Here is a 125,765-nt window from a genome sequence, read left to right as displayed (position 1 = left end):
GAGAGTTGGTGTCCCCCTGCTCCTGATCCCTGACGCTTACTGACAAAGGAGAGATGGGGGGAGGGAAGTACGTAATAATAATAATGATGGCATGTGTTAAGCGCTTACTATGTGCCAAGCACTGTTCTAAGCACTGGGGGGGAGATACAAGTAATCAGGTTGTCCCACGTGGGGCTCAGTCTTCATCCCCATTTTACAGATGAGGTAACTGAGGCAGAGAATAATAATGACGGTATTTGTTAAGCACTTACTATGTGCAAAGTTAAGTGACTTGCCCAAAGTCAAACAGCTAAGTGGCAGAGTCGGAATTAGAACCCACGACCTCTGACTCCCAAGCACGTGGTCTTTTAAGCCATGCTGCTTCTCGTATGCCATCATCATTATTATTATTATTACATAGGTACTTGGGCGCTGACCTTTTTTTCATGCTATTTAATAATAATAATAATAATAATAATGATGGCATTTATTAAGCGCTATGTGCAACGCACTGTTCTAAGCGCTGGGGAGGTTACAAGGTGACCAGGTTGTCCCACGGGGGGCTCACAGTCTTAATCCCCATTTTACAGGTGAGGTAACTGAGGCCCAGAGAAGTGAAATGCCTTTCCCAAAGTCACATAGCTGACAATTGGTGGAGCCGGGATTTGAACCCCTGATCTCTGACTCCAAGGCCCGGGCTCTTTCCACTGAGCCACGCTATTTGTTACTATGTGCCAGATACTGTTCTAAGCGCTGGGGGGGCCGATCAGCACTTAGAACAGTGCTTTGCACATAGTAAGCGCTTAACCGTCTCTGTATGTTGCCAACTTGTACTTCCCAAGCGCTTAGTACAGTGCTCTGCACACAGTAAGCACTCAATAAATACAACTGAATGAATGAATGAACCGATGCCATCCGACTGAATGAATTACAGTACCATCCCCCCTGCAGCCCTGGTAGTGCTGAAGAGCCCCGAGATGGAGCAAGGCTTTAATAATGATGGTATATGTTCCAAGCACTGTTCTAAGCGCTGGGGGAGATAAAAGGTTATCAGGTTGTCCCACGTGGGGCTCAGTCTTCACATACAAGGTATATAATAATAATAATGATGATGGCATTTGTTAAGCGCTTACTATGTGCAAAACACTGTTCTAAGCGCTGGGGAGGTTACAAGGTGATCAGGTTGTCCCACGGGGGGCTCACAGTCTTCATATACAAGGTATATAATAATAATAATAATAATGGCATTTGTTAGGTGCTTACTATGTGCAAAGCACTGTTCTAAGCGCTGGGGAGGTTACAAGGTGATCAGGTTGTCCCACGGGGGGCTCACAGTCTTCATATACAAGGTATATAATAATAATAATAATGGCATTTGTTAAGCACTTACTATGTGCAAAGCACTGTTCTAAGCGCTGGGGAGGTTACAAGGTGATCAGGTGGTCCCACAGGGGGCTCACAGTCTTCACCCCCATTTTCCAGATGAGGTCACTGAGGCCCAGAGAAGTGAAGTGACTTGCCCAAAGTCACACAGCTGACAATTGGCAGGTCCAGGATTCGAACCCATGACCTCTGACTCCAAAGCCCGGGCTCTTTCCACTGGGCCACGCTGCTTCTCTATACAAGGCGATCAGTTTGGATCCAGTCCAGATCCCAAAGGGGGCTCCCAGTCTTAATCCCCATTTTATGTTGTCGACTTGTACTTCCCAGGCGCTTAGTACAGTGCTTTGCACACAGTAAGCGCTCAATAAATACGATTAAATGAAATTTTTAAAAAAATTACAGATGGGGGATTGAGGCCCAGTGAAGTGACTTGTCCAAGGACACACGGCAGACCAGTGGTGGAGGCGGGATTGGGACTCGGATCCTCCAGCAGGCCTGGCCTTCAATCCATACTTCATGCTGCTGCCTGGATTATCTTTGTCCAGAAACGCTCTGGACATATCACTCCCCTCCTCAAAAACCTCCAATGGCTACCGATCAATCTGCGCATCAGGCAGAAACTCCTCACCCTGGGCTTCAAGGCTGTCCATCACCTCGCCCCCTCCTACCTCACCTCCCTTCTCTCCTTCTACTGCCCAGCCCGCACCCTCCGCTCCTCCACCACTAATCTCCTCACTGTACCTCGCTCTCGCCTGTCCCGCCATCGACCCCCGGCCCACGTCATCCCCCGGGCCTGGAATGCCCTCCCTCTGCCCATCCGCCAAGCTAGGTCTCTTCCTCCCTTCAAGGCCCTGCTGAGAGCTCACCTCCTCCAGGAGGGCTTCCCAGACTGAGCCCCTTCTTTCCTCTCCCCCTCGTCCCCCTCTCCATCCCCCCGTCTTACCTCCTTCCCTTCCCCACAGCACCTGTATATATGTATATATGGTTGTACATATTTATTACTCTATTTATTTATTTATTTATTTATTTTACTTGTACATTTCTATCCTACTTATTTTATTTTGTTGGTATGTTTGGTTCTGTTCTCTGTCTCCCCCTTTTAGACTGTGAGCCCACTGTTGGGTAGGGACTGTCTCTATGTGATGCCAATTTGTACTTCCCAAGCGCTTAGTACAGTGCTCTGCACATAGTAAGCGCTCAATAAATACGATTGATTGATTGATTGATTGATTAAGCGCTCAATAAATACGATTGATTGACTGGTGCCCTCAGGGTACCATCCCAAACCGGAAGTCTTCTAGAGGCCGGGGAGCGCGACGGATCTTTTCCTCCGGAAGCCCGCCCACCGGCCGAGGTCCCGCGCGCTCATTGGTCGGTTGCGCCGTCACTCTGAGGAACCATAGAGATTCCAGCGCCCCGCCGGGAGGGAGCGCCCGCCTGGCCTCGGGCCGCTCTAGCGCGGGGGGGAGTCGAGCGAGGGGTGGGAGGACTGAAGTGGCCTCCCGGGGGAGCCCCGAGAAGGAGGTAGGGGAGGGACCCCCCACATCGCCCTCCCAACCCTCGGGGGTCATTCATTCATTCATTCCATCGTATTTACTGAGCGCTTACTGTGTGCAGAGCACTGGACTAAGCGCTTGGGAAGTCCAAGTTGGCAACATATAGAGACAGTCCCTACCCAACAACGGGCTCACAGTCTAGAAGGGGGGGAGACAGACCCCAAAACAAGTAGACAGGTGGCAATGCCGTCAGTGGGTTGCCTAGGAGAAGCCCCCCCTCCATCCCACCCCATCCCACCCCATCCTCACCCCCTCGCCCCCCGCCTAGAGGGATTATCCCCTTCCCCTGCTAGGCCCGAGTGGCTGTCAGTTGTGCTTGTTAACTGTCAAAAGGCCTTCAGGTCCCTTGTTCATTCAGTCGTATTTATTGAGTTCTTACTGTGTGGAGCCGAATTTTCTCGTCCCAGGCGGCGGTTAGCCCCTGCCCCTTGCCCCCCCGATGAGGTGGGGGAGTTCATTCTGCGGTTGAGCGACCCTAGAAGTTGGCCCTCATCACCTTGTCCCCCTGGCCAAGTAGAGGCCGCACCACAGTTCTCCAATCAATCAATCAATCGTATTTATTGAGCGCCTACAGTGTGCAGAGCACTGTACTAAGCGCTTGGGAAGTACAAGTTGGCAACATAACCCAGCGCTTGGCACATAGTAAGCGCTTAACAAATGCCAACATTATCATTTCTCGACTGTAGGCCCTGTGTGGACAGGGATTGTCTCTCTTTATTGCTGAACTGTACTTTCCAAGCGCTTAGTCCAGCGTTTGCGCACACAGTGAGCAGCGTGGCTCAGTGGAGAAGGGCACGGGCTTTGGAGTCGGAGGTCATGGGTTCAAACCCCGGCTCCGCCAATTGTCAGCTGTGTGACTTTGGGCAGGTCGCTTCACTTCTCTGGGCCTCAGTGACCTCATCTGTAAAATGGGGATTGAGACTGTGAGCCCCACGTGGGACAACCTGATCACCTTGTAACCTCCCCAGCGCTTAGAGCAGTGCTTTGCACATAGTAAGCGCTTAATTAATGCCATTATTATTATTATTACAGTAAGCCCTCAATAAATACTATTGAATGAATTAAAGGACCATCCCCCCTGCAGCCCTGGTAGTGCTGAAGAGCCCCGAGATGGAGCAGGGCTTTAATAATAATGGTATATGTGCCAAACACTGTTCTAAGCGCCGGGGGAGATAAAAGGTAATCAGGTTGACCCACGTGGGGCTCACAGTCTTCATCCCCATTTGACAGATGAGGGAACTGAGACACAGAAAATGATAATAATGATAATAATAATAATGGCATTTGTTAAGCGCTTACTATGTGCCAAGCACTGCTTTAAGCCCTGGGGGGAAACAAGGTGATCAGATCCCAGTCTTAATCCCCATTTTACAGATGAGGTAACTGAGGCACAGAGAAGTGAAGTGACTTGCCCAAAGTCACACAGTTGACAAGTGGCAGAGTTGGAATTAGAACCCATGGCCTCTGACTCCCAAGCCTGGACTCTTTCCACTAAGTCATGCTGCGTTAATTCATGCACACTGTCTTTTTTTGTTCCCTCTGCTTCCCTGTTCACTAAAGATGCCAGTTTGTGTTTTAACCCTTGGAGGCAGTGGGTACCCGAATGAATTATCCATTATCTTTGAGCCCTGAGGTTTTCGTTAATTCGATCAGATAAGTGGAGGTAAGCAAGCTGTCAGCCAAGCCAGGAAGGTTACTTGACATTTTTCTTTATTTATGTTCCGCTTAGAACAACTTGTTATGCGTTAACTTGCCGTTGTCTTAGGAATTTGGAAACTGAGCGGGCTGATTAGAAGACCCTGTTGATAGTTTGTCACAGAAAATTTATTCTCCAGCATCATCATCATCAAATCATCAGCAGATCTTCTTATTTAGTGATTTTAGGCATTCTACTCGAGGCAGAACCAAAGGTACACTGTCTTCACTTGTTTGGATGCTGATTTTTCCTGCAGAATTTCTAGGAAGTCGAGGGGAGGATCAAGTGAGTTTCAAGTATCTTGATGGAAAAAAGTGCAAGCTTCTCAAGTTAACACCAGTTAATCAATCAGTGGTATTTTTTGAGCACCTACTGAGTGCAGAGCACTGTACTAAGCACTTGGGAGAGTATAACACAACAGAGATGGTGGACACGTTCCCTACCCACAAGGAGCTCACAGTCCAAAGGGGGAAGAGGGAAGTTAAGGCATCTTAATAAAATCCCATTATATTCCAGACTGGTGTCTTACTAAATGTTGAATTGTTCATTTACATCTTTTACCTAGGTGCGCTTATTGTCAAATTGAAGTAATAAAAGCATGACCCTTTTCAGCTGCAATGTACTTTTCTCAATGGCCAGATCAAGGTAAGAATTGCTTTTATGTTTATTTGAACTTCATTCTTTTGGAGGGGCAGTGTGGGGAAGGGAGAGGGACTCATTTTTTTAAAGTTGGTATTTTCCAACTTTTGGAAATTGAAATCCAGTAAAATAAATCTTTCAGTTAACTTCACACTGCAGCAGCAAAAATGTCGCATAAACCTTGTAGACTGTGAGTTTGCGGTGGGCAGGGAAAGTGTCTAGCAACTCTATTGTATTGTACTCTCCGAAGTGCTTAATATAGTGCTCTGAATGTATTATGTGCTCAATAAATACCATTGATGATGATGATCCTTTCTATTATATACCCATTACCACTGTACTGTAATTTCAATGGTCTTTTAATTATATCTTGATTAGTTCTAAAACTAAGAAATCAATCATATTAATTGAGCACTGTACTAAGTAAGCACTAGGGAGAGGGCAGGTACCTTGCCCTTTTTACCTTTTTGTACTCTTTGTACGGTGCTGTGCGCACACTGGGTCAATAAATACTATTGAATGGGTGGATGGTAATTCAAAAAGCTTATAAACTTGCCCCATTAATGTCCTTCATCATTAGTACTTGAGTACCCTGTGAGTGCCAAATACTGTTCTAAGCACTTGAGAGAGTGCAATAGAAGCAAGACACACAATCAGAGCCCTTCAGGGTCTTACAGTCTAATGGGGAGATAGTCAACAGACAAAAATCATCAACAAATAGTGGGAGCAGGAGGAAGAGTAAGGATGTACAAGGCTCTTCACACAGTAAGCACTCAGTCAATACCATTGACTGAATACCATTGATACCGTTGATTGAGAAGCAACATGGTCTAGTGGATAGAACATGGGCCTGGGGGACAGAAGCCCCTGGATTCTAACCCTGGCTCTGCCACATACCAGTTGTGTGACCTTGGGCAAGTCATTTAACTTCTCTGTGACAGTTACCTCATCTGTAAAATGGGGATTAAGACCGTGAACCCCTTGAGGGACAGGGACTGTGTCCAACCCTGTATCTACCCAGCGCTTAATACAGTGCCTGGCATATATTAAGTACTTACCAAGTTCCATAAAAAAGAAAAAAGGTAGAAGGGCTGAGATAGGAATCTAGGAGTCTATTCTCTAGACTGTGAGCTCGTTAAGAGCAGGAACTGGTCTACTAATTTTGCTGTGTTATACTCTTCCAAGTTCTTAGTACAGTGCTCTGCATGTAGCAAGTGCTCAATAAATACCATTGATTGCTATGAGTTTGGGATGATACTGGAGTAGAGCGACTATTGTGTGAATTAAGGAAGATTTCCCACGGGAGGTGGGATTGTAGGAGAGCCTTGAAGTTGAGGATAATTGTGGTCTGGTGGATTATTAGGGGGAAAGAGTTCCAGGGTGGGGGAACAGTTTGAGCAAGGGGATAGAGGTAGGAGAGCACAGTTAGAGGATGAACTTGCAAGGGGCAGAGTACCAACTGAGGAGTAGTGGATGAGAGGGCTCTATGATGGATCTTAAGTTGGAGAAAAACAGTGGAAAGACTTGAAGTCAATGGTAAGGAATTTTAACTTGATGAAGCGGGAAATGAAGATGCACTGAAGATGCGTGAGGAGTGGAGAGAGGTATGTGCCAAGTGACACTTCAGGAAAATGATTCAAGCAGCAACATGTAAGGGTTGGAAGCAGGGAAACCAGCGAAAAGGCTAATAAGGTGGTCCAACCATGATGTGATGAGAGCTTGACAGAGGAGTAAATGTTGGCATGGAGAGGAATGGGTGGAGACAGAAAATGTTGTGGAGAAAGAACGGGCAGGATTTAGAAGTTGAATGAGAAGCATTATGGCCTAGTGGATAGAACACAGAGCTGGGAGTCAAAAGGATCTGGATTCTAATCCTGGCTCCACCATCTCATTCATTCAATCGTATTTATTGAGTGCTTACTGTGTGCAGAGCACTGTACTAAGCGCTTGCACTGTACTAAGCACTTATGTCTACTGTGTGACCGTAGGTAAGTTACTTAACTTCTTGTTGCCTCAGTTACCTTGTCCGTAAAATGGGGATTAGTAATACTGTGAGTTCCATATGGGACATGGACTCTGTCCATCCTGATTAACTTGTAATCTACCCCAGTGCTTACAGTGGCTGGCATATAGTAAGTGCTTAAATATCATTAAAAAATTAAAAATAGAAAAAAGGCATAAGCAGAGCCAGTGAACAAGACTAAGAAGGAACAACCAGAGGGGTAGGAGGAAAATCAGGGGAAAACAGGGTGAGTAAAGCCAAGGAAGGATAACTTTTCCAGAAGGAGGGAATGGTCCTCAATGTTGAAGGCAGAAGAGAGATCAAGGGGAATTGGGAAAGAGTAGAGCCCTTCTGACCTAGCTGTGAGGAGGTGACCTTTGAGAGTGATGTTGTGGTGAAGTAAAGAAGCAAACCCGATTATGGCAGTCAAAAAAAGAGGTAGTGGGGAGGGAGTGAAAGTAACAGGAGCATGTAGAAGAAAGGGAGCAGGGAAATGGGATAATAATTGGAAGAGGTTTAAGATTATGGTAAGGGAGGGGAACCTTGTGCGATCAAGCATTTTTAAGAGGTGTGAGGATTAGGTTTCAGAGGGACAAATATTGGGAGTAAATATAGAGGGCAGTCATTAATGAGATGTAGACCATGTCCATGCTGGTTTGCGGCTGCAGAGTTGAGAAGTGAAAGGAAGAAGGCGACCAGAGGATCAGGGAGTTCAACAGAGAGAATGAAGTTGCCGAGGAGTAAGTAGGAGGTTGTGAGACTAGGAAGGAGATTGTGTCAAAATTAGCCAGAAATGCAGAAGTGGGGGCAGGAGAGCAGTAAATAATAGCACCTATTTGTTTTACAGGGTGGAAGAGACTGTTGATAGGAACATCTCATTTGGAATTTTTTAAAGTTCTTCTTTTTCCTTTGCTTGAATGAAACTTAAATTCCAAAAATTAAGAGAAGCGGCATGGTTTAGGGGAAAGAGCACGGGCTTGGGAGTCAGACGACGCAGGTTCCAATCGTGACGCTCCACCACTTGTTTGCTGTATGACTTTGGGCAAGCCACTTTACTTCTCTGGGCCTCAGTTACCTCAACTGTATAATGGGGATTAAGACTGTGAGCCCCACGTGGGACAACTTGATTACCTTGTATCTACCCCAGCGATTAGAACAGTGCTTGGCACATAGTAAGTGCTTAACAAATACCATAATAATAGTTGCCCACACTGCATAGCTCTCTTTGTTGAGCGCTTACTGTGTGCAGAGCACTGTGCTGGGCGCTTGGGAAGTACAGGTTGGCAACATATGGAGACCGTCCCTACCCAACAGCGGGCTCACAGTCTAGAAGACTGTTCTCCCTCCTCCTTAGTCTGTCAAACCCTGGTAAGACAGGGACCGTGTCCAACCTGCCCTGAAATTTATTACATTGCTTGGCACCTGTATATATGTATATATGTTTGTACATATTTATTACTCTATTTATTTATTTATTTATTTTACTTGTACATATCTATTCTATTTATTTTATTTTGTTAGTATGTTTGGTTTTGTTCTCTGTCTCCCCCTTTTAGACTGTGAGCCCACTGTTGGGCAGGGACTGTCTCTATATGTTGCCAATTTGTACTTCCCAAGCGCTTAGTACAGTGCTCTGCACATAGTAAGCGCTCAATAAGTACGATTGATGATGATGATGATAGCTCTCTTTGGTTCTTTAACAGTTGTTGCATTAAAAGTTGAGACCAACCAGTGAAAACATAGCACCTTCATGGAGCGTTTAACATGTACTGTTCAAGGAATATGTGTGGTCTAGAATTTGACCCATCTTCTGGCTCAAGATTGAAATTCATGTTTACTATCGCAGGATTTCCAGACACTGTTACGTGATAAATTCTTAAAAATTAATCCACCTATTATTATTTTTGCAAGAATATTGCCTAAACTTGGGGTTGTAACTGGTAATGTTTCATTCATCAATTATTAGTGGAATTTATACCAAATCAAAGCTTAAAATACAAAGTGAAAGCAACATAGCCTAGTAGATAAAGAATGGGCCTGGAAATCAGAAGGACCTGGGTTCTAATCCCAGCTCTGCTCCTTTTCTGCTGTGAGACCTTGGGCAAGTCACTTGAAGTCTCTGTGTCTCAGTTACCTCATCTGTAAAATGGGGATTAAAACTGTGTCCAATCTGATTAACTCATAGCTACCCCAGTGCTTAGAACAGTGCCTGGCACATAGTAAGTACATAACAAATACCGCAAAAAAATGTAAAAATCCTCCATGTATTTTAATTGGATTAAAAAAAAACCCTCCAAGACTTGACAATGTGGGTATTTCTCTAACTTTTGATAAATTTAATTTGCAGTTGTATGATTCATTTAGGAATGTGTCTCTAATTTTCTAGAGGGCCTCACCTTCTCGTCCTGCCTAGATGCTTCGCATTTTCCCCATCTGTTGCATTTTTACAACCGGCGGATTCTCATTTAAATCAAACCTGTTTGAAGAACTCTGGAAGCAAGGAACTACCACACGCTTTTCGGCTAAGCAACAGGCTACCTTATTTCCCAACTGAAGCAATAAGAAAGTTTCACACATCCACGTGCTGGCTTCAGGAGCTCCCAAACAAAACTCCTGTTAACCAAACCACAGAAAAGCTAGAGAAAAAAAGCACCAAGTCCCCAACGGGCAAGGGGCAGGTGACACAGGAGGCTAAGAGGTCTTTGAGACGTAAAATACTGGATGAACTCCTGCATTATTACAATGGATTCCATTTGCTTTGGACTGACACCAAAGTTGCTGCCAGAATGGTTTGGAGGCTGTTACATGGACAGGTGCTCACCAGACGAGAGAGGAGAAGGGTAGGCAACATAAAGTATGTAATGGAGAAAGAGCAAAGTTAAGACTAATGTGAAAGCAGACACCAAATGCTAACCACAAAATAAGGAGTGAAGTTGTGTTTCCTGCTGATACGGGGGGCCTAGGGCTCTTTAGCCAGCTACTCTTGCCTTGCTGAGTAGCCTAAACAGGTTATTGAAAATCTGTTCCTCAGTTTATCAACTTAAAGAGTGGGTCTAAATTCACTTTGCTAGTTCTTCAGGATGTTGAGAGGTGTACAGTTGGAATTGTGCTTCAGGGAAGCAGCCTTGCCTAGTGATTAGCGCATGGGCCGATAGCAAGCTCTAATAGTGATTAGAGCTTGGGAGCCAGAGGTCATGGGTTCTAATCCCGGCTCCGCCACTTGTCTGCTGTGTGACGTTGGGCAAGTCACTTAACTTCTCTGTGCCTCAATTACCTCATCTGAAAAATGGGGATTAAGACTGAGCCCCAGTGGGACAACCTGATCACCTTGTATCTCCCCAGCGCTTAGAACAGTGCTTTGCACATAGTAAGCACTTAACAAATACCACCATTGTTATTATTATTATTATTATGGCCCTGGGAGTCAGGAAGAACTGGGTTCATTCATTCATTCATTCAATCGTATTTATTAAGCACTTACTGTGTGCAGAGCACTGTATTAAGCTCTTGGAAAGTACAATTCGGCAACAGATAGCGACAGTCCCTACCCAACAACTGGCTCACGGGGTTCTAATCCTGACTCTGCCATTTGCTTGCTATGTGACCTTGGGCAAGTCACTTCGTTTCTCTGTGCCTCGGTTACCTCATCTGTAAAATGGGGATTAAGACTGTGAGCCCCATGCGGGACATGGGCTTTTTCCATCCTGATTAGCCTCTCTCTACCCCAGTGCTTAGTTCAGTGCCTAGCACACAGTAAGTGCTTAACAAATACCCTTAAAAAAAAGGGCGGCATTTTTGAATATTTATGAGCCCAATCCCAGTGCCTGAACTTACTCCCTCCTAGTATAAAGTAGGTATTTTGGGGAAAGTATTCATTCTTTTAAATCACAAGGGGACTATGTAGTGCTCTGTGTGCACAAAATGTGAAGCTATGGGGTTGGGAGTATAAAATGTGGGTCTGCTTTCCATGCTCTCTCAATCAATCAATCAGTGGTATTTATTGAGTGCTTACTGGGTGCACAGCACTGTACTAAGCAGTTGGGAGAGTACAATATAAAAGAGTTGGTAGGCATGCTTCCTGCCCACAATGAGCTTTCATTTCCCCACACATTTACAATCGTGATGATTGTACATCATCATGTACGTCATGTAGGATGATGCTGCAATCATCCATTCCCTTCCTACCTCCAGCCCACCACGTTTGTGTGTGTGTGTGTAGTGGATAAGCACGGACCTAAGAGGCTGAAGGTCATGGGTTCTAATCCCAACTCCACCACTTGTCTGCTGCGTGACCTTGAAGTCACTTCACTTCTCTGTGCCTCAGTTACCTCATCTGTAAAATGGGGATTGAGACTGTGAGCCCCTCGTGAGACAGGGACTGTGTCCAACCTGATTTGCTTGTATCCAGCCCAGGGCTTAGTACAGTGCTTGGCACATAGTAAGCGCTTAACAAATACCGTCATTAGTATAAATACAATGCTGGCACCCTAACTGCATTCTATGAATTCCACGACTGCATAGCATTGCATGCCGAGTTGAGAATGAGTGTGGTATATGCATGAATTTTTCAGCTGCTGAGGACTTGTGCTGATCTCTTCCGCCTTGTTCCGTTTATGGTCTTCATAATTGTGCCCTTCATGGAATTCCTGTTACCAGTATTTCTGAAACTCTTTCCAGAGATGTTGCCATCAACTTTTGAGACTGAGTCTAAAAAGGTATGTATGTTTGGACTTTTACTTGCTTTTCTCTCTACACTCCCCCTACTCTACCCAGAGTTGGAAGAGGAAAGGAAACTATTCTACTGTTTGGGATATTTAAGGGCTGTCCCCGAATGAAGGCACAGCCCCGGTGCCCACACCATGAGGGTAATGGCCATAGGAGACATCGGAGGGGTAGGATGTATAGGAGGTGGCTGATATTAATTATAGTCTCCAGTTTATTTTCTTAGAAGCTACTTTCTTGTTTTTTTCAGTGCATGGAGAAAAGGTCCCCTCTTTAATAGGGAATCAATCAATTAATGGCATTTAGACTGTAAGCTCGTGGTGGGCAGGAAATGTGTCAGCTATATTGTGTTGTACTCTCCCAAGCGCTTAGTACAGTGCTCTGCACACAGTAAGCATCAGTAAATTTGATTGGTTGTGTCCTTACTGTGTGCAGAGCACTGTATTAAGTGCTTGGGAGAGGTCAGTACAATAGAGTTGCTAGACGATCCCTCTTCTCAAGGAGCTTACAATCCAGTAGGGGAGACAGACCAAAAATAAATTACAGATAGGGGAAGCAGCAGAGTATAAGGATAGGTACATAAATGCTGTGGAAGTAGGATGAATATCAAAGCATTTAAGGGGTCTAGACCCGAGTACATAGGTGACACAAAAGGGAGGATGAATAGCATGAGGAAATGAGAGGTTAGGGAAGGCTTCTCGAAGGAGATATTATTTTAGTGGCGCTTTGAAAATGGGGAGAGTGGTGGAATGTCTGATATGAAGGGGTTGAGAGTTCCAGGCCAGAGGGAGGAAGTGATCCAGGCGTCGGCACCAAGAGAGACAAGACTGAGGTACAGTGAATAGGTTGATGTTATAGGAGCAAAGAACCTCCCGGATTTGCCTATCCACCTCTGCATCAAACAGAAACTCTTTACCATTGGCTTCAAAACACTCAAATAACCTTGCCCGCTCTATCTTACCTCACTGATTTCCTACTCATTTTGCTCTTCTGACACCAACCTACTCAGTGTATCTCGATCTTGTCCATCTCGCTGCTGACCCCTTGCTCATATCCTCCCTTTGGCCTCCCCACTTCATATCCAATAGACCATTGCTCTTCCCATCTTCAGAGTCTTATTAAAATCATATCTCCAAGAGGTTATCCCCAACTAAGCCCTCAATTCCGCTACTCCCTCTCCCTTCTGTGTCGCTTTTGCACTTGGATCTGTACACTCAATTCACCCCAACCTTCACCCCACAGCACTTATGTGCATATCTGGAATTAATTGTAATGTCTGTGTCAATCAATCAATAATATTTATTGAGTGCTTACTGTGTGCAGAGCACTGTACTAAGTGTCCTCCTGTAGACTGTAAGCTCCTAGTGAGTTGGGATCATATCTGCCAATTCTATCATACTCTCCCAATCTCTTAGTACAGTGCTTTGCACACAGTAAACACTCAGGATTGCTCAGGATTAGGATTGCTCAGTATTTTTCCCTCTTTTAGAGATGAGAGGATGACTCTTAGTCCTCACCTCATTCTCCATTGAGGTTTAAAATTTAGGCTGACACTGGCAGGTTTCTTTGGGGCTCCACCCTTCTTGCAAGACAGAACTGGTCTATCACCAATTCGCTTCTGGACTTCTCTACAAACCAAATTAATTTTTCATTAGCAAGTATTCAAAATGCCTAAATAACACCATCAGACTATTTTAAACCATTTTAGGTTACTGTGGGGAAGACAGGGCAAAAAAAGGAAAGAGGAACTTACTTCCAGTGACTTGGATTTAGTTTAGGGCTATCTTTGCTTTTCCCAAGGCCTGGCACAAGACTTCAGCTGAAAAAGGTTGCTGCCAGAAATTTTGGCTAATAAACAGCATAGGCTTCCCCAAACATGTTACCTGAAAAAATGAGTCCTAAAAATAGCAATTGTACCTGACTTGTCTTGTTAATTCAGACCAAAAGAGCCAGAAATATTTGAGTAATTGAGGCCAAAATGTATTCTGGGGACCTGCATTATCAGGTTAATTTGCGAATGTAGAAGCAACCACAGTGAGGTACTTCCCTTACCCTTTGCATCCTAGGTCCTTCCTCATCACTTCCTGGTGTGAACAGCTCTATGATTCCTGTCTTAGGATCCAAGAATTTACTATTTTCTATGTAGTAAACTCTAGTTTGAGTCCCTTGTGCCTTAACGGCTGGTTCAGATTGCCTAGAGGTCTGTGATCAGCTGCAGATCCAACCAGCATTTGGGATTGAATGAAGTAAGAGCTTGCCCAGGGCAGAACAAGTACATCCCCTTGTGGAATTTTTATGTTTTCTGCCCCAGTACTACATTCTGTGGTTAGGTAGCATGAATTAAAGCAGACTGGCCTTTCTGTAGTGTTTTGCCCTACTCGTAGTTCAGTGGTTTGTATCTCTGTCACAATGTTGTCTTTCTGAAGGTTGTGACAGGTGGTTCAAACTTTGGAGCCCACAGAGTGACTGCAGCTCTAGAGGTAGAGGCAGAGACAGACACTGACCCTTTGCTTCCTAATGACCCCTTGGCAGGGAGTGGAAGAGTTGTCCTCTCCACAGGTTCTTCTATTCCAAAAGCTTCTTCCTCTCCCAAATCTCCTCCTCACAATCGTCCTTCCCATTATGTCCTCTGGAGTCTTGCGGGCCTGTGTCTCCTTCCGACACAGTCCCTGAAGATTCTCAACCTCAGTGACCATACCTCTCTCATCAGTCAATCAATCAATAGTATTTATTGAGTGCTTACTGTATGCATTGTACTAAGCACTTAGAACTAACCACTTAGAATCCAGCACTTAGAACAGTGCTTTGCACATAGTAAGCACTTAACAAATACCATCATCATCATCAAGCACTTGGGAGAGTGCAGTATAAATTAGCAGACACGTTCCCTGCCCACAAAGTCCAGTTCTCTGAGGAATACTGACCCAGAGCTGGACTACCAGGCTGCCCCTAGAAATTTTTAAATAGAATCAGAGGCTTATCTTTCCCTGGTGCCAGGGAATGGAGGGCGGGGCATTTGCACATCCTCCTGGTGGTATTTTTTTTATTGTTTCCAGATAAGGAAATTGAGACTAGAATTTGGAGTTCCTTGGAGGGAGCACCTGCTAGTTGTATTTAGTCATAATTAATTCTCATCTTAAGGATCCTAATAAATGAAGTAGTGGTTAGTAGTAGTATTCATCCATTTATTCATTCATTCAATCATATTTATTGAGCACTTACTGTGTGCAGAGCACTGTACTAACTGCCTGGAAAGTACAAGCTGGCAGCATATAGAGACGGTCCCTACCCAACAATGGGCTTACAGTCTAGAAGGGGGAGACAGACAACAAAACAAAACAGTAGTAGTAGTAGACTATAAATTCGTTGTGGACAGGGAATGTGTCTATTATACTGTACTCTCCCAAGTGCTTAATACAGTGCTCTGCACAAAATAAGCACTCAATAAATACGATTGACTGACTATATTACTGTTTAGCTCGTTGTAGTCAGGAAACTTCATGTCTACCGACTCTCTTCTATTGTACTCTCCCAAGGGCTTAGTACAGTGTTCTGCACACAGTAAGCGCTCCATAAATATGATTGATAAAGAAAAATGATGGAAATTAAAGTTAAGAAGGTAAGTTGCAAAATAGAGATTAACTTGTATCTGCCCTCATGCTCACCAAAAACCCATACAAGAAGACCTTTAAATATGGTAATAAAAAGGTTACTGCCATGGTGGGGAAAGGAGAGAAATTAACTTCTTTACCCCTTTTCTCTCATTAAGGAAGAAAAACAGAAAAAGAAAATGAGTGCAAAGTTGGAACTAGCAAAATTTCTCCAAGAAACCATAACCGAGATGGCCAGAAGGAACAAAGTCACCATGGGAGAGGCCACCAAGCAGTTCTCTACCTATGTAAAGCAGGTGTTGTCCTTTTGCCAAAGGCAGAGAGGGAGCATTCTTGAGCTTTAGGGAACGAATAGGGACTAAAGAAGGAATAAAACCCAAAGTACAGAAAAAGATAAACTATAAGATATTTTGAGTAAACCTGCCTAAACATATGCACCAAATGCCTAATCTCAAAGCAAGTTTTCCTTTAAATAGTGGTTGTACTATAGCACAGCTTACTCATTGTGTACTCTATAATTAATCATTTTAATGTTTATGTGGAGTTTTCAACCTCAGGGATGAGTCCATTTTTATACCAGATATTTCATACTAACGGAGCTACTGAATAGGCTATTAGTAGCTGGAACAGTAGAATTAGGCTTGGCTCCTACTCCACATGCAGTCACTGACTCACTGATTCAGTCACTGTATAAACTCTGGGCAAGTCACTTCTCTTTCAGTGCCTCAGTCGGCCCCTCCCCCAAATGGGAATGCCTCTGGGCATGGGAGGATGGATGAAAGTGCTTTGAGATCCCTGAGGAATGGTCCTATTACGTGCTTTAGGAGAGGCCCAAGGATATAGTGAGCATATTTTAACGTCTCCGTGTCTTGTTACCTAGGTCCAGACAGGCCATCAGCCGAGCACAAAGGAGATAGTAAGCTTCTCCAAACTGTTTGAGGATGAACTGGCCCTGGAGCACCTTAACCGCCCTCAGTTGGTAGCCCTTTGCAAACTCCTGGAGTTGCAGGCCCTTGGCACCAACAACCTTCTCCGCTTCCAGCTCCTTATGAAACTCAGTTCCATAAAAGCAGACGATGAGGTAAGAGCCCAACTGCAACCACAACGAATGGAACGGGAGCTTGCCTTGCAGTGAAGTATCTGTCCATGTCAGAGGCGGGTTTCCCGAGAAAATCAGTGCTTTCAACAACTGACGATCATGGTAATAATGCCCGGAATCAGAATCCTCTGATGATTCTGCTCATTGCACTCTGTCCTCTTTTCTCTGGAAGACTATTGAAAGCTATTATTAATTCTGTTGCTGCAACCGAGGTTGATCATAAGTAGGCAGGGGCCTACTGGGAAGGAATTAGCTGTTCCTGGGATCCTGACACTGGCCTGGCAAGAAAAGAATACCACTCTCTGCCCTAGTACTGAAGCCAATCCAAGTTCATTGCCCGCTGGGTTGGCTCAGTGGAAACTGTGGCAAAGAGACTAACTCAGTAGGAAGATAAGCAAGCATCATGGCTCAGTGAAAGGCGCAAGGGCTTGGGAGTCAGAGGTCATGGGTTCAAATCCCAGCTCTGCCGCTTGTCAGCTGTGTGACTTTGGGCAAGTCACTTCACCTCTCTGTGCCTCAGTTACATCATCTGTAAAATGGGGATTAAGACTGTGAGCCCCACAAGGGACAACCTGATCACCTTGTATCCTCCCCAGCGCTTAGAACAGTGCTGTGCACATAGTAGGTACTTAACAAATGCCATCATTATCTGAACGTCTTGAAGGATGGACTGCTGTCACGGTGACTGTGAGTTTCTTATAAGAGCAGAATCAGTCTCTCCCGAAAGTTCTGCCCCCAAACTAGCAGAAGTGGGATCTCATCAGCCTTAGTGTTTCGTTTCAGAATTTCTGGATAAATAGTAACATCCTTTCACAGACCACTACTTGCATTCGGGGCAAGTGATGTTTACACCTCTGTTCGGACATAGGTTTAAGGTCTAAATGTGAGACATAATGCCAACTTTTCATTTCAGATGATTGCTGAAGAAGGGGTTAATGCTCTGAGTGTGTCGGAATTACAAAGCGCCTGCAGGGCCAGGGGCATGAGGTCTTTAGGTCTCTCAGAGGAGCAGCTGAAAGAACAACTCACACAGGCAAGTAGCAACTTTCTCTGGGCCTTCTACAGTGATTTCTTTTCCACTCTGGGTAGTCCTCAACCTTACTGATCCCTACAGATGTGAGATTCAGAAAACAAAGAGCTATCATATTTGAACAGTCTTCGTTTTGAAGGAGTTTATGCAGGAATCCAGAGCCACGTTCAGTTTGATTTACAGAAAAAAAGAGGATGAGGGGAATAGTTGGGGAAAGACTCCATCATAAAGCAATTCACCTTTTTTTTTATGGCATCTGTTAAGCACTTACTATGTTCCTAGCCACAAGTTAATGAAGTTGGACACAGTCCATGTCCCACGTGGGGCTCATAGCTTTAATCCACATTTTAACAGATGAGGTAACTAAGGCACACAGAAGTTAAGTGACTTGCCCAAGGTCACAGCAGAAAAGTGGCAGAGCCGGGATTAGCATCCGAGTCCTCTGACTTGTAGGTCCATGCTCTTTCCACTAATGATAATAATAATAATAATGGTATTTATTAAGTGCTTACTATGTGCAAAGCACTGTTCTAAGCACTGGGGAGGTTACAAGGTGATCAAGTTGTCCCACGGGGGGCTCACAGTTTTAATCCTCACTTTTACAGATGAGGTAACTGAGGCACAGAGAAGTTAAGTGACTTGCCCAAAGTCATACAGCTGACAATTGGCAGAGCTGGGATTTGAACCCATGACCTCTGACTCCAAAGCCCATGCTGTTTCCACTAGGCCACCATGCTGCTTCTCTGAAGCTGCTTTGTTGTCTAAAATATTCAGTGAGTCCCCAGTCCATTCCTCAGCATGGAATTTTAAGGCTAAAGGATAAGTTTAAAGTGGAAAGATATTGATCAGGACCCATAGACAATAGCGAACCCATTTCTGATCATCCAGCTATCGAGGTGTTAGCTATTTGACCTTTGTTGGGCTGCTCCTAAAACAGAGAGCCATTGGATCACTAAACTGAAACATTTTCATAGTCTTCACTTCCTATTCAGAATGCTTATGGAACTGCTTTAGGCAGCTAGTACAATGCTCAGCAATCAATCAACAGTACTTATTGAGTACTTAACTGTGTGCAGAGCACTGTACTAAGTGGAGGCTCAGTCAATTTTGTGATTCATTCAGTCGTATTTATTGGGTGCTTAAAGTGGACAAATCACTGAATTCAAATCACTAAAATCCAAACTGACCTCATTCTGGGGAGATTCCACAAATACGTGAACTGGTAAGTTCCTTTGAGAGCATTGGAGTCACTACCCTTAATGTGACCTCAGACTGGGACCTGAGATGACATTTCCTTCTGGTCTGTTTTGCCCCATTGATATTTCCTTCTCTTCCCATTTTCCAGTGGTTGGACCTCCACCTGAAGGAGAATGTCCCGCCTTCTCTACTGTTGTTATCCCGTGCTTTGTATCTGATAGACGTAAAACTGAAGCCTATTCAAATTCCCCCAAGCATTGAGGTGAGTAATCTGATTTATAGAGAATCTGGGCTTCCACAATAGCCAGAAATTCCCATCTGGCAGCTAGCAATGGAAAGGCCTTCAGAAGCTGACTGGCAACTTGTTGGTAGCATCTAATGACTTTGAGGTTTGGCTCTGCTGCTTTTGGACAGTCTCAGCCCTGGAGCATTCCCCTCTCCCACAGGGAGTTTCTTCCTTAGTTCAGGGTCTTCACTTTCCAGGATATTCAGCTTAATGTTTCCCTTGATTTTCATTAGCTCTCTTTTAACACCCCAAATAAACTAAATGCCCCCCATCTCCATTGATATTTATGCTTCCACTATCGGCAGACTGCTCTGTTGTTTAATATTGTTTTTTTCTTCAGCTTAATCATTTTATTTAACCTGTCTTGCTCTGTCAGCTCCACCTCTCTGGTAGTCAGGGGTCCAAAACTGAAGGCAGCACGGTGTTCTTGATTTGGTTCTCACCTTTCTGTGTCCTAATCCTTCTTTAAGAACAACCTGAAACTTCTCAGAAAGAAGTAATGCATTCAGTAGTGAAGGGTCATGATTAAGAGGACAAAAAAAAAGATCAGCTGAGTTTTGAGCTAGAAATCCGAATACCAGCTTTGCCACTGATTCCCTGGTTAATTTGCAGCAAAGTATTGGGCCTCAGAAGTCTTATATGGAAGAGAGAAATCAATCATTTAATCAATCAATTGTATTTATTGAGTACTTACTGTGTGCAGGATACTGTACTGAGAGCACTGACCAGAGAGAGTCAGACATGTTGAAGACTTCGTCAACATGTCGAAGACTGAGCTCCTTGTCTTCCCTCCCAAACCTTGTCCTCTCCCTGACTTTCCCATCTCTGTTGACGGCACTACCATCCTTCCCGTCTCACAAGCCCGCAACCTTGGTGTCATCTTCGACTCCGCTCTCTCATTCACCCCTCACATCCAAGCCGTCACCAAAACCTGCCAGTTTCAGCTCCGCAGCATTGCCAAGATCCGCCCTTTCCTCTCCATCCAAACTGCTACCCTGCTCATTCAAGCTCTCATCCTATCCCGTCTGGACTACTGCACCAGCCTTCTCTCTGATCTCCCATCCTCGTGTCTCTCTCCACTTCAATCCATACTTCATGCTGCTGCCCGGATTATCTTTGTCCAGAAACGCTCTGAGCATATTACTCCCCTCCTCAAAAATCTCCAGTGGCTACCAATCAATCTGTGCATCAGGCAGAAACTCCTCACCCTGGGCTTCAAGGCTCTCCATCACCTCGCCCCCTCCTACCTCACCTCCCTTCTCTCCTTCTACTGCCCAGCCCGCACCCTCCGCTCCTCCGCCGCTAATCTCCTCACTGTACCTCGTTCTCGCCTGTCCCGCCGTCGACCCCCGGCCCACGTCATCCCCCGGGCCTGGAATGCCCTCCCTCTGCCCCTCCGCCAAGCTAGCTCTCTTCCTCCCTTCAAGGCCCTACTGAGAGCTCACCGCCTCCAGGAGGCCTTCCCAGACTGAGCCCCTTCTTTCCTCTCCCCCTCGTCCCCCTCTCCATCCCCCCATCTTACCTCCTTCCCTTCCCCACAGCACCTGTATATATGTATATATGGTTGTACATATTTATTACTCTATTTATTTATTTATTTATTTATTTTACTTGTACATTTCTATCCTATTTATTTTATTTTGTTGGTATGTTTGGTTCTGTTCTCTGTCTCCCCCTTTTAGACTGTGAGCCCACTGTTGGGTAGGAACTGTCTCTATGTGTTGCCAATTTGTACTTCCCAAGCGCTTAGTACAGTGCTCTGCACATAGTATGCGCTCAATAAATACGATTGATTGATTGATTGATTGATTGAGACTCCATGTCCAGTTTGATCCCAATGAAGCCTGATTTGGCTCCCAGACTTAAGATCTGTGGGACCCATGGCTTCACCCAAGCCCTTGTATAGCTTTATGAAACACTCCCCGGCCTTTTTTTGACTGTATTAATAATTGCAAATAATTATAGTACTTGTAAAGTGCTTTACTATGTGACAAACACTATTCTAAGTGCCAGGGTAGATACAAGTTAGTCAGGTTGGACATAGCCCTTGACCCACACTGGGCTCACAGTCTGAGTAGGAGGAACTGTGTTCTCCATGTTTGTCTTTCATTACTATTATCAATATTAATACTAACAAGTGTAATTGTGGTATTTAAGCACTTCCTATGTGCCAAGCACTGTACCAAGCACTGGGGTAGGTACAAGGTAATCAGGTCTCACATGGGGCTCACAGTCTAAATACGAGGGAGAATAGGTATTGAATTGCCATTTTGCAGATGTGGGAACTGAAGCACAGAGAAGTGAAGTGACATGTTCAAGTTCACACAGCAGGTAAGTGGTGGGGCAGGATTAGAACTCAGGTTCTCTGACCCCCACGGCCCGTGCTCTCTCCACTAAGGCCCGCTGCTTCCCTTAAGGACAAAATGTGAGTTCAAGAGTTACTCGTAAACTCAAAATAAAGTGACTTCCAGTACAGTGTTCTATTAGCATTTTAAGACTCGTCCCAGACTGGTTTCACAATGTTTAAAGATTGTTTCTTTGCTATTAAAATGTTTTAAATTCATCATGTTCTTACTTAGGAAATGTCACTTGTTAAGAAATTGTGGAGCCACAGATTTGCCATGGTGGAGGATGCAGCTCCCTTGGTCTAATCAGAGTAATACTTTATCATTTTAGCAAGGTCAAAAATTAAATATCTAGGTTATATCTGCCTCATTTTTCTTGCCATTACTTCTAACAACTCTTGAAGGAGGAGAAAATCGGAAGTTTAGTAAAATAGGAAAAGAAATAGGTGCAAAAAATATTCCCGAGGTGACTTCCAGATTAAAGAAGAGCATTTGATGATGCATATGTTATATCAACACCCAACTTCAGCAGCTTATCCTTTAAGCAGGTGTCAAAGGCTGAGGCTGCTGGAGAGCCACTTGCTTCTCCTGGTTCTAAAGAGGTCTTGGTGGATCCTGCACTTCAACAGCAGGGAATCAAGGTTAGACTTTTTTTTTCCTTTTTTAAATATTTAAATGAAATACCAGAATGCTGTCAGAGACCACAAAACTAGGAGGAATTGGTTCTAGTCAATCTTACAAAAGGCCTAAAGTTCTGATATTCCAGTTCTATTTCAAACTTGCCTTTTTGGTATCACGCTAAGATTTCTAGACTGTGAGCCCGTTGCTGGGTAGGGACCATCTTTATATGTTGCCGACTTGTACTTCCGAAGTGCTTAATACAGTGCTCTGCACACAGTAAGCGCTCAAGAAATGATTGAATGAATGAATGAATAAAAGGTAGCTATTATAAATAAACGAGCATGCGATTCTTGAATCCAACTGCAGATTCTGTCATTTAAGGTTACATCGCTGTCACCTGTTACATCACTGCCACCTGTGACACCACCACCCCATCCTGATGAAACCAACACTTCTAAAGAAGCTGTAAGAAACTAATAATCATAATAATTGTGGTATTTGTTAAGCGCTTACAGTGTGCTCGGGTGGATACAAGCAAATCGGGTTAGACACAGTCCCTGCCCCACATGAGGCACACAGTCTTAATCCCCATTTTACAGATGAGGAAACTGAGGCACAGAGAAGTGAAGTGGGTCACCCAAGGTCACACAGTAGACAAGTGGCAGAGCTGGGACTAGAACTCAGGTCCTTCTGACTTCCAGGCCTGTGCTCTATCCACTAGGCAACACTGCTTCTTTCTTCCAGATATTTTTTAGGATCTTGGCCACAGTTGTAAGCCTGGTGAAACACTGCCCAATCTGTTGCATCTCTATGATAATGTAGTCCAAAGGCTGTAATCACTGCATCTTCAACTGCAACCATATATTGCACTTAAAGATGTCAGGGCCTAGAGTGTGAATGCCGAATTTTCTTCTGGGAAATAAGTTTCAACTGTGACATCTGCACAGAAGCCCAGTGTCAAGAACTACTAGTGGTCAGGGTGGATTCCCCCATCAGGATCCACAGATGAGCCTCGGTTATGAAATTTCAGGACCCAAAACCTGAGCAGGGGAATTGATTCTAGTGCTAGTGGTTTGCACAGGGTCACTCATGCTTTCTCATCCTTGCCAGTCCATGTTCCCACCTGGGCTCCAAGTGCAGAGAGAGAGAGTCAACGGGTAGGGCTGCCACATTCTGTGATGAGCATGCGCAGATTTGGCTCACGTTTGACAACTACAGGTAGAACCGGGGCTAGAACCCAGGTGTCCCGATTCTTGGAGCAGTGCTCTTTCATTGGACCAGTGCTCTTTCACTGGACCAGCAGCAGGGCTGGAAATATAACTAGAAATGAGTTAAATCAACACAAAAGAAATGTAGCTGCCTTAACAACCTAGACCCCTTTAATGCAGGCATGGAAATGAACACTGAATTTTGCATCTGTTACACTCACTCATTCAAACTGGAAATGGGGGGTAGCAGCCAGAAGCCACTTTCCACTTTCCCCCTCTAGACTGTAAGCTCAGTGTGGGCAGGGAATGTGCCTACTGACTCTGTTGTACTCTCCCAAGTGCTTAGTGCCGTACTCTGCACATAGTAAGTGCTCAATAAATACCATTGATTGATTAATTGGTTGATTCTATCACCTCATCCCCGGCAGGTCAGAGTTCCTCAAAATGAAACCCTGCCCCATTGAGAAGGCACAGTGGTCCAGCTGTCCCTGTTGTCTAGACTTTGGGCAGACCTTGGAAGGAGACAAGGAGGAAGGTGGCTTTCTCCCAAAGTATCATCCACACAAGCACTTTGCCTCCTCCTTCAAGCCCATGTAAAGGCTAGGGGTAGGGTTACTGCCCCAACTCCTCCAGCTGCCTATGGATGACAGTTTGAGAAAAGCACCTGATGAAATGACCCTCACATAGACAAGTGCTCTCACTGCATTCCTTTGTCATATTTTGTCCACCTGGTAGTCTACAAACTCAATTTACTTCAAATGTAGTCAGTTCTTGAACAGTGGCATGGCATTGTTGAAGAAATCCCAGGTAAGGAAACTCCAGCTGTAGGATGTCTACTTTGGCAGGCGGCGCAGGCAAGAATACAGCTAGCTGTTCCTTCTAAAACCACATCACGTTCTATCCAGACAGACCAGCGTCGTCAGAAGCATGTTCTCAAATATTTCCAGTGCAAAATGCAGAATGAAAACAAAGCATTATCGAACTGACTGTGTTGTTGTTTGAAGTAAGCAAACGAATTTGTGGCCTCTAGAATGTTAACAATGAAGCAGTAATTTTAATTTTGTTTGTACCCAGGCTCTACAGGCCAAAACACAGACTTCATCCCAAAGCAAGGCCAGTGCAAATGGAGTGTAAACCCATTCAACCGTGAAGCGGTAACCCCGAGTCATGCCGTGGCACCAGCAGTTGAGACAATCCCAGCCTCAGCCAACTGAATTTCATGCGGAACATGTATGGATTGGTGATTTTGGTAATTATAGCAGTCCTCTGGGGGGCTTTAAGCAGGCATTCTATTGCTTCGATTCTTTTGGGAAACTCAACAACTAAACCCAGTTCTTCTGAGCCATTACTTCTTCCTATACTCAATTTATTCCTCAAACCATAGATTTAGACATTTTTTGCTGAATTGTCTAATCAAGAGTTTAACAGTGGTTTTATCTGACATAGTACTTTGTGCACGCATCCTTTAGGATTCTCAAAAAACATTACCCTAAGTCAAAAACGAGCTCTACCTTAATTCTTTAAAAAAAAAATCGGTTTCCTCCAACTTGTAACAGTAGGTGGGAACAGGGACATGACAATAAGCATTATGTGCTGGGCAACACTTTACTAACTGGAGCCTGTGATTTAGTGACGTTGGATTCAAATTTATTGTTTGAAACTGAAGCTATCGACAGCTGCTCCGAAGGCAGGCCAGGGACCTAGACACCAAGTAACCCAGGAAAAGGTGGCACAATCTTGGGTATTCTTTCCCCATAAAGAGAAAAAAGAAAGCCCTGTAGTGGAGGGAAGAGTTAAAAAGGACTTGGCAGTCAAAAAGCGTTGGCTCTGGCCTAGTTGCTTTGACATTCTCTCTTGGGCTTATGATGGCTACAGATTAGTTTGCTGGAAAAGATTCCACTCCTAGCACATATGGCTTTCATTAGGCACCGTTTTTCTGGAAAACATAATTAACTGCAGTGACGTTGGGCTTTAGGCTTAACTGTTTGTTTGGGTTGGGAGTATTTTTTCTCTAGTCTGGTCTTTGGCAAATCAGACTTTTCTATTCATTTTAGGTCTAATTGTCCCTGTGTTACCCAATAACAAGTATTATGTTCAGTTATTATTTTTCAAACAAAGATTTAGTGATATTGCCTAGGTCCATTAAACAAATTGTTTTTACTTCCTGTAAAATTGAAAGGTAATTGTTTGGAGGCCAATAAACCAAACTAAACTTATATTTTGCTACCCAGACTGGTTAGGATCATCCAAATGAATAAACACAACCACTTCAAATCTAGAAATAATCTGCATTTTCCAACAGCTCCTTCTCATTCCCTTATCCGGCAGGGAAAGCTTTGTGCTCAGTGGGACTATACTTCTAGCTAGTCGACTCACAGTACTGGAGAACTTAGAATCTCCTCTTATGCAAATGCCAACATTATTCAGAGAGTAGCAGCTGTGGAGTCTTGCCACTAGCAGAAGTGAGGTGATTCACAATAAACTTTCACATTTCTAAAGTAGTGGAATGTTTTTCTTATGCTTTAGCGTTGGTTTTTAAAGGTTGGTCGTGGGCAAGGGATCAGCTCGTTAACATGCTTGATCTTGTTCCTATTGAATAAGTAATATTTGTGTCTAATCAGTTGTCTTTTCTGGCCTTCCCCAGGACACAGTGGGAATGAATAAGCAAAGGGTTCTGGCTAAGTCTGTTTTCTTGCATTTAATTTTAAGAAGCTGCTATATTCCTCCCCACAACACTCCCTCAACCCACCCCCCAAAAAATACTTCCATTCCAAAAGAAATGCCATCAGCTTCCAGTTCCGGATTCTGTTTCTGCCAGGAGCAACAAAAATGCTTAAAAGAAAAGTGTTATCTGCCTTCTTTGACATCCAAATGCATGAGTGGATTACCATAATTCTTTCCTCTAACAACTCACCGTGGACCTTTGAACTATGTATGTATTTATCCGTTCTAAAACCCTTCAATTTTTCTCTTTACAATATCAACTTTCCCCAATAACTACTCACGGTTGACCACCTCTTCATGAATTTATCCAAGCCCTAGTTCTATTTTTTGTTGTTGTTTGCAGAGCTCCCAGGGGTAGCAAGTCTCATATGTTTACCACGGGCTCTGTGAAAGCTTTCTCTTTTGTTTCTAGCAAACCTACCATCTTCAAGCTTCAGTAGGTGCCCCTTAGTCTTGCTTTTGTGGGATTTGAGATTAACAATTCCATGTTTCCTCTTCCGCACCCTCCCGGATTTTACAAACTTCAATCACGTACCTTCTCAATCTATGTCTTGGTAATTAAGAGAACTAAGCTTTTCAGTCCATCCCCATATAACAGCCTATCCTTCCCCCATTTTTGTTGCCCTTCTCAGCTCCTCCTCCATTTTATGGTTTAACCTGTGCTTAAAAGTCCTTTCTGTTCGACATGCATCCTCATACATACCGTTTTGAAGGCTTGTTTTCAGGGCATAATGTTTTTTAGAGCCAAATCCCACCCTGAAAGCCCCCCACCATGAATAAAGAACTTAGGAAATGCATAAACTGTATTTCTCAGGACTGACTGACTGGGAAATGGGTTCCATTTTTATGTGCCTCTCGGGAGGATTGGTGCTCATCAAAAACTTCCCATGAGCCTGCTTCAGAATTCCTCAGCCTGCATATCTACTCATCTACCAGTGGGCCTGTCTGTCCATGCTACAGCTGGGGCCTCAGCTGCAAGACAGGCCCCTGCCAGGGGTGGAAGTAAATCAGACCGGGCCAGAACTTGGCTCCCATAAAAGAGAAAGTCTTTCAAATGGCTGTCCCAACATGAAAATTATTTTGCGGGCAGCGGTCCCAGCCCCTTTGTCACCAGTAGCTGCAGGCCCACTTCCCCATTTTACCGTTCCCGAGGCCCTGAGTTGAATGTGTGTCTTCTTCAGGGGCTGTACACCCACCCATCCGTGCCCTTTTCAGGCAGGATGCAGCCCTTAATCTCACTGGAGAATTTGGGGCAATCCAGGCTCCTCCACTGGCAGCAGGTTGACCCTCTCTCCTGTCCCATTTACCCCACTCCCCCCACCCACCCACATACACCCATCTTCCCTCTCTCCATGGCAGGGGTCCAGTTAGAGAAAATATTTTTACTTTCACCCCTGGCTTTTATCCCATTTGATGTTGCAAATAGTCCTGAGATTGAAGAGGAGAAAAAGCAATCTAATTTACAAGGGACTTTAGTTGTACACGCTGAGTCATGGCCTGGCTCGATCTCCGCCTCCGCTCTCGGTGATCTAGGGCTGCAGAATAGAGGAAAGCCTCCAACTAATGAGCTTACCTCCTGAAGAACGAACATCAAGGTTTTTAAGACAGAGGAGTGAACCGCCTACTTTAAGCATAGAGCCCAGTACAGACTGATTATCTAAGCCCACGCTAGTCTGTGGGATTCAAGCCCAATTGAAACCTCGCTCAAACCACCACTAAACCTATGCTCATTTCCGACCAGTGTTACCATGTGTGCCTTAATTTTTTTTAAAAAAATTCATAGTTGTCCTTGACCCATTGGAAAAAAAAAAAAAACATACCTTAGACTAAAAGCTTTGAGAACAAGGGCCGTGCCTTTTGTTGTATGTTCCCAAGCACCTGGAAACATGGTTTGCACATAGTCACCCCTCAGTGAAGGCTGTGGATGTTATGCAGAAAATTCATGCATGAAGGAGCCCAGCTATACTTCATCTTGAAACCCAAAGTCCACATCAGTTGGGTTGTTTTTATTCTGGCCCATATGGATCATGCTAGATTGTAAACTTGTTAGCTCCCTATTTTTTTTCTCTCCCAAGGCTCAGTACAGTGTTCTGCACACAGATGCTAAATACCTTCACAACATTCCTAAAATCCACCCTCTCCTCTCCAACCAAACTGCTACCACACCGATCCAAGCACTTATCCTGACTCCTGCATCTACCTCCTTGCTGACCTCCCTGTCTCCTGTCTCTCCCCACTCCGGTCCACTCTTTGCTATGTGGATTTTCTAAAAAATCCCATCTCTCTCTTCAAGTCTTAACAACCTCCAGTAGCTACCTATCCAGCTCCACATTAAACAGAAATTCCTTACCATCGACAAACTCCTTACCATTGACCTAAAGCACTTGATCTGCTTGCCCATCCTCCCTCACCTCTCTGATCTCCTGCTACATCCTAACATGCACACTTCCCTCCTCTAATGCCAGCTTACTCAATGTGCCCTGATCTCATCTATCTCGCCACTGACCCTTTTCCCACATCCTCCTCCTAGACTGGAACTCCCTTTCTGCTCTATATATACACACCAGATTACCCCTCCTCCCCACCACCCCTTTCAAAGCTTTATTAAGGTCACATCTCCAAGAGGTCTTCCCCAATTAAGCCCTCTTCCCCCTACCCCTTCTTCTGTCTGTGTCATCTATGCACTTGATCTGTGACCATTGGGCATTTGATATTTTCCCCTCCCTTAATAATAGTGGCATTTATTAAGCGCTTACTATGTGCAAAGCACTGTTCTAAGTTCTGGGGAGGTTACAAGGTGATCAGGTTCTCCCACGGGGGGCTCACAGTTTTGATCCCTATTTTACAGATGAGGGAACTGAGGCCCAGAGAAGTTAAGTGACTTGCCCAAAGTCACACAGCTGACATGTCAGAGCCAGGATTTGAACCCATGACCTCTGACTCCAAAGCCCGGGCTCTTTCCACTGAGCCACGCTGCTCCCTTGACCCCAAAGCACTTATTTACATAGCTTTAAATGATATATAAGCTCAGTGTGGGCAGTGAACGTGTCTGCTAATTCTGTTGTATTGTCCTCTCCTAAGTGCTCAGTACAGTGGTCTCCACATAGTAAGTGCTCCGTAAATACTATTAAGAGCTCTTCCCCAGTATTTTCCTGGGTTTACTTTCTCACCCATTACAGTTTTGTTCAGTTCCAGTCCAAAAGAGAGCTCTTGACAGCTGTTAGGACCTGCTTTTGAGTGCCTTTATTTCTGTTTCAACGGTGCCTAACACAGTAATGATCTTCTACTATATTATTCATAAAGATGAGCTTAACTAGAGAACGCTTGTGGCTAGCTAAAGCCCAAGGCTACATAACTCTCCCCTTTGCCTCCAATACAGTTGATGTAATGCAATCCACATGTAAACTCAAAAGAGATGCCAATTTACCTAAAGCAAATAAGACTTCAGCTTTGCAGACTCCATCCAGTGACAGTTGATAGTCACAACTTCATTACCATTGACAAGATTGACTTCTTGCTTCATTGGAGGCTGGACCCTCTTTTCCTGAGATCGATATTTTACATTAGCAGTACCAAGGGACAAATGATCCATGTTTTGTGGCTATTGAAAGAGACCAAAGAGACCCAGTGCAGTATTGATTAATGCTTCTGTGACTGGACAACTGAAATCTTTTAACCCTCAACAGACTAACCCGATCCAGTACTCTTGACAGGCTGCTCTTTCAGTTTAATACCTTCATTAGATAAGCCAAGTTCCATATCCCGGCAGGCTCAATCTGATCACAGTTGTTACCATTTCATTTCCTACATGCTCAATTTCACTTTCAGAGTTGACAGCTTTATTAGAGGAAAACCTAGGTGATTTTGCATTTTCTGCCCCCTTTATTTCTTCAAGGAACATGAAGGGCTTCAAACAGAGTTTCTGGGAGGTAGGGTCAAGGCTGGCATTAGCATTTTATAATTGGGGAAATAAGAGAAGCCACTTCCTCGGTTATACAGCCAATCCAGGATAAATAAAAGCTCTAGTAATAATAATTAAGCACTCACTATGTACCAAGTACTGTACTAACAGAAAAGCAGCATGGCTCAGTGGAAAAAGCAAGGGCTTTGGAGTCAGAAGTCATGGGTTCAAATGCCAGCTCCACCAATGGTCAGCTGTGTGACTTTGGGGAACTCACTTAACTTCTCTGTGCCTCAGTTCCCTCATCTGTAAAATGGGGATTAAGACTGTGAGCCCCCCGTGGGACAACCTGATCACCTTGTAACCTCCCCAGCGCTGAGAACAGTGCTCTGCACATAGCAAGCGCTTAATAAATGCTATTATTATTATTACTACTAAAAGCTGGGGTAAACAGATTGGACACAGTCCCTCTCCCACACTGGGCCCACCGTCTAAGAGGGCAGTAAAACAGATATTGAATCCCCTTTTCACGACTGAGGTAACTGAGGCAGAGAAGTTAAGTGACTCGCCCAAGATCACCCAGCAGCCAAGTGGCAGAGTCAGAATTAGAACCCAGGTCCTCGGCCTCCTGGGCCCGTGCTCTCTGCACTAGACCACACATCCTGCTTTCTAGGCTGGTTTTTAGATCGTGCCCCTGTTAACCTACCTCTCCCCCTCCCCACCCGCAAAATATGCTTTCCGAAAAATACGTGAAATTTTGAAGGAAGACACCGAATGCAAATTTTCCGAGAACCACCGCGCCGGAACAGACAATCTAGTAGTGACGGATTGACACAAGAGCCAAATGACCGTCTTAGAGAGGAACGGTAAACCCAAGCAGCCCCCTTTGCCCCGGAAAAACAATCAGATAGGGGTGATTCTTTTATTTTGCATTAGACTTCACAAGTGATCCTTTAGCAGTGGCGGCAGAGGGCAGCTTACAGAGAAGGAACGGGAGAGATGGTGGAGTGAGAAATTGGCCAGCGGGTGGCAGGCGAACACAAACGTCCATCTAAGCCAAGGCAGTGTCCCAAAACGGGGTAGGTGGGGGGAGTTGGAGGGGTGGTGCTACAGAGAGAACCATTAGAAGCCAGCGTCCTGTGATGTTTCCATAATAGAATCTGTCTGCACGTACTTCGGAAAATAGGAGGCGACGTAGACAAAAGTGTGCTGAATTACCTAAGACAATAAATATCAAGGAGCAGTGGAGGGAGAGTGTGGAAGAATTACAGGGCCAACCTGTCATGATAAACATTGGGTCCTTCTATATATCTTTTACACACACACACACACACACACACACACACACACACACACGCACACACACACACTCTCTCTCTCACACACACACACACACACACACACACACACACACACCTCTCTCTCTCTCTCTCTCACTCTCCTTCCTAAGGCTCTGTTGTCCCTGGGACTGCAGTCTTACCCAGGACATCCAAGAAAGGCCCATCACAGAGCCTTTCCTCAAGCAATTAGTCAGGTCCCCTCTCCCTCAGCTTGGCCATTGCTCAGACTATCTCTCTCCTTCCCAGGGCTCTGTTGTCCTTGGAACTGCAGTCTTACCCAGGGCTTCCAAGAAAAGCCCATCACAGAACCTTTCCTCAAGCAATTAGTCAGGTCCCCTCTCCCTCAGCTTGGCCATTGCTCAGACTATCTCTCTCCTTCCCAGGGCTCTGTTGTCCTTGGAACTGCAGTCTTACCCAGGGCTTCCAAGAAAAGCCCATCACAGAACCTTTCCTCAAGCAATTAGTCCGGCCCCCTTCTCCCTCAGCTTGGCCATTGCTCAGACTATCTCTCTCCTTCCCAGGGCTCTGTTGTCCCTGGAACTGCAGTCTTACCCAGGGCTTCCAAGAAAAGCCCATCACTGAGCCTTTCCTCAAGCAAATTAGTCCGGTCCCCTCTCCCTCAGCTTGGCCATTGCTCAGACTATCTCTCTCCTTCCCAGGGCTCTGTTGTCCCTGGGACTGCAGTCTTACCCGGGGCTTCCAAGAAAAGCCCATCACAGAGCCTTTCCTCAAGCGAATTAGTCGGGTCCCCTCTCCCTCAGCTTGGCCATTACTCAGGCACCGACCCCTTCTCTCTCCAAGCTGATTCCCTGCCCCAAGCATCATGTTCCAAGTGCTGCCTCCAACAACTTCCTCTGAGGAAGCAATCCGCTGTTCAGGGCTGCTCTGGCCTTGGCCTCGTGCCCAGCTCTGCTGCGCTTGGGCAGGGGGTTCCTGTCCTGCATCCAGATGTCTCTGCTCAGGGGAGACCACACGATCCCATGTGTTGAAGACGGAGCCCGCAAATGAACACGTTCTTTTGGGAGCCACACACAACTCTGACCGCGTAGTCCCTTGGGCCCCCTGAACTGTTGTCGGAAAAAAACCCCAGTGTAAGCCTCTGGGAATTCTCGGTCGGAGAAGATTAAGAGAAAGGTTTTCCTGTTTGGGGGGCTGCCCCTCCACCCAGCAAAGGGGAAGGAAATAGGGTAGATTAGGATTTGAGTTCTAGTGGGATTGAGGAGGGAAATCAGGAAGGCACAGAAACTTTACCCACAAACATGGGCCTGGAGTTTTGGCTTTTTTTTTTTCTTTTCTTTCTTTCTGTTACTCCCTCATTTTCTTTTCTCTCTCCCTTTTCATACAGCCCATAGGAACTGAAGCAGCAGCAATTTTTTATTGAGGGACCTAAACTGAAAATAGGTTTAGAACATAATTTAAAAAAATAAAACAGCAAAAATAGCAAAAAAATATATGAATTTTTTTTAAAACTTTTCTTTTTTTTTCTTCTTTTTTTAATATATAGCAATTAATTTCTCCCAGCCACTAGGAGTGCCCTACCCGATGGGTATATCTCTGGTAACAACCCTTTTAAAAAGACATGTAAATATATACTCAGATTTTATACACTTTGTGTTTTCTTCATAGCTATGTACAGAGCCCCCAGGATGGGGCTGGGCCCCAGGGCCATAACACTGGCCATGGCCTTCTCCTAATCCTCTGATACCAGGTATTTGGTCAGCAAAGCAAATTAGTATTGGAATTAATAAGCTACAGGTGCCATCCTCCTGGAGCACAGACCTTCTTCACCCTGGGCCTGAAGAACTACCGTCCCCATGAGGTGGCCCTAGGGACAAGGCCCCAGCACGTGGCGGCAGAGCCTTGGAACTTCAAATAAAAAGATGGATGGCAGCTCAGCACCCCACTTCAATGCCCACCCCCGGGCCAGGTTCAGGTGGCAGAGGGAGGGCCCGGTCCAAGGTCTTGGCAGGGGTGGTGGGGCAGGGGTTGTGAAATGATGAAAGCATCCCTCCACCCCCCCACCCCCTAACCCTCCATAAGCAGGCTGAAAGTATGGGGTAGGTCAGCCTGTAGGGAAGCCTTCAGGCAGCCATGGTGCAAACAGCCAGCTCCTTTCAGAAGGGAGGGGAAAAGAAGAGGGAATGAACCCGATGAGAAAGAGTCGAAGAATGACAGTCTGGAGTTTGGAGGTCAGCGCCTCTTGAGTCCCCCATTAGCAAGCTGGGCTGGGTGGCGGGGCAGGCAGGGCTCCTCGGGCAGCGGGTCGTGGGAGAAGACGGAATCCTCCCCCGAGGAGCAGGTAGAACTGCGGGTGTCCGGGAAGCCGGGCGAATACTGGTCCAGGGGCACTGAGAGATCCAGGTACTCCTGTAAGGGGCAGGGGGGAGGGTCACTGAACGAAGGAAAGGGGAAGCAGTTCCTATACCCGTACCCCTGAAGCAGAGATCAAATTCTGGGCCCTGGACAGAATCCAGGCCATTGCGCAGGTGGGACGGGAGGATAGGCTGGGGTGAGGGATGGGACAGAGGATGGGCTGGATCCAAGGGGAAGGAGAGAGGAAGAAGGGGGAGAAGGGGAAAAGGACGAGAAGAAGGAAGAAATGAACATCAAAGATGAAATGGGGGAGGAAGTCCCAAACCTGAAAGCATGCAATCTCCCGGGATTACACGGACGTTGACGCAGCCCGGAAGAGGGGGCCTTACCTGGTTGGAGGTCAAGGCCACAATACGGTCTAGGTCCTCCACCAGCTGTTTGAAGGTGGGTCGCTGAGAAGGCACCGCATGCCAGCAATCCCTCATCATCATGTACCTGCAGCAAGGATGGCGAGGTGGGGAAAGGAGGGGGAAGAGATTGTTGCCTTCCCAGTTTCTCCCACCCTTCCCCAGTGTCATGGTCCCCCTCCCCCTCCCCGATGACTACTCCCTCAGACGCACTGCTGTAAGGCCTCTTGACTCACAGGTCATTGGTGCAGTTGCTAGGTTTGTCCATGCGATGACCCTCCTTCAGCAGCTTGAAGAGTTCCTCCACAGGAACGCCGGGGTAGGGAGAGCCGCCCAGGGTGAAGATTTCCCACAGCAGTACCCCAAAAGACCATCTGTGGGGAGGCCCAGAATTACAGGATCTCCTTGGGCCCAACATTATGGCCAATCCAGTCCAAGGAAGCCCATTTTGATCTGACCTTCCCCAAAGCGGCTTTCCAGTCCAGGCACCGCTCAGCTAGAATGGCCAGGTTCACCCCCACTTCTCTCCCATGAAGGGGTTTTAATTTTCCAGGAAGGAAGGCCCTCTTGACGTGCCCCTTATGCAATTTATAAGAGTGTGGAGACCCTCCCCAGCACGATTCATTCATTCAATCGTATTTATTGAGCGCTTACTGTGTGCAGAGCACTGTACTAATCCCCTTTTACTGCACGATCCCCTTTTACCTCCCTCCCCACTGCCCCCCAGACCACCCATAAGCTGCCTCCTCCCTGCAACTCACACATCACTCTGGTGTGTGTAGATCCGGTCAAATAAGGCCTCAGGGGCCATCCATTTCACAGGCAGCCGTCCCTATATGTAACAGAACAAAAGGAAACACTGGTATCAGGGATACTTGGGAGACAGTAGAGATAGTCAGAGACTGGTGCACTCGTGCAGGAGTAAGAAAAGCTGAGGGAATGGGAACCAACCGCTGGGTGGAGGGAAAGAGAGATGGGGTGGGCGCATCTTGCCTCACTCACATTGGTGGTCTTTTTGTAGTAGTCGATGTGATGGATATCCCGAGCCAGGCCAAAGTCTGCAATCTTCATCACGTTGTCCTCGGTCACCAGGACATTCCGGGCTGCCAGGTCCCGGTGTATGCACTGAAAAAGGAAAGAAGAAGGAGGTTTTAAGGTCCTCTGCCGTAAAGGTCGGTCTCTCCTCTGTCTTAATTGCTACTGTGTCTCTTGCTACGCTTGGGCTCATACTCTCTACTCCATCCAAACCAACTTTTTCTTCATTTACTCAAGCTTATTTATTGAGTGCTTAGTGTGTGCAGAGCACTGTACTAAGCACTTGGGAGAGTACAATGTAATAATAAGCAGACACGTTCCATGCCCACAACGAGCTTACAGTCTAGATGGGGACACAGACGTTAATATAAATTACAGATGTGTACATGCCTCACATTCCCTTCACTATCTTTAGTTTCCACACCATCTTATGTGAAATTATCTTGGTCTTGGATGCCTTCCTCATCCTCCTGTCAGATCAGGCCCTTCCCCGCTCGTTCCCAGCTCTCAAGATTCACGAACTTCCCAAAGCTCTCCTCGGGGCTCTTCCTGGCTACAGAAATTCAGCGAATTCATGAACTCCCTTGGTCCACACATACCATGTTTTATTCCTTAACCATTCCCCCCAACACACTAATTCCCCACAGACCTCAAAATCCATTTCCCCCCCCAAACCCATCCACCTCAGCCTTCCAGCTGCCCTTTGTTTCTGAGGTCCCTTACCTTTTTGGAAGCAAGATATTCCATGCCCCGGGCCACCTGGTAGGCACAAGAGACCAGATCCTTGGAGGAAAGTTGCTCCTCGGAGGCATGGCTGGGGTTGTAACAGTATTCTAATCCAGGGGGCCGTCGGGCCTGGAGGTATTCACGAAGGTTGCCCTTAGATGCATATTCCACGATGACATAGAGAGGGCCTGGAGGAAACAAAGGACAACGTGCCAGTGGGGAAAGAAGCAGGCACCATGCTCACTTCCCTCTAGACTGTCAGCTCACTGAAGGCAGGAAATGTGTCTGTTTATTGTTGTATTGTACTCTCCCAAGCGCTTAGTACTGTGCTCTGCACACAGTAAGCGCTCAATAAATATGATTGAATGAATGGTACTCAGATTGCCCCCTTCTGATTTTCAGTTATGATCAACCTTACCATGGAAGGGGTTGGGGAATGAGAATGATAATATTATTATTATTATTGTGGTATTGGTAGTGTGGTATTAGTTCAGGACTTTGTATGTGCCAAGCACTGCACTGTGTGCTGGGATAGGCACAAAATCAGGTCAGACACAGCCCCTTGTCCCATATAATAATAATAATAATAATTCTAACAGCATTTATTAAGCACTTACTATGTGCAAAGCATTCATTCATTCAATCGTATTTATTGAGCGCTTACTGTGTGCAAAGCACTGTTCTAAGCACTGGCAAAGTTACAAGGTGATCAGGTTGTCCCACAGGGGGCTCACAGTCTTAATCCCCATTTTACAGATGAGGTAACTGAGGCACAGAGAAAAGTTAAGTGACTTGCCCAAAGTCACACAGCTGACAATTGGCAGAGCCGGAATTTGAACCCATGACCTCTGACTCCAAAGCTTGTGCTCCTTCCACTGAGCCACGCTGCTTCTCTAATAGGGCTCACAGTAAGAGGGAGCATAGGTATTACATCCACATCTGTAAGATAAGGAAACTGAAGTCCAGAGAAGTTAAGTGACTCTCCCAAGGTCACACAGTGGGGAAGTGGCTGAGCCAGGATTAGAACCCAGGTCCTCTTACTCCCCGGCCTGTGGTCTTTCCGCCAGACCAGGCTGCTTCTCTAAAAAACAGAGGAGCTCACCCACGGCAACAACGTGCCCCAATCCGCGATAGTTACAACTCTAATGGGGCTTCCTTCTTTCAAAACAGGAAAGAGAACAGAGCTGCCATCCATCTACATCATAATAGAAATAATTGTAGTATGTTAAGTGCTTACTGTGTGCCAAGCTCGATACTAAATGCTGGGGTAGATACAAGATAATCAGGTCCCACAGGGGGTTCATAATCTTAGTAGGAAGGAGGAACAGGTATTGAGTCCCCAATTTGCAGATGAGGGAATTGAGGCACAGAGAAGGGTAGTGACTTGCCCTAGATTACACAGAAGACAAGGGGTGGACCTGGGATTTGAACCCAGCACCTCTGATTCCCAGGCCCACGTTCTTCCACTAGGCCATGCTGCTTCTCCAAGCTAATAGCCGAATAGGCTACCCTAGAGATCCAAATTCAAATTCCAGCTCTGCCACTTGTCAGGTGTGTGACTTCGGGCAAGTCACTTCACTTCTCTGTGCCTCAGTTACCTCATCTGTAAAATGGGGATTAAGACTGTGAGCCCCACATGGGACAACCTGATCACCTTGTAACTTCCCCTGCGCTCAGAACAGTGCTTTGCATGTAGTAAGCGCTTAAAAAAATGCCATCGTTATACAGGAGTGCAAACCCCACCATCCTCCAAAAACATATACACTCCCACACAGAGAACTGTACTTTCTCTCTCTGCAAATTCAGTCCCAGACATGCTTAAGTAACATTAAATGTGGCTGTTGGTAGCCTGGGTGGAAACATACAGTCTAGCTCACCTCCTATAGGTACCAGCACCTCCCAAAGGATTCTTCTTTGAAGCAATTAAGGGCTTACATCACCAACATTGCCCTTGAACTGAATTTGGCTTCTCTAAACCTGCTCTAATAGACTCTTGTGGGCACCTGGTGCTCCTCTGTTTCCTCTTCCGGCTCAGATTTCTCTCATCTGCTCTTACCATCCTGTGTGCAGGCCCCCAGCAGGTTGATAATGTTCTTGTGCTTCCCAATCATCTTCATCATCTCCATTTCAGAGATCAGATCTGACAGGTCCTTTTCTGTTGCATCTGCTGTGGGCACAAATGAGAGAAAGATAAGCTTCTCTTACTTGGATGTAGCAGCACAGTGGAGGCATAGGGAATGGAAACTTGGAGGCTGGAAAGTTTCCCATTAGACTGTGAGCTCCCTGAGGGCAGGGTCCATGTCTCACCAACTCTACTGTACTCCCCAAAGTGCTTAGCACAGTGTTCTGTACAGAGTAAGTGCTACGTTCTCAGTAAATACCACTGATTAATCGAGTCTCAATCATTCTTGGGAACGCTCCTATCTTCTCCACTCTCCTCCCTGCTTCATATACCAAGACATTCCTTTGTGGGGGGTGTCTAAAGGGGATGGGATGGGGAATGGACAGACAAGAGGATGGGAGCTCAGAGCTGGATAAAAGGGAAGTGTATGAGTTTCTCTGCTGGAGAAAACAGAGCCTTGGGAATACCTAGGCAGGGTTTATTTTATTATTATTATTTTTGTATGGCATTTGTTAAATGCTTGTTGTGTCCCAGACACTTTACTTAGCACTGGGATAGATACAAGCTAATCAGATTGGACACAGTCCATGTCCCATGTGGGGTTTACAGTCCTAATCCCCATTTTACAGATGAGGTAACTGAGGCCCAGAGAAGTGAAGTGAGTTGCCCAAAGCCACACAGCAGATAAGTGGCGGAGCCAGGATTAGACTCCAGGTCTTTCTCACACCCAGGCCCATCTCTATTCTCCCCCTTCTAGACTTTGAGCCCGTTGTTGGGTAGGGACCGTCTCTATATGTTGCCAAATTGTACTTCCCAAGCACTTAGTACCGTGCTCTGCTCACAGTAAGTGCTCAATAAATATGATTGAATGAATGAATGAATACTCATTAGGCCATGCCTCTTCTCGATGTTACCTGTCAATGCCCTACAACTGTAACCACAAAGAAATCCCAAATGGGATGTTCCATTTGCCCTGGGGCCTACATGCTGCCCATACAAGAAAATTAAAGGCAGGGGGGAGGGGGAGAAAGGAAAGGGGGTTTCTGTCATTAGAGGCTCAATATATCACTTACATTTCAGCATCTTGACCGCCACTTTGGTCACCCGGTTTGGCTTGTCTTTGTCCAGGCCAATGGCCTCCGCCAGTACCACCTGCCCGAAGCAGCCCTCACCTAAAGGTTTGCCTAGCACCAACCTGTTGGGGGGACAGAGAATGGGATGAGATGGGTCAGGAGATTGGGCCAGAATCTCATCCGGCCCAGGGTGATAGAAAGAGGAGGCAGAAGGCCCAACTCACCCAAAGGTGGCATCAGAGGTGGGGATAGGGGAGCGTAGCTCTCAGAGAAGGGAGAGCCACGAGAGGGCAGGGGCAGAAGGTGCCAGGGATACGGAGGAGACTTCCAGTGAGTTGGGGAATCCATTTCAGGAGGGCTCCTGCCCACCCTCCAGCCTGTTGCTGGCACCCACGAACTTCCATCTTTGCCAGAGCCCTGGGGTTGGAGACCTACCTGTCCCGGGGCAGTTCCCAGCGGGGATCCTCAGGCAGCTCATACTCCGAGACCCCGGCCAGCATCGGGGTTCCGCTGGAGGAGAGGCGTGAGGGCCGCACCAGCAGGACCCCCGAGTTCATGGAGGTGCTGGAGTCAGCCGACACCTGCCGGGGAGAGTGGGGTCACCCTTCCGGCGGGAGAAAGGGGAAAAACTCCTCCCACCTATCTCAGCGGGGCTTTAGAGAGCCATGGTGATGATCCACAGGGCAAAGCCAACCCCTGCCCTCGGATTAAAGATTCCCCATCCCAGAGCTCCTCCACTCTCTAAAAAACTTAATCAGGCACGGAGCAACACTGGTTTCCAGGCCGAGATATTCACCCAAGAATATACCTTTGCCTTTGTCTCCAAGCAGCAAGCTCTGGGTCTTCATGGCAACTAACCTGTCTCTGCCTGAGCCACAGGGTTCACAGCCTTTCTAACCCCTCCCCACTTTTTACCCCTCCCAACCCGCACATCCAACTGTCCTACTTCAGCTGGGGGTGGGGGAAGGTTGGAGAAGGTGGAAGGAAAGGGCATTGGGGAGAGAGAAAGGGTAGGAAGGACGGAGGAGACGGGCAAATGGAAGGAGACCCTCCTATGTCCAACCCATATTCTTTCCCAGCTTCCCCTCCCCTATCTAACTGGTTCAGTGCAGTGGGGCTTTCTCTCCCCCGCCCCCTCTCACCCTCCCCAACAGACTCCCCCAGCCCACCCCAACTCTGAGCATCTCAACCTGTGAGCAAGGTTACAATCATGAGCCACATATCTGTAATTCCTACTTGGGGCAAGTGAACGGGCCAGGCAGCCTGGGATAGGAGAACCAAAGCTCTGGCTGGGACAGTGACAGAAAGCAGGAGCACATACCTGGCACTGCATTGCCAGGGCTAGTTTGGAAGTGTCCCGGGCAGGGAAGAGGGGAGCGAGCAGGCAAGGCCAGGGACTCAGGGAAGGTGGAGGAGGAAGAATGGGGGAGGGTGGGTGGATGGACTGTGTGAACCCCCCATCTACTTTCTGTTACCTGTCTACGCAGGGGAATGCTCTTGGCCAGCTTGTGTACAGCCATCTGGCTGTGGAAGTCGCTCTTCTTAGTGCCGCTCTTCATCTTATAAACTATGACGGTCCCCACCATGCAGGAGATGAGGAAGGCCCCTGTGCAGTAGATGATGATCTCCAGGTACAGAGGGGAGGTCATCACCGCTGGTCGCTCCTCCAGGGCTGAGGCAGTATGAGCAAGTGTCAGAAAGCGCGAGGATGGAGCCCCAGGCTGGGGAGGCCAACCTCTAACATCTGACCTCCATGAGAACAAAAGGGACCCTTCCCTCTCCTATCTTCCCCTAAAAGCATCTTCCTAGGACTCAAAGCCTCTCTAGAGATTTAGGGAGCAGGATGGAGCCAGCCAGACATCGTGGGGATGACGTCTTGGCCCTGAGTAATCCGAAAATGTTACCTCAGAATGAACAGAGCTGTGAAGCCCTGGAGCGGGGAAATTCTAGCGACTCACTGGCTCTCTCGGGTCTTCAACAAAGCTGACCTTATCCTGCTTAGCTGGCACAGCCTTCCCAGTTAGGTGTGGCCTTCTAAGGTGTAAAACTAGCCAGGCCCTGATAATATCCCCCTCACCTACACTGAACACCCACTAAAACACACATTGGTTTTTTTAAAATAACTCAGACTGTTTTAGGAAAAAGGCTCCATCATGCTTTCTGGGACCCAACTTCCCAGCCCTCAACCTCCTGAGTGTATCTGATGGGAGAGAGAAATATAAGGAGCCCCCTCCCCCAGCCCCCTTTCCCCAGCCGCCATCATATCCCATCCCAGCTTCCCCAGCCACTGCAGTTCAGTTCATTTACCTTGGAAATGGTTCTGTCAGGAAGGCTTACTTTCTCACACAAGCAAGACTTCTATAGGACATTCCCCAGCCAAGCCCAACGAAGTCCCTCTGAGCCCGGTATTTTATCCGCCCGTGACCCCCCCTCCTCACCCACCCACCTCCCACTCCCTCATCCCTAACAGCGAGCCACAAAGCCAAACTCCCTTGGACCATCCCGGAGAGACAGATATATGACCCCAGCCTCAGTTCAACGAGTCAGAGCCCGGGAACAGAGCCTCCTGCGGCTGACAAGGAGATAGTGAGGCTGATAACGGGGAGAAGAGTTTCTGGTTTTTCCCTGTGTCGAGAAACAAAGCAGGAAAGACATGGGAATTACACACAGGACAGGGACAGAGACTGTGGCAAAAACAGAACTCTTCTCCGCTCCTGGCAGAGTGTTATCAGTCCTTGTCGGCACTGTGGAACAGGAAGGGTGGAGGAGAAAAAAAAAAAAAAGGAAGGAGCAGCAACAACAGCAGAGCAGGCTCCAGGAGCCACATGCAAAAGATTCCAAAAGGCAGAGGCAACCGGCTCCAACCCCAGTGTATGACATCCCGCCACCCTGAACAGGCTCCTTCCTCTCCTGCCCTAAGCCCAGATTGGGCCTAGATGCTACAGTGGAGGCTAAATGGGATTCTTGGGACAACCGTCAAGCTCAACACAAGACAGCTGTCGGAAACTGGTCCTGCTTTAAGTTGCCCAGAAGTGGTTGCTCTTTACCGGTTTCTGAAAGGGGAGGAGGCAAGAAGAGATTCCTTGAACCCCCTCCACCTCACTGTCTTAATGGTGGGAATGATACTAGCAGGCAGCCCGAGGAATTTGACTAACTCCTTCTCCCCCTTCTATGAGAAGCGGGAGCATTTGCACAAGAGGGGTGAGGGGAGGCGGAAGGAAAGCCTTGTTCCCCAGGACTCGTGGGACATCCTGTGGGAAATAAGGAATGGTTTGGGCTTCCAGTTCCTGGGGTGTAAACAAAGAAGCGTTGAGCAGGAGAGGGAAGGAGCTTGCCCTGGAGGAAAGCCTGGCTACAGGTTAAATCCAGACCCGGTGCATGCATTGCTACGGCCAAAGGGAGAACCAGGTGCAGAATGTGGATGGGAGGCCCCACCCTCCTGCCAAAACACGTGCCTGGGCAGCAGAGCACTGAATTCTCCCCCCAGCTGGAAGCCGGAGCAGGAGTGGGAGGGACCGACCCAAGGCAGAGCAGAGAGGAAGGGCTCGCCTGCCGGGCCTGAGCCTCCCCCATCCCTCTTCTCCCTCTCTGTGGACACCGGGCTCCTCCTGACCTTGCAATGCATGCTCCCCCCGTGCCCGAGGTAGGGGCGGGACAGCGAGAGGAGAAGTACAGTATATACCTTCCAGTACGGTCAACCATGCAGAGTGATGGGAGATCCCGATAGAGTTACCCGCCAAGCACGTATACTCCCCCGCATCCTCAAAGGAGACATTCCTTAAGTGCAGCACTTCCATCTCCTTGTCGGTGGTATTAACTCCGGCCGTCTAGAAGAGACAACGGAAGCAAAACGGACAAGCACAGGACATGAGACCTCCAGGACAACCGAGGACAGAGAAGAAAAGGGAGGAGAGAAGAAAGAGGAAAGGAGGAAAATGCTCCCCAGCATCTCATTTGGCAAAATAAAACCCCGGGCAGCAGCGAGACCTGTTAGAGAAAGAAGACAGAGACCCTGAAGGAGAACTCCGGCAGACCTGAGGAGAAGACGGCTGGTTAAACCCTTCACCAGATACTGGCCCCCCTGGCCCATCCAAGCATGCTGGCAATGGGCGGCATGGAGAAATGGGGACTGGCAGGTGGGGGGGTCGTTTGGTTTCATGAGGAGGCAGGATGGAGAAGACACATGACGGAAGGTGGGAGGCTTCTAGATTCACACAGAGATGGTGGATGCCAGAAAGGAGGAGGTTAGGGAGTAAAGGGCAGGGGGAGGGAGCGTGAGAGAAGGAGAGAAAAAGAAGGAGAGAGACTGTCTAGCCCCAGGAGCTGGGCCTGTAGGCTCACTGTTGCCACAGGACAGTACACAAGAAAGGCACACGCAGAGCAGGGGACACACAGCGGGCAGGGAAGGGAGAGGCTGGACAGGGACAAGAGAGCAGCAAACCAAACTGGCCCTCCCAGGCCAGGTATTTTTCCATGGCTTTGGGTACCAGAAACAGCAGGAAACAGGGAGAGATTGGCGCCGGCTTCCCCTCCTGGCCAACCGGCAAAGGGTCTAAGCCAAACCCCCGGCATCGGACCCCATCTCCCAGTTACCTTTTGCCACAGGTCTGGTGACAGTGAGCCACGCAGACTGGTTAGCTTCACCAATATAATTGGAAACCTTACACACATACTCCCCGCTCTGGGCCTCTGTCACATTGAACAGGGTCAGCACCTCCGCATCCGAGCTATTAATCCCCGAATGCTGGAACAAACCAATGACACACCAGTCAAGGGGGTGGACACGTGGACTTTGCAGGGCTTAGTTCCCTTGTGGCTTTTGGGACAGGCAGGCCCAGGGAACGGAAAGGAGGTGGATTTACAAGGAGTTGGGGGATTTCTTGTTGTTACTGTTCTTTTTTGGGAAATAAAATCAAAGTTCTGAAAGGTCCAGAGAATCTGACTGAAATTTCCATCCCCGCCAAACTCATTACCTCGGACAATCACATTCTCTGTTTTGCCTTATGTCACACACCCTCTTCTGGGGTTTTGAGGAGGATGCTGTCCTCCAACAATGTTCACGGCCTTACTAGAGACCGGCTGTGCCTGATCAACTGGACATGGCTACGGAAAAGACTAGACTGTGCTAGTGGCTCCATTCGGGGACAATGAAATGCATTTTACAAACATCTGGCTGCTTTGTGGGGAATTACCTGCAGGCCCCATCAGGGCGGGACATAAATAACATTCTTCCTGGTTTGGGGGATGGGGGGAGGGAGCAAAACTGAAATCAGGAGCAGGGAGAAAGGAGCTGATGTCCCTGGAAGAATAGGATTCCATACTGTAGCAAAATCTCATAGTCCACTTGTATTGTGGCCCCCTTTTTATGGTTTCTGTTAAGTGCTTACTATTTGCTAGGCACTGTATTAAGTGCTGGGGGCGATGCAAGATAATCAGGATGGACACAGATTATTTCACAGAAGACATAACTGAGGCACAAGAGAATTTAAGTGACTTGCCCAAGGTCATACAGCTTGGCTAGTGAGCCTATCTGGCTCTGCCCCCTACTCCCAAACACCCAGTGAGCTTGGAAGGGAGCACAAGAGGAGCTGTGTCTTAAGTTCTACCCAAGGCTAGACCTGCCTCTCCTGGAGAAATTGGTTGGCAGAGCTTCAGAGAAATCATTTTACGATACTGCTCCACCACACTGCAGATCACAAAGCATTTTCCAATGACCATCCCACCTTATACCCCCACCTCTTCCCTTGCAGCCTTAAATACCAAAAGAAGGCCCTCTTGGCCCCATCTAGGGGAATCCTATCTCCTCCCTAGGCGTCAGGGACCATCACCAAAGTATGCAGGCCTGTGGCCCAACTTTACCTTCAGGATCTGGACATACGGTAGGTTGTCTGGGCCAATCTTGCTCCCATTCACCTCGATGTGCTTCAGCCACTGGATGTGGGGCTGTGGGTCACTGTACACTTTGCACACAAATTCCACATTGCTGCCCAGAGCCACTGTCTTGTTGGCAGGTAGTCCAGCCTGCAGTATGGGCCGGTGAGGTGACCGTTCTATGCAAGAGAGGACAGAACCAGGGGGAGATCACACCTTGCTGCTGCCTGGGTAGAGAGTGGGTGTACTTGGAAACACCACCACTAAAAGCCCAGAGGTTTTGGTGTCCAGAGAGTGACTGGCTCTGTCCCTAACCTTGGAATTAGGGTGGGAAGGGCCCTCTTCAATGGGTAATAGATTCCTTGGGCTCCCCACAAATTCCCAATCTTTGGAATTAACCTAAGTGCTTCCAGAATTCAGAAGGAAACCCATCTGATGGGGCTAACCCCTCCTTGAGACCACTGTACACTCAGGAAACAGTTTCAGAGGTGCGCTGTAGATGTGTCTCTATTAATGAATCGATGAATTGCACTTACTGAGCGCTTACTGTGTGCAGAGCATTGTGCTAAGCCCTTGGGAGAGTACAATATCACTGAGTTGGTAGACACATTTCCTGCTCACAAGAAGCTTATAGTCTAGAGATGGAGGTCAATAAGCAATGTTTCTGGACAAAGTCCAGAGACCCCAATGTGTGATTCCTGGTGGTGACAAGTTTCCAATCCTTCTACCCAGCTCTGCTCCAAGCTCAATTCCCCATTGTATCCTAGTCTATTTGAACATATGGGCTAGAAGGAATGTTGAAAAGTCTTTCTTCCTAACCCCTAACCCATGCGTACCCTTTTTTTAAGGATTCCACAACCTGTTTGAGGGAACATGTTCTAATGCTATGACCCTTGTGCTCAAGAAGTTCTTCCAAATGCAATTTAAGGTCATCCTCTCCCATTCCTATCTTGCAGGGAAATTGGAGACTAGTTGCTCCACATAGCGCTGAATATTATTCCTTTATGGGAGTTAAAGGTTGTTCTTAAGTCACCCTGCCCCCTGCCTTCTAGCATTTCTCCTTTCTAGGTTTCAAACCGGGGAAGATTTTCTTTAAACAGCCTATTCCCCCAGTCTCTTATGATCATCTTCACTGCCGTCCTTACCCACAACATCCAGTTGATAGGTGTGGTTGATACTGCCGTACTTGTTCTCCACAATACAGGTGTAGTTGCCCTTATCAGACGGCACGACCGAGTCCATGATGATGCTCCAGGTGGCATAACGGACCTGAGAGAAGGAAGTTTACCGGGTGGATTGAAGAGGGGCTGGTGTCCATAGTGGTCCCCATTTTCCCCTGTTTTGGATGTCCAGCTAAAGGGGAAAGGAAGAAACAGTCCCTCCCAGGATGATGCCTTCTGGCCACCTGCATCCCCCACACAGGTGGCATCTATGAGGGGCAGTGCCCCCTGGGCAAAATGCTCCCCACAGAGTAGGAAAAGGAGTAGGGCGCTTCAACTAGAGTTTACCATCCCCTGATACTTCATCCATTAAGGAGAGCATCACAAGGAGCTCAAGCACAAGCTCTGTCCTAATGTCACCTACCCGAAGGGCTGACTTAAGGCACTGAGGGACTTAGCTTGTCCCCTACGCCTGGCTCAGTGTCCCTGGTGAAAAGTTCTTCCCCCACCCCACAGTCTCAAAACACATCCCTGCAAGGCTCCCTCATTAAGACACTCTTCAGAATGAAACTTCAAAAACGAAAACCCAACTTCCATCCCCTATACACTTATATCCTAAAAACACACCCAAAACAAATATATAAGGATGGCATCACGGTTGACTGGATAGAGCTGGGCTCAGATAGTCAAGAGACTGGGTTTTAGTCCCAGCTCTGACATCCAGGCACGCTAGTTAATAGCTCTGTTCCTCATTTCCTCGCCTGTAAAATAAGGATAATAGCACCTGCTTCTCCCTACCTCATAGGCATGTTGTGAGTTAATTGATGTGAAAGTGCTGTGGAAAAATAAAAGCATTATGTGAATTCAAGGTATCATTTATAAGATAGAGTGGAGTTCCAGTTTTTGTTGTCTTTTACTTTCTTTGGTTTCATGTTTTGGTGATTTTTATTCCTGCTAGTATATTTCCCTGGAGAATATTCTTGGAGAGAATGTATGGAGGGATGAGAGTCCAAGTGTAGCTAGATGAAGGAGAAAATTTTAAGTAGAACAAAGACTGGAGGGAGGGCATCCATCGGGCCAGGAGGTACTTTCCTATAGGAAGTTGGGAAGAAGAGAGTGTGACGTAAAACTACCACCATCCCCCGTCCCCTTCCCTCTGCCCTGGGGGCTGGGTGGTGCCTGGGGAAATGGGAAAAGGTTCCCCTCATATCTTCCACCTTCTCCTTCTCCTCGCCTAGTGTACCTTTATTCCTCCTCCCCACTTTCCCCTGCTCTTCCTTCCCCACCTCCCTGTCCCCCACACCTTATAACCCCCGATCCGGTGGTCGGGTTTGAACTCTTTGCCATTTTTCAGCCAACGCAGTGTAGGACTGGGGGTGCCGCTCGAAGGACACTTGAACTTCACCGTCTTGGCTGCCGGCACCGCGTGCAGCTTCTTCTCCATCTTTTCTGGAGATGTCCAATAGGGAGCCACAGCTACCAGAAGGAGACAAAGGTCAGCGGGACTGAGAAATATGGGGTGTGGACTGGTTCTAACGGCCAACTGGTCCTTCCATTCTCGGTGGCTGACGCCTGCACCCTCTACCCAGCACAAAGAGCCGTTCTCCAGTGTACCTCTCAAAAAGCTACATCTTTTTGGTCTCCTCTCCACTCCACTCTGTCTGCCACATCCCCAGGATGTCCTTTCTTTGGGGCAATGATTCTTAAAACGGAACCTGGCCCCCCTGTGCCACCATGAGAATATTGCTCCTGGAGAGCGTGTTCCCCTTTGTCCTTGGCCCTTTTCCCGCATGGGCACACTGGGCAAAGGTGCTTCTGACGCCATTTCAGACTGGGGCCTCTGTCACAGGTACCTCTGCTAAAAATGACACTTTCAAGGAAAATAGGTGGGAGATGGGGGCTGGCATGTTACTCTCCAATGGCAAAAATTTCTGGGATGGACTAAACATTTAAAGAACTGCTGCCTAAGGACAGAAAATCCTCCAGCTTCCCCCAACTCCGCTGCACTGAACCTTGAACTAACCAGGCTATCTCTAGGAGAAAGCCCACCAATCCTTCCCCTAAGGGCCCTGGCCACAACCCGCTCTGTTATAAGGGGAAAATAGTCGGAAGGAAATGGCATCTCACGCGTACGGTTTGGTTTGGTGTTGTCCGTCTCCTTCTCTTCAGAAGAGGAATCATCGTCATCGTCGTCATCCTCAGCCGATGGGAGGGCATCTGTGAGAGGGTTGGAGAGGATAGGGTCGCTCTGATAACAAAGGACCCCCAATAAAGTTCTGCGTGCCCAGCGCCGGTTCTGATATCCAGTTCCCACCATGCGCAAGTTGGAGGCCTCACCTGCCCCGCCCTCTCTCCAGGGCTACACAAAAACTCATCCTGAAAGCCACTTACTTTCATCGGTGCCAACCAGGCTCTCCCCTGGCATTGCTTCTCACTATTTAAGTTTTCGCTTAAATAATGCCACGAACCAATGCTCAGCCTAGCTTTGGAGACTTAGTATTATTACGCTGACAGAATAGGGAGGCCCGAGGGCATAGCCAGGGCACTTTTCATTTGCCTCTTTTCCCCTTTCGCTAACTCGCTGCCCACCCCACATCTCGGTTACTAACACAAACTATGGTTACTCGATCTTCATAGATGCAAATGGTACTAAAGCGTCATTTGGTATGGGGTCCCTTCAAAATAATAATAATAATGATGGTATTTCCACCTTGGCACTGTTCAGAATTGGAATAATCCTGCTTCAGGGGCACCTTGATAACACTGTTGATCTGATCCACCATTCAGACCCACTTTAAGGAGCACACCCTCTCTCCAACTGGCCCAACAGGGGCTTCCAAATTGTTCTTCATCTCCTCTCACTCCTCCTAACTCCCAAAGCCAGGCAACCCACTTCAACTTCCCCATGTGCATTGCCATTTCTCAATCAAGAGTGAGAAGCAGCATGGCCTAGAGGATAGAGCATAGGCGTGGGAGTCAGAAGGCCATGGGTTCTAATCCCGGCTCTGCCACTTCTCTGTCTGCTGTGTGAGTTTGGGCAAATCACTACTCTGGTCCTCAGTTACCTCATCTGTAAAATGGCGATTAAGACTGTGAGTCCCAAATGAGACATGGACTGTGTCCAATCTGATGATCTTGCATCTAGCCCAGTGCTTACTTCAGTACCTAGCACATAGTAAGCACTTAACAAATACCACTAAAAACAAAAAACAAACTTTTGCCCAAGGAGGAGCAGGAAGACAGTCCTGCCATCCTCAAAGAACCTCCAGTGTGCACTGTTAAGAGTCATAACAAATCTCTTTCTGGGCCTTGCTGGTGTTGGTGGGTAATGGGAGGAAGGAGAAGGGATCTGGGGGCTGGGAGCCCCGACTAAGGATCAGGGCCCCTAAATAGCTGCAGGCCCTGAGTGGGGCTGGGAATGCCTCTTCCTGGGTTGTATAGGAGCTCCAGCTCCACACCTGAGTCACGTTGCAAAGCCCAGGGGAAATCTCCGGGCAGACCCTGACTCCTGATCCAAGCTTGAGGAGTTCTACCACAGTCCTGGTGAGACTTGAAAGTGGGTGGGGAAGAGGGTGTGGGAAGCGCCTACAGCTTAGGGGTGCAGGGGACCCAACTGGGCCCATGTCCCTGGCTCCCTGCTGGGCATCCCGGCTGGTCGACATAGACAATGGCTTCGTGCCAGCCGGCTGGGCATGAACTGGCACCGTGGAGGGCATTTCACCTCCTGAAAATGGGAGATAACTCGGTAATGCAGTTACTGGTCAAATACAGAGACAAGAGCCTCTTGGGTGGCAGGAGGGGTAGGTTTCACCAGGGCCTCAGGATCTCCAGGTGGAGTTCTCACCAACCGGCCATCCCTCTTAGAGTGGTGTAGTGGATAGAGCACAGGCTTGGAAGTCAGAAGGTCAGGGGTTCTAATCCCGGTTATGCCGCTTGACTGCTGTGTGACCTTGGACAAGTCACTTCACTTCTCTGCACCTCAGTGACCTCATCTGTAAAATGGGGATCGAGACTGTGAGCCCCACACATGGCAGGGACTGCGTCCAACTCCATTTGTGTGTATCCACCCCACTTCTTAGTACAGTGCCTGGCACATAGTAAGCGCTTATCAAATACCATCATTAAACCAGGCGGCGGGCAGACAGCAAGGTTAGTGGGCAGTGGCTGTGCAGCAAGGTGGGGGCAGCAGAGTGGGAGGAAGAGGGGGATGGGGCTACCAACCTGAGACATTGACGGAGAAGTAGGTGATGTCGCTGCCGGAGGGGCTGTTGGTCACACAGGCGTAGAGGCCGGAGTCGGAGGGCACGGCATCCCGCACCTCCACCTCCTCCCCAATGATGCGGGTGCGGTTGCTCTCCGCCAGCTGCACCCCGTCCCGCAGCCAGTTGATGCTCTGCACATCGTCCCGCAGCCGGCAGCGCAGCTGCAGTAGATCGCCAGGGTGGGCCAACGAGGACTCCACTTCCACGGGGGCTCCCCAGGGCAGGGCTGGGACCACCCGCAGAGACAGGGGAAGGCCAGGGGAGGGAAAGGCCGGTAAGAGAGAAGGAAGGAAGGAGATACACAGGGCATTACTCCGGCTGCTCTGATCCAGGGTACCCAGAGCACACCTTGCCCTGTTCGGCAGCTGGGAGAAAGGGAACTCCTGACCATGGGGATCCACAGGGGGCTAGCAAGGACCCCTTTCCCCAGTGCCGCCATCCAGACCACTCTGAGGGAACAGGAAGAGGGAGGCAGAAGTTAGGAAGCAGCTGCAATAGCATTAAGCGTTTCACGGATTTCATCTCCTTCCATTCTGTTGGAAAAGGGCAGCTCCCCGAGCCCTCCCTCAGCACCTCGCTCTGACATTGGTGTCCCCTGTCCAGGCCTTCAGGTTGTCGTCTCCACACATCCACCAGCTGCAGTTCAAGAGCAGCTACCTCTTGCCAGAGGAAAAGCCCAAGTTCCCTTTCTGTTGCCCTCTATCTTCAGGGGCAGCTGAACACAAACTGCCACTCAGGGCAATCCCCGCCAACCTGGCTTACTGGCCAGGGGAATAAAAGGCAAAAGCAATTCACAAGGGCTTTGTGGGGATCGGGGTGTGTGTGTGGGGGGGAGCCACTCTCCCAAAGACACTTGTTTGGGAGTGACAGCCCCAGGAGAGGTCAGCTTAGGAGAACCTCCAGCTAACAGGTGCTGGGGCCAAAGGATTCAGAGCTTCTGACTATTAAGAACAGAGACCGACAGCTGCCACCAAACCCAGGCTGGCTCTGGCAGCAGTAGGCTGCTGAAATACAAAGGTCCTTTCTCCTCATCCCACCACTCAAGGCTCACCCCATTACGCTCCCCCACTGTTCCCCCCCCATCCCCCCATCTTCGGTCCCAGGCGCCAAGGTTCAAGTAACCTACTCCGGGGCTCCAAACAACAGGACTCACTTCCCACAGGCTCCTGAGCTATCCAATAGCAGCTATTCCGGCCCTGTCCAAACAAGAATTCACATGCCAAGAACTAAGCATGACTTATGTGAATTAAGCTGAGCTCTGATAGCGTTATGTCCTCTCAAAATGAGGGGGAAGAAAAGTACCATCATTTCCCTTTAGGATGCCGGACCCACAGGCATCCTCCACCGCTGATCATCACCCTCAGTGCTGCTTGCTTTTAGTGACACAAGTGGGGGCAAAACCTAAATCTGCTTCCTGGATATGCCTCCCATTTTCTCATAACTGGGTAGTCGCACAGATAGAATAAAGGGCGGGGAGGCGGCGGGAGGGGGACAGTGAGGAATGTAATTTACCCCCTATCTTTAATTCATTTTAGGGTCTTTCTCCTCCCCACCCCGTCACTAGACTGTAAACTCCTTGAGGGTGGAGTTTATGTCTACTAGCTCTATTGTACTCTCCCAAGCACTTAGAATAGTGCTTTGTCCAGAGTAAGCACTCAATAAATATGAGATTGGGTTATCATAGGTACATCAAGCTGAAAAGAACACTGAGGAATACACTAAAATTCCAGGAAATAATGTCATGGGACCAAATTGGCCTGTTCTTCTTTCAGGGGTCAAGAAGGAACCCTTATTCAAAGACAACTAAGAGAAGTGGATATACACAAAACAGAATTTCACATTCCAAGATTGCCCAGTATTCTCAGGGTTCAGTACTGAGCTGTCTGCATTTTTTTCAGTAACTACGCCTTTTCTTTCTCCCTTTGTAAATTAAAATTATACACCTTAAAACTCAATTTTCCTGTGCTGGGAAGTAAAAACAAAGCAAGATGGCTATTTCAAGAACCTGACAGCAACATGAAATGATACAATTACACTTACAATGACCACCTTACCCAACCCGGCTCTGCCCTAGAGTGTATACCAAGAAAAATAAATAGCCCAATGCTACTGACTGAAAGTAGGTTTGTGTGAGGTGTTTTTAAAAAAAAATTTTTTTTTCATTTTAGAAGTTTGTGATATTTTTAGGACAAAGCAAAAATTTACAAAAATGGTACTTGGGGACAAACCTAAATTTTCCCTAGCATTTAGTCCAGTGTACAACACCCAGTGGGTGCTCAATAAATACTATTACTGCTACCACGTTTGAGAACAGCAGAAACACCTATTGATATAGTCTCATTCTCTTTAGAAGACCTCATTAAATTGAATAGTTTGTGTCTCATGAGATCTGTACCCATCTACCAGCCCCTGGACAAGACCTGAAAAACATATTTACAAATGTACATATCTTTAATTGTATTTGCTTGTATTGATGTCTGTCTCCCCCTCTCCCCCTAATGCCCCTCTAGACTGCGAGCTTGTTGTGGGCAGGGAATGTCACTGTTTATTGTTGTACTTTCCCAAGTGCTTAGTACAGTGCTCTGCACACAGTAAGTGTTCAATAAATATAACTGAATGAATGAAAAGACACTTCATCATAGACCCATTTCCAGCGTAGCAGTTGACTGACAAACTCAAGCTTCTGGGATCACATTCTCCCCTTCTCCAGCAGGTCCCAAAGACCAGTAACAAGGTACAAACAGCACAGCCAAGGGAGGAAAAAGGGAGGCTTGGCCCCCTTGAAAGACTTTTTTCTGGAGGTGAAGGCAGATTGCTTCCCACCTTTCCCAACTAAGTTCAGAATGGAAAACACCCATCCTGATTACTGCTCTGCCTAGTTCTTCTTTAATGATATTTTTAAGTGCTTACTACGGACACTGTACTAAGTGCTGGGATAGAAACAAGCTAATCCCGTCTGACAGTTCACATCTCATGAGGGGCTCTCAGTTTTAATCCCCATTTTACAGATGACATAGTAACTGAGGCTCAGGAGTTAAGTGACTTGCCCAAAGTCACACAGCAGACATGTGACAGAGCCAGGATTAGAACCCTTGTCTTTTGACTTCCAGGCTTGTGCTCTACCCTCTAGGCTATGCTTCTTCTAAAAAGCTGTTGCTCTCTCCAAAGTGCTCAGTATAGTGCTCTGTACAGTACAGTAAGTGCTCAGTAAACACCCCTGAAGATGATGATAGGTTTTGTAAGCCTGTAGGAGCAGCATGGCCTAGTGGATAGAGCACAGGCCTGAGAGTCAGAGCCTGGGTTCTATTCCCGTCTCTGCCATTTGTCTGCTGTGTGACCTTGGACAAGTCACTTGACTTCTCTGTGCCTTAGTTCCTTAATCGGTAAAATGGGGATAAGATTATGAACCCCTTATGGGACACAGACTGTGTCCAAACTGATTACCTTGTATCTACCCCAGTGCTTAGTACAGTGCCTGGCACATAATAAGCAATTAACAACTACTATTAAAAAAATTGTTCTGTACATGCCAGGTGAATGCATCCTGCCCAGCCTACCAGTAGGAGGCCCAACAGTGAAGGGAGATTCAGTGATATTTATTGAGCACTTACTCTGTTCAGAGCACTGTACTAAGCACCTGGGAGAGTACAATATAGTTGGTAGATATGATTCCTGCCCATAAGGAGCTTACAATCAATCTACTCAGTTTGAACTCAGCTAGAAAGAACAAAGCAGAATATAGTTTCAAACCAGAGAGGCACAGTGAGTGCTTAGCGCTTAGAACAGTGCTTGGCACATGCTAAGCATTTAACAAGTACCGTAATTATTACTGGGACATAGTAGCTGGTGTGGAGGATAAAACCCCTTCAAATGAATGTCTGGATGACAAATTACCTCCTCCAGCTTCTTTCCTCTTGCTCCCAAACCACCATCATTGCCTCAAAACAGATTTAGTAAAATTCCATCCTGACACCTCTATAACATCTCTTTTTGGGAATTTATGATCAGGCTAGGTACATACTCTTAATACAGTGCCTGGCACATAGTAAGCACTTAATAAATACTATTATTATTATTATTATTAATAAACACTTGAGAATATTTATTTTACTTGTACATATTTATTCTATTTATTTTATTTTGTTAATATGTTTTGTTGTCTGTCTCCCCCTTCCAGACTGTGAGCCCGCTGTACGGTAGGGACCGTCTCTATATGTTGCCAACTTGGACTTCCCAAGCACTTAGTACAGTGCTCTGCACACAGTAAGCACTCAATAAATACGATTGAATGAATGAAAGAATATTTATTTTACTTGTACGTATTTATTCTATTTATTTTATTTTGTTAATATGTTTTGTTTTGTTGTATGTCTCCCCCTTCTAGACCATGAGCCTGCTGTTGGTTAGGGACCGTCTCTATGTGTTGCCAACTTGTACTTCCCGAGCGCTTAGTACAGTGCTCTGCACACAGTAAGCGCTCAATAAATACAACTGAATGAATACTAACCCCAGCCCCACAGTACTTATGTAAATACTTTTATGCTCCACTATTTCCCTTATTCATGACTTATTTTAATGTCTGTCTCCCTCTTGTAAACTATAAGCTCCTTGTGGGCAGGGATCACATCTACCAACTCTGCTGCACTGTGGCTAGAGCATGGGCTTGGGAGCCCAGAAGAATCTGGGTTTGAAACCTGGTTCTGCCACTTGTCTACTCTGTGACCATGGGCAAGTCACTTAACTGAGGCACAGAGAAGTTATCTCATCTGTAAAATGGGGATTTAGATTGTGAGCCCCATATGGGACAATAACTCTGTCCATCCTGATTAGCTTGCACATGCCCCATGCTTGGAACAGCGCCCAGTACATAGCAAATGCTTAAACACCTTTGAACACCTTGAAAAAGGTGCTCCGCATACAGTAAGTGCTCAATAAATACCAATGATTCATATAGAAATAGCTGAGAAAGATGAGGGAACTCAAGAAAAAGAATACTTCCCAGACTCTCCCAAGTTAGAGAGGTTTCCTGCAGGTTGGTGAATGTTAATTAAGGCCTGTTTGATAGCTTCATTGGCCAAGAAGCCATCTCTTCCTGCACTAGTACCGCTTTGTAATGTAAAACAACAGGTGCAGCATTTTACCAGTGGCTGGGTGGTAGGGTTTCACCCTCCAAAGCCACAGCAAACAATCTTGTTTGGGTTTAATAAACCAGATCGGCTCAAAGATATTTTTCTTCCTAGCCCTTTGTCCCTCAAGCCACTAAATGCAAACTAAGGAGGACTGGTGCCTGGGGAGAGTGGGATCCTAGGTTCAAGACGACAGATTTTCCAAACCTCTCCTCCTCTCTTGGGAGATCCACAGATCTAGGATGGGAAAAGAGACTATTAACATTCCTCTTCTTGTTGGCATAGGGAATATTATAGGACATCCCAGGTAAAACGACCACTCAGAACCCTTTCTTTGCAAAGAGTAACCACACAGAGCAAAACACATAGTTTGTCAGCAGATAAGATGGATTTGCACTTGGGGAAAATAGCTCCCAAAATCTTTCAGTCCTTACCATTTTTTTTAAACTCATTAGAGCCTATTTGTTACCAAAGCCCCCATCCCTGACATACTCAAGAAGGATGTACAGTGTATCACCATATTTTATGCAAATATCAGCAAAGAATTCTAAAGAGTAAATGAACTCACGGCCCCTTACACATACCTAAATGGATGGAGGTAGCATAAGGTAATTTACATTTCTAGAATTTCCATACAGTGTTGTTGTAACTTTACTGTGCCCCGTTGTATTACCCAAGTAACCACAGATGCCTCTGACTAGCAGGATAAACTAGCTCTCTTCCTTTCTCTAGGCCAGATTCCTTTTATAGAAGTGGAAAGAAGGCTTCCCAGTTACTTCAGAGGACTATGTGCAGACCATTATACTAAATGCTGGGAAAAAAATACATAGGAGAGACCCTGGCCTTACAGTAGCTCATAATCTAACAAATAAGCAGAGGGGATCAGTTTGCCAGACAGTATGAAAGATGGGATACTATCATCAATCAACCAATAAATCAAAGGTACTTACAAAGCATTTACTGTGAGCAGAGCACTGTACTAAGTACAGTATAATACAATTGGTAGATATATTCCCTGCCCACAAGAGGCTCAAAGTCTGGAGGAGATAAGACATTAAAATAAATTATGGATATGTACGTAAGTATGTATGTATGCTCTCTCTCCCTCCCTCCAGGCTCACATCTCCTCCTGCCTTCAGGACATCTCCATCTGGATGTCTGCCCGCCATTTAAAACTCAGCATGTCCAAGACTGAACTCCTTGTCTTCCCTCCCAAACCCTGCCCTCTCCCTGACTTTCCCATCACTGTTGACGGCACTACCATCCTTCCCGTCTCACAAGCCCGCAACCTTGGTGTCATCCTCGACTCCACTCTCTCGTTCACCCCTCACATCCAAGGTCACCAAAACCTGCCGGTCTCACCTCCGCAACATTGCCAAGATCCGCCCTTTCCTCTCCATCCAAACCGCTACCCTGCTCGTTCAAGCTCTCATCCTATCCCGTCTGGATTACTGCATCAGCCTCCTCTCTGATCTCCCATCCTCCTGTCTCTCCCGACTTCAATCCATACTTCACGCCGCTGCCCGGATCGTCTTTGTCCAGAAACGCTCTGGGCATGTTATTCCCCTCTTCAAAAATCTCCAGTGGCTACCAATCAACCTACACATCAGGCAAAAACTCCTCACCCTCGGCTTCAAGGCTCTCCATCACCTCGCTCCCTCCTACCTCACCTCCCTTCTCTCCTTCTACAGCCCAGCCCGCACCCTCCGCTCCTCTGCCACTACTCTCCTCACTGTGCCTAATTCTCACCTGTTCCGCCGTCGACCGCCGGCCCATGTCAACCCCCTGGCCTGGAATGCCCTCCCTCCGCACATCCGCCAAGTTAGCTCTCTTCCTCCCTTCAAAGCCCTTCTGAGAGCTCACCTCCTCCAGGAGGCCTTCCCACACTGAGCCCCCTACCTCTCCCCCTCCTCCCCCTCCCCATCCCCTCCGCCTTACCTCCTTCCCCTCCCCACAGCACCTGTATATGTTTGTACGTATTTATTACTCTATTTTATTTGTACATATTTACTCTATTTATTTTATTTTGTTAATATGTTTTGTTCTCTGTCTCCCCCTTCTAGACTGTGAGCCCAATGTTGGGTATGGACCGTCTCTATATGTTGCCAACTTGTACTTCCCAAGTGCTTAGTACAGTGCTCTGCACACAGTAAGCGCTCAATAAATATGATTGAATGAATGAATGAAAAGTAAGTGCTGTGGGACTGAGGATGGGGTGAATATCAAATGATTAAATATAATAATGGTATTTGTTAAGCGCTTACTATAGGACAGGCACAATATTAAGCACTGGATTGGATACACGCAAATCAGGTTGGACATAGTCCCTGTCCCACATGGGGCTCACAGTCTTAACCCCCATTTTTCAGACAAGGTAACTGAGGCACAGATAAGTTAAGTGACTTGCTCAAGATCACACAGCAGACAAGTGGCAGAGCTGGGATTAGAACCCAGGTCTTTCTGACTCCCAAGCTTGTGCCCTATCCACTAGGCAAGGCTGCTAGCTCTGAAGAGTACAGATCCAAGTGCATAGGCAACACAAAAGGGAGAGGGAGTAGGGGAAGAGGGCTTAGTTGGGGAGAGCCTCTTGGAGATGTGATTTTAATAAGGTTTTGAATTGGGCAGAGAACAGGTCTACCAAAACTGTTGTACTGTATTCTCCAAGTGCTTAGTACTGTGCTCTGCACACAGTAAGTACTCACTAAGTACCATTGATTGACTGACTGATTGAAGGTGGGGAGAGTGGTGGTCTATCATATATGAAGGGGGAGGGAGCTCCAGACCCAGAGTGAGGATATGGGCAAGAACATAAAAAGCAAAAGTTCAGAGGCCAAAATGTCCAAGGCAGTGGGTGAAGCCACCCAGTACGTAATGATATTCCAACCCACCTCACTTAACCTTTAAAGGGAATCAAAGGGACACAAGGATACTCAGGAGGTCAGTTAAAGGCAAACAGAATATAGTTCTCCCACCCACTCTATAAAGCTCTCTGAGGGGGCTGAGGTGAATGGTTAAAGGGAAATTATTGGTACCAAAACATCAAATTTATAAGCCAACTGGCCCTTCTGTGTTTAAACTGCTGGATTAATTATAACACCAATCTGGCTCCTGCCCCCTTCACTCCAAGGAAACATTCTTTTCACCAATTTTGATGTCCTCTACTCTATCCTAATTCACCTAGACCTCACAGCTGCCTTCGACCCTGTAGACCACCCCCTTTCTCCTTGAAACTTTATCTAGCCCTGGCTTCAGTGACAGTGTCCTCTCTTGGTTCTCCCTATTTCTCTGTCGACTCCTTTTCAGTTTCTTTTGCTGGCTCCTCCTTTGCCTCCAACTCTCTGACAATGGAGGTTCCCCAAAGCTGTTCTAGGTCCTCTTCTATTCTCCATCTACACCCACTCCCTGGGAGAACTCATTTTCTCTAATGGCTTCAACTACTATCCCTATTGTGGATAATTCCCAAATCTACATCTCCAGCCCTGACCTCTCTTCTTTGCTGCAAACTCACATTTCCTCCTGCCTTCAGGACACCTCAAACTAAATATGTCCAAAACAGAACTCCTTATCTTACCTAAATCCTGTCCTCCTCTGTCTTTCCCATCACTGTAGACAATACCATTATCTTCCCTATCTCACAAGTCCATAACCTTGACATCGTCCTCGAATCATCTCTCTCATTCCACCCACATATTCAATGTCACCATATCCTGTTGGTTCTATCTTCACCTTACTACAATCTGTCCTTTCCCCTCCATCCAAACTGCTACCACAATGATCCAAGCATTTATCTTCTGTTGCCTTGATTACTGCATCAGCCTCCTTGTTGACCTCCCTGCCTCCTGTCACTCCCAACCCCAGTCCATACTTCACTCTGTTGCAGAGATCACTGTTCTAAAAATAGTTCAGTCCCTGTCTCCCCACTTTTCAAACAATCTCCAATGGCTGCCCATCCACCTCCGCAAACAGAAACTCCTTACCAGCAGCTTTAAAACACTCAATCAGCTCACCCCATTCTACCTTACCTCAGTGATCTCCCACTATTGCCCAGCCTGTACACTTTGCTTTTCTAGGACGGGCTCACTCACTGTGCCGCAATCTCATCTATCTCTCTGCCAATCCCTTTCCCACATCCTACCCCTAGCCTGGAACTCCCTCTCCATCCATATACACCAGACCATCACTCTCTCACCTTTAAAGCATTATTAAGGACATATCTCCTCCAAAAGACCCTCCCAATTAAGCCCTCTTTTCCCCGGCTCCCTCTTTCTTCTGCATCATCTATGCACTTGGATCTATGACCTTTGGGCATTTAACATTCACCCCACCCTCAATCCTACAGCACTTTAAATTACATATTATAAATGATTTATATGTCTGTCTCTTCCCCTTTAGACTGTAAGCTTGTTGTGGGCAGGGAACATGTCTGCCAACTTCTAGACTGTGAGCCCGTTGTTGGATAGGGACCATCTCTATATGTTGCCGATTTGTACTTCCCAAGCGCTTAGTACAGTGCTCTGCACACAGTAAGTGTTCAATAAATATGATTGAATGAATGAATGAACACTAGATACCACGGGTCTGGGAGTCAGAAGGTCATGGGTACTAATTCCGACTCCATCCCTTGTCTGCTATGTGACCTTGGACAAGTCACTTACTTTTCTGGGCCTCAGTTACCTCATCTATAAAATGGGGATTGAGACTGTGAGCCCCACATGGAACAGAAACTGTGCTCAGCCCGATTTGCTTGTATCCACCCCAGTGTTTAGTACAGTGCTTGGCACATAGTAAGTGCTTAATACTATTATTAGTATTAATAATAAATCTGTTGAATTATACTATCCTAAGTGCTTAGTACAGTGCTCTGCACATAGTTAAGTGCTCAATAAATACCACTGATTGACTGATCGAGGAGGGTGACAACTCCTAATGGCAATTTTTTTATGGTATTTACTAAGCACTTTTCAGGCACTGTTCTAAGCACCGGGGTGGATACAAGGTAATCAGTTTGGACAGAGTCCCCATCTTACATGGGCCTCACAGTCTTAATCCCTATTTTATAGATGAGATAACTGAGGCACAGAGAATTCATTCATTCACTCAATCATATTTACTGAGCGTTTACTGTGTGCAGAGCACTGTACTAAGCGCTTGGAAAGTACAATTTGTCAACAGAGACAAACACTACCCAACAATGGGCTCACAGTCTGTTAAGTGAGTTGTGCAAGGTCACAGGGCTGACAAGTGGCAGAGCCAGAGCTAGAACCTAGGTCCTTCTGACTCACAGCCCCACCTGTGCTCTATCCATTAGGCCACACTGCTTCTCTATTACGGTCCTAGGAAGAGTCTACGGTGATAAGTTTTGGCAAAAAGTTCAGAGCCCACAACGCACATCAGCAGAAAATCCAAGAATCCTTCAACCTTAAAACCCAGAAGGAGGCCTCTAACCAAACTAGAATGTGGGAGTCCAAGAAACAATGTCGAAAAGCCCGTCCTCCCAGCAGCTTGGGGGAGACTGGTGGTCTACAAGTGTTTACATTCCCGGGCACAAACCAACATCCCTAGCTAAATGAGAGGACAATTGTGGGAGGGGGAGGTACGCGGAGTGCCTTTGAAACGCAAAGCAGCGTGCTCAACATGGCTCCGGAATCCTCTGCCGTGGTTTTTCATTATTTTATTTCTGCTTTGAAATGGAACCGAAGACTCAGTTTAGTCTAGCAACGTCTGACCAGATGGGGGAACTCAGCAAAACCTCGAGCCTGAACTGTCATAAACTTCCGCAGTTTTTAAGGAGGGAGTCGAGGCCTTGAGGTGGACTCCCTAAAGTGGGAAGGAAAGCTCGTTGCCTCAGAAATAGGGGGGCATAAGGCAGGGGCATGAAGCCAAAGCAGGAGGGAATTGGAAAAGGGGGCCGGCACCCCTTTTAATCCGCAGCATTCAGCAGCCTCAACATACCCAGGGGATTTGAGACTTGGGTGTTTTCTTTTTTCTTTTTTTGGAGGAGGAGAGGGCGGGGGGTAAAGGAAGGAGGGGAAAAGCTAAGGGGAAACATTTTACATGCAAATGGGCTGCTGCCAGAGGATCCCATTAGAATGTAAAAACTTAGCATTCAGCCTGACAAAACGGTGCAAACTGCTGTGTTTGCCAGAGGGGCAGCAATAAAGCGCACAACAAAGAGGAGCGTGAAACAATGGCGGGCTGAATGGCCTCTGTCAGCAGGTCCTCTCCCCTGTTGCCATGGAGACCCCACCGGGGCTTACTAAAGGTATTTCCTGAAGAGAAAGGCAGAGCACACATGCCCGGCAGCCCCGCTAATCCTGACAGGAAGCCATCGCCATTCAGCAGCTCGGCGGCTCGGGTTTGGTTTTGTTTTTATTAAAAAAAGATTTCTGTCTTTTGTAGGTCCAACCCCTTCACTGTAACAGAGCACAGGGCTCCCTCGGCCTCGGCTACCGCAGCCTGGGGGCTCTGGGTCCAACCTCCCTACACCTACTATTACTAATAATAAATAACTATGCTATTTGTTAAACTCTTGCTATGTACCAAACACTGTACTCAGTGCTGGGGTTGGATACAGGGTAATCAGGTCCCACATGGGGCTCACAGGAGGGAGAACAGGTGTAGAATCCCCATTTTACAGCTAAGGGAACTGAGGCAGAGTTAAATGATTTGTCCAAGGTCACACAGAAGACAAGTGGAAGTGGTGGGATTAGAACCCAGGTCCTCTGACTCTCAGGCCCATGCTCTTTCCACTAGGCCTGGCTGCTGTTGTTGCTGCTGCTACTACCAATCATATATGTTGCCAACTTGTACTTCCCAAGCGCTTAGTACAGTGCTCTGCACACAGTAAGCGCTCAATAAATATGATTGACTGATTGATATTTATTGAACGTGGAATGTGTGCAGAGCACTGCACTGTTATTAACAATAATAATTATGGCATTTGTTAAGCATTTACTATGTGCCAAGCACTGTACTAAGGGCTGGGGTGGATCCAAGCAAATCAGGTTGGATATAGACAGGGACTATGGCACGTGGGGCTCCCAATCTCAATCCCCATTTTACAGATGAAGTAACTGAGGCCCCGAGAAGTGAAGTGATTTGCCAAGGTCACACAGCAGACAAGTGAAGGAGCAGAGATTAGAACCCATGACCTTCTGACTCCTGAGCCCGGGGTCTATCGACTAGGCCTACTACTACTTCTCAGGAGTTCCTGGATGCCTGTCCTGGAGAAGGAAAACCCAGACCTCCTACTCTATTTAAGGACAGGCTTCCAGAAGCAACCTATCAATCATATTTACTGAACGCTCTACTAAGTGCTTGGGAGCTTACAATATAAGAGTTGGTAGACACATTCCCTGACCATAGCTAGAGTGGGAGATGGACATTAATATAATTAATATGTGGTTTATAAATTAATATTTATAAAATAGTCAATCGATCATATTTATTGAGCACTTACTGCATAATAGGCACGTTCCCTGTCCAAAACGAGTTTATTGTAAACTCTAGACTCTAAGCTCATTGTGGGCAGGGAATGTCAATTGTTATATTGTACTCTCCCAAGCACTTTGTACAGTGTTCTGCCACTGTAAGTGCTCAATAAATATGATTAGTTTACCCTCTTAATTTGTATTGTTTAAAGCTGAGAAGTCGTTTTCCTGGAGAATTTTGGGGGAAGGGCAAAATGGCAGTATAGACTGCTGCAGAAACCGATCAAGAAGAGGGGTGGCGAAGGGAAATGGGGTGCTGGCTTCTGAGGCCTGTTTTGGTGCACCAATGCCTTCTTTCCCTCTCTCATCCCACCTAATGTGTGTCTCCTCCCACTTCTGGCCTTGGGCGTGGTACTCCCTCAGTCCCCAGCAGCAGGCAAGGGGCTGTAATTATGCGATTAACACAGGAATGTGTCCACATAGTGCTAATAGACTTGAGCAGTTTAAAAGGGTTCTCCCTTCCCCCCTACCTCTACCCCATCACCACACACATACATTTTCAATGGGGGAGTTCGGAAAACATTCGGTATTGACTCCCCAAATCCCCATTGCAACCCACTTTGCTTCTGCCCTCCCCATTTTATCAAGATCAGAGAGGGTTGCCCCAAAGAGACTGGACTATTATATCACTCTTCTCACTGGTTTCCCAGCATCCAGTCCTCTTCCTTCCAATCTAAATTACACACTGCTGCAGAGAGATTATCTTGTAGAATAGCCTGTCCTGTATCTTTCCACTCCTCCAAAACCTCTAATAGCTTCCCATTTCCCTCTGCATCAAGCAAAAACTCACAATCTGCTTCAAGGCACTAAACCCACTCTCCCCATCTGACATTATCAACTCTCTTCATCCTCTACTTCCCCAATTCACACTCTCTGTTCCTCCCCTAGTTTGTTCTACTTTCCTTCCTCCATCCCCACTCACTGTTCCTCTAACCTGGACTTCTCACCCTCCCCTAAACCGACCAACCTGTTCAAAGTCCTCTTAAAATCCAGCTTCCTCCTCCAATAAGCCTTCCCTGATTAATTCCTAACACTCCCAAGTCAAAGCACCCAGCAACCACCTCTAGCAAGTATATAGTTATTTATACATATCCTCAGCACTTGCATATATACACCTAGTCTTGGCAGTTCCAGTCAGTCATATTTATTGAGGGCTTACTGTGTGCAGAGCACTGTACTAAGTGCTTGGGAGAGTACTATATAACAATAAGCAGAAGCATTCCCTGCCCACAACCAGCTTACAGCTTAGAGGGAGAGACAGACAGTAATATAAATAAATTACAGATATATATATATATATATATATATATATATATATATATATATGGGGTTGGGGGAAGAATAAATGGAGCAAGTCGGAGGGACACAGAAGGTAGCTGAAGAAAAAAAAAAGAGAGCTTTAGTCAGGGAAGGCCTCTTGGAGATGTTCCTTCAATGAGGCTTTGAAGGTGGGGGAGAGAAAAAACACTCACTTTAGCCATGTGCGCCTGTCCCCAGAGACACCAGTACTCTGGCAAGTAAAGCCTGGGGCCACAAAGGCAGAATCTGGAGCAAGCTCTTCATTTCCTTCTACCCAACAGTCCTCTCTTCCCCCCTACCATCAGTCATCTTGGGACTCTTCATATCCCAGGGCCTATTATCAACTTCTTGTGAGGTCCAGAAATATTCATAGCCCTGAATTAGACCTTTTATTCCAACTTTCTACTCTAAGTGCCCTGTCCTCTGCAGTTTGCTGCAAGACATTGTCCAGTGCACAATGCTGAGTGCAAGCGGTATTAAACCCATAGTCTTCCCTGGGCTCAACTCCAGGTTGATCCAGAATGTTCCCCTGCTCCCCAGGAAAGTCTGTCAAAGACTCCACATTATATTTCTAGGAGACAGAAACAGCCACCTTCTCCCAGGCAGTTAAATTGAAAGAGCTGGCCCGGTGAGCTGAGAGCTATATCCCCCACACCTCCCCATCACTGGCTTTCCAGAGCAGGGGCCCCCTGGCCATGTGTCTGCAGCTGCAACCTGTCATGCACTTCCTGGTCTGGGTTCTGTAATGGAAAGATCATTACAGGGGGAGGGGGAGATGAATCAACAGGAGAGATGTAAGGCTGCTTTCCACTGGTGCTCTGACCCCGAAGCTATTGATGCTTGGTCAGATTCCCTCAAAGAAAGGAATGTAATCACCCTCCCTCCCACTGCCTTTCTAACTCTGGGTCCTGGCTAGATCCCTCCCCCTCCCTTAGCCTAAATTGTTTGGGAAAGATAAGTCAGGCAGAGAGGAAGAGGTGGGTTGGCAAATGCTGCTGCCTCTCCATAATCTGCTTATTTTTCTGGTTCTTGGGGTGTTCACACCAAGAGTGTGCTCTAGTCCTCCAAATCTTCTGAAGGCCCATTCCTCTCACACCCTCTCAGTAGAGAGCTCAAGACCAGGCATAGCCAATGCTTGACAACCTTAAACTCTGCATGGATGAGAATCTGACAGGCTTCATCTTGGGCCTGCTACCCAAAGATGAGGTTTGGAATATAGAAAAAAAGGATCGAATGATGTTTTCAAAACTAAGAGTTATGAACTACAAACATTTAAAGCTTGTTATTGGGATTGATGTTTATGGGAAAGCAGGGGAGCAAAATTGTTTAGGGGCAGATAAAATGGTATGGAGCTATGAAAAAGGCAATGGAGGGAGATGGCAGAGGAATTGCTAAGTGCTTTTTACATGCACTGTCTAGCAAATGATTTTTGAAGAAACAAAATAAAGAAAATTTAATTTAGTCTGCTTAGGCAGACTAAAAAAAATCAGGTCAGCTTTCAGCACAAGGATGGAGGCCCTGATTGGGCTTTTTAGTATCTAATATCCCCAGCACTTAACTCAATACCGTGCTTGGCACTTTGTAAGCACTTAATAAACACTGTTATTATTATTATTCTAGGGCTAGGTTGGATGACTGTGAAGAAGTCCCTGTGCAGCTTGGCTTAGTGGAAAGAGCATGGGTTTGGGAGTCAGAGGACACGGGTTCTAATGCCTGCTCCGCCACTTGGCTGCTCTCTGACCTTGGGCAAGCCGCTTAACTTCTCTGTGCCAGGTACCTCATCTGTAAAATGGAGATTAAGACTGTGAGCCCCACGTTGGGACAACCTGATGACCTTGTATCTACCCCAGTGCTTAGAACAGTGTTTGGCACATAGTAAGCTTTTAACAAATACCATTATTTCTTTCTTGTCCTTTTTGGCCGGAGGTAAGATGAGATGCAGTCTCAGCTGAATAAAGAGCCCTGGTCTAAGCCTCAATCAATTAATCACTCAACCAGTGGTATCTGAGTGCTTACTAAATGTAGAGCACTGTACTAAATGCTTGGAAAAATGCCGGGCACATAGTAAGCGCTTAACAAATACCATAATTATTATTATTACTACTACAATACAGAAGAGTTAGCAAACAGGTTCCCTGCCCACAACAAAATTTCTGGCTAAACAGTCTCATCTCTTTTCACATTCCCATCCCACTACTGCCAACATCCTCTGCCAAGGTACCTGGAACAGTTTACTCTACTTTCCTATTTTCTTCATAAGAAAAAAGTAATTTTCTGTCAAAGAATATGACAGTCTGAGGCTTCATCAGTTTGCAAAAGATCTTTAAACTGTGAGGCTATATCTAATGTAGGGAGCCTCCTCCTTTTGAATGTGGAGAAACAGGAGCAGAGTTAGGTGGTAGGATGGAACCTGCTCATGATTTTCACCTCTCCTTTCTAGTATCCAATTAAAGATTTTCTTTCCCTAAGGCCTTAAAATTGCTCAGACATAGACACTGGGAGTGGAAATCTCCAGATCAGGTACTCTCAGCAGCAGCAAGGCCTAGGATTTACCCTAGAGCTAGCTCAAGAGAACGCCAATCTTGGACTGAGCCTGTGCCACTCTGAAATGACAACTTATTGGAAAACCACGGGGAGCAACTGAAAGGTTAAAACCATTTCAATCTAACTCTTAAAACCTGCCCAAGTTACCATGGATAATGGTTACTAAAATAAGCAAGTGCCAGAAATCTGAAACTGGCCCATGGGCAGCACTTGAAAGCTCTGAAGCAAACAGTCAATCAGTAAAGGCACAGATCTATTTTTTTTTTGTATGGTATCTCTTACTATGTGTCAAGCACTGTTCTAAATCCTGGGGTGATTACAAGTTCATTAGGCCAGATACAGTCCCTATTCCACATAGGGTTTACAGTCTAAGTACGAAGGAGAACAGGAATTGAATCCCCATTTTGCAGTTGAGGAAACTGAGGCACAAGAAGTTAAGTGACTTGCCCAATGTCACGTAGCAGGCAATTGGCAGAGCTGGGATTAGAATGCTCCGACTCCCAGGCTCATGTTCTCAGTCCACTAGGCCATGCTGCTTCCTGATATTCCTCCAGTGATTTTTCACATGTTGTAAAAGGGCAAAGGGTAAAATGAGCAAAGTCAGCTTGGGGACTGGTCCTTCATATAATAATAATAATAATGATAGTAATGATGATGATGATTGTATTTGTTAAGCACTTACTATTTGCCAGGCACTGTTCTAAGCGCTGGGGAAAATAGAAGGTAATCAGGTTGGACACAGTCCCTGCCCCTCATGGGGCTCACAGTTTCAATCCCCATTTTACAGATGAGGTAACTAAGGCCCAGAGAAATGAACTGACTTGCCCAAGGTCACACACCAGACAAGCGGCAGAGCCGGGATTAGAACCCACGACCTCTGGCTCCCAAGTCCGTGCTCTTGCCACTAGGCCATGCTGCTTCTCTGACCCTCTCCACAGATGTCTTCTAGAGTGTGAGCCCGTTGTTGGGTAGGGACCGTCTCTATATGTTGCCAACTTTTACTTCCCAAGTGCTTAGTACAGTACTCTGCACACGGTAAGCACTCAATAAATGAAACTGAATGAATGAATATACTATCCCCCACCTCCAACTCCTTTGGGACAGACCCCCTAAGCCAGACCTCCTGTTCTTCCTCCCACAGGCAATGCTACCCCACCCCAGAATCAGACAGCCCATCAATAAACACAGATTTGGAATTTGGTCCCTTACTGAATTCTTAGAATGCTAGGGTTTCCTGATCTGGCACCTAACCAGACCAGATTCATTCACTCAGTCATATTTATTGAGCACTTCCTGTGTGCAGAGCACTGTACTAAGCTCTTGGAAAGTACAATTCGGCAACAGATGAGACAATCCCTACCGAACAACAGGCTCACAGTCTAGAAGGGGAGAAAAACAGAAAACAAAACAAGTAGACAGGCACAGATCTTGATGAGACCAAAGGCTCAAGGTGCAGGAAAAGCCAGATCATTTGGAAAAGGGAAAATCTAAGCTCATTATGGGCAGAAAATGTGTCCCTTTATTGTTGTATTTTACTCTCCCATGCACTTAGTACAATGCTTTGCAGTCTGTAAGTGCTCAATAAATACGACTGAACCAAACTGAATCATCTTATGAGTTCAAAAACCAGCCTGTCCCTCTGTGGACCTTGTCTGGAGGGCAGAATCTCATACTAATACAGGGGACACACAAACAAAACACCTGTAGATCCCTCAGAATAGAAAAATCAAGGGTTCTGTGTTCAGAGTAGGGGTTGGAGGTATTAGTGTGGGGGGGTGGAAGATTGTCTCTTGAAATGCCACTTTCCAAACGTGACACCGCACTATTTCAGCCCTCCCTGAAGATATTTTTCCACTGCATCCCCTCCTAATCCCCTGAAATCTCAACCAATGCTCCCCACCCAACTTGGGCTCAGTTTTTCTTCACACTCATTGGTTGGAAAACAGCAGGAATAGCTGCACTGCCATCCCAATCCCATGCCAATCCTGGCTCTACCATATGTCTGCAGTGTACCTTGGGCAAGTCACTTCACTTCTCTGTGCCTCAGTTACCTCATCTGTAAAATGGGGACTGAGGCTGTTAACCCCACATGAGACAGGAACTCTATCCAACATGATTTGCTTGTATCCACCCCAGCACTTAACACAGTGCTTAGCGCATAGTAAGCATTTGATACCATATTATTATTATTATTATTGCTATTATTATTACCTGGAATCCCATTGGTCCTTGCTCAGGGTCAGGGAAAGGGAACTCCTACAACCATGAGGGCGCCGACCTCTTGCCTACATCCTTCCTCTGGCCTGGACCTCCCTCCTGCTTCATATATGATAGACCACCACTATCCTCACCTTCAAAGCCTTATTAAAATCACATGTCCTCCAAGAGGCCTTTCCCGACTTAGCCCTCATTCCCCCTACTCTCTCTTCCTTCTGCATTCCTATTGCGCTTGGATCTGTGCCTTTAAGCACTTGATATTCACCCCAGCATCAGCTCCATGGCATTATAAATAAATCTAATTCATTTTAATGGCTGCCTCGCCCTCTAAATTGTAAGCTCCTTGTGGGCAGGGAATGTGTCTACCAACGCTGTTGTATTGTACATTGTACTTTCCCAACTGCTTAGTGCAGTACACAGTACGTGCTCAGTAAATATGATTCATAGATTGAATCTCAATTTTTAGAACACTGGGAAGGTCTATAAAAGGATATGACTGTTGAGCCTGGGTCCTGAAAGCCTGAAGCTCTATCCTTCTTGTCCTGATACCCCACTGCTCTTGGATTTGTCAGCTGGTCCCTTATATTGTTATCCAATTTTTATTTCATCTTTCCTTCTGTGCCTCTTGGGTTGGGGGGAGGCTAAGGATCAGGTCTAATTCTCACCCCTGTATTCTTTTACAGCATTTGCTACAGTACTTTGCACCCAATAAATGCTTAATAAATGCTATTATTACGAATCAATAGGCAGTGTGGCCTAGTGCAAAGAGCACGGACTTGGGAGTCAGGAGTCAGTCCCCTAATCCTGGCTCTGCCACTTACTCATTGTATGATTTGAGGCAAATCTTTTACTTCTCTGGGCCTCAGTTTCCTCATCTGTAAAATGGGGATGAAACATCTGCTTTTCCTCTCCTTTAGACTATGGGTTCCATGTGGAACAAGGGCTGTGTCTAGCTGGATTATTTTACACCCTCCCCAGTGTTTACTACAGTGCTTGGCACATAGTAAGCACCTAATAAATATCACAGTTATTATTACTACTATTACTACTAGCTTCAATAACAAAGGCAACAGGCTCAGCACTCACCTCTTCTCCCCAGGCCTGTCCTAGGGATTCAGGAGCCACAGAACTTGAGACAGAGAATTCACTGGGTCTCCTACTTCCCGGAAGCCCATCCTTCTTTGCTCGTGAGCCAGCTGGATGACTCCTTTTACCCCTTTTCCAGACAGCCTTTGGGCAGTGAAGTGAAGGCAGTTCCAACTCATTTGGCAAGGCAGTCACCTGACAGCAATAAACAGGGCTGGGAATGCAGGCTATGGAGGCATCAGTTTAGCACCCTGATGCTGGCACCTGTTGGGGCCAGGGAAGCCCTAAAATTTTAGTTGTGGCTACATTCTTCTTTTTTTTTTTTAATGACATTTATTAAGGGCTTACTATGTGTCAAGGACTGGTCTATGTACTGGGTAGATAGGAATTAATCAGTCCAGATGCAGTCCCTGTCCCACATAGGGCTCACAATCAAGCAGGGACAACAATGATTGAATCCCCATGTTGATTCTGAGGAAACTTGAGGTACAGAAGTTAAGTGATGCCTAAATTCACACAGCTGGCATGTGGCTGAGCTGGGATTAGAACCCAGGTTCTCTGGCTCCCAGGCCATGTTTATCCACTAGGCCACATTGTTTCTCTCTACTTCGTCCACCTCAAATTCATCCTTGCCTGCTCTAACTCTGCCTTCTCCTCTGCCTGGCAACATTATTTCTCCATCCTTACTGACTCCTATGCCCATTGCCCTCGCCACTTGTTTTCAGACATTTAAATCCCTCCTCAAACCCCCATCCCCCACCCTTCCCCGTCTCTTGCCCATCTCTTGCCCCTAATGACTTGTCCATGAACTTTATTGAGAAAATTGAAACCATCAGGCATAATCTCCCCTGCTCCTTTTCAGTCGTTCTCTCCTCCTGCCCTTCCTTCAACTCTGCCATCATTCCCAGCAGTATTTCAAGAGATCTCCTGCCTCCTCAAAAAGTCCACCCCCTACCTTGCACCTCTGACCCCATCCCTCCACACCTTATCAAAGCACTTGCCCTCTCTCTTCTCTCCTGACTGCCGTCTTTAGCTTTTCACTTTCCAATGGATTTTTCTCCACTGCTTTCAAACCTTCTCAGGTCTCCCTTCTCCTAAAAAAAACCCTTCCTCGACTCCACAGCTCCCTCCAGTTATCACCTCATCTCCTTCCTACCATTCTACACTTACTGCTCCACTTCCTCTCCTCCAATTCTCTCCTTGATTCCCTCAATTTGGCTTCCGCCCCCTTCACTTCACAGAAACTGCCCTCTCAAAGGTCACCAATGACAAATCCAACAGCCTCTACTTCATCTCAATTCTCCTTGACCTCTCAACTGCCTTCGATACTGTGGAACACCCCTTTCTTCTGGAAACATCATCCAACATTGACTTCACTGACACTGTCCTCTCTTGGTTTTCCTCCCATCTCTCTGGTGGCTCATTCTCAGTCTCTTTTGCAAGCTCCTTCTCGGCCTCCCACCCCCTAACTGTGGGAGTCCCTCAAGGCTCAGTTCTGGCTCCCCTTCTATTCTCCACCTATACACATTCCCCTGAAGAACTCATTAGCTCCCATGGCTTCAATTACCATCTCTATGCAAATGATTTCCAAATCTACACATCTCCAGCCCTGATCTGTCCGCTTCTCTGCAATCTTGTATTTCCTCCTGCCTTCAAAAACATCTTTACTTGGATGACCCACCTACACCTCAAACTTAACATGTCCAAAACAGAACTCCTTATCTTCCCACCCAAACCCTGTACTCTCCCTCACTTCAACATCAATGTAGACAGCACCACCATCCTCCCTGTCTTACAAGCCCTTAACCTTGGAGTTATATGCTCTCATTCAACCCACATACTCATTTTGTTACCAAATCCTTTGGTTCAATGTCGCTACAATCTACCCTTTCCTCTCCATCCAAACTGCTACCACGGAAATCCAATCCTATCCCGCACAACAGCCTTCTTGCTGATCTCCCTTCCTCCTGTCTCTCCCGACTCCAGGCCATACCTCACTCTACCGCCCAAATCATTTTTCTACAAAAGCTTTCAGTCTATGTTTCCCCACTCTTTTAGAACCTCTAGTGGTTGTCCATCCACCTCTGCACCAGAGTGCTTTAATTTAATTAATTGGCTTTAAAGCAAGCAATCTCTTTGCTCCCTCCTACCTTATCTTGCTGCTTTCCTACTATATCTTGCTGCTGCTTTCCTACTCTATAACCCAACCCACTCACTGTACCTCCATTTTGTCTATCTTGCCCCCCACTTCCCCCCATCACCCATCTTCTGCCTCTGGCTTGGAGTGCCCTCTCTCTTCATATCTGACAGATGATCAATCTACCCATCTTCAAAGCCTCATTAAAAGCACATCTCCTCCAAGAGGCCTTCTCTGACTAAGCCTTCATTTCCTCTTCCACCCCTCCCTTCTGTGTCACCTTACACTTGGGTCATCTTTGCCCTTGGATTTGCACCCTTTAGACACCCCTCCCTCAGTCCCACAGCATTTACAAAAATATCCGTAATTTATTTATTTATACATCCCCCTCTATACTGTAAACTCACTGTGGGCAGGGAATGTTTCTACCAACTCTGTTATATTGTACTCTCCCAAGCGGTTAGTATGGTGCTTTGCACACAGTAAACACTCAGCAAATTGATTAATTGATTGTCTGATTACATCAGAATCCCCCAAAAGCCAGTTTGCCAGATTCCAGGATCTGACTCCTAGGGTTTAGGATTTCCCCCAGTTTGCAGAGCTCTCCTGGAGCATTCACTTTTGTGTTAAATGATTAAGAGTCGGGAGGAGTTTCAGGAGATAAATCTTCCATTTCTTCAGACTGGTCAGAAGGGTTGGGGATAGCTATACTCTGTAGGTCAGGACTAGAACAGCTGGACTGTGGCCCTTGGACCACTTAAGGGTGAGGGAAGAGTTTGCCTCCATTTCAGGCTCCAGGAGGAAGAGGGCAAACTGGAGCCCCCCAGAAGCCCCGGGGGACTGTACATTGTAAAAACAGGGCCCCAGCTGCTGACCCTGCTCTCTGCCCCTGGGGCTCACCCTGCATAATAATGCCTCGCCCCCGACCTTCCCTCCCCCTCCTCTTCCCTGAGGCACAGCTATTCATCACCAAACCAGACACAGGCCATCACTCACTGCTTCCGGCCCAAACTGAGAGCAAGAACTCTGGCTGCACCACTGACCTCAGTGCAGGGGCTGCAGGCACTTAAAAAAAAAAAATCAGTGACACTCCTTTTCCAAAGTCTATGGCCTGGGCTGGCCAATTCTGTCCTCCTATCAGCCTCCTACACTCTCATCACTGGGCCCTGAAGCCAACGAACCACCAAATTCCTCCTCCAGAGACAACGGCCCCCAAGCTCCTCCCTCACTGCACAACTGCCCTGAGAAATTCCTCCTCTCCGGCTTCGGGGAGCTGGCTGGCAACAACTGAGTGGAAAATTGGTGGAGCTAATGGTGTAGCAATGCAGAGGCCAGAGCCAAGAACACAGCCCCGGAACGGCTCGGCTCGGCTGCCCCAGCGTGGACAAGCAAGGACACGTGAGCTCCTTGCATTCTCACGTGCCACGATCCTGCCCACATTCCCTGGTCCTGTTGGCCTGTGCGTGCAAACACACATACTCACACTCACATTCACACACTCTCTCCTCTCCCCCGCCCCCCCACTTCACTTGTTGAACTCCATATTCCAGCAGAAACAAACCAGACAGGGACAGGCATGAGTCACTAGCACTATAATCAATTCCACTGAGCATGGTACTCAGACCTGAAGCTCCGGGACCTAAGCTTTCCAGTTTTTCCTAACAAGAGACTTCCTGGGAAAACTGGGGCTCTTCTAGTCTTCGTGGGCAGTCTGAAGTCAAACGTCCAGTTCCACTACTCTCCAAATACTTTTCAGACCTTAAGCTCTCCCAATCTCCTGGCAGGTCACATGACATTCTCTTTGAAGAGGACACTCACCTTACACAGAAGTTTATGAATCAAAAGGAAAGAAGCTCCAAGTGCTCAATACAGGGGTTTGAACCCAGTAAGCATTCATTGGGAAAGCATTCAACAAATGGCATTGATTGATTGAGTAACCCTTCCCAGAGAGCTCACATCCATCCTCCAGGGAGAGCCATGGGACACTTCCTTCTGGTGACCTTGCTCAACTGAATAATCTTCAGCAGAGGGAAGAGGGGGCAAGGCTATGTTGGATTTAAACAGCAGGATAACCGAACCAGGATAGTTGACTTCTATCCCGCCTCCGCTGCTTGTCAGCTGTATGACCTTGGGCAAGTCACTTAACTTCTCTGTGCCTCAGTTCCCTCATCTGTAAAATGGGGATGAAGACTGTGAGCCCCACATGGAACAACTTGATTACCTTGCATCCCCCCACCCCACCCCCCCAGCACTTAGAACACTGCTGGACACATAGTAAGCGCTTAACAAATGCCAACATTATTATTATTATTATGGCAGTCCATGCTGATCTTCTAACTAGTGCTTCACCACCAATGCACTCCTCCAGGTTTTTTTTAAATGGTATTTATTAAGTGCTTACTATGTGCCAGGCACTGTACTAAGCCCCAGTGTAAACTTCATGATGGTACTTGTTATGCACATACTATGTGTCAAGCACCATTCTAAGCGCTGGGGAAGACATAAACTAATCAGGTTGGATGCAATCCCTGTCCCGCATGGAACTCACAGCCTGAATCCCCATTTTATAGATGAGGTAACTGAGGCACAGAGAAGTGAAGTGACTTGCCCAAAGTTACCAAGCAGATTCTGTGGCCAAGCTGGGATTACACTTCCAGGCCTGTGTTCTATCCACTAGACAATGCTGCTTCTCATGTAAGTGGGAGGCTAGTGTCAATACCTGCAGATACTGGGACACTCATTCATTCAATTGTATTTATTGAGTGCTTACTGGCAGAGCACTGTACTAAGCGCTTGGGAAGTACAAGTTGGCAACATATAGAGATGGTCCCTACCCAACAGCGGGCTCACAGTCTAGAAGGGGGAGACAGACAACAAAACAAAACATATTAACAAAATAAAATAAATAGAATAAATATGTACAAATAAATAGAGTATACAAACATATATACATATATACAGGTGTTGTGGGGAGGGGAAGGAGGTAATGCAGTGGGGATGGGGAGGGGGAGGAGAACTCACCGGACCAACTATTCCGACCAGACAGGTCATGTAACTGAATGACATCATACAGAACATTTGTCAGAAGCCTATCCTGGTCTACCCAATATTACAAATTTCTCTGGGAGCTCTCTGACCCTCCCCTCCCTTTTCTAACTCCAGAGCCACTGTATTCCCTTTTGGGTCCCTGTTAACACTAGAGCCTCAGCGGCGGGAAGTGAGGCAGAGGGAAGCAGGGCATCCGAAATAAAGGTGAATGGTGATATATCCATACCAGACATGGTACAGACTAGCTTAAGCTTGTAACTGAGTGAACGACTACCTCACGAGAGCTCATGGGGGAGAAGCAGCGTGGCTTAGTGGCCTGGGAGTCAGAGGAGGTGTGTTCTAATCTCAGCTCTGCCACACACCTGCTGTGTGACCTTGGGAAGTCACTTCACTTCTCTGTGCTTCAGTTCCCTCCTCTGCAAAATGGGGGCTCCGACTGTGAGCCCCATGTGGGAAAGGGATTGCGTCTAACCTGATTATCTTGCATCTACCCCAGTGCTTAGTACAGTGCTTGCCACATAGTAAGTGCTTAACAAATACCACAATTATCATCACTGCACTGTGAGCCCCATATGGGACAGGGTCTGTGACCGTCCTGAATAGCTTACATCTACCCCAGCGTTTAGAACAGTGCATTCCACATAGTAAGAGCTGAACAAGTACTATAATAAATACTGCAGAAGAGGGAATTTACTTAAAGGTCTTGGATGCTGTTGCAAACAGGGGAAAACAGTGTGGGGGTGGCAACTCTGGCACCAGTAAAAAATGGCCTCTCCCCACAGCAGTCCGTTCTCATGAAATATGAAGACAAAGCCCTGCTTTGTGGTGCACAAGATTCGGGAGTTCTGCAACTAGAAAGACAATTGCTTAAACATTTTTACTATAATCTCTCTTTCTTCAACCAGCCACCAGCCCTCTTGGCTCAATCACTGATCCTTTAACTCTACATCAGGTATAGGCAAGGAGTGGTTGAGGAGTTGCACTTATCATTACCCTGCAAATAGGCCCAGACAGTACTTGAAACTTCTACAGGGTAAGTCTGCTTTCTCAACCACTTTGGATTCACCCTCAACTATTGTTTGCTTCTAAAAAGGCGGACATTTTTACAAGTCACCCCTGCCCTGCTGCACTGTTTTCCCCTCAACATGACTCTCACTCTTTTTACTTGAGTAGTCATTAGTGTTTATTATTATTATTACTATTATTAATAATGGTACTTGTTAAGCACTTGCTATGTGGCAAGCTTTGTTCTAAGCGCTTGGATAGATACAATCAAGAGAAGCAGCGTGGCTCAGTGAAAAGAGTACGGGCTTGGGAGTTAGAGGTCATGGGTTCTAATCCCGCCACCGCCACTTATCAGCTGTGACTTTGGGCAAGTCACCTAACTTTTCTGTGCCTCAGTTACCTCATGTGGAAAATGGGGATTAAGACTGTGAGCCCCATTTGGGACAACCTGATTACCTGGTTTCTCCCCCAGTGCTTAGAACAGTGCTTGGCACATAGTAAGTGCTTAACAAATACCAAAATTATTATTATTATTATTATTATACAGGTTAATCAGGTTGGACACCATCCCTATCCCACATGGGGCTTACAGTCTTTATCCCACTTAGTACAGTGCTCTGCACACAGTAAGCGCTCAATAAATACGATTGAATGAACCCCTGTTTTATAGTTAAGGTAACTGAGGCACAGAGAAGTTAAGTTCATTCATTCATTCATTCAATCGTATTTACTGAGCGCTTACTGTGTGAAGAGCACTGTACTAAGCGCTTGGGAAGTACAAGTCGGCAACATATAGAGATGGTCCCTACCCAACAACAGGCTCACAGTCTACAAGGGGGAGACAGACAACAAAACAAAACATGTAGACAGGTGACTTGCCCAAGGTTACAAAGCAGATAAATGGTGGAGCTGGGATTAGAACCCAGGTCCTTCTGACTCCCAGGCTTGTGCTCTATCCACTAAGCCACGCTGCACTTGCTTACACCGTGAGCCCCACGTAGACAGGGATTAGGTCTTATACCTACCCCAGTGCTTCACACAGTACTTTGCAAATAGTAAGTGCTTCACAAATACCATAATCACGATTAATAAATTTTATGACTACTGTAGTCTTCAAAGCCCCTACCTAGAATATAGAGGGCCTGTCCTCTCAAAACAAGTCTCATGTGACCTTCCCCAAATAAAATGTAATGGAAGGGAAAAGGAGGGAGGGAAAAGGATGGAGGAAGATTTTTCTGGAAGCCTTATAACTTTCCAACACTAGCCAAAAAGAAATGCTGACAGCTCCAGCTCCAACCCAAGAATGTTTGCTAACCTCTGACACAGGTGGGGTTAGGGGTTTCAGCATCAAAAACTATTCTAGCAACAAGGTCTTTCCAAGGGGGCCAGACATCTTGGTGTGTGGGTCCACATTCCGTCTGCTGTGTTGGCAGCTCCCTGAGGCCCTGGGCCCTGAAGGTGTTCAGTACCCTGGGAATAAGCACTACCAATTACCACTTAAATCCCAAGCCTTACTACAGCATACTACTCTTATGACAAAAAAACCCCCCCAAAAACCATGCCTTGCTTCAAAGCGGATCACTTGGACTATCCCAATCAATTACTCAATAGTATTTGAGTGGCATACTGTACCAAGATCTCAGGATACAATAGAGGTTGGAGACTTGCCTCCCTCCCCCAGGTCCTAACAATTCAATGGGCTAGAAAGACACAAAATGATTTACAGGTAGGTGGAAGGAGATTCTTGTCCACTACTCCATATAGTCTCTACCTTCTCTCCACTCTTTCCTGGGAAAATTTATTTAATGTCAGTTTCCCACTTTATCTAGCTATTCCACTCCCCTTTTTCTTAGAACCTCTGTCTTTGATCTTCTGTGTCCCTTGCCATAAGGTCAAAAGTACCTTTTTTCTTCTCATAGGAGGTACTCTTGATCCTCAGACCTGAAAGCCACTTAAAAAGTTACAAGTGCCAATCACCTCGGGATCCTTCTAAAAGGTATGGAGGCCTTACTTAACAGTGTTTCTGCACTGCCGCTTCATTCAATAGTATATATTGAGCTCTTACTGTGTGCAGAGCACTGTACTAAACACTTGGGAGAGTACAATATGACAGATACATTCCCTGCCTCGTAGAACAGGAAGCAAGAGCAATCTTCTCCCCGACGACCCAGCATCTAATCCAACTGGCCCTAGAGGCCTAAAGTCCCAACAGAGTCAAGCACTGGTGGCACGGGGATTTCTGTCACCAGAAAACCCAAAACTGGGGCTGCACAAAGTTCTCTTCAATAATTTATAAACCCCACTCCCTGGTCCTAGATTGGAGCCACCCCGAGTGACCCGAAGATCCCCACGGCGGACACTGCCCTGGACACTGCCCTGGGATCACCTTTGCAACTCCTGCAATCTGTCCAGAGGGTTGAAACACACAATGACAATAACTGAGCCAGGAGAGCCGGAGATCCGGCCTTCCCCAGGTCTTGGTCTTACCGTGTTCGGGCAGTGTCGGGGCTGCTCTGGCAGGGCAGAGTGTGGCTGTGACCAGCACAGCCCAGAATAGGAGGCACTTCCAGCTCCACATCCCAGTTCTGAGGCTACACGTCGTTGACAGGGTTCCACATCTCCATGGGGACTCCACCGTCTTCCTGGGCTCACCACTGCTCTTTCTCAAGATGGCCAATCCTTCACCCTAGTAGAAAAGAAAGTTAGAGTGGTGATTGAGTATTAACAATCTGGGTGAGAAAAAACAGTGGAGGGGGAAGAAAAAGTACGTGATTGAGGTGGTGACCTCGGGAGGTAGGCAAGCGATCACGTGCATCCACATCCCCAGTGTCCATCGCACAATGATATAACTTTCTGGGGCGTGAGAAAGAGGGTTAAACTTCCAAGATCAGTCTCACGGATCAAGGGCTCTGGATTTTCCGCTTACCTATTGGCTCTCTTTTTCCCTCTAGACTGTATGCTCTTTATGGGCAGGGAGAATGTCTGCTAATTCTTTTGTACTGTACTCTCCCAAGCACTTAGTACAGTTCTCTGCACATAGTAAGCACTCAGTAAATACCATCAATTGATTGATTGATTTCCTGTTACACCCAAGCCAACTTCCCAAACGTTCCTTGCATTCGACTCTCCCAGTTGACATATTGTTCGCACCTTTTCCCCTCCCTGAAACAACTTCCCCAAACCATGACCCTCACCTCTTTCAAAGTCTTCCTAAAACTATCACCTCCTTCCTAGTCAGGCCATCCTGTCAGCCATCTCAGCATTCACAGTTTTAAAATGTATTCACCTGTTTCTCTTTTGTGTATATTCTCTCACTCTAACCATGGCATATATGCTAAATGATCAGTCCCACAGCACTTTGTTTTTATGGTATTTATTAAGCACTTACTATAGCTTAATGGAAAGAGCCTGGGCTTGGGAGTCAGAGGTTGAGGGTTCGAATTCCGACTCCACCACTTGCCAGCTGTGTGACTTAAGACAAGTCACTTCACTTCTCTGCGCCTCAGTTACCTCATCTGTAAAATGGGGGTGAAGACTGTGAGCCCCACGTGGGGCAATCTGATTACCCTGTATAATAATAATAATAATAATAATACTGACATTTGTTAAGCGCTTACTATGTGCAAAGCACTGTTCTAAGCGCTGGGGGGATACAATGTGATCAAGTTGTCCCACGTGGGGCTCACAGTCTTAATCCCCATTTTTACAGATGAGGGAACTGAGGCTCAGAGAAGTTAAGTGACTTGCCCAAGGTCACACAGCAGACTTGTGGCGGAGCCGGGATTCGAACCCACGACCTCTGACTCCAAAGCCCGGGCTCTTCCCACTGAGCCACGCTGCTTCCACGCTTAGAACAATGCTTTGCACATAGTAAGCGCTTAACAAATACCATCATTATTATGTGTCAAATACTGTTCTAAGCACTGGGGTAGATTAAAGTTGATTAGGTTGGACACGATCCCAGTGCCACATGGGTTTCACAGTCTAAGTAAGAGAGAGGATAGGAGCCCTGAGGAAACAAGTTTAGTGATTTGCCCAAGGTCACACACCATGCAATTGCAGAGCCAGGATAGAACCCAGGTCCTCTGACTCTCAGACCCTAAGATCTTTCCACTAAGCCTCTCTGCTTCTGTACATATCTGGAAATTATTTATTTATAATAATTACTGTACTTGTTAAGCATATACTATGTGCCAAGCACTGTTCTAAGCACAGAGGTAGATACAAGATAATCAGGTTGGACACAGTCCCTGTCCTACATGGGGCTCACTCTTATCCCCATTTTACAGATGAGGAAACTGAAGCACAGAAGTTAAGTGACTTGCCCGAGGTCACACAGCAGACATGCGGCAGAGCCAGGATTAGAACCCAGGCCCTTCTGGCTCCCGGGCCCGTATGTGGGCAGGGAATGTGTCTACCAACTCTGATGTAGTGTACTCTCCCAAGTCCTTAGTACAGTGTTAAGTGCTCAATAAATACCACTGGTTGACTGATTGATATTTACAGTCTTCCCATTAGATAATAAGCTCCAGGTGAAGTGATCATACCTTTTGCTTATGTTGTAGTTTCCCAAGCACCTAGTATGGAAAATCTGCACACAGTACATGCTCAGGAAATTCTGCTGATGTGGGTATTGATACATCCTCTGGATTATAAACTTGTTGTGGGCACGGAATGTGTCTGTACATTGTACTCTCCCAAACGCTCAGTACAGTGCTCTGCACACAGTAAGTGCTCAGTAAATACGAATGACTGACTGACTAACTACCCATACTGAAATGCACCTGGTCACGGCAAGAAGCCCAAGTACAGAAAAGTCGGTGACATGGAGGTGGGCCCCTAATACTATTGAAAATGAAGGAATCATTTTCAGCAGCATCGCCTAGTTGATATTGCACAGTCCTGGAAGTCAGAAGGACCTGGGTTCTAATCCTGGTTCCGCCACTTTTGTGCTCTGCGACCTTGGGCAAGTCACTTCACTTCTTTGTGCCTCAGTTCCCTCATCTGTAAAATGAAGATTAAAACCATTAGCCCTATGTGGGACAGGGTCTGTGCCCAACCTGATTAGCTTGTATCTACCCCAGCACTTAGAACAGTGCTTGACATATAGTAAGTGCTTAACAAATACTATCATTATTATTAACTTGGTGACATGGAGGGTCACTTGGGCAAGTGTTTCAAATACTGGGACATTAGGAGGCAGGCCAGCTTCACTCTTGGTGAGATTCATTCATTCATTCATTCAATCGTATTTATTGAGTGCTTTCTGTGTGCAGAGCACTGTACTAAGTGCTTGGGAAATACAAGTTGGAAACATATAGAGATGGTCCCTACCCAACAACGGGCTCACAGTCTAGAAGGGGAGACAGACAACATAACAAAACATTTAACAAAATAAAATAAATAGAATAGTAAATATGTACAAGTAAAATAAACAGAGTAATAAATCTGTACAAACATATACACAGGTGCTGTGGGAAGGGGAAGGAGGTAGGGTGGAAGGGATGGGGAGGGGGAGAGGAAGGAGGGGGATCAGTCTGGGAAGGCCTCCTGGAGGAGGTGAGCTCTCAGGAGGGCTTTGAAGGGAGGAAGAGAGCTAGCTTGGCAGATGTGTGGAGGGAGGGCATTCCATGCTAAGGGGAGGACGTGGGCCGGGGGTCGATGGTGGGACAGGCAAGAACGAGGCACAGTGAGGAGGTTAGCGGCAGAGGAGCAGAGGGTGCGGGCTGGGCTGGAGAAGGAAAGGAGGGAGGTGAAGTAGGAGGGGGCGCGGTGATGGAGAACCTTGAAGCCGAGAGTGAGGAGTTTTTGCCTGATGTGTAGGTTGACTGGTAGCCACTGGTGATTTTTGAGGAAGGGAGATCAGGAAGCCACCACAAGAGGAATGAATCAGAAGCATCCCAACTTCACACAAAATGCCAGCTTCAAGGGCAGAAAGGTTCTCTTTCTGACAAGGCTGCTACTCCCTAGAACCTCTAACGTCAAGGAAAGAAACTAAAGGTGGGTTCAGCCTTCTTTTGGCAAATTATGAGGATCGAGAAGAGTCAGTCAATCAGTCAATCATATTTATTGAGCGCTTACTGTGAGCAGAGTACCCTACTAAGCACTTGGGAGAGTACAGTATAACAGTATAGTAGACACATTCCCTGCCCACAGCAAGCTTACAGCCTAAGAGAGCAATTGATATTTTCACTTAGGGCTGTGGAGAAGAAAGTGAAATATTGTACATGTCCTCCCTACCTCCCTCATTTGATTCTTTAATTGCCCCACTGAAAGGAGAAGTTCCCATAACAAGAGTTTGACCTCAGGCCAACAACACAATCTCTAAAACCTTAAATCCAGGGATGCCCCGGAAAGCAAGTTTTAAACCAGCTCCTTTGGGAGGAAATCATCACTGTTAAATATTTACAAATCGTCTTTGGTGTCTTTAAGTCCTGTGCAGGACATTAATGTCCCTACTCTCCAAGTTGCCTGTGTTCTGCTAACTGCTCCACAGAACAGTCCAAGTTATTTAAGGAATCGCCTTCCCGGAATATGCCCTAATGTGGAGCAGCAGCTCTGTTTTAGTTTCTGCCCCGGAACTGGGTTGGTCCCCTTAAAAATGAGTCAGTGAGGGCTGGCTGCAAACTCCACTGGATTCTTGGCTTCCTGTACACAAACACACACCCCCTCCTTCCTCAGCCACCCCTTCTACCCATATTTCCAAGTGCTGTCCACCCTCTTGACAGGCTGGGAATCAGCCCCTCCCAGTTCTCTCTTCTCCTGGCCTACCATTCTCAGGGGAAAGGGTGCATCCCAGAAGGTTAGGGAGTGCCTAATTGGCTTCCCCCTTGAGCCAAGTAAGTGGGAGACTTGACCTTCTGGCAGGCCAAGTGAGTACTGCTTCCCTTCCACTACGATGTCACTAAATCATATTCCACCCCTGTCCCCAAAGACCTGACCAGGCCGACTGTGGGTAGCAATTAGCCAATGGAGTTGTTAGGGGCAGGCCGCAGTGTCAGTAGGGGCCAAGGATTTGCAGAGCTGCTTTAAATAAACAGAAATGCTGCAGACCATGTCCTGAATGGTCATCTCCTAGTAACCAAAGGGGAGCAGCTGTGTAACCCTCATTAATAAAAAAATAATAATAATAATAATAATAATAATAATAATAACGGTATTTGTTAAGCACTTACCATGTGCCAAGCACTGTTGTAAGCATTAGGGTAGATACAAGGTAATCAGGTTGTCCTACATGGGGCTCAGTCTTAATCCCCATTTTACAGAACAGGTAACTGAGGCCCAGAAAAGTGAAATGACGGGCCCAAGGTCACACAGCAGACAAGTGGCGGAGTTGGGATTATAATCCACATCCTCTGATTCCCAAGCCTGTGCTCTAGCCACTAGACCACACTGCTTCTCATAGTGAGAACCCGTTTCACGTGAGAGGCAGGTTACCTATGTACCCATATACCTTGACCATTCAATGGACAGACCTGAAAGGCATTCTTATTTCCCTCATGCCCACTTTTGTACGCACCCATCCCTATTTCCATTCCCAGTTAGTTCCTGGCCAAATAGGCAGAAGGAAAGAGGGAAATGCATGATCTGAGCCCAGAGCCAAACTCAGTTTGCTTTCTAGTCAGTGTATTAGTTCAGGTTTACGCCTCCATTCTGCCTACTGTGATTGATCAATCAATTGTGCAGAGCACTGTACTAAATGCTTGGGAGAGTACACTATACCAGAGTTACTAGACACATTCCCTATCCACAAGGAGTTTACAGTCTAGCGGGAAGATGGGCACTCACATAAACTATGGCTAGTTTAAGACTAAGAGCACCCATGTGGGACAGGGACTGTGTCCAATCTGATTAGCCTGTATCTACCCCAGAGCTTGGAACAATGCTTGACTAATAATAATAATAATAATAATAATCATAATAGTATTTGTTAAGCATTTTCTATGTTCCAAGCCCTATTCTAAAATCTGGCACTATTCTAAATGCTGTAGGAGGTGCTTAACAAATACCATCACTACTACACAAGCTCTGTGGGACTGAGGGTAGGGTGAATATCAAGTGCTTTAAAGGGTACAGATCCAAGTGCCTGGGTGATGCAGAAAGGAGAGGGAGTAGGGAAAATGAGGGATTAGTCGAGGAAGGTCTATTGGAGGAGATGACTGCTTCCGAGCCATTTTAAATTGAATTTCCAACACCTTCTCAGAAACAGCTCATGTTTTCTCCTTCTCTCCAACCCAGAACTGGAGACAGTGGATTCCCCTGAAACAACAAAGAAAACTCAAGAGAACCTTTGGGAGCTTTCTCCTCCAAAGGCCGCCACCCTACTTCCACGTCCTCTTCATCAGCTCTAAGACAGCCTGGAAGAGCAGGGACTAATTACCCCTCCAACACTCAACACCAAAAAGTCCACAGCCAGGAGGGGACGGAAGAGAACTTAGTGGAGCCTTCACACTGCAGACAGACTGAAACTTTCCGCTATTCCTCTACAGTACCATCTTATTCTAGGAATAAAAGTGTAACCAGGCTGAGAGTCCAATGTGGGACAGGGACTGTGTCCAACCTGATTAAATTGTATCTACCCCAGCTCTCAGAACAGTGTATCACACATGGTAAGTGCTTAACAAATACCATCATAAATTTAAAAAACCCAAACAATAAATCCAGTTCTCCCACTACTCAGTAATGGAAACAAAAACAATTCATCCTGTCTTGCAGTCAACCCGATTTAGCGAGGTAAAATTGAACTGCTTCCTTAGCACTAGAAGAAGGGTGTCCTACCTTCTGACATGTCTCTACCCAAAATTTCCCTTTTTCTTCTCCATTCCCACCACAGTTGGAAATCACACAGCTGCCCAGGTGACCTGGAGAAGGTTACAGAGGACAAAGAATGGGCTGGCCCCAGTCTCAGGGCAGGAACAGTCTCTTTGGTTGGGGGAGGCAGAGTTTAGCTGTGTGTGAGACTGACTTCTGGGAGGATGGGAAGGTGGAGTGTGAAGGAATCAATAATATTTTGTTTACTTTTCCGAAAATATTTTCTAAAGCCAATCCACTAGGGTTCATTTCCCTCCTAAAAGAAGCCTACAAGCTATGCAAGCCTGGGAATGTGCTGACAATAAACTGTTCCACTGTACTCTTCCAAGTGCTCAGTAAAGTGCTCTGCACATAGTAAGTGTTCAGTAAATATGATTGATTGGGAAACAACTCTAGCCTGAGGCCCCTAAAAGCAACTTATGTCTTCCCCTCCTCAGTCTCTACTCCCGCCCCACACCTAAAAAAAAAAAAAAAAAGAAGGGGGGGAGAAAAAAACCATCTAATATGGAGTTTCCAGCCCAGATCAACAGAGTTCACATTTGGATATATTTTCCAACTAAAATCTAAGTGATCCTAATGTCCTCTCCCCAGGGTATGCAGAATAAAGAAGGGTGAGGGGACTGGGCACTTTTCGCAGGCTATGCCGCTCCTCACTCCTCAGGATGCAAACTATCTAGCCTAGCTCTACCAGATTCATTAAGAGGAGCCTAGGCCAAGAATTAGTGAACTCAGCTGCACCTTCTGGCCGCTACACTGTTACTCCTAGTCAGATCTCTCAGGAAACTCCAGGGCTACCAGCTGTGCTGGAAAGAGAGAGGAATTTCTTTGGGAATTCTGGGTTCCAGGTCAGCCAGAGCTGGGCCAAAGAGAACTGGTGGTGGGCAGGGCTTCTCCTTCTACCCAGATTAGAAATACTGGGAAGGGCGGAACCTAAAGTCGTAATCCCTCTTGCTTACATAAGGAGCTGCTCTAAAATGCTTCCACTTTCAGGGAAAGTCTTCCTATAATCTTTCGCTACCAGGCAGCGGTAGGAGGCAGCCCTCCCCTCACTCCTCAGCAAGCACATGGTCCAAAGAAACAAGTCTTCATTCACCTTTCCCAGAAGTGAGCAGGGAGTGCACTCCAGGCTCTGGGTTGGGGGGCTGAGCAAACACTTAGTAAACATTCGAAGGAAGTTATGTAGCCCTCGCTTGCAAAATTCATGAGTTTAACCCAAGGGAAAACCCTAGTATTTTTGCTTGAGTCTCTGAATAAACAGAACTAAAGAAAGAAATACAAAAATGATGGTGATCATCATACTAATAAATGAAACGTAAATAATTCTCCCTCCAAATTCTAGGGCAAAGTGAATACTAACCATCAAAGAATGGGAGTTTGTTAGCCAGATCAAACTGTCTGGGACATCCCAGTGGCCCTCGAATGGGCTAGTCTTTGTTCAGGCAGGTGACTAATTTGCTGAAATGAAAAGCACACCCAGAAATTTTAATTGTATGTAAGGGGATAAAAAAATAATGTTTAAAGCAGATGCAGTCTTGGAAAAAAGTGCCCCAGTACTAAATCAGACGCTTAACCTTCTTTAAAAGGCACAGTATCCTCTCTCCGAAGCTAAGAATACCTCTCCATTCTCTCACTACAACACCGAGACCCTGGCCTCTTACAAAGCCCTTTAAAAGAGAACTGTAAGACGAATTCCCCAAGAGGAAATTAAACTCATCTCAAGTCATCTGAGGCCTTTGCAGAACAAGATTCTTGAGTCGGCTCCATCTACCTTCTTCCCTTCCAGCAGTCACCGGCTCTAAGTTTCAGGGCAGTGTAGGGCAGAGCCTTCTGCAGAGTTCTGCCGATCATTTTGAACGTTTGAGATTGAATGTTGAGGGACTGCAAGTGAAGTGTTCAAGAAATCATTTCTGGGGACCCTAGGAAGATGTGGATTACCTTTAACATTTGGCCTCAGTGTTTTGTGAGTTTGAATGTTGCGTGTGCGGGTGTGCAGTGCCAAAATACACGGACTCTTCCAAGAACTGGCCCCAGTGCCGGTTGAAAAGGACAACAGTTCAGTCCCCATTTTTCAGTGTGGATTTGTGGACCCAACACCAATCGGGAACCAAAACGAATGATGGGCCCCATCATGGGCTCTGCCCCATTGGCATGTATTCTGAAACTCTGCCCCCGGGATCAGGGCAGAGCCTTGGAGACTTTTACTCTAGGCACTCTCTCCTCCCCTCTAAAAAATACAGACTGAAAGGGCAAAGTAGTGCCCAGGGAAATTCTGATTACTTCTACTTGAAAACATCGTCCACCCTAACTAGTTAGAGGGAAAAACGGCAGATGTTTTCCCGAGAGAGCCCGGCAATCCGAGTCTACCAATACTGTTGTAGTGCACTCTCCTGAGCGCTAGTACAATGTTCTGCACACACAGCAAGCGCTCAATAAATACCATTGATTGCATGATCCAAAAACAGAGCAAGGCCAGCTTCAACAATCTCGCTCCTAAAGAATATCAGGCACTGGGTCCCAGCAGCACCAGAGAACCCTCCTCTGAGCTAACTATTGCCCCTAAGTAGGAGGAAAGGTACAAACAAGTCATTAAGAGGCCAGAAGGTGGGATTGCAACAGTTGTCCGAGGGGGCACCGACCCCTCTTAAAGGAGACAGTCAGAGGAGGTGATGAGCGCCTAGTGATGAGCACCAACGGGATCGCTAAACCATGGACCATCACTCCGTGGCACAGGGGGATTTGCACACCAGCCCACAAACTGGACCGGGGGGAGGAAAAAACAAAACAAAAACTATTTGTTAAATCTCTCTAAGGTTAAGATTTAGTCGGAATAACACAACCACCTCCCCCCCCCCCCCCAAAAAAAAGCAACCGGAGGTGCATGTAGGCAGGGCACATCTGCTGAGGAAACAGTCACCTTAATTACCATGTCTAGAGAAAGTGCGATTTCATTACAGCCTCCAAAACTACCGCCTCGCAAAGGAAACCAGAGAAGTGTTTTCAATTTGAGAGAGAGAGGGAGAGAGAGAAAGAGGGAGGGCGGGAGACAACTAGCTTTCCTGTCTCGGGAAAGAGAGGGGTTGCATGGGGGGAACGGCACACGCCCTGTGTCTTCAAACACATAACTGTTACTTTGCACACAGTAAGCGCTTAATAAATGCCATTATTAGTAATAAATGTTAGGGCAATGCCTTAAGGTTTCCGGGAGCTGTAGCCCATACGATTCCTTAAAAAACACCCAGGGAGTGATTGGGGCAAGCAAAACCAAAACACCTCAACCAGGCCCCATTCACAGTCCCCCAATCGCTGCCAAATCCCGGTCTTCCAGAGGAAGAATGGAAAAAGGAACGCATGACTGCCCCCGCCGGGAGAGGACTACTGCACCTCGGGCTCCCAGGATGGGAATGGGGCTTTCCAGCTCCGAGGGAGTCAGCTAAGCGCGGGTCCCCCAGTCAAAGTCAAAACATTTTGGCTTTCTTGGAGTGGGCAAAGAAAACAAACATTTGGGCAGCCCTGCCGTCGTTCTGGGGCCAGCTCCGGGCCATATGGACTGCCAAGAGAGACCACTGTCCATCGGGTTTACTCCAGGGGCCTCCCCTACTTCTCCCTACCCCTGCCCACCCCAGGTTGGCATGTCCTCCCCCTCAACCGGGGCCTGACGTGGGGGCGGGATTTGCCCTTTTAAACCCCACGAAACGCTCCCTTCCTGGGGGAAAAGGGCAGGATCCTCGCGCTTTGGGGATGGCGGGGAAGGGGGTAAAAGGAAACAGAGGCACTGTGCTTGCAGTGCCGCTGTACTGGGTGAAATGGAACCAGATGGGGTTGACTGGTGCCACATCTGGAAAAGTTAAAAAAAAAAGCGGGAGGGAGGAGGGGCGGGGGCGAGGGAAGACGAAATGACCGCAATAGTGTTTTTAAAAACGGGTAATGGCTTTAAGTCAGCAGACCCGAGGGAGCCCAGTTGGCTGGCGGGGAATGGGGATCTCCCAAATCCGTTCTCTCCGAATCTGAGCATCCGGGCCCCCTCTGTCCCCCACCTCCTTCTCACCCCCGACTCCAGACCCACCATCAGCCCCCCCAGGAAAACCATACGACCACGGGGCCAGAGGCCAGGTTAACCCAGTCCAGGCCTTGGCCAGGAGCGCAAGGTGAAATGCTGCTAAGCCCCCCGCACCTCAAAATGCCCCTCCAACTCATTACCAACCAACCTGAGAGCTGAGCCCCTGCCTCCCCTCTAATCCACACTAAAATCTATCCTCTCCCAGGGAGCTCCTCCAGTCCTTCTCCACAGACAATGGGGGGGGGGGGGGATGAGAGTTTCCTTCCCTCCAAAAGCCAATTTCTTTCCCTACCCCCTTTGTAGTTTAGGAAACCGCCTCTCGCCCCTACACCCCATCCTCTCCGAAGGGAGCTGATGAAAGGGCTGGAAGGTACCTGCAGGGGCAGAAGGGATTTCCACGAGGAAACCTAGAAGGCGACGTGGAGAGGGAAGAGTGCGGGTTGTAGGAGGAGGAGACTCAATCTCAGGGTCGTGGGTTCGAGCCCCACGTTGGGCGCTTCACATTTTTCAAGCGCTTAGTCCAGTGCTCTGCACACAGTAAGCGCTCAATAAACGCGACTGAATGAATGAATGGTGGTGGTGGCGACCACCCCTTCCATCCCGCGACGTCTCCCTCCTCTCCTCTTCCCCTCCTTCCCGGAGCCGAGAGCACTCATTCATTCATTCAATCGTATTTATTGAGGGATTACTGTGTGCGGAGCATGTACTAAGCGCTTGGGAAGTACAAATCGGCAACATATGGAGACGGTCCCTGCCCAACAACGGGCTCACAGTCTAGAAGGGGGAGACAGACAACAAAACAAGTAGACAGGTGTCAATACCGTCAGAATAAATAGAATTATAGCTATATACACCTCATTAGTAAAATAAATGGAATAATAAATATGTCCAAATAAAACAGAGTAATAGATATGTACAAATATACACATGTGGTGTGGGGAGGGGAAGGCCCGTTGTTGGGTAGGGACCGTCTCTATATGTTGCCAACTTGTACTTCCCAAGCGCTTAGTACAGTGCTCTGCACGCAGTAAACGCTCAATCAATACGATTGAATGAAAGGGGGGAAGAGGAGAACCCGCTCTTGGGTAGGGACCGTCTCTGTTGCCGATTTGTACTTCCCCAGTGCTCCGCACACAGTCAGCGCTCAATCAAGACGAAGGAATGAATGAGGAGAGGAAAAGGTGGGAGGCTCAGTCTGGTAAGCGGCCAATAAATACGACTGATTGAAAGGGAGGGAGAGGAGAGCCCGCTTTTGGGTAGGGACCGTCTCTATCTGTTGCTAATTTGTACTTTCCCAGTGCTCCGCACACATCAGCGCTCAATCAAGACGAAGGAATGAATGAGAGGAAGGGGGGGGGGGGGGGCTCAGTCTGGTAAGCGCTCAATAAATACGACTGAATGACGGGGGGGAGAGGAGAGCTCGTTCTTGGGTAGGGACCGTCCCTATCTATTGCCGATTTGTGTTTCCCCAGTGCTCCGCACACAGTCAGCACTCAATCAAGACGAAGGAATGAATGAGAGGAAAAGTGTGGGGGGGGGCTCAGTCTGGTAAGCGCTCAATAAATACGATTGAATGAAGGGGGGGAGAGGAGAGCTCGTTCTTGGGTAGGGACCGTCCCTATCTGTTGCCCATTTGTGTTTCCCCAGTGCTCCGCACACAGTCAGCACTCAATCAAGACGAAGGAATGAATGAGAGGAAAAGGTGGGGCGGGGGGGGGGGCTGAGTCTGGTAAGCGCTCAATAAATACGATTGAATGAAATGTGAGGGGAGAGGAGAGCCCGCTCTTGGGTAGGGACTGTCCCTATCTGTTGCCCATTTGTGTTTCCCCAGTGCTCCGCACACAAGGAAAAGGGGGGGGGGGGGGCGTTCAGTCTGGTAAGCGCTCAATAAATACGACTGAATGAAAGGTGGGGGGAGAGGAGAGCCCGCTTTTGGGTAGGGACCGTCTCTATCTGTTGCCCATTTGTGTTTCCCCAGTGCTCCTCACACAGTCAGCGCTCAATCAAGACGAAGGAATGAATGAGGAGAGGAAAGGGGGTGGGGGACTCAGTCTGGGAAGGCCTCCTGGAGGAGGTGAGCTCTCCGTTTCCTTCTTGCTCCCTTCCTCCTCCTCCCGTTTCCTTTCCCCCGGCCCCTCCGGCGTCCCGGAGTTGGCGGAGAAGTTGGGCGCCCGTTTTAGTCTTACCTCGGTGGCGGGTTGGACCCAGGAGGGCCGAGGTCCCCGAGCTGGGCTCCCAGGCCCGGCCCGGCCCGGCCCGGCCCCGGCGGGAACAAAGGGGCCCGGGGCCCGGCGGAGGGGGCGGGGGGCGGCCCTCCTCCGGCCCTCCTCCCGTGGCCCCGGCCGCTACGCCTCCGGGGCTCCCGGCTCCATCGCCCGCGGGGGTCGGGCCGGGAGGGCTTCCCGGAGGCGGCCCAGGGACGCTGCTCAGCTCCGGATCCTCCTGGAGATGCGGCGGCGGGGAGGCGACCCTGCGCCTCGGCCTCCCCTCTCTCCCGGCCTCTGCCTCCCCTTTTCCCCCCCTGCGCTGCACGTTGAGCTCCCGGCTCTCTCCCACTCCCAAATCCGGACGCCCGGGGAGCTCACTCTTTCACACACACTCACAGACACACACACACACACACACACTCACACACACACACACACCCTCCCAGACCCAGCCCCCGAGTCCCCACCTCCGTCCCCTCCCCCTGCCAAGCTGCCTGCTGGTCCTTGTAGTTCCTCTACCGCCGCCCTCGGGAGAAGCCGCGGAGGATAAATAATAATGACAATCATAGTAATGTTGGTATTTGTTAAGCGCCTCCTCTGTGCCAAGCGCTGGAGGGGATACAAGGTGATCAGGCTGTCCCACGGGGGGGGGCTCACGGTCTTCCTCCCTATTTGACAGATGAGGGAACTGAGGCCCAGAGAAGTGAAGTGACTTGCCCAAAGTCACACAGCTGATAGGTGGCGGAGCTGGGATGGCATTTGTTAAGCGCTTAGTATGTGCAAAGCACTGTTCTAAGCGCTGGAGGAGGTTACAAGGGGATCGGGTTGTCCCACGGGGGGCTCACAGTCTTAATCCCCATTTTACAGATGAGGGAAATGAGGCAGAGAGAAGTGAAGTGACTTGCCCAAAGTCACACAGCTGATAGGTGGCGGAGCTGGGATGGCATTTGTTAAGCGCTTAGTATGTGCAAAGCACTGTTCTAAGCGCTGGAGGAGGTTACAAGGGGATCGGGTTGTCCCACGGGGGGCTCACAGTCTTAATCCCCATTTTACAGATGAGGGAAATGAGGCAGAGAGAAGTGAAGTGACTTGCCCAAAGTCACACAGCTGATAGGTGGCGGAGCTGGGATGGCATTTGTTAAGCGTTTACTATGTGCAAAGCTCTGTTCTAAGCGCTGGGGAGGTTACAAGGGGATCGGGTTGTCCCACGGGGGGCTCTTAATCCCCATTTTACAGATGAGGGAAATGAGGAACAGAGAAGTGAAGTGACTTGCCCAAAGTCACACAGCTGATAGGTGGCGGAGCCGGGTTGGCATTTGTCAAGTGCTTACTATGTGCCAAGCACTGTTCTAAGCGCTGGGGAGGTTACAAGGGGATCAGGTTGTCCCATAGGGGGCTCACAGTCTTAATCCTCATTTTACAGATGAGGGAACTGAGGCACAGAGAAGTGAAATGACTTGCCCAAAGTCACACAGCTGACAAGCGGCAGAGTCGGGATTTGAACCCATGACCTCTGACTCCCAAGCCTGGGCTCTTTCCACTGAGCCACAATTTTGGTATTTGTTAAGCATTTCCTGTGTGCCATGCATTGTTCTGAGCGCTGGGGGAGATACAAGGTAATCAGGTTGCCCCACGTGGGACTCGCGGTCTTCATCCCCATTTGACAGATGAGGGAACTGAGGCCCAGAGAAGTTAAGTGACTTGCCTAAAGTCACAAGGCTGATAAGTGGTGGAGCCAGGAAGGCACTTGTTAAGAGCTTACTATGTGCAAAGCACTGTTCTAAGCACTGGGGTAGATACAAGGTCATCAGGTTGTCCCACGTGGGGCTCACAGTCTTCATCCCCATTTGACAGATGAGATTAGTGAGGCACAGAGAATGATGATGATGATGATGCTAATGATAGTATTTGTTAAGCGCTATGTGCCAAGCACTGTTCTAAGCGCAGGGGTAGATACAAGATTATCAGGTCGTCCCACGTGGGGCTCACAGTCTTCATCCGTATTTGACAGATGAGATAACTGAGGCTCAGAGAAGTGAAGCAACTTTCCCAAAGTCACACAGCTGACAAGTGGCAGAGCCGGGATTAGAGCCCATGACCTCTGACTTTCAAGCCCGTAATCTTTCCACTAAGCCTCGCTGAAAAAACAACTCTCCCCTTAAAGCCATGCTCCTCTCTGGCCTCGCACCCTGGAGCCCCACGGTGGGAGGGGGCAGAGGGTGTCCACTGTGGGGACCCTCCGGATTGGAACGCCGCTCGGGACCAGCAATGCCAGCTGCGGTCGGATCCAAGTTCTGGACGCATAGAATCGGTTCTAATCCCGACTCCACCACTTGATGATGATGGTATTTGTTAAGCGCTTACTATGTGCCAAGCACTCCTCTGCCCTACCCCCTTCCCCTACCCACAGCACTTGTGTATATTTGTACATATTTATTACTCTATTTCATTAATGATGTGTATATAGCTATAATTCTATTTATCTATTCTGATGGTATTGATGCCTGTCTACTTGTTTTGTTTTGTTGTCTGTCTCCCCCCTTCTAGACTGTGAGCCCATTGTTGGGTAGGGACTGTCTCTGTTGCCGATTTGTACTTTCCAAGTGCTTAGTACAGTGCTGTGCACACAGTAAGTGCTCAATAAATATGATTGAATGAATGAATGTTCTAAGTGCTGGGGTAGATATGAGGTAATCAGGTTGTCCCACGTGGGGTTCACAGTCTTAAACCCCCTTTTACAGATGAGGGAACTGAGACACAGAGAAGTGAAGTGACTTGTCCAAAGTCACACAGCTGACAAGTGGTGGAGCCAGGGTTAGAACCCACGACCTCTGACTCCCAAGTCCATGCTCCTATATGTTGCCGACTTGTATTTCCCAAGTGCTTAGTGCAGTGCTCTGCACACAGTAAGTGCTCAATAAATACGATTGAATGAATGAACGAATGCTCTTTCCACTGAACCACGCTGCTTCTCTTGTCTGCTGTGTGACCTTGAGCAAGTCACTTCAGTTCTCTGGGCCTCAGTTCCCTTATCTGGAAAATGGGGATTAAGACTGTGAGCCCATGTGGGACAACCTGATGACCTTGTATCTACCCCAGCGCTTAGAACAGTGCTTGGCACATAGTAAGCACTTAACAACTACCATCATTATTATTATTAATCCCAGTCCTGACACATCTTGCTGGGTTTTCCGTCATTTGCAGCTCAGTTCTTTCAACTTGGGACAGCGGGAGAAAGTTTTATCATTACCCCAGGGTCAAGGGGGTGGGAGTGAGGCAGTACATGATTGATCTAGACTGTAAAATCTTTTCTTTTTTAAATGGTATTTAAGTGTCTACTATATGCCATGTGCTGGGGTAAATACAAGCTAATCAGTTTGGACACAGTCCCTGTCCTGCATGGAGTTCACAGTCTTAATCCTCATGTTACAGTTGAGGTAACTGAGGCACAGAGAAGTCAAGTGACTTGCCCAAGCTTACCCAGCAAACGGTGTAGCTAGATTTAGAAGCCAGATCCTTCTGACTCCCAGGCCCGTGCTGTATCCACAGGGAACGTGTCTGTTGCATGCTTAGAACAATGCTTGGCGCATAGTTAACACTTAACATGTACCATAATTATTACTACCCATAGGCAGGGGAAGCATCTACCAGCTCTGTTGTAGGGAAGCAGCGTGGCTCAGTGGAAAGAGCCCGAGCTTGGGAGTCAGAGTTCATAGGTTCAAATCCCGGCTCTGCCGCTTTTCAGCTGTGTGACTTTGAGCAAGTCACTTCACTTCTCTGTGCCTCAGTTACCTCATCTGTAAAATGGGGATTAAGACTGTGAGCCCACCATGGGACAACCTGATCACCTTGTATCCTCCCCAGTGCTTAGAACAGTGCTTGGCACGTAGTAAGCGCTTAACAAATCTTCTAGACTGTGAGCCCGTTGTTGGGTAGGGACCGTCTCTATATGTCGCCAAGTTGGACTTCCCAAGCTCTTAGTACAGTGCTCTGCTCACAGTAAGTGCTCAATAAATACAATTGAATGAATGAATGAATGAATCAGAATAATTATGGTATTTGTTAAGCACTCCCTGTGTGCCAGGCACTGTACTTCATCTAACTCACCCACCATATGGCTTTTTGTAGAGATACTACAGCCACTATACTTTACCTGGTGGTTCCCACAGTCATACTGCTGAACATCGGTGGGGTTTAAAATCCAGTAGTATTTCCTTTACATCCGGTGGCTCTGGCCCCGGGTACACTATGGGAGGCATTACGTGCCTCTTTGTAAGGCAAAAGTGGGGTGGAATTCTCCTTCGGTCAACTTTTGATTATATCTGGCAGTGGGTAATAGAGATAATAAAACCCCTAGACAATCCAAAACTTCATCTGAACCTTCTTTGTATTACTTAAGCAAATTGATTAATTCAAATTATACCTCCTTTCTTCTCCAGCCCATACTCTAGTATAGGTGCTAACAAAGAGCGAAATGGCTAAAAGAAGGGCAGCAGAAATGGGAGACTGCATAAGAATCAACTTCTAAGAATGTGTTTTCTTCTTAAATCCTTAATGCTATTTTGGGAATTCAGACCTATAATCTCAGTCCCTAAAGCAGTGTTTTTCATTCCGTGATATTTCAACATAGTAGGTGGTTCTACATCCCAGGACCTCAGGGGTAAAGCACTTTGCATTTAATTTGGAAAGGAAAGGTAAGGGTAAATCTCTTGGTTCATTTGTTGACTTTAGAAAAGTGTTGGTCTCAGCACTGTAAACAATTCTTCCCGGAGGGTATCAGGTTCTGGGTCCTAAAGTCTCCCCATTGCTCCTGATGGAAAAGCTCCGTTCTCACCATCATCATCATCATCATCATCATCATCATCATCATCATCATCATCATTCCTCATCAGTGTAACAATCCTTATTGTTAAAATTTGCTTTGTCCCTGGATTATAGGGTTCCAAATTTTTATTTTGACCAGGAGGGGAGTTGGAGTCGAGCATTCAGAGGGCAGGGCTTTTAGCGGTTGAGGGAGGAAGAGTGTGGAAAAATAGGGAGAGGGAGAAGAAAAGATGCAGAAAAACAAAGGAGAAGAGAATAATCAATGGTGTTTATTGAACGTTTACAGTGTGCTGAGCAGTATACTAAGTGCTTGTGAAAGTTCAGTACTATAAGAGTTGGTGGATACAATCCCTGCCAACTTGTACTTCCCAGGTGCTTAGTACAGTGCTCTGCACACAGTAAGCGCTCAATAAATACGATTGAATGAATGAAAGGAAGAAATAAAGAAGAGGAGGAGAAAGAAGAGGAGAAAAGAAGTGGACAGCAAAAGGGCACAGAGAATCACCATAGCTTAGTGGAATGGGCTTGGGAGTCAGAGGACCTGGGTTCTAATCCCAGCTTTTCCGATTGCCACTGTGCTTTCTTGGGTAAGTCACTTCCCCGTACCTCTGTTTTCTCATCTGTCAAATGGGGATTCAATACCTGTTGTCCCTCTACATAGACAGTGAGCCTTGTGGGGGACTGTGTCTGACCTGATCTACCCCAGTGCTTGGCACCTAGAAAGTACTTAGCAAACACCATTATTAAGATGATGCCTCTCCTGTTGTACTCTTACTAAGTGCTTAGTATAGTGATCTGTACACAGGTGAAGCTTAATTATCTTACCCTCACTACTGTGTTGTTGCCATCCCATCTCACTCTCCTTTTTCTTCCCTTCCTCCTCCTCCATTCTCCTGCTTCAGTGAGATTTGTGCCACCTAGCTCACTATCACGAGGCCGTGGGGTTGGATTAGAGGCTACTCTCATCTTCATCCCTAGCACTTGTGAGGACGAGCCCTCAGAAACCACTGTGTCCCTTTGCAGCGTAGTGCCACTATCTGCCTGCTGCAGTAGCAGCAGCAATCAATCAGCCATATTTATTGAGCACCTACTGTAAGCAGAGCACTGCACTAAGCACTTTGGAGAGTAAAATATAACAGAGTTGGTAGACACGTTCCCAGCAGTAGCGTCGAGGTCAGGACGGCTGATCAGGAGCCACTACAGCTCATGCTTCCCCAAGACTCACAGTTGGGCACAGAGGCTCCATCTCCCCTGGCCCATCTTTGGCATCATTGTTGCTTAATGATGATGACAGTTCTTAATAAATAATAATGGCATTCATTTAGCACTTACTATGTGCCAAGCACTGTCCTAAGCACTGGGGGAGATATAGGTGAATCTGGTTGAACATTGTCCCTGTCCCTCACACTCTTAATCCCCATTTAACAGATGAGGCCCAGAGAAGTGAAGTGATTTCCCCAAGGTCACACAGCAGACAAGTGGCGGAGCTGGGATTAGAACCCAGGTCCTTCTGACCCCCAAGCCCATGCTCTATCCACTAAGCCATACTGCTTGACTGGACAGGGAAGGAGCTCAAAGGCTCTGAGACAAGACTGGCCTCTGACCCAACCTCGCAGCCAGGCAAGGACAACTGGAATCCCATGAGTCTCAAGGCCAGACTGGGGACCATGTCTTGCTGGCATGGACCAGAGGGTGGGAGTTACCATCTTGGCTCCATCCAGGAGACCTTTTTCTGGCACTAAGGGTGGGGCTACAACTGTCCATCCTGCCCAAAAAGTTGGTGGGGGGAGAGGGAGCTTCTTTCCCAGTAGCCCCCATGGAGTTAATGTCTTTATCTATAAATTGTTTTCATTCTACATTCCTCACCTGCATGCTGTTCCTTCCACTTAGTGAAAGGCCTCCAGTATGACAGTATAGGCACCAAATTTGGTATCATTGAAGTGGTAATCTCCAGAAAGAAATGAAAGGCCCCTGTCTTTTAGGAAGTCCATCAAGTTTATGTCCACAGGGAAGCTCTCAGCCTCTTCAAGTTGGCAAGGTTAGCAACTCAGGCTAGTCTTCTTGTCTGGTAACCCAGTCATCCTGCCTCTAATGCATCAGAGAAGATATGTAGGTTTTACCCTTCAAGCCCAAAAGGCCCTCCCTGTAAGGGGCCAATAATTTAAGGAGATGGTGGGAAGAATGGGAAGAACTTGAAAGCAATAGGAAGATTAAAGAGGACTCTTTCTCTGTGTCTCAAGACCATCTTTTTTTGAGCAACCTCTAGAAGAGCTGGAAAGAGAAAGTCAGAAGGAAGAAGAATCCCCTAAGGTTTTTTTATGGCATTTGTTAAGTACTTACTACGTGCCAAGCACTGTTCTAAGTGCTAGGGTGGGTACAAGTTAACCAGGCTAGACAGAGTCCCTGTCCCACATCGGCCTCACAGTCTAGGAGGGAAAACAGGTATTGAATCCCCATTTTGTAGTTGAGGAAACTGAGGTGCAGAGAAGTGAGGTGACTTGTCCAAGATCACAGAGCAGGCAAATGGGGGGATTAGAACCCAGGTCCTCTGGCTCCTGGGCTCATGCTCTTTGCACTAGGCCATGCTGCTTTCCTGCTTCTCCCTTTTCCATAGTGAGAGAGACCTCAAAACCAGTGGTAGGGGAGAGAGAAGGCAAAAAACCCCTCAATACCTAAAGACTCTTGAAGAAAGCTCTTTATCATAAAGGTCTTTGAACCCAGAACAATTTTCCCCTCCTTTCTTTTCCTCTGAGTTTGGTGGCCCAGCAGGCCCCAATCTGGCTAAACAACCACCTTAATCCCATCAGCACTGTGGAGTTAGCACCTCAATGTTATGATGGCAGGGGGTGGGGGCACAAGGGGAGGGAACTGCCAACTTCATTGCATTGAGGTCCCAGAGAGGTAGGGAGTGTTAAGTTTAGGAACTGGCCTCTGTTTTATTTCAGCCAAAGCTTTGGAATTTAGTGAAAAACAGAACAAATGCACAGGGAGCTCCAATTCCTCCAGCTGTCCTGGGCAGAGCAGTGGTTGTTTGGGTTTCCAGATGGCTGGATGTTCACAGGTCCCTCCTCACAGGTAGGCTGCAAAGCCTATTACCTCAGGCTCCAGTAGTTATTGCCTGGAAGCCATTACCATCTGGCAGCCATTTGGTAACCACTGGGTGAAATGAGTTAGCAGTTCCAGCAGAGCTTTTAATGTGGTTTGGTTTTTGGAGGAACCAGATTCCATTCCCCATGCCAAGTGTGTACTGGGGGTGGAGGGGGCGTGGGGACAGAGGGAGGGAAGTAGTTAGGGTCATGGGGAAAGAAGTGGCAGTGTAGAATATCTTTTAACCATGGTTGCTATTCGACCACACCAAGCACAACTTTTGCTTGTACCATCTTGGCCACTGGGGCACTGATAACCTCAAGGCAGGAACCTGACAACCTCCAGCCACACTAGCTGAATTGAATGAACTGACATTCACAGTCGGAGAGTTGGAGGGGTTGCCATCCCTGGTGCTGTGGACACTTCTCCAGGCTGCCCTCGGAGGGGTAGGAGGGCTGGGGTAAAATTCAATTGAGGACACTGAGGAAGCAGCCACTGGCCCACCTGGTAAGAATTTCTCAGACCAGTTTGGCACTCAGATTGATAGATTTTACTTGTCAGTCAGTTGATCGTATTTATTGTGTGCTTTTTGTACTAAGAATTTGGGAGAGTATAACAGACACAGTCTCTGCCCACAATGATCTTTCAGTTTAAAACAGGAGACAGACATTATTATGAATAAAGAAATTACAGGTACATACCTATGTGCTGTGGGGCTGGGATGGAGGATGAATAATTGCAGGTGGACATGGTTCTGATCTACCAGGATGCCTCTCGCCACGACCAAATCTATCCTAAGATCAAGAGCTCACTTCTGGAATACTTTGCTTGACCTTGGTTGTCTATACAGTCAAAGTAAGCTGGTTCATTTAGCAAGTGTGAATAATCAGTATCAGTAGCATTTACTGAACTATTTTTTGAGGAGTAGGAATCCATCAGTGAAGGGTATTCATTGAACATTTACTGTGTCCAGAACAGAGATACATAGACACTTGAGGAAACAGTGAAGGATAAGGTGTGATACCTATTTTAAAGGAGTTTACAATCTATGGCTCCTTGACATTGTTAGATTGGATTTGGTCTTAAAATCCACTTGATTGGTGTGGTGTCCCACAGCATCTCAGTTCCAGTATCCTTTCTTATTGGGTAAGAGAGAAGGGGCTGTAAAATATGCTCTTAGCTGGGAGGAATAAGTACCTCATTTTACCACTGAATTATGAAAAATGTCTGAATCACACACTCACCATGTGTTAAAACAATTCAGATTGTTGTGTGTGTTTTTTTAAAATTAATTTCTAGGTGATCTGAAAGAACACCAATGTTGATATTCTAGACCTGGCCCAAGGGGTTCTGGGTGGATAATGAAGAATTGGAAGGTGGAGGGAAGGAGGGGTTGTTGTAATCTGACACTTGGCACACAGACCTCACTTTTGTCTGTCATGGTGTCTACAGCAAAGTTGTGCTGTCCTCTGTGGAGAGGTTTGCCAGAGACTATGAATCTTAGCTGTGCAATTTCAAGTTAGCAGTTGCAGTCAGGGCAATCATAGTTATGGGAGATGGGGGTTTTTTTATGTCTTAAGGGGACTCCAATAAGCCAGGACAAAAACTGTGTTTTAAGAAACCTTATCTCTTGTTACTAAGAGTGCCATGGAGAATTGAGATAGAAAAAAAAATCTTTCCAATCTAATGTGCCTTTCTCCATGAATGCCACAGGTTTATTTTTCATTTGCCCTTAACTACTAAAATTTAGACTCCTTTTGCCCTCACCCTGTCATTCAAACCTCCTCCAGTAGAAACTAAGGTGGTGGGGACTGGAGGGCAAGGAAAACAGCGGGTGTGTACATATGTGTGTGGGGTTTCTGAGAAGCAGCAAGACTTAGTGGATAGAGCACAGGCCTGGGAGTCAGAAGGACTTGGCACTAATCTTGGCTCTGCCACATGTCTGCTGTGTGACCTTGGGAAAGTCACTTCACTTCTCTGGGCCACAGTTGCCTCATCTGTAAAATGGGGATTAAGAGTTTGAGCCCCATGTGGGACAGGGACTATGTCCAACCTGATTAATTTGTATCTACTGTAGCATTTAGAACAGTGCTTGGCACATAGTAAGCCCTTAACAAGTACCATCATTATCATTATTTTATTATTATTATTATTAGGACCTGTAAACCCAAATGGGAAATTCAGAACCCTGCTGTATTTTCTTACTTGCAGAAAGGAGCCCAATCCAAAGATTTATAAATTACCACACAATACTACCTCAAATCTTAGGTTTAGAAGGTACACAAATACAAGCACTTAGTATAGTGCTCTGCACGCAGTAAGTGCTTAATAAATATGATTGACTGACTGACTGAATTCTTATTATTATGTGAAAGAGAAAGTGTGCAAAAAAAATCCTAAGGAAGACACCTATTTGATATTTTGCCAGCCTGACCGCCTGACACCACCACTTTCCTTCCATTTGAAGGGGCTCAAACACCTAACTAGGTATCCCGAAGATCAGAAGAGAAGCTTGAAAATACTCTCTTAATGATTTATTGGAGATACAGAGTAGACTTGCTGATGTGAGCTGAGTTGTATTGCCGTCTTCCTTCCTATGTTTTTATTGAAACCCTGGGATGGGAGCCAGGATATTTGATGATATTTGTTTCTACAGATACTCTGCTCCCTTTTTTTCTTCCAGATCAGATTATCACGTGTCTGTGGCAGTAAAAGAAGAGTATTGATGACAGGTACAGAATTGCTATGAAATGCGTTGGGACAATAAATAGTTTTATCTGGAATTCAGAGGCCTAATATTTTCACAGGCTGCAGGAACCTATTCCCCAAACCTGGCCATGTGCTAAGGGAGTTTTATCCAGGGTCTGAGAAGCAGATGATCTTGCCTTAAGCTGGTTTTTCATTTTCTGCTTTCTGCTTCATTTTGCTTTCTATTTAGAGGCTGAGAGGCTGCCACAGAAAATAGGGGCAGCCTCTCAGGAAAAAGTGTTTGGTTCAAAATAACCAGAGGTTCTTTTAAGGTGACAAGATCTTATGGGGCCCAACATGTGACCCCTAGGGGAAGAGGCCAAAAAAACCAGAGTAGAGAAAAAAGTGAAGACAAAAAGAATACAGGCCAGTGGGGGGAAGGCAGAGAATGGGTCAGAGGAAAAGAGACTAGGAAGGAGGAGACAAAGAGAAAGAGAGGAAAAAGACAGGGGGAGAAAGGCAGAAAGGAAGCAAGAGGAACAGGGATGGGAGGGGGTTTCTGAGCTGCCTTCAGCCACCATTTTCTTTTGTCACCACAGTTGCCACCACTTGTCTCTGCCACCACCACCCTTGCTCCCATCCTCCATTAACCAGAAACATCACTTCAATTTGCTCTTAGCATAATTGGTCCTTTTTTAAAATGGTATTTGTTAAGCGTTTACTATGGGCCAGATGCTGAACTGTAATTTCCAGGATAGAACAAGAAATAGCCTGGAAAGACCAGTTTTGCTGGGACTGTGGGACCGAGTGATTGCCACCAGTTGCCAGGGCCACTGCCACCCGAGTTGGGCAAATAATGGTAGGAATCAGCAGCGGTGGGAACCGTGACCACTTAGCCATGCTGTTAAACACTTACTATGTGCCTGGCACTGTATTAAGCACTGGGGTAGATACAGAGTAGTTGGATTAGACACAGTCCCTGTCCACGTAGTGCTCATAGTCTTTATCACCATTTACAAAATGAGGTAACTGAGGCACAGAGAAGTGACTTGCCCAAGGTCCCACAGAAGACAAGTGGTGTACTCGGAATTAGAACCGAGGTCCTTAGGACTCCCAGGCCTGTGGTCTCTCCATTAGACCACACTGCTTTTCCAATGGTCCTTCCATACCACTGATGAATCTTTCCAGCACAGTCAGATACATTCCAGCCATGCTACAAATTCTTATCCACGGCCTGGAAGGGTCAGCTCACTGGGGTGGAGATGCCAATACAGTGGATTGAACATAAATGCCCTTAGTTTCACTAAGGAGCCTGAGGATTGACCAATCCCTAACTGCCCCGTGTCTCCGTTTCCTTATCTGTAAATACCTGTTCTCCTGGGAGCCCCATATGGGTCAGAGACTGTGGTCAACCTGATTATCTTGTATCTCCCCTAGTACTTAGTACAGTGGTTGGCATATAGTAAGCACAATTATTAATCATTCATTCTTTCATTCAATCGTATTTATTGAGCACTTACTGTGTGCAGAGCACTGTACCAAGCACTTGGGAAGTACAAATCAGCAGCATATCGAGACGGTCCCTACCCAACAACGGGCTCACAGTCTAGAAGGGGGAGACAGACAACGAAATAAAATATGTAGACGGGTGTCAAAACCATCGGAATAAATAGAATTATAGCTCTATGCACATCATTAACAAAATAGAGTAGTAAATATGTACAAGTAAAATAAATACAGTAATAAATCTGTACAAATATATACAAGTGCTGTGAGGAGGGTAAGGAGGTAGGGCCTGGGGGGATGGGGAGGAGGAGGAGGAGAGGAAGCACATCAGTGCTGTGGGGCTGAGGGAGGGGTGAATAAAGGGAACAAATCCAAGAGGGAGTGGTTCTCCGTTTGGCTTCGGCCGGGCAGACCCCCATTGCCATCGAAATACCTGCCCAAAGGCCATCTGGGGCCTCAGCTCCCCTAGCCCAGGCCGGGCAGGGCGGTTCACGCTCCAGAAGAGTAGTGTCTTTATTAGCAAAGGGGGATTTACACGACTGTGACCAAGACTGTGTCCATAAGAGTGAGGAGGACCATCGCAGACCTAGCAACAGTTCTAATTCAGCCAGGTTCCAAATTTGGAACCCAAGAGAGAGGAGGTGGGACCAGCCCCTCACTTCTGATCTCAGAGGGACCCCACCATCAGGGTTTATATGTCCACAGGAGAGGATGGAGAAGCTGCTCCTTCCTAAGGACGTCAATATTTTAGGAAGCTATAGCCCCCAAATTAAAATATAGGAGGATCAGTGTGGCTGCTCACCACCTACACTTCCATTTGCACCCTTTATTCACCACTCTCTCAGTCCCATAGCACTTATGTATACATCCGTAATTTATTTAGTTATACTAATGTCTGTATCCCCCTCTAGACTGTAAGCTTGTTGTGAGCAGGGAACATGTTTACCAACTCTGTTATAGCATACGTTAGAAGACTAAGGGCTTAACAGAGTGCTCTGCACACAGTAAGCTTTCAATAAATATGATTGATTGATTGATTATCATCACCATCACCATCATCACCAGTGTTTATTGAGCAGCTTCTTTACTCTAGGTGCTTGGGAGCATACAACAGAAATAAAAGGCATGGTCCCAGCCCTCAAGGAACTCCATTCCCTCAGATCAAATATGTAATTTTTCTTTCAATGAAAGAATCATAAAGCTAGGAATAGCAGCAACAGCAACTACACTCCCACTTTTCAGGAGAGCAAGGCATTCTTTAAAACCAAGTTTCAACTACTAGAATATTCCATTGACTAATGCCTAATTGCTTTGTTATTTTCTCTAGGGATTTGTGAGAAAATAATCATGACAGTGATAATGATGCTAATGGTAATAGTTCTTTCCCACTCATTTTTACCCTACCGCCAGTAACTTCTCCTTTTTCTGACTGCCAGAAGAATGTTGCTGGATATATTATTCCCTCTCTTCCTTTGTCTAGGGGACTGATCTCATTACTCTTCCCTCCCTTCAAAGCCTTATTGAAGGCACATCTCCTCTGAGGCCTTCCCAGACTAAGACCCATTTTTCCTCATCTCCCACTCCCTCTACGTCACCCTGACCTGCTCCCTTTGCTCTTTCCCTTCCTCCCATCCCCACAGCATTCATTTATGTATCTGTAATTTTATTTATTTGTATTAATGTCTGTCTCCCCTCCTGTAGAATATGAGCTCATTTTGGGCAGGGAATGACACTGTTTATTGTTGTATTGTACTTTCCCAAGTGCTTAGTACAGTGCTCTGCACACAGTAAGCACTTAAGACATACAGTTGAATGGATGAATGATTTCTTTAAGCCCTTGGGCCCAAGTCCCAGGAAAAATGTGAATTCAGGACAGAGAGAGGTCCCTGAGTCTTGGAGTTTAAGTAAAATTCTGATGGTTTCTAAAAAGAAGTAGAACCTGTCAAACCTATGGGGTCTCTCCCTAAGCTTCACTGAAACTCCCACCCTCATTCTCTGGGGCATCCTAAAATACACCCTGTCCTGGGGAGGAACTGAGAGCTGATAAACAGTTGTACAACTATGGGATTCAGACCAGGGTGGGGAGCATAGGAGGTGGGCAACATGAGTGAGATTTTCTGAAAGAGATGTCAGAGAAGGGAGAAGAGAGTCAGGGAAAGAGAGAGAAAAGGAAAATGAAAGAGAAAAGCAATGAAAGAGGAGGCAGCAGAGAGAATGAGAGGAGGGAGCCCAGGGAATAGAGCAGCCACAGTCACCGACTGGGAAGAAAGAGGCCTATTCAGGGAGTTGCAGCCACGCAGCTATTGTGGGCTCTCAGAAGAGACTCATTAAGAACCGTCACATGGTACTTCATTGTCTGAGGACAACAATTGGGCCAGACAGTCACACCCCAGTGTGTGCTGTTGGACCAGCAGTCAACATGCTGGGGTCCAGACCCCCAGACTCTCAGACCAGGGGGGTAGAACTTTTCCTAGCATTTCTATGGTGACCAATATGAGATACAGGGGGACTACCTTGAAACTTTTGGGACAGAATTAGCTCATGCTGGGACCCAGAGACCAGAGTTATAGCAGTTAAAGCCCTTCTAGACTCTAGGCTGGAAGCTCATGTAGGCAGGGAGCATGTCTATCAGCTCTGTTATATTGTGTTCCTCCAATTGTTTAGTACAGTGCTCTGCACACAGTAAGTGCTCAGTAAATATCATTGACTGACTGGTTGATTCAAGGGATTGTTGGGTGCTCAGACAGCAGCATGGCTTAGTGGAAAGAGGACCTGGCTTTTCATAAACTTATTTAAACTTATGTAAACTTATGTAAAGAGGACCTGGGACTCCTTAGTCAGAAAGACCCGGGTACTAATCCCGGCTCTGCCACATATCTGGAGTGTGACCTTGAGCAAGTCACTTCACTTCTCTGGGCCTCAGTTCCTTCCTCTGTAAAATGGGGAATAAGAGTGTGGGACAGGGACTGTGTCCAACCTGATTAATTTTTATCTGCCCCAGAGCTTAGAACAGTACTTGGCACATAGTAATCACTTAACAATTACCATTATTATTAATGGAAAGACCCTGGATTCAGGGGTGCCTTCACCCTTTGGGCAATGGCCTCTGAGGGAGAAGCGATTAGTTCGGTGTTTGCTGTTGTTTGTGTGGCATTAGCTAAACTGCCCTGCTGCTCCTTGAGGAGGCATGGGGGCTAGAAATGGAACCCAAAGTTTCTCTCCAGTATGTGCTTCCTTCCAACAGGCCCTGGTTCTATAATGAGGTTCCTTTCACCCTTTCTGGGCTCTGGGGTTGGGCTAAAGGAGAGTTTCCCTGCTGATCTGCCTAGGCAACCTGATGGGTCTCCTGGGAGGTGAGGCAGATAGATATTTACCACTCCTGGGAGTCACAGCAGGAGCCCCTTCATTCTTCTCCCCCTCGTCATCCCCCCCATCTTACCTCCTTCCCTTCCCCACAGCACCTGTATATATGTATATATGTTTGTACATATTTATTACTCTATTTATTTATTTATTTATTTTACTTGTACATATCTATTCTATTTATTTTATTTTGTTAGTATGTTTGGTTTTGTTCTCTGTCTTGCCCTTCTAGACTGTGAGCCCACTGTTGGGTAGGGACTGTCTCTATATGTTGCCAAATTGTACTTCCCAAGCGCTTAGTACAGTGCTCTGCACACAGTAAGCGCTCAATAAATACGATTGATTGATTCTGCTGGGCCAATTTGCAAGGATCCTGTTCACCTTGCAACTTGCAGATCAGGGGCCTTTATTCCCCTGAGCAGCGTGGCTCAGTGGAAAGAGCACAGGCTTTGGAGTCAGAGGTCATGGGTTCAAATTCTGCCTCCACCCATTGTCAGCTGTGTGACCTTGGGCAAGTCACTTAACTTCTCTGGGCCTCAGTTACCTCATCTGTAAAATGGGGATTAAGACTGTGAACCCCCTTAGAGACAACCTGATCACCTGTAACCTCCCCAGCACTTAGAACAGTGCTTTGCGCATAGCAAGCACTTAATAAATGCCATTATTATTATTATTATTATTATTACTATTATTATTATTATTATTATCATTCCCTGCTAATGCCACCCAAGCAGCAGGAGCCCTGGCTCAGCTAGCCCCTTCTGGCTCAGGCATCTTTTGTTGTTAGCAGTGGCAACAAAAGTTGGCAGAGATGGCAAAGAATTAGAAAGTGAGCACTTTCTCTTCTTCCTTTTTTTTTTTTGGTATTTGTTAAGCATTTACTATATACCAAGCACTGTATTAAGTTATGGGGTAGATACAAGATAATCAGGTTGAAACAGACCCTGTTCATGTTTCTCCCTTCTTCTCCATCCTCTTTTTCTTCCCCTCTAGACTGTAAACTCGTTGTGGGCAGGGAACATGTCTACAGCTTTGTTATATTCTTTCTCTCCCAAGAACTTAGTACAGTCCTCTGCACACAGCAAGCACTCAATAAACACCATTGATTGATTCCCCTCTCCTTCCCTTCCTTGGACTACTGGGTTCTAATCCTGGGTTCAGTTCCAAATATGGCTCTATCATCTACTTGTGTTTAGACCTCAGACACGTGCCTTCCCTTGTCTGCACCTCAGGAGTAAGAAAATGCCTGTGAATTTGTTCTTCAGGGGAGATATGTGAGAGAAAATTAGATGGTAAATTCCTTATAGGAGTTCCTTATAGATTAGGGCCATGTTTTTCTCTATCAATCAGTTAATCTATAGTATTTGTTATCTATTGTGTTCAGAGCATTGTTTTAAGTGTTTAGGAGAATACAATGGAGTTAGTAGATGTGATTTCTGCCCTCAAAAGCTTTACAATCTTTGAGGAGGTAATTTGTTCATTTAATGGTATTTATTGAGTGCTTACTGTGTGCAGAGCACTGTACTAAAATGGTAAACTACTATAGTCTGTATACTCTTTGCAGGCAAGGATTGTGTTTGCCTACTCTTTTGTACTATAGTCTCCCAAGTGCTTGAGAAGCAGCATGGTCAAGAGCACAGAGTTTGGGAGTCAGAAGGACCTGGGTTCTAATCCCAATTCTGCCACTTGTCCGCTGTGTGACCTTGGGCCAATCACTTAACTTTTCTGAGCCTCAGTTACCCCATCTGTAAAATGGGGATTGAGATTGTGAGCCCCTTGTGGGACATGGGCTGAGTCCAACCTGATTAGCTTGTATCTTCCCCAGAGCTTAGTACAGTGCCTGGCACATAATAAACACTTTACAAGAAGCCGCGTGGCTCAGTGGAAGGAACATGGGCTTGGGAGTCAGAGGATGTGGGTTCTAATCCCAGCTCCACCACTTGTCTGCTGTGTGACCTGAGGCAAGTGACTTAACTTCTCTATGCCTCAGTTACCTCATCTGTAAAATAGGGATGAAGACTGTGAGACCCTTGTCGGACAACCTGATTACCTTGTATCTACCCCAGTGCTTAGAACAGTGCTTGGCACTTAGTAAGTGCTTAACAAATGCCATTATTATTGTTATTATTAACAAATACCATTAAAAAGTGCCTAGTATAGTGTTCTGCACAATGTAAGTGCTCAATAAATGCCTTTGATTGATTAAATAGAGTATAAGTACCTAAGTGCTATATAGTATGTGGGACTACTTATAAGCTTAGGTGGCCCCAAAGCACCCAAAGTAGTTGGAGGGTTACAGGATGGAGAGATGAGAAATTAATCAAGGAAGGCTTCCTGGAGGAAATTTAATCTCAGAAGGACAATGAAAGTGGAGAGAGTGATAGTCTGCCATGTGTGAAGGAGGAGGAAATTCCAGGTAGGGGGAAAATGCATGAGCAAGAGGTCTTCAGAAGGAGAGAGAAGAATGGGGCACAGTGAGTATGTTGGCTAAAAAGGAAAGAGTGTGAGCCGAGGTGCAGTGGCAAAAGAGCGTAGATAAGCAGGAGGGAGAGAGCTGATTTAGTGCCTTAAAGAAAAATGTGTTGTTTTTTTCTGTTACATAACGCTCCATAATAATAATAAGAGTTTGATCACCCCATTGTAATTGAGGTTATGCACCCTATTCTGAGTGCTTAGTAAACGTTAGTTGAGTTACAGTAGAACAGACTGGGAAGTAACGAAAGACTGTGAGAGAATAAGGCAAACCTGGAAAGAGCCCTGAAGTGAGAATTCCCAGCCCCTCTAGTTGGTTATGGACAAGGAACGTGTCTGTTTTATTGTTATATCATACTCTCTCAAGCACTTTGTACAGTGCTCTGCCCAAAGTAAGCCCTCAGTAAATATGATTGACTGACTATTGTTAATGGCAGCAATTCTCACTGGGTTGGGGGTGACATGCGAGACTGAAAGGGCCTCTGCTCCCTCCTGTCCATTTGGTCTTTGCGTATTCTTTCTCAAAAGTTCCATTTTGGGCAGTGGGAGATTGGAAACAAGCAGGGCTTCCAAGGCAGGGGTAGCCCTTTGTTACACAACAGACATTTGACCGTAGCTGGGGAAATCACTTGATTGGCTTAGTCTCCTTGTCACCCAACCCTGCTAAGATCCAACGTAGCTAAGTGTTTTCCTTTCCTACGGGCTGCCATTCTTGTTTACCTACTGTTACCCAACTCCAAGTCAGGAATACCAACTGATGATGGCATCTTGCCAATGAGTGGGCTTCCAGAGAGGAAAAGAGCATCTTGGAGGCCCTGGTCAGAGTCCCAGATTCAGCCTGCCCATACTGGGAGACTGAGTCAGCTATTACCATCCGCCCTGAACCGCACTAACGTTTCTGTAGCTGAGTTAGCAGAGCAATGGGATGTGAACAGATCATTTGGCTGCAGTTGGTAGCTCATTCATGCCTTCCTCCTGCTGCCAGGGTAATGGGTTGTCTGGGCTAAGAAGTATTTCTGGAGTTGGAGGTTTGCCAGCATCTGGAGTTGGGGAGGGCAGAAGAGCAAGCAACTGCATGGAGAGAGAGGAGTTGAGCCTTTTTGCAAATGGGATGCCAGCCATCGGCTCCACACAGAATAGTAAGTCCGCCAAGGGCTTGCTGGGAGACGCATGTAGGACATAATAATAATAATGATAATAGTAATTGTATTTATTAAGTGCTTACTATGTGCCAGGCAGTGTCCTAAGTTCTGGGGTGGATACAAGCAAATTGGGTTAGACATAGTCCCTGTCCCATGGAGGGATCACAGTCTTAATCCCCATTTTACAGATGAGATAACTGAGGCACCTAGAAGTGAAGTGACTTGCCCAAGGCCACATAGCCGACAAGTGCCAGAGTCGGGATTAGAACCCAGGTCCTTCTGACTCCCAGGGCAGAGTCTCTATCCACTCCGCCTTGGGACAGGCATTGTCCAACCTGATTATCTCATATCTACCCCAGTGCTTGGTAAAGTGTTTGGGACATATTAAGTGCTTAACAAGTACCATTTTTTTTTAAAAAAAAATAGGAGCTTGCAATCTTAGGGGCAGTGGGAGACAGACAGACAGGGTAAAACACTGCCAAATATTCAACTTAATTTCAAAATTTCAACTAATTTCAACAGCTCTCAACAATGAGCTAGACCAAAAAAAAAAAAAATTCCATATGGTGTTCTGGCCAGGTCAAGGCTTCAATTTATCCTTCTGCAATGCCATTAGAATATGTGAACTGTAAGATTTGAATTGCAATCACCCCTGTCATGCCAACTTCTAGAAACCCATTCCCAAGTGGGAATAATAATAATAATGATGATGGCATTATTAAGCACTTACTATGTGCAAAGCACTGTTCTAAGCGCTGGGGAGGTTACAAGGTGATCAGATTGTCCCACGGGGGGCTCACAGTCTTAATCCCTGTTTTACAGATGAGGGAACTGAGGCCCAGAGAAGTGAAGTGACTTGCCCAAAGTCACATAGCTGACAATTGGTAGAGCCAGGATTTGAACCCATGACCTCTGACTCCAAAGCCCGTGCTCTTTCCACTGAGCCACGCTGGGAGTCAGGAGATCAGGGTCCTTCTCACCCTCGCTCTGCCACTTGATTGCTATATGACCTTAGGCGAGTTACTTAAATTCTCTGTGCCTCAGTTTCCTCATCTGTAAAAATGAGGACAAGATACCTGTTCTTCCTCTCCCTTAGACTGTAAGCCCCAGTGGGACAGGAATGATAACCAATCTGCTTATAACTACCCCAGAACTTAATACAGCTCATGGCACATAATAGTTAACAAATATCACAATTAGTATTATGTTAATGTAATGATTAACATCTGGCAGGAGGTATTACTGGGCTTGTCATCATCAGTGGTATGTATTAAGCACGTACTGCATGCAGAGCACTCTACTAAGCACTTGGGAGAGTGCAATATAGCAGTATCACAGATACATTCCCTGCCCACAGCAAGATTGCTTATGTAATGGGAAGGCCAAAAGGCTTTTCATGTACCTGCAGCTCCAGAGGAACCTAATGATACCACTGGAGCTGAACCAATGCCAAGTAAAGAACTCTTCCCACTAGGTTACAAAGTCCTCAAAAACAGGGAATGGGACCTTTGCTTCTCCCAAATGTTTAATACAGTGCTCTGCATGCTGCAAGAGCTCAATAAATACCATAGATTGAAAAACTGATGTAAAACACCCCTAGGGACAGAATTCTTGCTCTCTGCCTTTTCATCTTGATGAGATTGAAGCCTCCCGGCTTCTGGGGGCTGAAAAAGAAGCCAAGTGAAAGAGGTCTAAGAACATGGGCAAACAGATAATCCCTGTTTAAGGAAACTCTAAAAGACTTCGATTCTATCATGGGATTTGCCCTCATGTTCCCTGACCTTATAGCAGCCTGGTTATTAGTAAGTGCGACTCTGTTCATTCATTCATTCATTCAGTTGTATTTATTAAGTGCTTACTGTGTGCAGAGCACTGTATTAAGCACTTGGGAACGTATAATGCAACAATAAAGAGTGACAATCCGTGTCCACAAAGAGCTCCAACCTATCTACTGTGCTCCCTTTTCGTCTCTTTCACCACCAACCTCTCGCTTGGGCCCTCCCTTGCATCAGAACTCCCCCCAGCCCTTCACATCCAGCAGACTTTGGCTCTCCTCTTCTTCAAGGTCCCTCTGAAATCATATCTCTTCCAGGAGGCTCTCCCTGATTAATCTCGCCTTTCCCACTCTATTTCCTTCACTACTGTAATTTCAGCATTTCTGCTTCAAGTGGGTAATAATGATGATGGTGTTTGTTAAGCACTTACTATGTGTGAAGCACTGCTCTAAGCACTGGGGCGTACAAAGTGATCAGGTTGTCCTACGTGGGGTTCACAGTCTTAATCCCCATTTTCCAGATGAGGTAACTGAGGCCCAGAGAAGTTAAGTGGCTTGCCCAAGGTCACACAGCTGGTGGCAGAGGCAGGATTAAAACCCATGACCTCTGACTCCCAAGCCTGAGCTCTTTCCACTGAGCCACGCTGGGTACTCATGTATGGTACATAGTGAAGTTATGTGCTGCTTCCGTCTACCTGTAATTTATTTTAGTGTCTATTCCTACCACTAGACGCTACGTTTCTTGAAGGCAGGGATCATATCTAGGGACTATACTGTCTAAATTTATCTATAACTATCTATATTTAGTTAAGTAAATAATTTTTACCTCTTTTTAGCATCAAAAGGGGAGCCTGCTTGTCTGTATTCCAGGAACTTATGAATGACACCTATCAATAAATCCATGGTATTTATTGAGTGCTTACTATGTGCAGAACACTATAGTAATTGCTTGGGACAGAAAAATTTAGTTACTAGACATAATCCCTGCATTTACGGATCTTATCCCTGCCCTTATGGATCTTATAGTCCTACAGGTGTACACTTAATTAGGATCACTCTAAACGTGGGGAGAGATGAAAATTCACAAAAACCTCTTGAACCACAGCTACTGGCTCTTGCTTGGGAAAAGACCGGATAGTGGATTTCCAAGAGATTCCCACACCTTAAAGGGGTTTTAACTTCCAGACAGGTTAGTACAGTGCTCTGCACACAGTAAGCACTCAGTAAATACAATTGATTGATTGATTGACATGAGCTGGAGACAGGAATTTACAACAATAATCTTGGGGTACACTAGTTGGAAACATGTCATCCAGAATGGGGAAAGCTAAAGACCTCAAGATTACCCTGAAATGCAGACAGTTCAGATCAGGGAAAGTCCAGGCAGGAACTAAAATGTTTTTGTTGGGTTTTTTTGGTGGGATGAGGAGGGGTGTTGGCCTAGCAGATAGAGCAAGTGTATTTTAAAATGACCTCTAGAAAAATGCAAGCCTCCATTTGAAAAACAACAACAACTACCCATCTTTTTGTCTGTTGTTCCTTGCTGTCTCTCCCACCAAGGGCTCTCTTGCTCATGCCCTTCCTGCTGCGTGGTACTCCTTCCCCCTTCAAATCTGGCAGACCACACTGGCAGACCAAATCTGACACCCAATCTTCAAAGCCACTCTGGAATCCCATCTCTTCCAGGAAGGCTTCCTCAATTAATTTCTAATCTCTCAGTTTATATCCTTTAACTGCCATCCAGCTCTTCTGCACGACTTAATCTCTTTAAGGACTCACACACCCCCACAGTGCTTATTTACATTTCTTACATACTCTATTATTCATTCATTCATTCAATCGTATTTATTGAGCACTTACTGTGTGCAGAAAACTGTTAAGCACTTGAGAAGTACAAGTTGGCAACATATAGAGACTAACTCATATATCTATCCCCTTTTCATTCTTCCACCTATTTGTAAGTTATTTTAGTGTCTGTCTCTTCCATTTGACTATTAGCTCCATAAGGGCAAGTGATCTTGTCTATTGATTGTACTGTACTCTCTCAAGCACTTTGTCTAGTGCTCTGAATACAGTAGCTGCTCAAAATGCTACTGATTGATTCATTGGTTTTCCAGGAGTTTGCATAAAATACTTAAGAGGAAAATGGTTATCAGAATAATTATTAGCATACTACACAAGCTGCCTAGATAGTATTACTGTCTAAAATATCGTTTTCAATCAAGGAAAGTTATATATATATATATATACATATATATATATATATATTACTATGTATATATGTATCTATAATTATAGATATAAATACATATATGTGCATAATTATATGTAGAATTACATATATATAGTTTTAGATAACAGGCACTTAGTTCAAGGGCTGAGATGAGTGAGATCAGGATAGGACTCTGAGTGACTAGGAAGGGGAATGAATGGTGATTGAATCACCTCCTGACAGAATCATTTATCTACAATGTGCAAAGCTCTAAAGGAACATTTGGTTAAGATCTTGGGGTTGTATCTTTCACACTTTCGTATTTCCTTAAAGATCTGTGCATCTGACTTTGTATTTTGTTAAAAGAGAAACTGGCAGAGACAAGATGTGTGCTAAAATGCAAATCAAAGCTCTCTGCCTTATGGAGTCGAAGTAGATAGGATAAGATAAACATAAAGGCAGGGGCCTAGGAGCTGTCAGAGGTGAGATGGCAGATGTCCAAAGCTAGGAACAGCTGGCTGGTCCCCGAAGCCACCAGATGTAGACGTTTTAGGAGGACATCAAAGAGGAGAGGGGCCCTACTCAATCAAGCTGAATCCTTCAGGTCCCAGTAGTCCTCAAAAACTTCCAAGGGCTGGGCTAACCCCTGACCACTAGCTTCAAGGTTCCCCACCAGTTGTCTCCCTCTTATCTAGACCTGCTACACCTCAGCTCAAACTTTTCACTCCTCTCGAGCAACACTTTCAGTCAGTGGTGGATTTCCCATTAGGTCCTTTAGGACTGACCCAGAGTAGCAAATTTGGCTGGGCAAGCAAGTCTTCAAGATTAAAAAAAATACTAAAAATGTTTATTTCAATATTATGCAAGGCAGACACTTGAAAATAATGCTTCAGTTACAGTATGGGTCCTTCAAATAATCAGAGCACATTGCAACAGTATTTGTAGGGTGATTTCAGCCATTTGGAATTGAAGTCACCCAAGGAGAGGACATGTTAAAATAGTAATAATAATAATAATGACAATAATAATCATGGTATTTCTTAAGCACTTACTATGTGTCAGGCACTGTCGTAAGCACTGGAATAGATACAAGATGGTCAGGGCAGACACAGTCCCTGACCCACCTGGGGCTCACAGTCTAAACAAATGGGAAATCAGGTAGTGAATCCCCTTTTTACTAATGAGGAAACTGAGGCACAGAGAAGTTAAGTGACTTGCCCAAGATCACACAGTAGTCAAGTGGCAGAGCTGGGGGTTAGAACCCAGGTCCTCTAACTCCCAGGCCCATGCTCTTTCTACTTGGTCTTGCTGCAGTAATGAGTGCAATAACCGAGGTGGTCCAGTGACAAATCTGTCCCTCCTTCTACCTGTATCTCTCTTGCATATCTTGTCTCTGACCGTTGCTCATGCATTTCCCCCTGCATGGAACTCCCTCCCCAATTAAATTAGCCAAACCTCATCTTTCCTCACAAATCCCCTCCTCCAAGACCCAGTCCTTGACTAATCTCTCATCTCCCTAGTTATACCACCCTAGCTGTCTTGTCTTTTGCTGTGGAGTCCTCCCCAAGTTATGCCACCCTATAAATGAATTTAGTACTCCTGGGTATATCTCTTATCTATTTATTAACTTATTAGTTCCCGTGCACAGACAAATGGATAGACCACAGTACTAGGAGTCAGGAGTCTGCTTACTCCTGTGTCTGCTCTGTGGCCCTGAACAAGTCACTTAACCTCTTTGGATCTCAATTACTTCATCTGTGAAGTGGGGGTAAAATACCTGTTATATTATACACTCCCAAGCATTTAATACAGTGCTATGCATACAGTAAACACTCAGTAAATATGATTAATTGATTGTTCTCCCTGCTTCTTAGAATGTGAGCCCCGTGTGGGACAGGGACAGTGTTTGATATAATTATCTTGTATTTAGAATGGTGCTTGACTCAAAATAAGAGCTTTACAAATATCATCTTCATCATCACTTTGTTTTTACCATTTGTCATTATGTTCTTGCTCTTTTGTCAATCTCTTATTTCTACTGTATGTTTCCAAGTGTTTGGTACAATGCTCTGCACACAATAGATGCTTAATAAATGTAATGATGATAAGAATTATGGTAGAACTGGAGAGGGGCAGAGAAAGCCCCACACGGATTTTGCTTGTATTACTTTTTTTCTGACACTGTTTGCATTTTCATATTTCTCTTCTTGTGTTCTGTATCAATCAATGGTAGATTTTTCGGATGATCTACTAATCTTATACTTAAAATGTCCTAAGTCAGGTACAGGAAAGCAATAAATTTTCAATTCTCTAATAATCCCATTTTGGTAGTTTTCAGTAACAGGGATTCAGGAGGATTTGGGGATATGTGTCTATATTGGAATGGTGAGAAGAGAGGTGCTTTTCTACCTTTCTCCAGAGACTACAACCGAGAGGCTAGGATATCCCTAATGGTTAGGGATGGAAAACAATTCTGACCTGTAGAGTTGGCTTAAGCTCAGTGCTGCTGGACCCTTCCTAGGTGGGCAGAACTAAGCAGCATGGCCTAGCGGATGGAGCATGGGCATGGGAGTCAGAAGGACCTAGGTTCTCCTCCCGGCTCTGCCACTTGTCATTCATTTCTCTGTGCCTTAGTTACCTCATCTGTAAAATGGGGATTAAAACCTTGAGCCCTGTGTAGGACATGAACTGTTGTGAAACCTGATTAGTGTTTACCTACCCCAGGGCCTAGAACGGTGCCTGACACATAGTAAGCACTCAACTAGTTCCATAAATAAGCAAACTTACAAAAACTAACATCTATCTGGTTCACAGAGACTTTCTCTAGGTTCTCCACAAATCCTATTGTTCTCCAAAGTAAGGGACTCCAAAGCAAGGTCCCATGCCCTGCTCGCTGCAGAGCAGGTGCCATTAGACAGGGCCCTGGGGTCCCTCTTCATTCTCCCTGCAGTTGTCCTGGCCCCCCTGTTGGCACTGCACTCACACAGCCCACTGACCCTGGCTTTTCCGTTTCCCCTGGCAGCTCATTTACCATTCTCCAACCAGCGCTAGTGTTCCTCCCAGGGTAATTGCCCAGAAAGCACAGGCTGGGGTCCCACAGAAGACCTGATCCGAAGGTTTTATGTCACCAAGTGTTTTGGCTGCAGCAGTTCTTCTGGTTACGGAGCCCTTGTCTGCAGTGCCAGTGGCAGCCTGCCTGCCTGCCTGCCTGCCCACCTGCCTGCCAGTCTCCCTGCCTCCCTGCCTGCCTCTCTTCCTGCCTGCCTTCCTGCTTCCCTTCCTCCCTGTCTTCCTGCCTCCCTTCCCCCCTGTGTCTCTGCCTCCCTTCCTTCCTGTCTCCCTTCCTTTCTGTCTCCCTTCCTTCCTGCCTCCCTTCCTCCCTTCCTCCCTGTCTCCCTGACTGACTGTCTCCCTGTATTCCTTCCTTCCAGCCTGCCTCTGTGCCTGCCTCTCTACCTGTTGGCCTCCCTCCCTGTCTGCCCCCTTGCCTGCCTCCCTCCTTGCTTGCCCCCCTGCCTGCCTGTCTGCCCCTCTGCTTGCCTGCTTCCCTGCCTGCCCCCCTGCCTGCCTGTTTGCCCCTCTGCTTGCCTGCTTCCCTGCCTGCCTGTCAGTCTGCCGGCCTGCCTAGAGGAGTGTTCTTTCTTGACTCCTAGCATCACTTCCTGTCTAGACAGCTTAGATGAGCCTGCTGCATTTAGCATTCAGGGTTTGTCCGCCAGCTCTGCCAAACCCACACAAGCCAGGCATGACCCAGCAGCTGCTGTACCTTCACAAACATTAGGTGGGGGACTGTGTTGAGGAGAATGGGTGTCAGTAGGTACAGGGATTAAAGGGACACACAGTAGCTGCCAGACAGCCTAGAGCGCTGGCTACAAACACACACACACACACACACACACACACACACACACACACACACACACACACACACACACACACACTCTCTCTCTCATATGGATTGATTGCCAAGGGGAGCAGTGTGGTCTTGTGGCTAGAGCACAGGCCTAGGAGTCACAAGACCTGGGTTCTAATTCTAGCTCCTCCACTTGTCTTTTGTGTGACCTGGGGCCAGTAGTCAATGTTTCCCTGAAGTCATCAAAAGGTCCAAGTGTTGTCATCGGCTTCTGCCTTCTCTCAGCCATTGCTAGTGAGAGCAAAAGAGAGTCCTGCATCTCCCCTATTCTACACAGATCTGAGCTAAAGTCCAAATCTCACAATAGTGGGGGACGAATTCAACATTAGACACCAGACAATGGAAAACTGCTGACACAGGATTCAGGACCTGCTGGTATGATGGATTATGGGTTTTGGAATGAAATCTAATAGAAAGTCCATGCATAATACATCTTTATGGGAGCTGATTCCAATTTGCATCCTATTATGCCGCGTTCTCATGGAGGTATAGCTCAGCTCAACTCCTACCAAAAGCCAGTTTCATAAGGAGGAACCGATCCACAACAAACAGGTTGTCAAAAAGAATGGAACTCCAAGACCTTCTGTAAAAGTTTATTTTGTATCCACATCATTCCTCTAGGAGGCACAAGGGACAGGACTAGTTCTCCCCAAATTTCAGAGGAGAAAACAGATTCAGCATGGTGAAGGGCCCCCAGGAATCTGGAAGAGGTTGAGATTAGGCAGGTAAAACTGTCTTATTCTCACTGATTTTTTTTTCATCTCCCTTTCAACTTTTCTGGAGGCCTGAAATCAGACTTAACCTGCCCAAGGGGACGGAGGGATTGGGGATGGTGTTCCTTCCATGCTTAGAAAAAGAAGGAAGATGGGACTAGAACTCATGGCTTCAGAAAGGGAGATGAGAGGAAAGTTCTGGTGGAGAGGTGAGAGAAGTTTTGGCATAGAAGGGATAGAGTATCAGAGGACCAGAGGATCAATCCATCAGTGGTATTTATTGTTTACTATGTGCAGAGCACTGTACTAAGCGCTTGGGAGTACGACAGAATTAGCAGACACATTCCTTGCCCATAATGAGTTTACAGTCCAGAGGGGGAAACATCTAGAGGGCTCAGAGAAGCAGCATGGCCTAGCATAAAAAACACGGGCCTGGGAGTCGGAGGACCTGGGTTCTAATTCTGGCTCTGCCACTTGCCTGCTGTGTGACCTTGGGCAAGTCGCTTCATTTCTCTGTGCCTCAGTTACCTAATCTGTAAAATGAGGATTTGATACCTGTTGTCCCTCCTACTTAGACTGTGAATCCTATGTGGGACAGAGTCTGTGCCTGACCTGATTAATTTTTATCTGCCCCAGCACTTCAAACAGTGCTGGACAAACAGTAACTGCATAACAAATACCATAATTATTATTAATTATTATCAGACTTCCTCTCGCCCTGAGAGGTCAGGCAAATTCTCCTTGTTACCAGTCTTTAATTAGCTACCCTGGAGCTGGGCATAGGGCAGTGGTGCCGGTAACCCTGTTCTGAAAAAGCATGAAAGAGAAAATATAAGATCCATCAATCAATCAGTGGGCTTTATTGAGCACTTACTGTGTGCAGGGCACTGTACTAAGTGCTTGGGAGAGTACAATATAACAAAGTTGGTAGACATGTTCCCTGCCCATAATGAGTTTCCAGTCTAGAAGGATAATTGGGCAAACACCTGAATTCCCTTGGAGATAGCCCAAACCTGGAGGAAAATATGTATTCAAACTGTGGCTCCAGAGCTCACTTGTCCAGCTGTGTCTTTAGGGGCAAACTGTGGACATCAGAAGTGGGTGATTGAGAGTTGCTAACTCTATGGATGCACTACCAGAATGATTGCAGATGGAGGCAGGTCATTCTGGGAGAGGTGTGTCCATGGAGTAGTTGTGGGTCGGAAACAACTCGGCAGCCTAAGACAAGAACTCCCCTGAATCCCATTCCCATCTTAAATCCAATTGCCTCTTGCACAACCTATTTTGAGAAAGTCCCAGATTTTTTTTTGTGGGGCGGTCCCATCCCATCACCTGGAAAGCCTTAGACAAGATGGCTTAGAGTCCCGCTTTTGGCTGGGCTGGCAGAAGGGGATTCAACAGTGATGCCGGAAGCATGGCATCTGCAAGAAGTTAAGTGAAGGAGCAGAAGACAGTCTTGTCTTCTCCCCACTTCTGGCACTGTTGTCCTTGTTGTCGCCATTATCACAGCTGAACTGGCCGCTTCCTGGACCATTTTCTGAAGATTTCTGGTGTGTTTCCTTTGATGTGTTTCTGGCCTTGCCAGAAACCTTCAGGAAATGGCCTGGTGGTGATCATGGTAGAGGCAGTGGAGGTAGTGGGGGGTGCTTGCTGTTGAGGCCTGAAAGACGGTGACAGACAACATCAGTGATCTGACAGCGATAGAGGAGGAAGCAGCATCAGTCACTGGCAGCTGGTTGAATCCTGTTTGTATGTGGGTGTTGGGGTAAATCAAGGCACTGTAACACCTGCCCTTTTCACTCTTCCTTCTGTTCAATCCCTTGTCTATATCTCCACCCTTCCTGTCCCATTTTCCTCCCTCCCTCTGTTTACTGTCCTCTTCTGTCCCCTTTCACTGCCCCTTCTCTCTCCTTCACTCTCCTTTTCTCTCGTTCCCTCTCTCCTTCTCTCTCTATCTCTCTCACTCTCTAGCTCTCTCATTCTCTCTCTCTCCCTTCCTTCCTCCTTCCTTCCCTCTTTTCTTTATGTATTCTCCCCCGGTTACCCCACCACCATCATGTGCAACTTCTGTCCTAGTCTCTTCCCCACACTGTTTCTCTATCTCCCCCACAGTCCTTCGTCTTCTGGCTTTCTATTTTTCTTTCTTCCTTTCCTGCCTTTTCAGTCCCAGTTCTGCACAGATCTCACTCTGAGCTTCTAAAAATATAGTCACTTTAATCTTGACCATGAAATGGCAAGGTGCCAGTCAGCCTTGCCTCCACTAGACAACCTGGTCAGAGGTTACAGGCAGGTCTTACTGCCCCAGTGAGCCCGTCCCTGTGGCTGGGCTGGAAGGCCATAATACCAACCCTCAAATTATCCCCCTGCGGGAACGCAGAGGGATATGCCTGTATGACTCGGAAGATGGGGAAGGTTGTCTTTTTCACTGGGCAAGTGGATGTGTGTTGGGCGTGTGAGATGCAAGAGTAGAGATGGGGTCTGGGTGTCTGAGGGTGTGCTCAGTGCACTGATTGCAGGTGTGTGAGCATGGAGATATTTGTGAGTGGAGGTATTTCTAGTTGGATGCAACACTTTGGAAAGTGAAAGGTATTTTTGTTTGTTTTGCTTTTTTAATGGTACTTGTTAAAAGCTTACTCTGCATCAGTGTTCTAAGTGCTGGAGTAGATATAAGTTCATCAGGTTGGACACAGTCCCTGTCCCATGTGGGTCTCACGGTGTCTAAGTAGGAGGGAGAAGTGAGGCACAGAAGTGAGTTGCTCAGGGTTGTAGAGCAAGCAATTGGCAGAGCTGGGATTAGAACTCAGGTCCTTTGACTCCCGGCCCTGTGCTCTTTCCACTAGGCCATCCTGCTTCTCAATGTAGAGGGGAAGGTGGCAGTAGGCTTTGTGCATCAGTCCTCACTCCAAACCCTCCTGAAAAGGGTTTTGGCTTTTAACCTTCCTGTAGGTTGGCAGTGGTTTGAGGAATCTGAATAATTCTGAACAACCCTTATCTGGCCCTCAAATTTTTCCTCACTTCTCTGAGTAATTAAAAAAAAAACCCAGTGGATATTTGGCTTGAATTATCTAGAGAAATGTGGTGTTATGGCCCAGGCCCACGGGAGATTCTTTCCGAGTGTGTACATGCAGCTCTGGCTGATGGATTCCTGACCAACCCCTTTGCTTTTTCCCCATCCCCCTCCACCTCTCCCACACCCTCTAACCTCTTCGTAGTCAAATGTAGGGCCGGAAAGGTGTGCAGGAAGCCATTGTTGCTGTGGGTTTTGCATGAACTTTTCTCCGTCCTCAGATCAAGGCCTAGAATTTTCCTCATTTCCTCTTCCTCTCCTTTCCTTCCCCTCTCACCACTCTCTCCTGCTGTCCAAAGTGTCTCCAGCCCTAGCTTAGCAGGAGACTGGGCTTCACCCTGTATGGCAGTCAAGGGGGTGGAGTGGTGGAAAAATCAATCAATTAATCAATCAATGGTATTTACTGAGTGCTAACTATGTGCAGAGCACTGCATTAAGCACTTGGGAGAGTATGATACAACAGAATTAGCAGACGTTCCCTGACCATAACAAGCTTACAGTCTAGAGGGGGAGACCAATATTAATATGAATAAATAAGTAAAGTATATTGTATAATTTAAAAATATATGCATAAGTGGTTTGGGGTTGGAGGTGGGGTGAATATCAAATGTCCAAAGGTCACAGATCCAAGTGCATAGACGATGCAGAAGGGAGAATGAGCCGGGGAAAAGAGGGCTTTTTAGGGGAAGGCCTTTTGGAGGAGATGTGACCTTAATAATGCTTTGAAGGTGGAAAGAAAGTGTTTATAGACGTCTCCAAACTTCCGGACCCCAGTTTTGATGGTGCTGATGCTGATGATGGTGTTTGTTAAGCACTATGTGTCAATCACTGCTCTAAGCGCTGGGGTAGATACAAGCTAATCAGGGTGAACACAATCGATGTCCCACATGGGACTCACAGTCTTAATCCCCATTTTGCAGATGAGGTAACTGAGGCACAGAGAAATGAAGTGACTTTCATTAGGTCACACAACAGAAAAGTGGAGGAGCAGGGATTAGAACCCAGGTCCTTCTGACTCCCAGGCCTGTGCTCTATTCTGCTAGGTCATACTGCTTCAAAAGATTTAGAAACACTCCCTTGGATTCTGAAGAGAATCTGAGGTTGATGGACACTGATGGCTCAAAAGGTGGGGAGGTACCAAAGACTGAAAAGTGGAGACTTTCCCAGGTTAGGGGAGCCCTCTTATCTTTGGAAAGAGCTCGGGCTTTGGAGTCAGAGGTCATGGATTCAAATCCCATCTCCACCAATTGTCAGCTGTGTGACTTTGGGCAGGTCACTTAACTTCTTTGTGCCTCAGTTACCTCATCTGTAAAATGGGGATTAAGACTGTGAGCCCCCCATGGGACAACCTGATCACCTTGTAACCTCTCCAGTGCTTAGAACAGTGCTTTGCACATAGTAAATGCTTAATAAATGCCACCATTATTATTATTATTATGATTATTATTTAGTGGCCCTTTAACACACCTCTAATTCCCCTCCACCCCCACTCCCCACCTAAGCAGTCTCTATTCTCAGTTTCAATCCAGTATGGGCAGGGGGCTCTAGCTGAGATTTTCCTAAGGGCATCTGTCCAGGGTGAGGGGATTCCAGCCCAGTTTCAGAAGATCCCCCTTTTCTCAATCCAAGCAGAGATCCTGACAGAGCTGTCATTATTCATTCAATTGTATTTATTGAGTGCTTTCTATGTGCAGAGCACTGTACTAAGCACTTGGAAAGTACAATTTGGCAACAGAGACAAACCCCACCCAACAATGGGCTCACAGATGTGTTTTCTGTTTTTGCTGCCACAAAACCGAGTTATACCTTCTGTGCATTCAATCAGGTTTCAGTCCCAGCCAACCACTACACCTCCAGGGACAATCCCAAAATCGAAAATTTTCCCAGAGGAAGTTTAGATAACCAAAATCCTTTCCAGAAGTGGAAATGGAGTGAGGACTGAGGCCTGAAGCATACTGCCACCTTCCCCCTACATATAGAAACTGACATCCATTCCTTTGGGCCTAGATACGGTAGCCAGTGACAGCACACACAACAAAAACTGTACCCTGAGATGCATTCATTCATTCAATCGTATTTATTGAGCACTTACTGTGTGCAGAACACTGTACTAAGCGCTTGGGAAGTACAAATTGGCAACATATAGAGACAGTCCCTACCCAACAACTGACTCACAGTCTAGAACGGGGAGACAGACAACAAAACAAAACATGTGGACAGGTGTCAAGTCATCAGAATCAATAGAAGTCAAGCTAGATGCAAATCATTAACAAAATAAATAGAATAGTAAATATGTACAAGTAAAATAAATAGAGTAATAAATCTGTCCAAACGTATATACAGGTGCTGTGGGGAGGGGAAGGAGGTAGGGCCGGGGGGATGGGGAAGGGGAGAGGAAGGAGGGGGCTCAGTCTGGGAAGGCCTGCTGGAGGATGTGAGCTCTCAGTAGGGCTTTGAAGAGAGGAAGAGAGCTAGCTTGGCGGATGTGTGGAGGGAGGGCATTCCATGCCAGGGGAAGGACGTGGGCTGGGGGTCGATGGCGGGACAGGCGAGAACGAGGCACAGTGAGGAGGTTAGCATGTGAGTCATACACATCACCATGGCCACCAGAATGATTTTATTTATTTATTTTCAAGGGGGAGGGTATTTGTTTCATGCTTACTATGTTCCAGGCACTATACTAAGCACTGGGATAAATACAAGCTAATCAGGCTGGGTCTTCTAGTCTGTAAACACGTAGTGGACAGGGAACATGTCTGCTAATTCTATTGTATTGCACTCTCTCAAGTGCTTATTATAGTGATCTGCACATTGTAAGTGCTCAATAAATACCATTGATTGATTGATTGTTTAATTGATTCACTCTGTGTCTCACATGGGGCTTACAGTTTTAATCCCTATTTTACAGTTGAAGTAACTCAAGCACAGAGAAATTAAGCGATTTGTCCAAGAATACACAGCAGACAAATGGTGGGGCCGGAATTAGAACTCTGGCCCTTCTGACTGCCAGATCCATGCTCTATCCACTAGGCCATGCTGCTTCTCAAGATGTTATGACTTCATAAAGTTGCATTTCATAGAGTGGGGGACTTCTAGAGAGGGGACTTCATACAGTCCCCCATCTAGTCTGTAAGCTCGTTGTGGGCAGAGAGTGTGTCAGTTTATTGTTATATTGTACCAAGCACTTAGTACAGTGCTCTACAGACAGTAAATGCTCAATAAATATGATCGACTGACTGACTGAATCAACCAGATTCGGCTCAAACCTAGAGCATTTCTTCAAGGGGATCCTGACCACCCCCATTTTGCTTCAGAGACATTAAATTCCCCTTCCAGATTCATGTGAACTCAGTCACCGCATCTAAAGCCCCAGGAAATTCGTGGCCAGAGTTGCCCTAAAGACAGGCTGGGGGCTGAAAGTGAATGTATGGGACAGTGCTTAGTTCAGTGCCTGGCTCATAGTAAGTGCTTAACAAATATCATAATTATTATTATTATAAACCCCCCAGCGTTCCTGCAGCCCTGGGCATTCAACAGGGCAACTGAAAAAGGGCATGGGCCATGGCACCAAGGGACCTGGGTTCTAATCCCAGCTCTGCTACTTGTCTGCAGTGTGACCATGAGCAAATCACTTCTCTATGACTCAGTTCCCTCATCTGCAAAATGGGT

At 46.6% G+C, this 125,765-nt stretch overlaps 2 protein-coding genes across 8 annotated transcripts; one reads left to right on the top strand and one right to left on the bottom strand.

Annotated features, from left to right (window-relative positions):
• The first annotated feature begins 4,483 nt into the window (after positions 1–4,483).
• LETM2 (leucine zipper and EF-hand containing transmembrane protein 2) lies at positions 4,484–26,382 on the top strand. Of its 3 annotated transcripts, none has more exons than XM_038746583.1 (12): positions 4,484–4,581; positions 4,684–4,828; positions 5,180–5,259; positions 9,669–10,095; positions 11,827–11,970; positions 15,747–15,884; positions 16,469–16,669; positions 17,601–17,720; positions 19,063–19,176; positions 22,094–22,186; positions 22,548–22,631; positions 24,449–26,382. In XM_038746583.1, the coding sequence occupies exons 3-12, from the start codon at positions 5,213–5,215 to the stop codon at positions 24,506–24,508; spliced, it is 1,428 nt and encodes a 475-aa protein (XP_038602511.1). In that variant the 5' UTR covers positions 4,484–4,581; positions 4,684–4,828; positions 5,180–5,212; the 3' UTR covers positions 24,509–26,382. The 3 variants fall into 3 exon arrangements, with proteins under 3 accessions (XP_038602511.1, XP_038602509.1, XP_038602510.1); XM_038746581.1 differs by having other exon boundaries at positions 9,642–10,095; XM_038746582.1 differs by lacking the exons at positions 4,484–4,581; positions 4,684–4,828 and adding an exon at positions 4,831–4,899 and having other exon boundaries at positions 9,642–10,095.
• Positions 26,383–31,438: 5,056 nt separating this feature from the next.
• On the bottom strand, positions 31,439–91,416 carry FGFR1 (fibroblast growth factor receptor 1). 5 transcript variants are annotated; one of them, XM_038746105.1, is made up of 18 exons: positions 91,315–91,416; positions 78,748–78,946; positions 50,268–50,534; positions 48,174–48,263; positions 47,350–47,522; positions 46,032–46,155; positions 44,875–45,065; positions 42,698–42,842; positions 40,485–40,687; positions 39,451–39,596; positions 39,016–39,137; positions 37,877–37,987; positions 35,818–36,008; positions 35,062–35,184; positions 34,821–34,891; positions 34,296–34,433; positions 34,042–34,147; positions 31,439–33,706 (listed from the first exon to the last, which is right to left on the bottom strand). In XM_038746105.1, exons 2-18 carry the CDS (start codon positions 78,836–78,838, stop codon positions 33,530–33,532), a joined length of 2,469 nt encoding a protein of 822 aa, XP_038602033.1. In that variant the 5' UTR covers positions 78,839–78,946; positions 91,315–91,416; the 3' UTR covers positions 31,439–33,529. The 5 variants fall into 5 exon arrangements, with proteins under 5 accessions (XP_038602033.1, XP_038602034.1, XP_038602031.1 ...); XM_038746106.1 differs by having other exon boundaries at positions 48,180–48,263; XM_038746101.1 differs by lacking the exons at positions 31,439–33,706; positions 91,315–91,416 and adding an exon at positions 33,719–33,872 and having other exon boundaries at positions 78,748–78,937.
• Positions 91,417–125,765: the final 34,349 nt, after the last annotated feature.

The sequence above is a fragment of the Tachyglossus aculeatus genome, chromosome 5, assembly GCF_015852505.1.
Source record: "Tachyglossus aculeatus isolate mTacAcu1 chromosome 5, mTacAcu1.pri, whole genome shotgun sequence".
Taxonomy (NCBI): domain Eukaryota; kingdom Metazoa; phylum Chordata; class Mammalia; order Monotremata; family Tachyglossidae; genus Tachyglossus; species Tachyglossus aculeatus.
Note: the sequence above shows the minus strand (reverse complement) of the source record. Positions and strands in the feature narration are given on the sequence as shown.

Coding starts and splice junctions, on each gene's coding strand:
- LETM2 (XM_038746581.1), top strand. CDS start 5,213: ATGACCCTTTTCAGCTGCAATGTACTTTTCTCAATGGCCAGATCAAG. Junction 16,670..17,600: donor CCATAAAAGCAGACGATGAG/GTAAGAGCCCAA, acceptor TTTTCATTTCAG/ATGATTGCTGAAGAAGGGGT. Junction 19,177..22,093: donor AAATTCCCCCAAGCATTGAG/GTGAGTAATCTG, acceptor TCCTTTAAGCAG/GTGTCAAAGGCTGAGGCTGC.
- FGFR1 (XM_038746105.1), bottom strand. CDS start 78,838: ATGTGGAGCTGGAAGTGCCTCCTATTCTGGGCTGTGCTGGTCACAGCC. Junction 42,843..44,874: donor CGTATGTCCAGATCCTGAAG/GTAAAGTTGGGC, acceptor TGTCTCTTCTAG/ACGGCCGGAGTTAATACCAC. Junction 33,707..34,041: donor TGGCCTTGACCTCCAACCAG/GTAAGGCCCCCT, acceptor TGCCCCTTACAG/GAGTACCTGGATCTCTCAGT.